Genomic DNA, 144,179 nt, shown 5'->3' on the forward strand with positions numbered 1-144,179 from the left:
TTATAAACTGTGATGGGATTACACTGAATTCGACATATATTGTGCAGAATCATGTCCTAAACAACATATTGCAACAGCAAAAACCAGCTTGATGAAATTCATGAGTTATTTCCACTCCTAATCAAAAAACACTTCAATTCGGTGAGATAAGCACTTTTTGAACGAAAGGCTATATCTTTTGAACTTTTGGCTTGATTGCACTGAATTTGATATATATTGTGCAGAATCTTGCCCTGAACAACATATTGCAACAGCAGAAAACAGCTTGATGAAATTCACGAGTTATTTCCACTACTAATCAAAAACGCTTCAACTCGGTATGATAAGGACTTTTTTGAACGAATGGCTATATCTTTATAAACTGTGATGGGATGACACATAATTTAACATATATTGTGCAGAATCATGTCCTAAACAACATATTGCAACAGCAGAAACCAGCTTGATGAAATTCATGAGTTAATTCCACTCCTAATCAAAATCGCCTCACCTCGGTGAGATAAGCACTTTTTGAACGAATGGCTATATCTTTTGAACTTGTAGCTTGATTGCACTGAATTTGACATATATTGTGCAAAATTATGCCCTATACAACATATTGCAACAGCAAAAACCAGCTTGATGAAATTCATGAGTTATTTCCACTCCTAATCAAAAATGCTTCAACTTCGTGAGATAAGCACTTTTTGAACGAATGACAATATCTTTATAAACTGTGATGGGATTACACGTAATTTGACATGTTTGGGCAGAATCATGTCCTAAACAACATATCGCAACAGCAGAAACTAGCTTGATGAAATTCACGAGTTATTTCCACTCCTAATCAAAAACGCTTCAATTCGGTGAGATAAGGTTTTGAACGAATGGCTATATCTTTTGAACTTGTGGCTGGATTACACATAATTTGACATATATTGTGCAGAATCATGTCCTAAACAACATATTGCAACAGCAGAAACCAGCTTGATGAAATTCATGAGTTATTTCCACCCCTAATCAAAAACGCTTCAACTTGGTGAGATAAGCACTTTTTGAACGAATGGCTATATCCTTATAAACTGTGATGGGATTACACATAATTTGACATATATTGTGCAGAATCATGTCCTAAAGAACATATTGCAACAGCAGAAACCAGCTTGATAAAATTCATGATTTATTTCCACTGGTAATCAAAAACGCTTCAACTCGGTGGGATAAGCACTTTTTGAACGAATGGATATATCTTTTGAACTTGTAGTTGGATTACACTGAATTTGACATATATTGTGCAGAATCATGTCCTAAACAACATATTGCAACAGCAGAAACCAGTTTGATGAAATTCAAGAGTTATTTCCACTCCTAATCAAAAACGCTTCAACCTGGTGAGATAAGCAATTTTTGAACGAATGGCTATATCTTCATAAAATGTGATGGGATTACACTGAATTCGACATATATTGTGCGGAATCATGTCCTAAACAACATATTGCAACAGCAGAAACCAGCTTGATGAAATTCATGAGTTATTTCCAATCCTAATCAAAAACGCTTCAACTCGGTGAGATAAGCACTTTTTGAACAAATGGCTATATGTTTTGAACTTGTAGCTTGATTGCACTGAATTTGACATATATTGTACAGAATCATGCCCTAAACAACATATTGCAACAGCAGAAACCAGCTTGATGAAATTCATGAGTTATTTCTACTTGTAATCAAAAACGCTTCAACTTGGTGAGATCAGCGCTTTTTGAACGAATGGCTATATCTTTTGAACTTGTTGCTTGATTACACTGAATTTGAATCATATTTTGCAGAATCATGTCCTAAACAACATATTGCAACAGCAGAAACCAGCTTGATGAAATTCACGAGATATTTCCTCTCCTAATCAAAAAACGCTTCAACTCGGTGAGATAAGGACCTTTTTGAACGAATGTCTATATCTTTATAAACTGTGATGGGATTACACTGAATTTGTAATATATTGTTCAGAATCATGTCCTAAACATCATATTGCAACAGCAGAAACTAGCTTGATGAAATTCACGAGTTATTTCCACTCCTAATCAAAAACGCTTCAACTCGGTGAGATAAGCACTTTTTGAACGAATGGCTATATCTTTTGAACTTGTGGCTGGATTACACTGAATTTGATATATATTGTGCAGAATCATGTCCTAAACAACATATTGCAATAGCAGAAACCAGCTTGATGAAATTCATGAGTTATTTCCACTCCTAATCAAAAACGCTTCAACTTGGTGAGACAAGCACTTTTTGAACGAATGGCAATATCTTTATAAACTGTGATGGGATGACACATAATTTAACATATGATGTGCAGAATCATGTCCTAAACAACATATTGCAACAGCAGAAACCAGCTTGATGAAATTCATGAGTTAATTCCACTCCTAATCAAAAACGCCTCACCTGGGTGAGATAAGCACTTTTTGAACGAATGGCTATATCTTTTGAACTTGTAGCTTGATTGCACTGAATTTGACATATATTGTGCAAAATCATGCCCTAAACAACATATTGCAACAGCAAAAACCAGCTTGATGAAATTCATGAGTTATTTCCACTCCAAAACAAAAACGCTTCAACTTGGTGAGATAAGCACTTTTTGAACAAATGACAATATCTTTATAAACTGTGATGGGATTACACATAATTTGATATATTTTGTGCAGAATCATGTCCTAAACAACATATTGCAACAGCAGAAACTAGCTTGATGAAATTCATGAGTTATTTCCACTCCTAATCAAAAACGCTTCAACTCGGTGAGATAAGCTTTTTTTGAACGAATGGCTATATCTTTTGAACTTGTGGCTGGATTACACTGAATTTGACATATATTGTGCAGAATCATGTCCTAAACAACATATTGCAACAGCAGAAACCAGCTTGATGAAATTCATGAGTTATTTCCACTGGTAATCAAAAACGCTTCAACTCGGTGAGATAAGCACTTTTTGAACGAATGTCTATATCTTTTGAACTTGTAGCTGGATTACACTGAATTTGACATATATTGTGCAAAATCATGTCCTAAACAACATATTGCAACAGCAGAAACCAGCTTGATGAAATTCAAGAGTTATTTCCACTCCTAATCAAAAACGCTTCAACTTGGTGAGATAAGCATTTTTTGAACGAATGGCTATATCTTTATAAACTGTGATGGGATTACACTGAATTTGACATATATGGTGCAGAATCATGTCCTAAACAACATATTGCAACAGCAAAAACCAGCTTGATGAAATTCATGTGTTATTTCCACTGCTAATCAAAAACGCTTCAATTCGGTGAGATAAGCACTTTTTGAACGAAAGGCTATATCTTTTGAACTTTTGGCTTGATTGCACTGAATTTGACATATATTGTGCAGAATCTTGCCCTGAACAACATATTGCAACAGCAGAAAACAGCTTGATGAAATTCAAGAGTTATTTCCACTCCTAATCAAAAACGCTTCAACTTGGTGAGATAAGCAATTTTTGAACGAATGGCTATATCTTTATAAAATGTGATGGGATTACACTGAATTCGACATATATTGTGCAGAATCTTGTCCTAAACAACATATTGCAACAGCAAAAACCAGCTTGATGAAATTCATGAGTTATTTCAAATTGTAATCAAAAACGCTTCAACTTGGTGAGATCAGCGCTTTTTGAACGAATGGCTATATCTTTTTAACTTGTTGCTGGATTACACTGAATTTGACATATATTGTGCAGAATCATGTCCTAAACAACATATTGCAACAGCAGAAACCTGCAAGATGAAATTCATGAGTTATTTCCATTCCTAATCAAAAACGCTTCAACTTGGTGAGACAAGTACTTTTTGAACGAATGACAATATCTTTATAAACTGTGATGGGATTACACATAATTTGACATATTTTGTGCAGAATCATGTCCTAAACAACATATTGCAACAGCAGAAACTAGCTTGATGAAATTCATGAGTTATTTCCACTCCTAATCAAAAACGCTTCAACTCGGTGAGAAAAGCTTTTTTTGAACGAATGGCTATATCTTTTGAACTTGTGGCTGGATTACACTGAATTTGACATATATTGTGCAGAATCATGTCCTAAACAACATATTGCAACAGCAGAAACCAGCTTGATGAAATTCATGAGTTATTTCCACTCCTAATCAAAAACGCTTCAACTTGGTGAGATAAGCACTTTTTGAACGAATGGCTATATCTTTATAAACTGTGATGGGATTACACATAATTTGATATATGTTGTGCAGAATCATGTCCTAAACAACATATTGCAACAGCAGAAACCAGCTTCTTGAAATTCATGAGTTATTTCCACTCCTAATCAAAAACGCTTCAACTCGGTATGATAAGGACTTTTTTGAACGAATGGCTATATCCTTATAAACTGTGATGGGATTACACATAATTTGACATATATTTTGCAGAATCATGTCCTAAACAACATATTGCAACAGCAGAAACCAGCTTGATGAAATTCATGAGTTATTTCCACTGGTAATCAAAAACGCTTCAACTCGGTGAGATAAGCACTTTTTGAACGAATGGCTTTATCTTTTGAACTTGTGGCTGGATTACACTGAGTTTGACATGTATTGTGCAAAATATTGCCCTGAACAACATATTGCAACAGCAGAAAACAGCTTGATGAAATTCATGAGTTATTTCCACTCCTAATCAAACACTCTTCACCTTGGTGAGATAAGCAATGTTTGAACGAATGGCTATATCTTTATTAACTGTGATGGGATTACACATAATTTGACATATGTTGTGCAGAATCATGTCCTAAACAACATCTTGCAACAGCAGAAACCAGCTTGATGAAATTCATGAGTTATTTCCACTTGTAATCAAAAACGCTTCAACTTGGTGAGATCAGCGCTTTTTGAACGAATGGCTATATCTTTTGAACTTGTAGCTTGATTACACTGAATTTGAATTATATTGTGCAGAATCATGTCCTAAACAACATATTGCAACAGCAGAAACCAGCTTGATGAAATTCATGAGTTAATTCCACTCCTAATCAAAAACGCCTCACCTAGGTGAGATAAGCACTTTTGGAACGAATGGCTATATCTTTTGAACTTGTATCTTGATTGCACTGAATTTGACATATATTGTGCAAAATCATTCCCTAAACAACATATTGCAACAGCAAAAACCAGCTTGATGAAATTCATGAGTTATTTCCACTCCTAATCAAAAACGCTTCAACTTGGTGAGATAAGCACTTTTTGAACGAATGACAATATCTTTATAAACTGTGATGGGATTACACATAATTTGACATATTTTGTGCAGAATCATGTCCTAAACAACATATTGCAACAGCAGAAACTAGCTTGATGAAATTCATGAGTTATTTCCACTCCTAATCAAAAACGCTTCAACTCGATGAGATAAGCTTTTTTTGAACGAATGGCTATATCTTTTGAACTTGTGGCTGGATTACACTGAATTTGACATATATTGTGCAGAATCATGTCCTAAACAACATATTGCAACAGCAGAAACCAGCTTGATGAAATTCATGAGTTATTTCCACTCCTAATCAAAAACGCTTCAACTTGGTGAGATAAGCACTTTTTGAACGAATGGCTATATCCTTATAAACTGTGATGGGATTACACATAATTTGACATATATTTTGCAGAATCATGTCCTAAACAACATATTGCAACAGCAGAAACCAGCTTGATGAAATTCATGAGTTATTTCAACTGGTAATCAAAAACGCTTCAACTCGGTGAGATAAGCACTTTTAGAACGAATGGCTTTATCTTTTGAACTTGTGGCTGGATTACACTGAGTTTGACATGTATCGTGCAAAATATTGCCCTGAACAACATATTGCAACAGCAGAAAACAGCTTGATGAAATTCATGAGTTATTTCCACTCCTAATCAAACACTCTTCACCTTGGTGAGATAAGCAATTTTTGAACGAATGGCTATATCTTTATTAACTGTGATGGGATTACACATAATTTGACATATGTTGTGCAGAATCATGTCCTAAACAACATATTGCAACAGCAGAAACCAGCTTGATGAAATTCATGAGTTATTTCCACTTGTAATCAAAAACGCTTCAACTTGGTGAGATCAGCGCTTTTTGAACGAATGGCTATATCTTTTGAACTTGTAGCTTGATTACACTGAATTTGAATTATATTGTGCAGAATCATGTCCTAAACAACATATTGCAACAGCAGAAACCAGCTTGATGAAATTCACGAGATATTTCCACTCTTAATCAAAAAACGCTTCAACTCGGTGAGATAAGCTATTTTTGAACGAATGGCTATATCTTTTGAACTTGTGGCTGGATTACACTGAATTTGACATATATTGTGCAAAATCATGTCCTAAACAACATATTGCAACAGCAGAAACCAGCTTCATGAAATTCATGAGTTATTTCCACTCCTAATCAAAAACGCTTCAACTTGGTGAGACAAGCACTTTTTGAACGATTTGCAATATCTTTATAAACTGTGATGGGATGACACATAATTTAACATATATTGTGCAGAATCATGTCCTAAACAACATATTGCTACAGCAGAAACCAGCTTGATGAAATTCATGAGTTATTTCCACTCCTAATCAAAAACGCCTCACCTCGGTGAGATAAGCACTTTTTGAACGAATGGCTATATCTTTATAAACTGTTATGGGATTACACATAATTTGACATATGTTGTGCAGAATCATGTCCTAAACAACATATTGCAACAGCAGAAACCAGCTTGTTGAAATTCATGAGTTATTTCCACTCCTAATTAAAAACGCTTAAACTCGGTATGATAAGGACTTTTTTGAACGAATGGCTATATCCTTATAAACTGTGATGGGATTACACATAATTTGACATATATTGTGCAGAATCATGTCCTAAACAACATATTGCAACAGCAGAAACAAGCTTGATGAAATTCATGAGTTATTTCCACTGGTAATCAAAAACGCTTGAACTCGGTGAGATAAGCACTTTTCGAACGAATGGCTATATCTTTTGAACTTGTAGCTGGATTACACTGAGTTTGACATACATTGTGCAAAATCTTGCCCTGAACAACATTTTGCAACAGCAGAATACAGCTTGATGAAATTCATGAGTTATTTCTACTTGTAATCAAAAACGCTTCAACTTGGTGAGATCAGCGCTTTTTGAACGAATGGCTATATCTTTTGAGCTTTTAGCTTGATTACACTGAATTTGAATTATATTGTGCAGAATCATGTCCTAAACAACATATTGCAACAGCAGAAACCAGCTTGATGAAATTCATGAGATATTTCCTCTCCTAATCAAAAAACGCTTCAACTCGGTGAGATAAGGACTTTTTTGAACGAATGTCTATATCTTTATAAACTGTGATTGGATTACACATAATTTGACATATATTGTGCAGAATCACGTCCTAAACAACATATTGCAACAGCAGAAACCAGCTTGATGAAATTCACGAGTTATTTCCACTCCTAATCAAAAACGCTTCAACTCGGTGAGATAAGGACTTTTTTGAACGAATGGCTATATCTTTATAAACTGTGATGGTATTACACTGAATTTGACATATATTGTGCAGAATCATGTCCTAAACAACATATTGCAACAGCAGAAACTAGCTTGATGAAATTCACGAGTTATTTCCACTCCTAATCAAAAACGCTTCAACTCGGTGAGATAAGCTTTATTTGAACGAATGGCTATATCTTTTGAACTTGTGGCTGGATTACACTGAATTTGACGTATATTGTGCAGAATCATGTCCTAAACAACATATTGCAACAGCAGAAACCAGCTTGATGAAATTCATGAATTAGTTCCACTCCTAATCAAAAATGCTTCAACTTGGTGAGATCAGCGCTTTTTGAACGAATGGCAATATCTTTATAAACTGTGATGGGATGACAAATAATTTAACATATTTTGTGCAGAATCTTGTCCTGAACAACATATTGCAACAGCAGAAACCATCTTGATGAAATTCATGATTTAGTTCCACTCCTAATCAAAAACGCCTCACCTCGGTGAGATAAGCACTTTTTGAACGAATGGCTATATCTTTTGAACTTGTAGCTTGATTGCACTGAATTTGACATGTGTTGTGCAAAATCATGTCCTAAACAACATATTGCAACAGCAAAAACCAGCTCTATGAAATTCATGAGTTATTTCCACTCCTAATCAAAAACGCTTCAACTTGGTGAGATAAGCACTTTTTGAACGAATGACAATATCTTTATGAACTGTGATGGGATTACACATAATTTGACATATTTTGTGCAGAATCATGTCCTAAACCACATATTGCAACAGCAGAAACTAGCGTGATGAAATTCACGAGTTATTTCCACTCCTAATCAAAAACGCTTCAACTCGGTGAGATAAGCTTTTTTTTAACGAATGGCTATATCTTTTGAACTTGTGGCTGGATTACACTGAATTTGACATATATTGTGCAGAATCATGTCCTAAACAACATATTGCAACAGCAGAAACCAGCTTGTTGAAATTCATGAGTTATTTCCACTCCTAATTAAAAACGCTTCAACTCGGTATGATAAGGACTTTTTTGAACGAATGGCTATATCCTTATAAACTGTGATGGGATTACATATAATTTGACATATATTGTGCAGAATCATGTCCTAAAACACATATTGCAACAGCAGAAACCAGCTTGATTAAATTCATGAGTTATTTCCACTGGTAATCAAAAACGCTTGAACTCGGTGAGATAAGCACTTTTTGAACGAATGGCTATATCTTTTGAACTTGTAGCTGGATTACACTGAGTTTGACATATATTGTGCAAAATCTTGCCCTGAACAACATATTGCAACAGCAGAAAACAGCTTGATGAAATTCATGAGTTATTTCCACTCCTAATCAAACACTCTTCACCTTGGTGAGATAAGCAATTTTTGAACGAATGGCTATATCTTTATTAATTGTGATGGGATTACACTGAATTTGACATATGTTGTGCAGAATCATGTCCTAAACAACATATTGCAACAGCAGAAACCAGCTTGTTGAGATTCATGAGTTATTTCCACTCCTAATCAAAAACGCTTCAACTCGGTATGATAAGGACTTTTTTGAACGAATGGCTATATCCTTATAAACTGTGATGGGATTACAGATAATTTGACATATATTGTGCAGAATCATGTCCTAAACAACATATTGCAACAGCAGAAACCAGCTTGATGAAATTCATGAGTTATTTCCACTGGTATTCAAAAACGCTTCAACTCGGTGAGATAAGTACTTTTTGAACGAATGGCTATATCTTTTGAACTTGTAGCTGGATTACACTGAATTTGACATATATTGTGCAGAATCATGTCCTTAACAACATATTGCAACAGCAGAAACCAGCTTGATGAAATTCAAGAGTTATTTCCACTCCTAATCAAAAACACTTCAACTTGGTGAGATAAGCAATTTTTGAACGAATTGCTATATCTTTATAAACTGTGATGGGATTACACTGAATTTGACATATATTGTGCAGAATCATGTCCTAAACTACATATTGCAACAGCAAAAACCAGCTTGATGAAATTCATGAGTTATTTCCACTCCTAATCAAAAACGCTTCAATTCGGTGAGATAAGCACGTTTTGAACGAAAGGCTATATCTTTTGAACATTTGGCTTGATTGCACTGAATTTGACATATATTGTGCAGAATCTTGCCCTGAACAACATATTGCAACAGCAGAAAACAGCTTGATGAAATTCATGAGTTATTTCCACTCCTAATCAAACACTCTTCACCTTGGTGAGATGAGCAATTTTTGAACGAATGGCTATATCCTTATAAACTGTGATGGGATTACAGATAATTTGACATATATTGTGCAGAATCATGTCCTAAACAACATATTGCAACAGCAGAAACCAGCTTGATGAAATTCATGAGTTATTTCCACTGGTATTCAAAAACGCTTCAACTCGGTGAGATAAGTACTTTTTGAACGAATGGCTATATCTTTTGAACTTGTAGCTGGATTACACTGAATTTGACATATATTGTGCAGAATCATGTCCTTAACAACATATTGCAACAGCAGAAACCAGCTTGATGAAATTCAAGAGTTATTTCCACTCCTAATCAAAAACACTTCAACTTGGTGAGATAAGCAATTTTTGAACGAATTGCTATATCTTTATAAACTGTGATGGGATTACACTGAATTTGACATATATTGTGCAGAATCATGTCCTAAACTACATATTGCAACAGCAAAAACCAGCTTGATGAAATTCATGAGTTATTTCCACTCCTAATCAAAAACGCTTCAATTCGGTGAGATAAGCACGTTTTGAACGAAAGGCTATATTTTTTGAACATTTGGCTTGATTGCACTGAATTTGACATATATTGTGCAGAATCTTGCCCTGAACAACATATTGCAACAGCAGAAAACAGCTTGATGAAATTCATGAGTTATTTCCACTCCTAATCAAACACTCTTCACCTTGGTGAGATGAGCAATTTTTGAACGAATGGCTATATCTTTATTAACTGTGATGGGATTACACTGAATTTGACATATATTGTGCGGAATCACGTCCTAAACAACATATTGCAACAGCAGAAACCAGCTTGATGAAATTCACGAGTTATTTCCACTCCTAATCAAAAACGATTCGACTCGGTGAGATAAGGACTTTTTTGAACGAATGGCTATATCTTTTGAACTTGTAGCTTGATTGCTCAGAATTTGACATATATTGTGCAGAATCATGCCCTAAACAACATATTGCAACAGCAGAAACCAGCTTGATGAAATTCATGAGTTATTTCCACTTGAAATCAAAAAGGCTTCAACTTGGTGAGATCAGCACTTTTTGAACGAATGGCTATATCTTTTGAACTTGTAGCTTGATTACACTGAATTTGAATTATATTGTGCAGAATCATGTCCTAAACAACATATTGCAACAGCAGAAACCAGCTTGATGAAATTCACGAGATATTTCCTCTCCTAATCAAAAAACACTTCAACTCGGTGAGATATCTTTTTTGAACGAATGTCTATATCTTTATAAACTGTAATGGGATTACACATAATTTTACATATATTGTGCAGAATCACGTCCTAAACAACATATCGCAACAGCAGAAACTAGCTTGATGAAATTCATGAGTTATTTCCACTCCTAATCAAAAACGCTTCAACTCGGTGAGATAAGCTTTTTTTAAACGAATGGCTATATCTTTTGAACTTGTGGCTGGATTACACTGAATTTGACATATATTGTGCAGAATCATGTCCTAAACAACATATTGCAACAGCAGAAACCAGCTTGATGAAATTCATGAGTTATTTCCACTCCTAATCAAAAACGCTTCAACTTGGTGAGATAAGCACTTTTTGATCGAATGGCTATATCTTTATAAACTGTGATCGGATTACACAAAATTTGACATATGTTGTGCAGAATCATGTCCTAAACAACATATTGCAACAGCAGAAACCAGCTTGTTGAAATTCATGAGTTATTTCCACTCCTAATCAAAAACGCTTCAACTCGGTATGATAAGGACTTTTTTGAACGAATGGCTATATCCTTATAAACTGTGATGGGATTACACATAATTTGACATATATTGTGAAGAATCATGTCTTAAACAACATATTGCAACAGCAGAAACCAGCTTGATGAAATTCATGAGTTATTTCCACTGGTAATCAAAAACGCTTGAACTCGGTGAGATAAGCACTTTTTGAACGAATGGCTATATCTTTTGAACTTGTAGCTGGATTACACTGAATTTGAAATATATTGTGCAGAATCATGTCCTAAACAACATATTGCAACAGCAGAAACCAGCTTGATGAAATTCAAGAGTTATTTCCACTCCTAATCAAAAATGCTTCAACTTGGTGAGATAAGCAATTTTTGAACGAATGGCTATATCTTTATAAAATGTGATGGGATTACACTGAATTCGACATATATTGTTCAGAATCTTGTCCTAAACAACATATTGCAACAGCAAAAACCAGCTTGATGAAATTCATGAGTTATTTCCACTCCTAATCAAAAACGCTTCAATTCGGTGAGATAAGCACTTTTTGAACGAAAGGCTATATCTTTTGAACATTTGGCTTGATTGCACTAGTTTTGACATATATTGTGCAAAATCTTGCCCTTAACAACATATTGCAACAGCAGAAACCAGCTTGATGAAATTCATGAGTTATTTCCACTTGTAATCAAAAACGCTTCAACTTGGTGAGATCAGCGCTTTTTGAACGAATGGCTATATCTTTTGAGCTTTTAGCTTGATTACACTGAATTTGAATTATATTGTGCAGAATCATGTCCTAAACAACATATTGCAACAGCAGAAACCAGCTTGATGAAATTCATGAGATATTTCCTCTCCTAATCAAAAAACGCTTCAACTCGGTGAGATAAGGACTTTTTTGAACGAATGTCTATATCTTTATAAACTGTGATTGGATTACACATAATTTGACATATATTGTGCAGAATCACGTCCTAAACAACATATTGCAACAGCAGAAACCAGCTTGATGAAATTCACGAGTTATTTCCACTCCTAATCAAAAACGCTTCAACTCGGTGAGATAAGGACTTTTTTGAACGAATGGCTATATCTTTATAAACTGTGATGGTATTACACTGAATTTGACATATATTGTGCAGAATCATGTCCTAAACAACATATTGCAACAGCAGAAACTAGCTTGATGAAATTCACGAGTTATTTCCACTCCTAATCAAAAACGCTTCAACTCGGTGAGATAAGCTTTATTTGAACGAATGGCTATATCTTTTGAACTTGTGGCTGGATTACACTGAATTTGACGTATATTGTGCAGAATCATGTCCTAAACAACATATTGCAACAGCAGAAACCAGCTTGATGAAATTCATGAATTAGTTCCACTCCTAATCAAAAATGCTTCAACTTGGTGAGATCAGCGCTTTTTGAACGAATGGCAATATCTTTATAAACTGTGATGGGATGACAAATAATTTAACATATTTTGTGCAGAATCTTGTCCTGAACAACATATTGCAACAGCAGAAACCATCTTGATGAAATTCATGATTTAGTTCCACTCCTAATCAAAAACGCCTCACCTCGGTGAGATAAGCACTTTTTGAACGAATGGCTATATCTTTTGAACTTGTAGCTTGATTGCACTGAATTTGACATGTGTTGTGCAAAATCATGTCCTAAACAACATATTGCAACAGCAAAAACCAGCTCTATGAAATTCATGAGTTATTTCCACTCCTAATCAAAAACGCTTCAACTTGGTGAGATAAGCACTTTTTGAACGAATGACAATATCTTTATGAACTGTGATGGGATTACACATAATTTGACATATTTTGTGCAGAATCATGTCCTAAACCACATATTGCAACAGCAGAAACTAGCGTGATGAAATTCACGAGTTATTTCCACTCCTAATCAAAAACGCTTCAACTCGGTGAGATAAGCTTTTTTTTAACGAATGGCTATATCTTTTGAACTTGTGGCTGGATTACACTGAATTTGACATATATTGTGCAGAATCATGTCCTAAACAACATATTGCAACAGCAGAAACCAGCTTGTTGAAATTCATGAGTTATTTCCACTCCTAATTAAAAACGCTTCAACTCGGTATGATAAGGACTTTTTTGAACGAATGGCTATATCCTTATAAACTGTGATGGGATTACATATAATTTGACATATATTGTGCAGAATCATGTCCTAAAACACATATTGCAACAGCAGAAACCAGCTTGATTAAATTCATGAGTTATTTCCACTGGTAATCAAAAACGCTTGAACTCGGTGAGATAAGCACTTTTTGAACGAATGGCTATATCTTTTGAACTTGTAGCTGGATTACACTGAGTTTGACATATATTGTGCAAAATCTTGCCCTGAACAACATATTGCAACAGCAGAAAACAGCTTGATGAAATTCATGAGTTATTTCCACTCCTAATCAAACACTCTTCACCTTGGTGAGATAAGCAATTTTTGAACGAATGGCTATATCTTTATTAATTGTGATGGGATTACACTGAATTTGACATATGTTGTGCAGAATCATGTCCTAAACAACATATTGCAACAGCAGAAACCAGCTTGTTGAGATTCATGAGTTATTTCCACTCCTAATCAAAAACGCTTCAACTCGGTATGATAAGGACTTTTTTGAACGAATGGCTATATCCTTATAAACTGTGATGGGATTACAGATAATTTGACATATATTGTGCAGAATCATGTCCTAAACAACATATTGCAACAGCAGAAACCAGCTTGATGAAATTCATGAGTTATTTCCACTGGTATTCAAAAACGCTTCAACTCGGTGAGATAAGTACTTTTTGAACGAATGGCTATATCTTTTGAACTTGTAGCTGGATTACACTGAATTTGACATATATTGTGCAGAATCATGTCCTTAACAACATATTGCAACAGCAGAAACCAGCTTGATGAAATTCAAGAGTTATTTCCACTCCTAATCAAAAACACTTCAACTTGGTGAGATAAGCAATTTTTGAACGAATTGCTATATCTTTATAAACTGTGATGGGATTACACTGAATTTGACATATATTGTGCAGAATCATGTCCTAAACTACATATTGCAACAGCAAAAACCAGCTTGATGAAATTCATGAGTTATTTCCACTCCTAATCAAAAACGCTTCAATTTGGTGAGATAAGCACGTTTTGAACGAAAGGCTATATCTTTTGAACATTTGGCTTGATTGCACTGAATTTGACATATATTGTGCAGAATCTTGCCCTGAACAACATATTGCAACAGCAGAAAACAGCTTGATGAAATTCATGAGTTATTTCCACTCCTAATCAAACACTCTTCACCTTGGTGAGATGAGCAATTTTTGAACGAATGGCTATATCCTTATAAACTGTGATGGGATTACAGATAATTTGACATATATTGTGCAGAATCATGTCCTAAACAACATATTGCAACAGCAGAAACCAGCTTGATGAAATTCATGAGTTATTTCCACTGGTATTCAAAAACGCTTCAACTCGGTGAGATAAGTACTTTTTGAACGAATGGCTATATCTTTTGAACTTGTAGCTGGATTACACTGAATTTGACATATATTGTGCAGAATCATGTCCTTAACAACATATTGCAACAGCAGAAACCAGCTTGATGAAATTCAAGAGTTATTTCCACTCCTAATCAAAAACACTTCAACTTGGTGAGATAAGCAATTTTTGAACGAATTGCTATATCTTTATAAACTGTGATGGGATTACACTGAATTATATTGTGCAGAATCATGTCCTAAACTACATATTGCAACAGCAAAAACCAGCTTGATGAAATTCATGAGTTATTTCCACTCCTAATCAAAAACGCTTCAATTCGGTGAGATAAGCACGTTTAGAACGAAAGGCTATATTTTTTGAACATTTGGCTTGATTGCACTGAATTTGACATATATTGTGCAGAATCTTGCCCTGAACAACATATTGCAACAGCAGAAAACAGCTTGATGAAATTTCATGAGTTATTTCCACTCCTAATCAAACACTCTTCACCTTGGTGAGATGAGCAATTTTTGAACGAATGGCTATATCTTATTAACTGTGATGGGATTACACTGAATTTGACATATATTGTGCGGAATCACGTCCTAAACAACATATTGCAACAGCAGAAACCAGCTTGATGAAATTCACGAGTTATTTCCACTCCTAATCAAAAACGATTCGACTCGGTGAGATAAGGACTTTTTTGAACGAATGGCTATATCTTTTGAACTTGTAGCTTGATTGCTCAGAATTTGACATATATTGTGCAGAATCATGCCCTAAACAACATATTGCAACAGCAGAAACCAGCTTGATGAAATTCATGAGTTATTTCCACTTGAAATCAAAAAGGCTTCAACTTGGTGAGATCAGCGCTTTTTGAACGAATGGCTATATCTTTTGAACTTGTAGCTTGATTACACTGAATTTGAATTATATTGTGCAGAATCATGTCCTAAACAACAATATTGCAACAGCAGAAACCAGCTTGATGAACTTCACGAGATATTTCCTACTTCCTAATCAAAAAACACTTCAACTCGGTGAGATATCTTTTTTGAACGAATGTCTATATCTTTATAAACTGTAATGGGATTACACATAATTTTACATATATTGTGCAGAATCACGTCCTAAACAACATATCGCAACAGCAGAAACTAGCTTGATGAAATTCATGAGTTATTTCCACTCCTAATCAAAAACGCTTCAACTCGGTGAGATAAGCTTTTTTTAAACGAATGGCTATATCTTTTGAACTTGTGGCTGGATTACACTGAATTTGACATATATTGTGCAGAATCATGTCCTAAACAACATATTGCAACAGCAGAAACCAGCTTGATGAAATTCATGAGTTATTTCCACTCTCTAATCAAAAACGCTTCAACTTGGTGAGATAAGCACTTTTTGATCGAATGGCTATATCTTTATAAACTGTGATCGGATTACACAAAATTTGACATATGTTGTGCAGAATCATGTCCTAAACAACATATTGCAACAGCAGAAACCAGCTTGTTGAAATTCATGAGTTATTTCCACTCCTAATCAAAAACGCTTCAACTCGGTATGATAAGGACTTTTATGAACGAATGGCTATATCCTTATAAACTGTGATGGGATTACACATAATTTGACATTATATTGTGAAGAATCATGTCCTTAAACAACATATTGCAACAGCAGAAACCAGCTTGATGAAATTCATGAGTTATTTCCACTGGTAATCAAAAACGCTTGAACTCGGTGAGATAAGCACTTTTTGAACGAATGGCTATATCTTTTGAACTTGTAGCTGGATTACACTGAATTTGAAATATATTGTGCAGAATCATGTCCTAAACAACATATTGCAACAGCAGAAACCAGCTTGATGAAATTCAAGAGTTATTTCCACTCCTAATCAAAAATGCTTCAACTTGGTGAGATAAGCAATTTTTGAACGAATGGCTATATCTTTATAAAATGTGATGGGATTACACTGAATTCGACATATATTGTTCAGAATCTTGTCCTAAACAACATATTGCAACAGCAAAAACCAGCTTGATGAAATTCATGAGTTATTTCCACTCCTAATCAAAAACGCTTCAATTCGGTGAGATAAGCACTTTTTGAACGAAAGGCTATATCTTTTGAACATTTGGCTTGATTGCACTAGTTTTGACATATATTGTGCAAAATCTTGCCCTTAACAACATATTGCAACAGCAGAAACCAGCTTGATGAAATTCATGAGTTATTTCCACTTGTAATCAAAAACGCTTCAACTTGGTGAGATCAGCGCTTTTTGAACCAATGGCTATATCTTTTGAACTTGTAGCTTGATTACACTGAATTCGACATATATTGTTCAGAATCTTGTCCTAAACAACATATTGCAACAGCAAAAACCAGCTTGATGAAATTCATGAGTTATTTCCACTCCTAATCAAAAACGCTTCAATTCGGTGAGATAAGCACTTTTTGAACGAAAGGCTATATCTTTTGAACATTTGGCTTGATTGCACTGAATTTGACATATATTGTGCAAAATCTTGCCCTTAACAACATATTGCAACAGCAGAAACCAGCTTGATGAAATTCATGAGTTATTTCCACTTGTAATCAAAAACGCTTCAACTTGGTGAGATCAGCGCTTTTTTAACGAATGGCTATATCTTTTGAACTTGTGGCTGGATTACACTGAATTTGACATATATTGTGCAGAATCATGTCCTAAACAACATATTGCAACAGCAGAAACCAGCTTGTTGAAATTCATGAGTTATTTCCACTCCTAATTAAAAACGCTTCAACTCGGTATGATAAGGACTTTTTTGAACGAATGGCTATATCCTTATAAACTGTGATGGGATTACATATAATTTGACATATATTGTGCAGAATCATGTCCTAAACAACATATTGCAACAGCAGAAACCAGCTTGATGAAATTCATGAGTTATTTCCACTGGTAATCAAAAACGCTTGAACTCGGTGAGATAAGCACTTTTTGAACGAATGGCTATATCTTTTGAACTTGTAGCTGGATTACACTGAGTTTGACATATATTGTGCAAAATCTTGCCCTGAACAACATATTGCAACAGCAGAAAACAGCTTGATGAAATTCAGGAGTTATTTCCACTCCTAATCAAACACTCTTCACCTTGGTGAGATAAGCAATTTTTGAACGAATGGCTATATCTTTATTAATTGTGATGGGATTACACTGAATTTGACATATGTTGTGCAGAATCATGTCCTAAACAACATATTGCAACAGCAGAAACCAGCTTGTTGAGATTCATGAGTTATTTCCACTCCTAATCAAAAACGCTTCAACTCGGTATGATAAGGACTTTTTTGAACGAATGGCTATATCCTTATAAACTGTGATGGGATTACAGATAATTTGACATATATTGTGCAGAATCATGTCCTAAACAACATATTGCAACAGCAGAAACCAGCTTGATGAAATTCATGAGTTATTTCCACTGGTATTCAAAAACGCTTCAACTCGGTGAGATAAGCACTTTTTGAACGAATGGCTATATCTTTTGAACTTGTAGCTGGATTACACTGAATTTGACATATATTGTGCAGAATCATGTCCTTAACAACATATTGCAACAGCAGAAACCAGCTTGATGAAATTCAAGAGTTATTTCCACTCCTAATCAAAAACACTTCAACTTGGTGAGATAAGCAATTTTTGAACGAATTGCTATATCTTTATAAACTGTGATGGGATTACACTGAATTTGACATATATTGTGCAGAATCATGTCCTAAACTACATATTGCAACAGCAAAAACCAGCTTGATGAAATTCATGAGTTATTTCCACTCCTAATTAAAAACGCTTCAATTCGGTGAGATAAGCACGTTTTGAATGAAAGGCTATATCTTTTGAACATTTGGCTTGATTGCACTGAATTTGACATATATTGTGCAGAATCTTGCCCTGAACAACATATTGCAACAGCAGAAAACAGCTTGATGAAATTCATGAGTTATTTCCACTCCTAATCAAACACTCTTCACCTTGGTGAGATGAGCAATTTTTGAACGAATGGCTATATCTTTATTAACTGTGATGGGATTACACTGAATTTGACATATATTGTGCGGAATCACGTCCTAAACAACATATTGCAACAGCAGAAACCAGCTTGATGAAATTCACGAGTTATTTCCACTCCTAATCAAAAACGCTTCGACTCGGTGAGATAAGGACTTTTTTGAACGAATGGCTATATCTTTTGAACTTGTAGCTTGATTGCTCTGAATTTGACATATATTGTGCAGAATCATGCCCTAAACAACATATTGCAACAGCAGAAACCAGCTTGATGAAATTCATGAGTTATTTCCACTTGAAATCAAAAAGGCTTCAACTTGGTGAGATCAGCGCTTTTTGAACGAATGGCTATATCTTTTGAACTTGTAGCTTGATTTCACTGAATTTGAATTATATTGTGCAGAATCATGTCCTAAACAACATATTGCAACAGCAAAAACCAGCTTGATGAAATTCACGAGATATTTCCTCTCCTAATCAAAAAACACTTCAACTCGGTGAGATATATTTTTCTAACGAATGTCTATATCTTTATAAACTGTAATGGGATTACACATAATTTTACATATATTGTGCAGAATCACGTCCTAAACAACATATCGCAACAGCAGAAACTAGCTTGATGAAATTCACGAGTTATTTCCACTCCTAATCAAAAACGCTTCAACTCGGTGAGATAAGCTTTTTTTAAACGAATGGCTATATCTTTTGAACTTGTGGCTGGATTACACTGAATTTGACGTATATTGTGCAGAATCATGTCCTAAACAACATATTGCAACAGCAGAAACCAGCTTGATGAAATTCATGAATTAGTTCCACTCCTAATCAAAAATGCTTCAACTTGGTGAGATCAGCGCTTTTTGAACGAATGGCAATATCTTTATAAACTGTGATGGGATGACAAATAATTTAACATATTTTGTGCAGAATCTTGTCCTGAACAACATATTGCAACAGCAGAAACCATCTTGATGAAATTCATGATTTAGTTCCACTCCTAATCAAAAACGCCTCACCTCGGTGAGATAAGCACTTTTTGAACGAATGGCTATATCTTTTGAACTTGTAGCTTGATTGCACTGAATTTGACATGTGTTGTGCAAAATCATGTCCTAAACAACATATTGCAACAGCAAAAACCAGCTCTATGAAATTCATGAGTTATTTCCACTCCTAATCAAAAACGCTTCAACTTGGTGAGATAAGCACTTTTTGAACGAATGACAATATCTTTATGAACTGTGATGGGATTACACATAATTTGACATATTTTGTGCAGAATCATGTCCTAAACCACATATTGCAACAGCAGAAACTAGCGTGATGAAATTCACGAGTTATTTCCACTCCTAATCAAAAACGCTTCAACTCGGTGAGATAAGCTTTTTTTTAACGAATGGCTATATCTTTTGAACTTGTGGCTGGATTACACTGAATTTGACATATATTGTGCAGAATCATGTCCTAAACAACATATTGCAACAGCAGAAACCAGCTTGTTGAAATTCATGAGTTATTTCCACTCCTAATTAAAAACGCTTCAACTCGGTATGATAAGGACTTTTTTGAACGAATGGCTATATCCTTATAAACTGTGATGGGATTACATATAATTTGACATATATTGTGCAGAATCATGTCCTAAAACACATATTGCAACAGCAGAAACCAGCTTGATTAAATTCATGAGTTATTTCCACTGGTAATCAAAAACGCTTGAACTCGGTGAGATAAGCACTTTTTGAACGAATGGCTATATCTTTTGAACTTGTAGCTGGATTACACTGAGTTTGACATATATTGTGCAAAATCTTGCCCTGAACAACATATTGCAACAGCAGAAAACAGCTTGATGAAATTCATGAGTTATTTCCACTCCTAATCAAACACTCTTCACCTTGGTGAGATAAGCAATTTTTGAACGAATGGCTATATCTTTATTAATTGTGATGGGATTACACTGAATTTGACATATGTTGTGCAGAATCATGTCCTAAACAACATATTGCAACAGCAGAAACCAGCTTGTTGAGATTCATGAGTTATTTCCACTCCTAATCAAAAACGCTTCAACTCGGTATGATAAGGACTTTTTTGAACGAATGGCTATATCCTTATAAACTGTGATGGGATTACAGATAATTTGACATATATTGTGCAGAATCATGTCCTAAACAACATATTGCAACAGCAGAAACCAGCTTGATGAAATTCATGAGTTATTTCCACTGGTATTCAAAAACGCTTCAACTCGGTGAGATAAGTACTTTTTGAACGAATGGCTATATCTTTTGAACTTGTAGCTGGATTACACTGAATTTGACATATATTGTGCAGAATCATGTCCTTAACAACATATTGCAACAGCAGAAACCAGCTTGATGAAATTCAAGAGTTATTTCCACTCCTAATCAAAAACACTTCAACTTGGTGAGATAAGCAATTTTTGAACGAATTGCTATATCTTTATAAACTGTGATGGGATTACACTGAATTTGACATATATTGTGCAGAATCATGTCCTAAACTACATATTGCAACAGCAAAAACCAGCTTGATGAAATTCATGAGTTATTTCCACTCCTAATCAAAAACGCTTCAATTTGGTGAGATAAGCACGTTTTGAACGAAAGGCTATATCTTTTGAACATTTGGCTTGATTGCACTGAATTTGACATATATTGTGCAGAATCTTGCCCTGAACAACATATTGCAACAGCAGAAAACAGCTTGATGAAATTCATGAGTTATTTCCACTCCTAATCAAACACTCTTCACCTTGGTGAGATGAGCAATTTTTGAACGAATGGCTATATCCTTATAAACTGTGATGGGATTACAGATAATTTGACATATATTGTGCAGAATCATGTCCTAAACAACATATTGCAACAGCAGAAACCAGCTTGATGAAATTCATGAGTTATTTCCACTGGTATTCAAAAACGCTTCAACTCGGTGAGATAAGTACTTTTTGAACGAATGGCTATATCTTTTGAACTTGTAGCTGGATTACACTGAATTTGACATATATTGTGCAGAATCATGTCCTTAACAACATATTGCAACAGCAGAAACCAGCTTGATGAAATTCAAGAGTTATTTCCACTCCTAATCAAAAACACTTCAACTTGGTGAGATAAGCAATTTTTGAACGAATTGCTATATCTTTATAAACTGTGATGGGATTACACTGAATTTGACATATATTGTGCAGAATCATGTCCTAAACTACATATTGCAACAGCAAAAACCAGCTTGATGAAATTCATGAGTTATTTCCACTCCTAATCAAAAACGCTTCAATTCGGTGAGATAAGCACGTTTTGAACGAAAGGCTATATTTTTTGAACATTTGGCTTGATTGCACTGAATTTGACATATATTGTGCAGAATCTTGCCCTGAACAACATATTGCAACAGCAGAAAACAGCTTGATGAAATTCATGAGTTATTTCCACTCCTAATCAAACACTCTTCACCTTGGTGAGATGAGCAATTTTTGAACGAATGGCTATATCTTTATTAACTGTGATGGGATTACACTGAATTTGACATATATTGTGCGGAATCACGTCCCTAAACAACATATTGCAACAGCAGAAACCAGCTTGATGAAATTCACGAGTTATTTCCACTCCTAATCAAAAACGATTCGACTCGGTGAGATAAGGACTTTTTTGAACGAATGGCTATATCTTTTGAACTTGTAGCTTGATTGCTCAGAATTTGACATATATTGTGCAGAATCATGCCCTAAACAACATATTGCAACAGCAGAAACCAGCTTGATGAAATTCATGAGTTATTTCCACTTGAAATCAAAAAGGCTTCAACTTGGTGAGATCAGCGCTTTTTGAACGAATGGCTATATCTTTTGAACTTGTAGCTTGATTACACTGAATTTGAATTATATTGTGCAGAATCATGTCCTAAACAACATATTGCAACAGCAGAAACCAGCTTGATGAAATTCACGAGATATTTCCTCTCCTAATCAAAAAACACTTCAACTCGGTGAGATATCTTTTTTGAACGAATGTCTATATCTTTATAAACTGTAATGGGATTACACATAATTTTACATATATTGTGCAGAATCACGTCCTAAACAACATATCGCAACAGCAGAAACTAGCTTGATGAAATTCATGAGTTATTTCCACTCCTAATCAAAAACGCTTCAACTCGGTGAGATAAGCTTTTTTTAAACGAATGGCTATATCTTTTGAACTTGTGGCTGGATTACACTGAATTTGACATATATTGTGCAGAATCATGTCCTAAACAACATATTGCAACAGCAGAAACCAGCTTGATGAAATTCATGAGTTATTTCCACTCCTAATCAAAAACGCTTCAACTTGGTGAGATAAGCACTTTTTGATCGAATGGCTATATCTTTATAAACTGTGATCGGATTACACAAAATTTGACATATGTTGTGCAGAATCATGTCCTAAACAACATATTGCAACAGCAGAAACCAGCTTGTTGAAATTCATGAGTTATTTCCACTCCTAATCAAAAACGCTTCAACTCGGTATGATAAGGACTTTTTTGAACGAATGGCTATATCCTTATAAACTGTGATGGGATTACACATAATTTGACATATATTGTGAAGAATCATGTCTTAAACAACATATTGCAACAGCAGAAACCAGCTTGATGAAATTCATGAGTTATTTCCACTGGTAATCAAAAACGCTTGAACTCGGTGAGATAAGCACTTTTTGAACGAATGGCTATATCTTTTGAACTTGTAGCTGGATTACACTGAATTTGAAATATATTGTGCAGAATCATGTCCTAAACAACATATTGCAACAGCAGAAACCAGCTTGATGAAATTCAAGAGTTATTTCCACTCCTAATCAAAAATGCTTCAACTTGATGAGATAAGCAATTTTTGAACGAATGGCTATATCTTTATAAAATGTGATGGGATTACACTGAATTCGACATATATTGTTCAGAATCTTGTCCTAAACAACATATTGCAACAGCAAAAACCAGCTTGATGAAATTCATGAGTTATTTCCACTCCTAATCAAAAACGCTTCAATTCGGTGAGATAAGCACTTTTTGAACGAAAGGCTATATCTTTTGAACATTTGGCTTGATTGCACTAGTTTTGACATATATTGTGCAAAATCTTGCCCTTAACAACATATTGCAACAGCAGAAACCAGCTTGATGAAATTCATGAGTTATTTCCACTTGTAATCAAAAACGCTTCAACTTGGTGAGATCAGCGCTTTTTGAACCAATGGCTATATCTTTTGAACTTGTAGCTTGATTACACTGAATTCGACATATATTGTTCAGAATCTTGTCCTAAACAACATATTGCAACAGCAAAAACCAGCTTGATGAAATTCATGAGTTATTTCCACTCCTAATCAAAAACGCTTCAATTCGGTGAGATAAGCACTTTTTGAACGAAAGGCTATATCTTTTGAACATTTGGCTTGATTGCACTGAATTTGACATATATTGTGCAAAATCTTGCCCTTAACAACATATTGCAACAGCAGAAACCAGCTTGATGAAATTCATGAGTTATTTCCACTTGTAATCAAAAACGCTTCAACTTGGTGAGATCAGCGCTTTTTTAACGAATGGCTATATCTTTTGAACTTGTGGCTGGATTACACTGAATTTGACATATATTGTGCAGAATCATGTCCTAAACAACATATTGCAACAGCAGAAACCAGCTTGTTGAAATTCATGAGTTATTTCCACTCCTAATTAAAAACGCTTCAACTCGGTATGATAAGGACTTTTTTGAACGAATGGCTATATCCTTATAAACTGTGATGGGATTACATATAATTTGACATATATTGTGCAGAATCATGTCCTAAACAACATATTGCAACAGCAGAAACCAGCTTGATGAAATTCATGAGTTATTTCCACTGGTAATCAAAAACGCTTGAACTCGGTGAGATAAGCACTTTTTGAACGAATGGCTATATCTTTTGAACTTGTAGCTGGATTACACTGAGTTTGACATATATTGTGCAAAATCTTGCCCTGAACAACATATTGCAACAGCAGAAAACAGCTTGATGAAATTCAGGAGTTATTTCCACTCCTAATCAAACACTCTTCACCTTGGTGAGATAAGCAATTTTTGAACGAATGGCTATATCTTTATTAATTGTGATGGGATTACACTGAATTTGACATATGTTGTGCAGAATCATGTCCTAAACAACATATTGCAACAGCAGAAACCAGCTTGTTGAGATTCATGAGTTATTTCCACTCCTAATCAAAAACGCTTCAACTCGGTATGATAAGGACTTTTTTGAACGAATGGCTATATCCTTATAAACTGTGATGGGATTACAGATAATTTGACATATATTGTGCAGAATCATGTCCTAAACAACATATTGCAACAGCAGAAACCAGCTTGATGAAATTCATGAGTTATTTCCACTGGTATTCAAAAACGCTTCAACTCGGTGAGATAAGCACTTTTTGAACGAATGGCTATATCTTTTGAACTTGTAGCTGGATTACACTGAATTTGACATATATTGTGCAGAATCATGTCCTTAACAACATATTGCAACAGCAGAAACCAGCTTGATGAAATTCAAGAGTTATTTCCACTCCTAATCAAAAACACTTCAACTTGGTGAGATAAGCAATTTTTGAACGAATTGCTATATCTTTATAAACTGTGATGGGATTACACTGAATTTGACATATATTGTGCAGAATCATGTCCTAAACTACATATTGCAACAGCAAAAACCAGCTTGATGAAATTCATGAGTTATTTCCACTCCTAATTAAAAACGCTTCAATTCGGTGAGATAAGCACGTTTTGAATGAAAGGCTATATCTTTTGAACATTTGGCTTGATTGCACTGAATTTGACATATATTGTGCAGAATCTTGCCCTGAACAACATATTGCAACAGCAGAAAACAGCTTGATGAAATTCATGAGTTATTTCCACTCCTAATCAAACACTCTTCACCTTGGTGAGATGAGCAATTTTTGAACGAATGGCTATATCTTTATTAACTGTGATGGGATTACACTGAATTTGACATATATTGTGCGGAATCACGTCCTAAACAACATATTGCAACAGCAGAAACCAGCTTGATGAAATTCACGAGTTATTTCCACTCCTAATCAAAAACGCTTCGACTCGGTGAGATAAGGACTTTTTTGAACGAATGGCTATATCTTTTGAACTTGTAGCTTGATTGCTCTGAATTTGACATATATTGTGCAGAATCATGCCCTAAACAACATATTGCAACAGCAGAAACCAGCTTGATGAAATTCATGAGTTATTTCCACTTGAAATCAAAAAGGCTTCAACTTGGTGAGATCAGCGCTTTTTGAACGAATGGCTATATCTTTTGAACTTGTAGCTTGATTTCACTGAATTTGAATTATATTGTGCAGAATCATGTCCTAAACAACATATTGCAACAGCAAAAACCAGCTTGATGAAATTCACGAGATATTTCCTCTCCTAATCAAAAAACACTTCAACTCGGTGAGATATATTTTTCTAACGAATGTCTATATCTTTATAAACTGTAATGGGATTACACATAATTTTACATATATTGTGCAGAATCACGTCCTAAACAACATATCGCAACAGCAGAAACTAGCTTGATGAAATTCACGAGTTATTTCCACTCCTAATCAAAAACGCTTCAACTCGGTGAGATAAGCTTTTTTTAAACGAATAGCTATATCTTTTGAACTTGTGGCTGGATTACACTGAATTTGACATATATTGTGCAGAATCATGTCCTAAACAACATATTGCAACAGCAGAAACCAGCTTGATGAAATTCATGAGTTATTTCCACTCCTAATCAAAAACGCTTCAACTTGGTGAGATAAGCACTTTTTGAACGAATGGCTATATCTTTATAAACTGTGATCGGATAACACATAATTTGACATATGTTGTGCAGAATCATGTCCTAAACAACATATTGCAACAGCAGAAACCAGCTTGTTGAAATTCATGAGTTATTTCCACTCCTAATCAAAAACGCTTCAACTCGGTATGATAAGGACTTTTTTGAACGAATGGCTATATCCTTATAAACTGTGATGGGATTACACATAATTTGACATATATTGTGAAGAATCATGTCTGAAACAACATATTGCAACAGCAGAAACCAGCTTGATGAAATTCATGAGTTATTTCCACTGGTAATCAAAAACGCTTGAACTCGGTGAGATAAGCACTTTTTGAACGAATGGCTATATCTTTTGAACTTGTAGCTGGATTACACTGAATTTGAAATATATTGTGCAGAATCATGTCCTAAACAACATATTGCAACAGCAGAAACCAGCTTGATGAAATTCAAGAGTTATTTCCACTCCTAATCAAAAATGCTTCAACTTGGTGAGATAAGCAATTTTTGAACGAATGGCTATATCTTTATAAAATGTGATGGGATTACACTGAATTCGACATATATTGTTCAGAATCTTGTCCTAAACAACATATTGCAACAGCAAAAACCAGCTTGATGAAATTCATGAGTTATTTCCACTCCTAATCAAAAACGCTTCAATTCGGTGAGATAAGCACTTTTTGAAGGAAAGGCTATATCTTTTGAACATTTGGCTTGATTGCACTGAATTTGACATATATTGTGCAAAATCTTGCCCTTAACAACATATTGCAACAGCAGAAACCAGCTTGATGAAATTCATGAGTTATTTCCACTTGTAATCAAAAACGCTTCAACTTGGTGAGATCAGCGCTTTTTGAACGAATGGCTATATCTTTTGAACTTGTAGCTTGATTACACTGAATTTGAATTATATTGTGCAGAATCATGTCCTAAACAACATATTGCAACAGCAAAAACCAGCTTGATGAAATTCATGAGTTATTTCCACTGCTAATCAAAAACGCTTCAATTCGGTGAGATAAGCACTTTTTGAACGAAAGGCTATATCTTTTGAACTTTTGGCTTGATTGCACTGAATTTGAATTATATTGTGCAGAATCTTGCCCTGAACAACATATTGCAACAGCAGAAAACAGCTTGATGAAATTCATGAGTTATTTCCACTCCTAATCAAAAACGATTCAACTTGGTGAGACAAGCACTTTTTGAACGAATGGCAATATCTTTATAAAATGTGATGGGATTACACATAATTTAACATATATTGTGCAGAATCATGTCCTAAACAACATATTGCAACAGCAGAAACCAGCTTGATGAAATTCATGAGTTATTTCCACTCCTAATCAAAAACGCTTCACCTCTGTGAGATAAGCACTTTTTGAACGAATGGCTATATCTTTTGAATTTGTAGCTTGATTGCACTGAATTTGACATATATTGTGCAAAATCATGCCCTAAACAACATATTGCAACAGCAGAAACCAGCTTGATGAAATTCACGAGTTATTTCCACTCCTAATCAAAAACGCTTCAACTTGGTGAGATAAGCACTTTTTGAACGAATGGCTATATCTTTATAAACTGTGATCAGATTACACATAATTTGACATATGTTGTGCAGAATCATGTCCTAAACAACATATTGCAAAAGCAGAAACCAGCTTGTTGAAATTCATGAGTTATTTCCACTCCTAATCAAAAACGCTTCAACTCGGTATGATAAGGACTTTTTTGAACGAATGGCTATATCCTTATAAACTGTGATGGGATTACACATAATTTGACATATATTGTGAAGAATCATGTCTTAAACTACATATTGCAACAGCAGAAACCAGCTTGATGAAATTCATGAGTTATTTCCACTGGTAATCAAAAACGCTTCAACTCGGTGAGATAAGCACTTTTTGAACGAATGGCTATATCTTTTGAACTTGTAGCTGGATTACACTGAATTTGAAATATATTGTGCAGAATCATGTCCTAAACAACATATTGCAACAGCAGAAACCAGCTTGATGAAATTCAAGAGTTATTTCCACTCCTAATCAAAAATGCTTCAACTTGGTGAGATAAGCAATTTTTGAACGAATGGCTATATCTTTATAAAATGTGATGGGATTACACTGAATTCGACATATATTGTTCAGAATCTTGTCCTAAACAACATATTGCAACAGCAAAAACCAGCTTGATGAAATTCATGAGTTATTTCCACTCCTAATCAAAAACGCTTCAATTCGGTGAGATAAGCACTTTTTGAACGAAAGGCTATATCTTTTGAACATTTGGCTTGATTGCACTAGTTTTGACATATATTGTGCAAAATCTTGCCCTTAACAACATATCGCAACAGCAGAAACCAGCTTGATGAAATTCATGAGTTATTTCCACTTGTAATCAAAAACGCTTCAACTTGGTGAGATCAGCGCTTTTTGAACCAATGGCTATATCTTTTGAACTTGTAGCTTGATTACACTGAATTTGAATTATATTGTGCAGAATCATGTCCTAAACAACATATTGCAACAGCAAAAACCAGCTTGATGAAATTCATGAGTTATTTCCACTGCTAATCAAAAACGCTTCAATTCGGTGAGATAAGCACTTTTTGAACGAAAGGCTATATCTTTTGAACTTTTGGCTTGATTGCACTGAATTTGAATTATATTGTGCAGAATCTTGCCCTGAACAACATATTGCAACAGCAGAAAACAGCTTGATGAAATTCATGAGTTATTTCCACTCCTAATCAAAAACGATTCAACTTGGTGAGACAAGCACTTTTTGAACGAATGGCAATATCTTTATAAAATGTGATGGGATTACACATAATTTAACATATATTGTGCAGAATCATGTCCTAAACAACATATTGCAACAGCAGAAACCAGCTTGATGAAATTCACGAGATATTTCCTCTCCTAATCAAAAAACGCTTCAACTTGGTGAGATAAGGACTTTTTTGAACGAATGTCTATATCTTTATAAACTGTAATGGGATTACACATAATTTGACATATATTGTGCAGAATCATGTCCTGAACAACATATTGCAACAGCAGAAACCAGCTTGATGAAATTCATGAGTTTTTTCCACTCCTAATCGAAAACGCTTTAACTTGGTGAGACAAGCACTTTTTGAACGAATGGCAATATCTTTATAAACTGTGATGGGATTACACATAATTTGACATATATTGTGCAGAATCATGTCCTAAAACACATATTGCAACAGCAGAAACCAGCTTGATTAAATTCATGAGTTATTTCCACTCCTAATCAAAAACGCTTCAACTCGGTATGATAAGGACTTTTTTGAACGAATGGCTATATCCTTATAAACTGTGATGGGATTACACATAATTTGACATATATTGTGAAGAATCATGTCTTAAACAACATATTGCAACAGCAGAAACCAGCTTGATGAAATTCATGAGTTATTTCCACTGGTAATCAAAAACGCTTGAACTCGGTGAGATAAGCACTTTTTGAACGAATGGCTATATCTTTTGAACTTGTAGCTGGATTACACTGAATTTGAAATATATTGTGCAGAATCATGTCCTAAACAACATATTGCAACAGCAGAAACCAGCTTGATGAAATTCAAGAGTTATTTCCACTCCTAATCAAAAATGCTTCAACTTGGTGAGATAAGCAATTTTTGAACGAATGCCTATATCTTTATAAAATGTGATGGGATTACACTGAATTCGACATATATTGTTCAGAATCTTGTCCTAAACAACATATTGCAACAGCAAAAACCAGCTTGATGAAATTCATGAGTTATTTCCACTCCTAATCAAAAACGCTTCAATTCGGTGAGATAAGCACTTTTTGAACGAAAGGCTATATCTTTTGAACATTTGGCTTGATTGCACTAGTTTTGACATATATTGTGCAAAATCTTGCCCTTAACAACATATTGCAACAGCAGAAACCAGCTTGATGAAATTCATGGTTTATTTCCACTTGTAATCAAAAACGCTTCAACTTGGTGAGATCAGCGCTTTTTGAACCAATGGCTATATCTTTTGTACTTGTGGCTTGATTACACTGAATTCGACATATATTGTTCAGAATCTTGTCCTAAACAACATATTGCAACAGCAAAAACCAGCTTGATGAAATTCATGAGTTATTTCCACTCCTAATCAAAAACGCTTCAATTCGGTGAGATAAGCACTTTTTGAACGAAAGGCTATATCTTTTGAACATTTGGCTTGATTGCACTGAATTTGACATATATTGTGCAGAATCTTGCCCTGAACAACATATTGCAACAGCAGAAAACAGCTTGATGAAATTCATGAGTTATTTCCACTCCTAATCAAACACTCTTCACCTTGGTGAGATGAGCAATTTTTGAACGAATGGCTATATCTTTATTAACTGTGATGGGATTACACTGAATTTGACATATATTGTGCGGAATCACGTCCTAAACAACATATTGCAACAGCCGAAACCAGCTTGATGAAATTCACGAGTTATTTCCACTCCTAATCAAAAACGCTTCGACTCGGTGAGATAAGGACTTTTTTGAACGAATGGCTATATCTTTTGAACTTGTAGCTTGATTGCTCAGAATTTGACATATATTGTGCAGAATCATGCCCTAAACAACATATTGCAACAGCAGAAACCAGCTTGATGAAATTCATGAGTTATTTCCACTTGAAATCAAAAAGGCTTCAACTTGGTGAGATCAGCGCTTTTTGAACGAATGGCTATATCTTTTGAACTTGTAGCTTGATTACACTGAATTTGAATTATATTGTGCAGAATCATGTCCTAAACAACATATTGCAACAGCAGAAACCAGCTTGATGAAATTCACGAGATATTTCCTCTCCTAATCAAAAAACACTTCAACTCGGTGAGATATATTTTTCTAACGAATGTCTATATCTTTATAAACTGTAATGGGATTACACATAATTTTACATATATTGTGCAGAATCACGTCCTAAACAACATATCGCAACAGCAGAAACTAGCTTGATGAAATTCACGAGTTATTTCCACTCCTAATCAAAAACGCTTCAACTCGGTGAGATAAGCTTTTTTTAAACGAATAGCTATATCTTTTGAACTTGTGGCTGGATTACACTGAATTTGACATATATTGTGCAGAATCATGTCCTAAACAACATATTGCAACAGCAGAAACCAGCTTGATGAAATTCATGAGTTATTTCCACTCCTAATCAAAAACGCTTCAACTTGGTGAGATAAGCACTTTTTGAACGAATGGCTATATCTTTATAAACTGTGATCGGATAACACATAATTTGACATATGTTGTGCAGAATCATGTCCTAAACAACATATTGCAACAGCAGAAACCAGCTTGTTGAAATTCATGAGTTATTTCCACTCCTAATCAAAAACGCTTCAACTCGGTATGATAAGGACTTTTTTGAACGAATGGCTATATCCTTATAAACTGTGATGGGATTACAAATAATTTGACATATATTGTGAAGAATCATGTCTGAAACAACATATTGCAACAGCAGAAACCAGCTTGATGAAATTCATGAGTTATTTCCACTGGTAATCAAAAACGCTTGAACTCGGTGAGATAAGCACTTTTTGAACGAATGGCTATATCTTTTGAACTTGTAGCTGGATTACACTGAATTTGAAATATATTGTGCAGAATCATGTCCTAAACAACATATTGCAACAGCAGAAACCAGCTTGATGAAATTCAAGAGTTATTTCCACTCCTAATCAAAAATGCTTCAACTTGGTGAGATAAGCAATTTTTGAACGAATGGCTATATCTTTATAAAATGTGATGGGATTACACTGAATTCGACATATATTGTTCAGAATCTTGTCCTAAACAACATATTGCAACAGCAAAAACCAGCTTGATGAAATTCATGAGTTATTTCCACTGCTAATCAAAAACGCTTCAATTCGGTGAGATAAGCACTTTTTGAACGAAAGGCTATATCTTTTGAACTTTTGGCTTGATTGCACTGAATTTGAATTATATTGTGCAGAATCTTGCCCTGAACAACATATTGCAACAGCAGAAAACAGCTTGATGAAATTCATGAGTTATTTCCACTCCTAATCAAAAACGATTCAACTTGGTGAGACAAGCACTTTTTGAACGAATGGCAATATCTTTATAAAATGTGATGGGATTACACATAATTTAACATATATTGTGCAGAATCATGTCCTAAACAACATATTGCAACAGCAGAAACCAGCTTGATGAAATTCATGAGTTATTTCCACTCCTAATCAAAAACGCTTCACCTCTGTGAGATAAGCACTTTTTGAACGAATGGCTATATCTTTTGAATTTGTAGCTTGATTGCACTGAATTTGACATATATTGTGCAAAATCATGCCCTAAACAACATATTGCAACAGCAGAAACCAGCTTGATGAAATTCACGAGTTATTTCCACTCCTAATCAAAAACGCTTCAACTTGGTGAGATAAGCACTTTTTGAACGAATGGCTATATCTTTATAAACTGTGATCAGATTACACATAATTTGACATATGTTGTGCAGAATCATGTCCTAAACAACATATTGCAAAAGCAGAAACCAGCTTGTTGAAATTCATGAGTTATTTCCACTCCTAATCAAAAACGCTTCAACTCGGTATGATAAGGACTTTTTTGAACGAATGGCTATATCCTTATAAACTGTGATGGGATTACACATAATTTGACATATATTGTGAAGAATCATGTCTTAAACTACATATTGCAACAGCAGAAACCAGCTTGATGAAATTCATGAGTTATTTCCACTGGTAATCAAAAACGCTTCAACTCGGTGAGATAAGCACTTTTTGAACGAATGGCTATATCTTTTGAACTTGTAGCTGGATTACACTGAATTTGAAATATATTGTGCAGAATCATGTCCTAAACAACATATTGCAACAGCAGAAACCAGCTTGATGAAATTCAAGAGTTATTTCCACTCCTAATCAAAAATGCTTCAACTTGGTGAGATAAGCAATTTTTGAACGAATGGCTATATCTTTATAAAATGTGATGGGATTACACTGAATTCGACATATATTGTTCAGAATCTTGTCCTAAACAACATATTGCAACAGCAAAAACCAGCTTGATGAAATTCATGAGTTATTTCCACTCCTAATCAAAAACGCTTCAATTCGGTGAGATAAGCACTTTTTGAACGAAAGGCTATATCTTTTGAACATTTGGCTTGATTGCACTAGTTTTGACATATATTGTGCAAAATCTTGCCCTTAACAACATATCGCAACAGCAGAAACCAGCTTGATGAAATTCATGAGTTATTTCCACTTGTAATCAAAAACGCTTCAACTTGGTGAGATCAGCGCTTTTTGAACCAATGGCTATATCTTTTGAACTTGTAGCTTGATTACACTGAATTTGAATTATATTGTGCAGAATCATGTCCTAAACAACATATTGCAACAGCAAAAACCAGCTTGATGAAATTCATGAGTTATTTCCACTGCTAATCAAAAACGCTTCAATTCGGTGAGATAAGCACTTTTTGAACGAAAGGCTATATCTTTTGAACTTTTGGCTTGATTGCACTGAATTTGAATTATATTGTGCAGAATCTTGCCCTGAACAACATATTGCAACAGCAGAAAACAGCTTGATGAAATTCATGAGTTATTTCCACTCCTAATCAAAAACGATTCAACTTGGTGAGACAAGCACTTTTTGAACGAATGGCAATATCTTTATAAAATGTGATGGGATTACACATAATTTAACATATATTGTGCAGAATCATGTCCTAAACAACATATTGCAACAGCAGAAACCAGCTTGATGAAATTCACGAGATATTTCCTCTCCTAATCAAAAAACGCTTCAACTTGGTGAGATAAGGACTTTTTTGAACGAATGTCTATATCTTTATAAACTGTAATGGGATTACACATAATTTGACATATATTGTGCAGAATCATGTCCTGAACAACATATTGCAACAGCAGAAACCAGCTTGATGAAATTCATGAGTTTTTTCCACTCCTAATCGAAAACGCTTTAACTTGGTGAGACAAGCACTTTTTGAACGAATGGCTATATCTTTTGAACTTGTAGCTGGATTACACTGAATTTGAAATATATTGTGCAGAATCATGTCCTAAACAACATATTGCAACAGCAGAAACCAGCTTGATGAAATTCAAGAGTTATTTCCACTCCTAATCAAAAACGCTTCAACTCGGTATGATAAGGACTTTTTTGAACGAATGGCAATATCTTTATAAACTGTGATGGGATTACACATAATTTGACATATATTGTGCAGAATCATGTCCTAAAACACATATTGCAACAGCAGAAACCAGCTTGATTAAATTCATGAGTTATTTCCACTCCTAATCAAAAACGCTTCAACTCGGTATGATAAGGACTTTTTTGAACGAATGGCTATATCCTTATAAACTGTGATGGGATTACACATAATTTGACATATATTGTGAAGAATCATGTCTTAAACAACATATTGCAACAGCAGAAACCAGCTTGATGAAATTCATGAGTTATTTCCACTGGTAATCAAAAACGCTTGAACTCGGTGAGATAAGCACTTTTTGAACGAATGGCTATATCTTTTGAACTTGTAGCTGGATTACACTGAATTTGAAATATATTGTGCAGAATCATGTCCTAAACAACATATTGCAACAGCAGAAACCAGCTTGATGAAATTCAAGAGTTATTTCCACTCCTAATCAAAAATGCTTCAACTTGGTGAGATAAGCAATTTTTGAACGAATGCCTATATCTTTATAAAATGTGATGGGATTACACTGAATTCGACATATATTGTTCAGAATCTTGTCCTAAACAACATATTGCAACAGCAAAAACCAGCTTGATGAAATTCATGAGTTATTTCCACTCCTAATCAAAAACGCTTCAATTCGGTGAGATAAGCACTTTTTGAACGAAAGGCTATATCTTTTGAACATTTGGCTTGATTGCACTAGTTTTGACATATATTGTGCAAAATCTTGCCCTTAACAACATATTGCAACAGCAGAAACCAGCTTGATGAAATTCATGAGTTATTTCCACTTGTAATCAAAAACGCTTCAACTTGGTGAGATCAGCGCTTTTTGAACCAATGGCTATATCTTTTGAACTTGTAGCTTGATTACACTGAATTCGACATATATTGTTCAGAATCTTGTCCTAAACAACATATTGCAACAGCAAAAACCAGCTTGATGAAATTCATGAGTTATTTCCACTCCTAATCAAAAACGCTTCAATTCGGTGAGATAAGCACTTTTTGAACGAAAGGCTATATCTTTTGAACATTTGGCTTGATTGCACTGAATTTGACATATATTGTGCAGAATCTTGCCCTGAACAACATATTGCAACAGCAGAAAACAGCTTGATGAAATTCATGAGTTATTTCCACTCCTAATCAAACACTCTTCACCTTGGTGAGATGAGCAATTTTTGAACGAATGGCTATATCTTTATTAACTGTGATGGGATTACACTGAATTTGACATATATTGTGCGGAATCACGTCCTAAACAACATATTGCAACAGCAGAAACCAGCTTGATGAAATTCACGAGTTATTTCCACTCCTAATCAAAAACGCTTCGACTCGGTGAGATAAGGACTTTTTTGAACGAATGGCTATATCTTTTGAACTTGTAGCTTGATTGCTCAGAATTTGACATATATTGTGCAGAATCATGCCCTAAACAACATATTGCAACAGCAGAAACCAGCTTGATGAAATTCATGAGTTATTTCCACTTGAAATCAAAAAGGCTTCAACTTGGTGAGATCAGCGCTTTTTGAACGAATGGCTATATCTTTTGAACTTGTAGCTTGATTACACTGAATTTGAATTATATTGTGCAGAATCATGTCCTAAACAACATATTGCAACAGCAGAAACCAGCTTGATGAAATTCACGAGATATTTCCTCTCCTAATCAAAAAACACTTCAACTCGGTGAGATATCTTTTTTGAACGAATGTCTATATCTTTATAAACTGTAATGGGATTACACATAATTTTACATATATTGTGCAGAATCACGTCCTAAACAACATATCGCAACAGCAGAAACTAGCTTGATGAAATTCATGAGTTATTTCCACTCCTAATCAAAAACGCTTCAACTCGGTGAGATAAGCTTTTTTTAAACGAATGGCTATATCTTTTGAACTTGTGGCTGGATTACACTGAATTTGACATATATTGTGCAGAATCATGTCCTAAACAACATATTGCAACAGCAGAAACCAGCTTGATGAAATTCATGAGTTATTTCCACTCCTAATCAAAAACGCTTCAACTTGGTGAGATAAGCACTTTTTGATCGAATGGCTATATCTTTATAAACTGTGATCGGATTACACATAATTTGACATATGTTGTGCAGAATCATGTCCTAAACAACATATTGCAACAGCAGAAACCAGCTTGTTGAAATTCATGAGTTATTTCCACTCCTAATCAAAAACGCTTCAACTCGGTATGATAAGGACTTTTTTGAACGAATGGCTATATCCTTATAAACTGTGATGGGATTACACATAATTTGACATATATTGTGAAGAATCATGTCTTAAACAACATATTGCAACAGCAGAAACCAGCTTGATGAAATTCATGAGTTATTTCCACTGGTAATCAAAAACGCTTGAACTCGGTGAGATAAGCACTTTTTGAACGAATGGCTATATCTTTTGAACTTGTAGCTGGATTACACTGAATTTGAAATATATTGTGCAGAATCATGTCCTAAACAACATATTGCAACAGCAGAAACCAGCTTGATGAAATTCAAGAGTTATTTCCACTCCTAATCAAAAATGCTTCAACTTGGTGAGATAAGCAATTTTTGAACGAATGCCTATATCTTTATAAAATGTGATGGGATTACACTGAATTCGACATATATTGTTCAGAATCTTGTCCTAAACAACATATTGCAACAGCAAAAACCAGCTTGATGAAATTCATGAGTTATTTCCACTCCTAATCAAAAACGCTTCAATTCGGTGAGATAAGCACTTTTTGAACGAAAGGCTATATCTTTTGAACATTTGGCTTGATTGCACTAGTTTTGACATATATTGTGCAAAATCTTGCCCTTAACAACATATTGCAACAGCAGAAACCAGCTTGATGAAATTCATGAGTTATTTCCACTTGTAATCAAAAACGCTTCAACTTGGTGAGATCAGCGCTTTTTGAACCAATGGCTATATCTTTTGAACTTGTAGCTTGATTACACTGAATTCGACATATATTGTTCAGAATCTTGTCCTAAACAACATATTGCAACAGCAAAAACCAGCTTGATGAAATTCATGAGTTATTTCCACTCCTAATCAAAAACGCTTCAATTCGGTGAGATAAGCACTTTTTGAACGAAAGGCTATATCTTTTGAACATTTGGCTTGATTGCACTGAATTTGACATATATTGTGCAAAATCTTGCCCTTAACAACATATTGCAACAGCAGAAACCAGCTTGATGAAATTCATGAGTAATTTCCACTTGTAATCAAAAACGCTTCAACTTGGTGAGATCAGCGCTTTTTTAACGAATGGCTATATCTTTTGAACTTGTGGCTGGATTACACTGAATTTGACATATATTGTGCAGAATCATGTCCTAAACAACATATTGCAACAGCAGAAACCAGCTTGTTGAAATTCATGAGTTATTTCCACTCCTAATTAAAAACGCTTCAACTCGGTATGATAAGGACTTTTTTGAACGAATGGCTATATCCTTATAAACTGTGATGGGATTACATATAATTTGACATATATTGTGCAGAATCATGTCCTAAACAACATATTGCAACAGCAGAAACCAGCTTGATGAAATTCATGAGTTATTTCCACTGGTAATCAAAAACGCTTGAACTCGGTGAGATAAGCACTTTTTGAACGAATGGCTATATCTTTTGAACTTGTAGCTGGATTACACTGAGTTTGACATATATTGTGCAAAATCTTGCCCTGAACAACATATTGCAACAGCAGAAAACAGCTTGATGAAATTCAGGAGTTATTTCCACTCCTAATCAAACACTCTTCACCTTGGTGAGATAAGCAATTTTTGAACGAATGGCTATATCTTTATTAATTGTGATGGGATTACACTGAATTTGACATATGTTGTGCAGAATCATGTCCTAAACAACATATTGCAACAGCAGAAACCAGCTTGTTGAGATTCATGAGTTATTTCCACTCCTAATCAAAAACGCTTCAACTCGGTATGATAAGAACTTTTTTGAACGAATGGCTATATCCTTATAAACTGTGATGGGATTACAGATAATTTGACATATATTGTGCAGAATCATGTCCTAAACAACATATTGCAACAGCAGAAACCAGCTTGATGAAATTCATGAGTTATTTCCACTGGTATTCAAAAACGCTTCAACTCTTTGAGATAAGCACTTTTTGAACGAATGGCTATATCTTTTGAACTTGTAGCTGGATTACACTGAATTTGACATATATTGTGCAGAATCATGTCCTTAACAACATATTGCAACAGCAGAAACCAGCTTGATGAAATTCAAGAGTTATTTCCACTCCTAATCAAAAACACTTCAACTTGGTGATATAAGCAATTTTTGAACGAATTGCTATATCTTTATAAACTGTGATGGGATTACACTGAATTTGACATATATTGTGCAGAATCATGTCCTAAACTACATATTGCAACAGCAAAAACCAGCTTGATGAAATTCATGAGTTATTTCCACTCCTAATCAAAAACGCTTCAATTCGGTGAGATAAGCACGTTTTGAACGAAAGGCTATATCTTTTGAACATTTGGCTTGATTGCACTGAATTTGACATATATTGTGCAGAATCTTGCCCTGAACAACATATTGCAACAGCAGAAAACAGCTTGATGAAATTCATGAGTTATTTCCACTCCTAATCAAACACTCTTCACCTTGGTGAGATGAGCAATTTTTGAACGAATGGCTATATCTTTATTAACTGTGATGGGATTACACTGAATTTGACATATATTGTGCGGAATCACGTCCTAAACAACATATTGCAACAGCAGAAACCAGCTTGATGAAATTCACGAGTTATTTCCACTCCTAATCAAAAACGCTTCGACTCGGTGAGATAAGGACTTTTTTGAACGAATGGCTATATCTTTTGAACTTGTAGCTTGATTGCTCTGAATTTGACATATATTGTGCAGAATCATGCCCTAAACAACATATTGCAACAGCAGAAACCAGCTTGATGAAATTCATGAGTTATTTCCACTTGAAATCAAAAAGGCTTCAACTTGGTGAGATCAGCGCTTTTTGAACGAATGGCTATATCTTTTGAACTTGTAGCTTGATTTCACTGAATTTGAATTATATTGTGCAGAATCATGTCCTAAACAACATATTGCAACAGCAAAAACCAGCTTGATGAAATTCACAAGATATTTCCTCTCCTAATCAAAAAACACTTCAACTCGGTGAGATATATTTTTTGAACGAATGTCTATATCTTTATAAACTGTAATGGGATTACACATAATTTTACATATATTGTGCAGAATCACGTCCTAAACAACATATCGCAACAGCAGAAACTAGCTTGATGAAATTCACGAGTTATTTCCACTCCTAATCAAAAACGCTTCAACTCGGTGAGATAAGCTTTTTTTAAACGAATAGCTATATCTTTTGAACTTGTGGCTGGATTACACTGAATTTGACATATATTGTGCAGAATCATGTCCTAAACAACATATTGCAACAGCAGAAACCAGCTTGATGAAATTCATGAGTTATTTCCACTCCTAATCAAAAACGCTTCAACTTGGTGAGATAAGCACTTTTTGAACGAATGGCTATATCTTTATAAACTGTGATCGGATAACACATAATTTGACATATGTTTTGCAGAATCATGTCCTAAACAACATATTGCAACAGCAGAAACCAGCTTGTTGAAATTCATGAGTTATTTCCACTCCTAATCAAAAACGCTTCAACTCGGTATGATAAGGACTTTTTTGAACGAATGGCTATATCCTTATAAACTGTGATGGGATTACACATAATTTGACATATATTGTGAAGAATCATGTCTTAAACAACATATTGCAACAGCAGAAACCAGCTTGATGAAATTCATGAGTTATTTCCACTGGTAATCAAAAACGCTTGAACTCGGTGAGATAAGCACTTTTTGAACGAATGGCTATATCTTTTGAACTTGTAGCTGGATTACACTGAATTTGAAATATATTGTGCAGAATCATGTCCTAAACAACATATTGCAACAGCAGAAACCAGCTTGATGAAATTCAAGAGTTATTTCCACTCCTAATCAAAAATGCTTCAACTTGGTGAGATAAGCAATTTTTGAACGAATGGCTATATCTTTATAAAATGTGATGGGATTACACTGAATTCGACATATATTGTTCAGAATCTTGTCCTAAACAACATATTGCAACAGCAAAAACCAGCTTGATGAAATTCATGAGTTATTTCCACTCCTAATCAAAAACGCTTCAATTCGGTGAGATAAGCACTTTTTGAACGAAAGGCTATATCTTTTGAACATTTGGCTTGATTGCACTGAATTTGACATATATTGTGCAAAATCTTGCCCTTAACAACATATTGCAACAGCAGAAACCAGCTTGATGAAATTCATGAGTTATTTCCACTTGTAATCAAAAACGCTTCAACTTGGTGAGATCAGCGCTTTTTGAACGAATGGCTATATCTTTTGAACTTGTAGCTTGATTACACTGAATTTGAATTATATTGTGCAGAATCATGTCCTAAACAACATATTGCAACAGCAAAAACCAGCTTGATGAAATTCATGAGTTATTTCCACTGCTAATCAAAAACGCTTCAATTCGGTGAGATAAGCACTTTTTGAACGAAAGGCTATATCTTTTGAACTTTTGGCTTGATTGCACTGAATTTGACATATATTGTGCAAAATCATGCCCTAAACAACATATTGCAACAGCAGAAACCAGCTTGATGAAATTCACGAGTTATTTCCACTCCTAATCAAAAACGCTTCAACTTGGTGAGATAAGCACTTTTTGAACGAATGGCTATATCTTTATAAACTGTGATCGGATTACACATAATTTGACATATGTTGTGCAGAATCATGTCCTAAACAACATATTGCAAAAGCAGAAACCAGCTTGTTGAAATTCATGAGTTATTTCCACTCCTAATCAAAAACGCTTCAACTCGGTATGATAAGGACTTTTTTGAACGAATGGCTATATCCTTATAAACTGTGATGGGATTACACATAATTTGACATATATTGTGAAGAATCATGTCTTAAACAACATATTGCAACAGCAGAAACCAGCTTGATGAAATTCATGAGTTATTTCCACTGGTAATCAAAAACGCTTGAACTCGGTGAGATAAGCACTTTTTGAACGAATGGCTATATCTTTTGAACTTGTAGCTTGATTACACTGAATTTGAATTATATTGTGCAGAATCATGTCCTAAACAACATATTGCAACAGCAGAAACCAGCTTGATAGAATTCAAGAGTTATTTCCACTCCTAATCAAAAATGCTTCAACTTGGTGAGATAAGCAATTTTTGAACGAATGGCTATATCTTTATAAAATGTGATGGGATTACACTGAATTCGACATATATTGTTCAGAATCTTGTCCTAAACAACATATTGCAACAGCAAAAACCAGCTTGATGAAATTCATGAGTTATTTCCACTCCTAATCAAAAACGCTTCAATTCGGTGAGATAAGCACTTTTTGAACGAATGGCTATATCTTTTGAACATTTGGCTTGATTGCACTAGTTTTGACATATATTGTGCAAAATCTTGCCCTTAACAACATATCGCAACAGCAGAAACCAGCTTGATGAAATTCATGAGTTATTTCCACTTGTAATCAAAAACGCTTCAACTTGGTGAGATCAGCGCTTTTTGAACCAATGGCTATATCTTTTGAACTTGTAGCTTGATTACACTGAATTTGAATTATATTGTGCAGAATCATGTCCTAAACAACATATTGCAACAGCAAAAACCAGCTTGATGAAATTCATGAGTTATTTCCACTGCTAATCAAAAACGCTTCAATTCGGTGAGATAAGCACTTTTTGAACGAAAGGCTATATCTTTTGAACTTTTGGCTTGATTGCACTGAATTTGAGTTATATTGTGCAGAATCTTGCCCTGAACAACATATTGCAACAGCAGAAAACAGCTTGATGAAATTCATGAGTTATTTCCACTCCTAATCAAAAACGATTCAACTTGGTGAGACAAGCACTTTTTGAACGAATGGCAATATCTTTATAAAATGTGATGGGATTACACATAATTTAACATATATTGTGCAGAATCATGTCCTAAACAACATATTGCAACAGCAGAAACCAGCTTGATGAAATTCACGAGATATTTCCTCTCCTAATCAAAAAACGCTTCAACTCGGTGAGATAAGGACTTTTTTGAACGAATGTCTATATCTTTATAAACTGTAATGGGATTACACATAATTTGACATATATTGTGCAGAATCATGTCCTGAACAACATATTGCAACAGCAGAAACCAGCTTGATGAAATTCATGAGTTTTTTCCACTCCTAATCGAAAACGCTTTAACTTGGTGAGACAAGCACTTTTTGAACGAATGGCAATATCTTTATAAACTGTAATGGGATTACACATAATTTGACATATATTGTGCAGAATCATGTCCTAAACAACATATTGCAACAGCAGAAACCAGCTTGATGAAATTCATGAGTTATTTCCACTCCTAATCAAAAACGCTTCACCTCTGTGAGATAAGCACTTTTTGAACGAATGGCTATATCTTTTGAATTTGTAGCTTGATTGCACTGAATTTGACATATATTGTGCAAAATCATGCCCTAAACAACATATTGCAACAGCAGAAACCAGCTTGATGAAATTCACGAGTTATTTCCACTCCTAATCAAAAACGCTTCAACTTGGTGAGATAAGCACTTTTTGAACGAATGGCTATATCTTTTGAACTTGTAGCATGATTATACTTAATTTGAATTATTTTGTGAAGAATCATGTCCTACACAACATATTGCAACAGAAGAAACCAGCTTGATGAAATTCACGAGTTATTTCCACTCTTAATCAAAAACGCTTCAACTCGGTGAGATAAGGAGTTTTATGAACGAATGGCTATATCTTTTGAACTTGTAGCTGGATTACACTGAATTTGACATATATTGTGCAGAATCATGTCCTAAACTACATATTGAAACAGCAGAAACCAGCTTGATGAAATTCATGAGTTATTTCCACTCCTAATCAAAAACGCTTCACCTCGGTGAGATAAGCAATTTTTGAACGAATGGCTATATCTTTTGAACTTGTAACTTGATTGCACTGAATTTGACATATATTGTGCAGAATCATGTCCTAAACAACATATTGCAACAGCAGAAACTAGCTTGATGAAATTCATGAGTTATTTCCACTCCTAATCAAAAACGCTTCAACTTGGTGAGATAAGCACTTTTTGAACGAATGGCTATATCTTTTGAACTTGTAGCTTGATTGCACTGGATTTGACATATATTGTGCAGAATCATGTCCTAAACAACATATTGCAACAGCAGAAACCAGCTTGATGAAATTCATGAGTTATTTCCACTCCTAATCAAAAACGCTTCAATTCAGTGAGATAAGTACTTTTTGAACGAATGGCTATATCTTTTGAACTTGTAGCTTGATTGCACTGAATTTGACATATATTGTGCAGAGTAATGCCCTAAACAAAATATTACAACAGCAGAAACCAGCTTGACGAAATTCATGAGTTATTTCCACTCGTAATCAAAAACGCTTCAACTTGGTGAGACAAACACTTTTTGAACGAATGGCTATATCTTTTGAACTTGTAGCTTGATTACACTGAATTTGAATTTTATTGTGCAGAATCATGTCCTAAACAACATATTGCAAAAGCAGAAACCAGCTTGATGAAATTCACGAGTTATTTCCACTCGTAATCAAAAACGCTTCAACTTGGTGAGATAAGCACCTTTTGAACGACTGCCTATATCTTTTGAACTTGTAGCTTGATTACACTGAATTTGAATTATATTGTGCAGAATCATGTCCTACACAACATATTGCAACAGCAGAAACCAGCTTGATGAAATTCATGAGTTATTTCCACTCCTAATCAAGAACGCTTCAATTCAGTGAGCTAAGTACTTTTTGAACGGATGGCAATATCTTTATAAACTGTGATGGGATTACACATAATTTGACATATATTGTGCAAAATCATGTCCTAAACAACATATTGCAACAGCAGAAACCAGCTTGATGAAAATCATGAGTTATTTCCACTCCTAATCAAAAATGCTTCAACTCGGTGAGATAAGCACTTTTTGAACGAATGGCTATATCTTTTTAACTTGTTGCTGGATTACACAGAATTTGACTTATATTGTGCAGAATCATGTCCTAAACAACATATTGCAACAGCAGAAACCTGCAAGATGAAATTCATGAGTTATTTCCATTCCTAATCAAAAACGCTTCAACTTGGTGAGACAAGCACTTTTTGAACGAATGGCAATATCTTTATAAACTGTGATGGGATTACCAATATTTTAACATATATTGTGCAGAATCATGTCCTAAACAACATATTGCAACAGCAGAAACCAGCTTGATGAAATTCATGAGTTATTTCCACTCCTAATCAAGAACGCTTCAATTCAGTGAGATAAGTACTTTTTGAACGAATGGCTATATCTTTTGAACTTGTAGCTTGATTGCACTGAATTTGACATATATTGTGCAGAGTAATGCCCTAAACAAAATATTACAACAGCAGAAACCAGCTTGATGAAATTCATGAGTTATTTCCACTCCTAATCAAAAACGCTTCAACTTGGTGAGACAAACACTTTTTGAACGAATGGCTATATCTTTTGAACTTGTAGCTTGATTACACTGAATTTAAATTTTATTGTGCAGAATCATGTCCTACACAACATATTGCAACAGCAGAAACCAGCTTGATGAAATTCATGAGTTATTTCCACTTGTAATCAAAAACGCTTCAACTTGGTGAGATCAGCGCTTTTTGAACGACTTCCTATATCTTTTGAACTTGTAGCTTGATTACACTGAATTTGAATTATATTGTGCAGAATCATGTCCTACACAACATATTGCAACAGCAGAAACCAGCTTGATGAAATTCATGAGTTACTTCCACTCCTAATCAAGAACGCTTCAATTCAGTGAGCTAAGTACTTTTTGAACGAATGGCAATATCTTTATAAACTGTGATGGGATTACACATAATTTGACATATATTGTGCAAAATCATGTCCTAAACAACATATTGCAACAGCAGAAACCAGCTTGATGAAAATCATGAGTTATTTCCACTCCTAATCAAAAACGCTTCACCTCTGTGAGATAAGCACTTTTTGAACGAATAGCTATATCTTTTGAACTTGTAGCATGATTACACTGAATTTGAATTATTTTGTGAAGAATCATGTCCTACACAACATATTGCAACAGCAGAAACCAGCTTGATGAAATTCACGAGTTATTTCCACTCTTAATCAAAAACGCTTCAACTCGGTAAGATAAGGAGTTTTATGAACGAATGGCTATATCTTTTGAACTTGTAGTTGGATTACACTGAATTTGACATATATTGTGCAGAATCATGTCCTAAACAACATATTGAAACAGCAGAAACCAGCTTGATGAAATTCATGAGTTATTTCCACTCCTAATCAAAAACGCTTCACCTCGGTGAGATAAGCAATTTTTGAACGAATGGCTATATCTTTTGAACTTGTAACTTGATTGCACTGAATTTGACATATATTGTGCAGAATCATGTCCTAAACAACATATTGCAACAGCAGATACTAGCTTGATGAAATTCACGAGTTATTTCCACTCCTAATCAAAAACGCTTCAACTTGGTGAGATAAGCACTTTTTGAACGAATGGCTATATCTTTTGAACTTGTAGCTGGATTACACTGGATTTGACATATATTGTGCAGAATCATGTCCTAAACAACATATTGCAACAGCAGAAACCAGCTTGATGAAATTCATGAGTTATTTCCACTCCTAATCAAGAACGCTTCAATTCGGTGAGATAAGCACTTTTTGAACGAAAGGCTATATCTTTTGAACTTTTGGCTTGATTGCACTGAATTTGACATATATTGTGCAAAATCATGCCCTAAACAACATATTGCAACAGCAGAAACCAGCTTGATGAAATTCATGAGTTATTTCCACTGGTAATCAAAAACGCTTGAACTCGGTGAGATAAGCACTTTTTGAACGAATGGCTATATCTTTTGAACTTGTAGCTTGATTACACTGAATTTGAATTATATTGTGCAGAATCATGTCCTAAACAACATATTGCAACAGCAGAAACCAGCTTGATAGAATTCAAGAGTTATTTCCACTCCTAATCAAAAATGCTTCAACTTGGTGAGATAAGCAATTTTTGAACGAATGGCTATATCTTTATAAAATGTGATGGGATTACACTGAATTCGACATATATTGTTCAGAATCTTGTCCTAAACAACATATTGCAACAGCAAAAACCAGCTTGATGAAATTCATGAGTTATTTCCACTCCTAATCAAAAACGCTTCAATTCGGTGAGATAAGCACTTTTTGAACGAATGGCTATATCTTTTGAACATTTGGCTTGATTGCACTAGTTTTGACATATATTGTGCAAAATCTTGCCCTTAACAACATATCGCAACAGCAGAAACCAGCTTGATGAAATTCATGAGTTATTTCCACTTGTAATCAAAAACGCTTCAACTTGGTGAGATCAGCGCTTTTTGAACCAATGGCTATATCTTTTGAACTTGTAGCTTGATTACACTGAATTTGAATTATATTGTGCAGAATCATGTCCTAAACAACATATTGCAACAGCAAAAACCAGCTTGATGAAATTCATGAGTTATTTCCACTGCTAATCAAAAACGCTTCAATTCGGTGAGATAAGCACTTTTTGAACGAAAGGCTATATCTTTTGAACTTTTGGCTTGATTGCACTGAATTTGAGTTATATTGTGCAGAATCTTGCCCTGAACAACATATTGCAACAGCAGAAAACAGCTTGATGAAATTCATGAGTTATTTCCACTCCTAATCAAAAACGATTCAACTTGGTGAGACAAGCACTTTTTGAACGAATGGCAATATCTTTATAAAATGTGATGGGATTACACATAATTTAACATATATTGTGCAGAATCATGTCCTAAACAACATATTGCAACAGCAGAAACCAGCTTGATGAAATTCACGAGATATTTCCTCTCCTAATCAAAAAACGCTTCAACTCGGTGAGATAAGGACTTTTTTGAACGAATGTCTATATCTTTATAAACTGTAATGGGATTACACATAATTTGACATATATTGTGCAGAATCATGTCCTGAACAACATATTGCAACAGCAGAAACCAGCTTGATGAAATTCATGAGTTTTTTCCACTCCTAATCGAAAACGCTTTAACTTGGTGAGACAAGCACTTTTTGAACGAATGGCAATATCTTTATAAACTGTAATGGGATTACACATAATTTGACATATATTGTGCAGAATCATGTCCTAAACAACATATTGCAACAGCAGAAACCAGCTTGATGAAATTCATGAGTTATTTCCACTCCTAATCAAAAACGCTTCACCTCTGTGAGATAAGCACTTTTTGAACGAATGGCTATATCTTTTGAATTTGTAGCTTGATTGCACTGAATTTGACATATATTGTGCAAAATCATGCCCTAAACAACATATTGCAACAGCAGAAACCAGCTTGATGAAATTCACGAGTTATTTCCACTCCTAATCAAAAACGCTTCAACTTGGTGAGATAAGCACTTTTTGAACGAATGGCTATATCTTTTGAACTTGTAGCATGATTATACTTAATTTGAATTATTTTGTGAAGAATCATGTCCTACACAACATATTGCAACAGAAGAAACCAGCTTGATGAAATTCACGAGTTATTTCCACTCTTAATCAAAAACGCTTCAACTCGGTGAGATAAGGAGTTTTATGAACGAATGGCTATATCTTTTGAACTTGTAGCTGGATTACACTGAATTTGACATATATTGTGCAGAATCATGTCCTAAACTACATATTGAAACAGCAGAAACCAGCTTGATGAAATTCATGAGTTATTTCCACTCCTAATCAAAAACGCTTCACCTCGGTGAGATAAGCAATTTTTGAACGAATGGCTATATCTTTTGAACTTGTAACTTGATTGCACTGAATTTGACATATATTGTGCAGAATCATGTCCTAAACAACATATTGCAACAGCAGAAACTAGCTTGATGAAATTCATGAGTTATTTCCACTCCTAATCAAAAACGCTTCAACTTGGTGAGATAAGCACTTTTTGAACGAATGGCTATATCTTTTGAACTTGTAGCTTGATTGCACTGGATTTGACATATATTGTGCAGAATCATGTCCTAAACAACATATTGCAACAGCAGAAACCAGCTTGATGAAATTCATGAGTTATTTCCACTCCTAATCAAAAACGCTTCAATTCAGTGAGATAAGTACTTTTTGAACGAATGGCTATATCTTTTGAACTTGTAGCTTGATTGCACTGAATTTGACATATATTGTGCAGAGTAATGCCCTAAACAAAATATTACAACAGCAGAAACCAGCTTGACGAAATTCATGAGTTATTTCCACTCGTAATCAAAAACGCTTCAACTTGGTGAGACAAACACTTTTTGAACGAATGGCTATATCTTTTGAACTTGTAGCTTGATTACACTGAATTTGAATTTTATTGTGCAGAATCATGTCCTAAACAACATATTGCAAAAGCAGAAACCAGCTTGATGAAATTCACGAGTTATTTCCACTCGTAATCAAAAACGCTTCAACTTGGTGAGATAAGCACCTTTTGAACGACTGCCTATATCTTTTGAACTTGTAGCTTGATTACACTGAATTTGAATTATATTGTGCAGAATCATGTCCTACACAACATATTGCAACAGCAGAAACCAGCTTGATGAAATTCATGAGTTATTTCCACTCCTAATCAAGAACGCTTCAATTCAGTGAGCTAAGTACTTTTTGAACGGATGGCAATATCTTTATAAACTGTGATGGGATTACACATAATTTGACATATATTGTGCAAAATCATGTCCTAAACAACATATTGCAACAGCAGAAACCAGCTTGATGAAAATCATGAGTTATTTCCACTCCTAATCAAAAATGCTTCAACTCGGTGAGATAAGCACTTTTTGAACGAATGGCTATATCTTTTTAACTTGTTGCTGGATTACACAGAATTTGACTTATATTGTGCAGAATCATGTCCTAAACAACATATTGCAACAGCAGAAACCTGCAAGATGAAATTCATGAGTTATTTCCATTCCTAATCAAAAACGCTTCAACTTGGTGAGACAAGCACTTTTTGAACGAATGGCAATATCTTTATAAACTGTGATGGGATTACCAATATTTTAACATATATTGTGCAGAATCATGTCCTAAACAACATATTGCAACAGCAGAAACCAGCTTGATGAAATTCATGAGTTATTTCCACTCCTAATCAAGAACGCTTCAATTCAGTGAGATAAGTACTTTTTGAACGAATGGCTATATCTTTTGAACTTGTAGCTTGATTGCACTGAATTTGACATATATTGTGCAGAGTAATGCCCTAAACAAAATATTACAACAGCAGAAACCAGCTTGATGAAATTCATGAGTTATTTCCACTCCTAATCAAAAACGCTTCAACTTGGTGAGACAAACACTTTTTGAACGAATGGCTATATCTTTTGAACTTGTAGCTTGATTACACTGAATTTAAATTTTATTGTGCAGAATCATGTCCTACACAACATATTGCAACAGCAGAAACCAGCTTGATGAAATTCATGAGTTATTTCCACTTGTAATCAAAAACGCTTCAACTTGGTGAGATCAGCGCTTTTTGAACGACTTCCTATATCTTTTGAACTTGTAGCTTGATTACACTGAATTTGAATTATATTGTGCAGAATCATGTCCTACACAACATATTGCAACAGCAGAAACCAGCTTGATGAAATTCATGAGTTACTTCCACTCCTAATCAAGAACGCTTCAATTCAGTGAGCTAAGTACTTTTTGAACGAATGGCAATATCTTTATAAACTGTGATGGGATTACACATAATTTGACATATATTGTGCAAAATCATGTCCTAAACAACATATTGCAACAGCAGAAACCAGCTTGATGAAAATCATGAGTTATTTCCACTCCTAATCAAAAACGCTTCACCTCTGTGAGATAAGCACTTTTTGAACGAATAGCTATATCTTTTGAACTTGTAGCATGATTACACTGAATTTGAATTATTTTGTGAAGAATCATGTCCTACACAACATATTGCAACAGCAGAAACCAGCTTGATGAAATTCACGAGTTATTTCCACTCTTAATCAAAAACGCTTCAACTCGGTAAGATAAGGAGTTTTATGAACGAATGGCTATATCTTTTGAACTTGTAGTTGGATTACACTGAATTTGACATATATTGTGCAGAATCATGTCCTAAACAACATATTGAAACAGCAGAAACCAGCTTGATGAAATTCATGAGTTATTTCCACTCCTAATCAAAAACGCTTCACCTCGGTGAGATAAGCAATTTTTGAACGAATGGCTATATCTTTTGAACTTGTAACTTGATTGCACTGAATTTGACATATATTGTGCAGAATCATGTCCTAAACAACATATTGCAACAGCAGATACTAGCTTGATGAAATTCACGAGTTATTTCCACTCCTAATCAAAAACGCTTCAACTTGGTGAGATAAGCACTTTTTGAACGAATGGCTATATCTTTTGAACTTGTAGCTGGATTACACTGGATTTGACATATATTGTGCAGAATCATGTCCTAAACAACATATTGCAACAGCAGAAACCAGCTTGATGAAATTCATGAGTTATTTCCACTCCTAATCAAGAACGCTTCAATTCAGTGAGATAAGTACTTTTTGAGCGAATGGCTATATCTTTTGAACTTGTAGCTTGATTGCACTGAATTTGACATATATTGTGCAGAGTAATGCCCTAAACAAAATATTACAACAGCAGAAACCAGCTTGATGAAATTCATGAGTTATTTCCACTCGTAATCAAAAACGCTTCAACTTGGTGAGACAAACACTTTTTGAACGAATGGCTATATCTTTTGAACTTGTAGCTTGATTACACTGAATTTGAATTTTATTGTGCAGAATCATGTCCTACACAACATATTGCAACAGCAGAAACCAGCTTGATGAAATTCACGAGTTGTTTCCACTCGTAATCAAAAACGCTTCAACTTGGTGAGATAAGCACTTTTTGAACGACTGCCTAAATCTTTTGAACTTGTAGCTTGATTACACTGAATTTGAATTATATTGTGCAGAATCATGTCCTACACAACATATTGCAACAGCAGAAACCACCTTGATGAAATTCATGAGTTATTTCCACTCCTAATCAAGAACGCTTCAATTCAGTGAGCTAAGTACTTTTTGAACGAATGGCAATATCTTTATAAACTGTGATGGGATTACACATAATTTGACATATATTGTGCAAAATCATGTCCTAAACAACATATTGCAACAGCAGAAACCAGCTTGATGAAAATCATGAGTTATTTCCACTCCTAATCAAAAATGCTTCAACTCGGTGAGATAAGCACTTTTTGAACGAATGGCTATATCTTTTTAACTTGTTGCTGGATTACACTGAATTTGACATATATTGTGCAGAATCATGTCCTAAACAACATATTGCAACAGCAGAAACCTGCAAGATGAAATTCATGAGTTATTTCCATTCCTAATCAAAAACGCTTCAACTTGGTGAGACAAGCACTTTTTGAACGAATGGCAATATCTTTATAAACTGTGATGGGATTACCAATATTTTAACATATATTGTGCAGAATCATGTCCTAAACAACATATTGCAACAGCAGAAACCAGCTTGATGAAAATCATGAGTTATTTCCACTCCTAATCAAAAACGCTTCAACTTGGTGAGACAAGCACTTTTTGAACGAATGGCAATATCTTTATAAACTGTCATGGGATTACAAATAATCTGACATATATTGTGCAGAATCATGTCCTAAACAACATATTGCAACAGCAGAAACCAGCTTGATGAAATTCATGAGTTATTTCCACTCCTAATCAAAAACGCTTCAACTTGGTGAGATAAGCACTTTTTGAACGAATGGCTATATCTTTTGAACTTGTAGCATGATTACACTGAATTTGAATTATTTTGTGAAGAATCATGTCCTACACAACATATTGCAACAGCAGAAACCAGCTTGATGAAATTCACGAGTTATTTCCACTCTTAATCAAAAACGCTTCAACTCGGTGAGATAAGGAGTTTTATGAACGAATGGCTATATCTTTTGAACTTGTAGCTGGATTACACTGAATTTGACATATATTGTGCAGAATCATGTCCTAAACTACATATTGAAACAGCAGAAACCAGCTTGATGAAATTCATGAGTTATTTCCACTCCTAATCAAAAACGCTTCACCTCGGTGAGATAAGCAATTTTTGAACGAATGGCTATATCTTTTGAACTTGTAACTTGATTGCACTGAATTTGACATATATTGTGCAGAATCATGTCCTAAACAACATATTGCAACAGCAGAAACTAGCTTGATGAAATTCACGAGTTATTTCCACTCCTAATCAAAAACGCTTCAACTTGGTGAGATAAGCACTTTTTGAACGAATGGCTATATCTTTTGAACTTGTAGCTGGATTACACTGGATTTGACATATATTGTGCAGAATCTTGTCCTAAACAACATATTGCAACAGCAGAAACCAGCTTGATGAAATTCATGAGTTATTTCCACTCCTAATCAAGAACGCTTCAATTCAGTGAGATAAGTACTTTTTGAACGAATGGCTATATCTTTTGAACTTGTAGCTTGATTGCACTGAATTTGACATATATTGTGCAGAGTAATGCCCTAAACAAAATATTACAACAGCAGAAACCAGCTTGATGAAATTCATGAGTTATTTCCACTCCTAATCAAAAACGCTTCAACTTGGTGAGACAAACACTTTTTGAACGAATGGCTATATCTTTTGAACTTGTAGCTTGATTACACTGAATTTAAATTTTATTGTGCAGAATCATGTCCTACACAACATATTGCAACAGCAGAAACCAGCTTGATGAAATTCACGAGTTATTTCCACTCGTAATCAAAAACGCTTCAACTTGGTGAGATAAGCACTTTTTGAACGACTTCCTATATCTTTTGAACTTGTAGCTTGATTACACTGAATTTGAATTATATTGTGCAGAATCATGTCCTACACAACATATTGCAACAGCAGAAACCAGCTTGATGAAATTCATGAGTTACTTCCACTCCTAATCAAGAACGCTTCAATTCAGTGAGCTAAGTACTTTTTGAACGAATGGCAATATCTTTATAAACTGTGATGGGATTACACATAATTTGACATATATTGTGCAAAATCATGTCCTAAACAACATATTGCAACAGCAGAAACCAGCTTGATGAAAATCATGAGTTATTTCCACTCCTAATCAAAAACGCTTCACCTCTGTGAGATAAGCACTTTTTGAACGAATAGCTATATCTTTTGAACTTGTAGCATGATTACACTGAATTTGAATTATTTTGTGAAGAATCATGTCCTACACAACATATTGCAACAGCAGAAACCAGCTTGATGAAATTCACGAGTTATTTCCACTCTTAATCAAAAACGCTTCAACTCGGTAAGATAAGGAGTTTTATGAACGAATGGCTATATCTTTTGAACTTGTAGTTGGATTACACTGAATTTGACATATATTGTGCAGAATCATGTCCTAAACAACATATTGAAACAGCAGAAACCAGCTTGATGAAATTCATGAGTTAATTCCACTCTTAATCAAAAGCGCTTCAACTCGGTGAGATAAGGACTTTTTTGAACGAATGGCTATATCTTTATAAACTGTGATGGGATGACAAATAATTTAACATATATTGTGCAGAATCATGTCCTGAACAACATATTGCAACAGCAGAAACCAGCTTGATGAAATTCATGAGTTATTTCCACTCCTAATCAAAAACGCTTCAACTTGGTGAGATAAGCACTTTTTGAACGAATGACAATATCTTTATGAACTGTGATGGGATTACACATAATTTGACATATTTTGTGCAGAATCATGTCCTAAACAACATATTGCAACAGCAGAAACTAGCTTGATGAAATTCACGAGTTATTTCCACTCCTAATCAAAAACGCTTCAACTCGGTGAGATAAGCTTTTTTTTAACGAATGGCTATATCTTTTGAACTTGTGGCTGGATTACACTGAATTTGACATATTTTGTGCAGAATCATGTCCTAAACAACATATTGCAACAGCAGAAACCAGCTTGATGAAATTCATGAGTTATTTCCACTCCTAATCAAAAACGCTTCAACTCGGTATGATAAGGACTTTTTTGAACGAATGGCTATATCCTTATAAACTGTGATGGGATTACAGATAATTTGACATATATTGTGCAGAATCATGTCCTAAACAACTTATTGCAACAGCAGAAATCACCTTGATGAAATTCATGAGTTATTTCCACTGGTATTCAAAAACGCTTCAACTCGGTGAGATAAGCACTTTTTGAACGAATGGCTATATCTTTTGAACTTGTAGCTGGATTACACATAATTTGACATATATTGTGCAGAATCATGTCCTTAACAACATATTGCAACAGCAGAAACCAGCTTGATGAAATTCACAAGTTATTTCCACTCCTAATCAAAAACGCTTCAACTCGGTGAGATAAGCTTTTTTTAAACGAATGGCTATATCTTTTGAACTTGTGGCTGGATTACACTGAATTTGACATATATTGTGCAGAATCATGTCCTAAACAACATATTGCAACAGCAGAAACCAGCTTGATGAAATTCATGAGTTATTTCCACTCCTAATCAAAAACGCTTCAACTTGGTGAGATAAGCACTTTTTGAACGAATGGCTATATCCTTATAAACTGTGATCGGATTACACATAATTTGACATATGTTGTGCAGAATCATGTCCTAAACAACATATTGCAACAGCAGAAACCAGCTTGATGAAATTCATGAGTTATTTCCACTGGTAATCAAAAACGCTTGAACTCGGTGAGATAAGCGCTTTTTGAACGAATGGCTATATCTTTTGAACTTGTAGCTGGATTACACTGAATTTGAAATATATTGTGCAGAATCATGTCCTAAACAACATATTGCAACAGCAGAAACCAGCTTGATGAAATTCAAGAGTTATTTCCACTCCTAATCAAAAATGCTTCAACTTGGTGAGATAAGCAATTTTTGAACGAATGGCTATATCTTTATAAAATGTGATGGGATTACACTGAATTCGACATATATTGTGCAGAATCTTGTCCTAAACAACATATTGCAACAGCAAAAACCAGCTTGATGAAATTCATGAGTTATTTCCACTTGTAATCAAAAACGCTTCAACTTGGTGAGATCAGCGCTTTTTGAACGAATGGCTATATCTTTTTAACTTGTTGCTGGATTACACTGAATTTGACATATATTGTGCAGAATCATGTCCTAAACAACATATTGCAACAGCAGAAACCTGCAAGATGAAATTCATGAGTTATTTCCATTCCTAATCAAAAACGCTTCAACTTGGTGAGACAAGTACTTTTTGAACGAATGGCAATATCTTTATAAACTGTGATGGGATTACCAATATTTTAACATATATTGTGCAGAATCATGTCCTAAACAACATATTGCAACAGCAGAAACCAGCTTGATGAAAATCATGAGTTATTTCCACTCCTAATCAAAAACGCTTCAACTTGGTGAGACAAACACTTTTTGAACGAATGGCAATATCTTTATAAACTGTCATGGGATTACAAATAATTTGACATATATTGTGCAGAATCATGTCCTAAACAACATATTGCAACAGCAGAAACCAGCTTGATGAAATTCATGAGTTATTTCCACTCCTAATCAAAAACGCTTCAACTTGGTGAGATAAGCACTTTTTGAACGAATGGCTATATCTTTTGAACTTGTAGCATGATTACACTGAATTTGAATTATTTTGTGAAGAATCATGTCCTACACAACATATTGCAACAGCAGAAACCAGCTTGATGAAATTCACGAGTTATTTCCACTCTTAATCAAAAACGCTTCAACTCGGTGAGATAAGGAGTTTTATGAACGAATGGCTATATCTTTTGAACTTGTAGCTGGATTACACTGAATTTGACATATATTGTGCAGAATCATGTCCTAAACTACATATTGAAACAGCAGAAACCAGCTTGATGAAATTCATGAGTTATTTCCACTCCTAATCAAAAACGCTTCACCTCGGTGAGATAAGCAATTTTTGAACGAATGGCTATATCTTTTGAACTTGTAACTTGATTGCACTGAATTTGACATATATTGTGCAGAATCATGTCCTAAACAACATATTGCAACAGCAGAAACTAGCTTGATGAAATTCACGAGTTATTTCCACTCCTAATCAAAAACGCTTCAACTTGGTGAGATAAGCACTTTTTGAACGAATGGCTATATCTTTTGAACTTGTAGCTGGATTACACTGGATTTGACATATATTGTGCAGAATCATGTCCTAAACAACATATTGCAACAGCAGAAACCAGCTTGATGAAATTCATGAGTTATTTCCACTCCTAATCAAGAACGCTTCAATTCAGTGAGATAAGTACTTTTTGAACGAATGGCTATATCTTTTGAACTTGTAGCTTGATTGCACTGAATTTGACATATATTGTGCAGAGTAATGCCCTAAACAAAATATTACAACAGCAGAAACCAGCTTGATGAAATTCATGAGTTATTTCCACTCCTAATCAAAAACGCTTCAACTTGGTGAGACAAACACTTTTTGAACGACTGCCTATATCTTTTGAACTTGTAGCTTGATTACACTGAATTTGAATTATATTGTGCAGAATCATGTCCTACACAACATATTGCAACAGCAGAAACCAGCTTGATGAAATTCATGAGTTATTTCCACTCCTAATCAAGAACGCTTCAATTCAGTGAGCTAAGTACTTTTTGAACGAATGGCAATATCTTTATAAACTGTGATGGGATTACACATAATTTGACATATATTGTGCAAAATCATGTCCTAAACAACATATTGCAACAGCAGAAAACAGCTTGATGAAAATCATGAGTTATTTCCACTCCTAATCAAAAATGCTTCAACTCGGTGAGATAAGCACTTTTTGAACGAATGGCTATATCTTTTTAACTTGTTGCTGGATTACACTGAATTTGACATATATTGTGCAGAATCATGTCCTAAACAACATATTGCAACAGCAGAAACCTGCAAGATGAAATTCATGAGTTATTTCCATTCTTAATCAAAAACGCTTCAACTTGGTGAGACAAGCACTTTTTGAACGAATGGCAATATCTTTATAAACTGTGATGGGATTACCAATAATTTAACATATATTGTGCAGAATCATGTCCTAAACAACATATTGCAACAGCAGAAACCAGCTTGATGAAAATCATGAGTTATTTCCACTCCTAATCAAAAATGCTTCAACTTGGTGAGACAAGCACTTTTTGAACGAATGGCAATATCTTTATAAACTGTCATGGGATTACACATAATTTGACATATATTGTGCAGAATCATGTCCTAAACAACATATTGCAACAGCAGAAACCAGCTTGATGAAATTCATGAGTTATTTCCACTCCTAATCAAAAACGCTTCACCTATGTGAGATAAGCACTTTTTGAACAAATGGCTATATCTTTTGAATTTGTAGCTTGATTGCACTGAATTTGATATATATTGTGCAAAATCATGCCCTAAACAACATATTGCAACAGCAGAAACCAGCTTGATGAAATTCATGAGTTATTTCCACTCGTAATCAAAAACGCTTCAACTTGGTGAGATAAGCACTTTTTGAACGAATAGCTATATCTTTTGAACTTGTAGCATGATTACACTGAATTTGAATTATTTTGTGAAGAATCATGTCCTACACAACATATTGCAACAGCAGAAACCAGCTTGATGAAATTCACGAGTTATTTCCACTCTTAATCAAAAACGCTTCAACTCGGTGAGATAAGGAGTTTTATGAACGAATGGCTATATCTTTTGAACTTGTAGTTGGATTACACTGAATTTGACATATATTGTGCAGAATCATGTCCTAAACAACATATTGAAACAGCAGAAACCAGCTTGATGAAATTCATGAGTTATTTCCACTCCTAATCAAAAACGTTTCAACTTGGTGAGATAAGCACTTTTTGAACGAATGGCTATATCTTTATAAACTGTGATGGGATTACACATAATTTGACATATGTTGTGCAGAATCATGTCCTAAACAACATATTGCAACAGCAGAAACCAGCTTGTTGAAATTCATGAGTTATTTCCACTCCTAATTAAAAACGCTTCAACTCGGTATGATAAGGACTTTTTTGAACGAATGGCTATATCCTTATAAACTGTAATGGGATTACAGATAATTTGAATTATTTTGTGAAGAATCATGTCCTACACAACATATTGCAACAGCAGAAACCAGCTTGATGAAATTCACGAGTTATTTCCACTCTTAATCAAAAACGCTTCAACTCGGTGAGATAAGGAGTTTTATGAACGAATGGCTATATCTTTTGAACTTGTAGCTGGATTACACTGAATTTGACATATATTGTGCAGAATCATGTCCTAAACTACATATTGAAACAGCAGAAACCAGCTTGATGAAATTCATGAGGTATTTCCACTCCTAATCAAAAACGCTTCACCTCGGTGAGATAAGCAATTTTTGAACGAATGGCTATATCTTTTGAACTTGTAACTTGATTGCACTGAATTTGACATATATTGTGCAGAATCATGTCCTAAACAACATATTGCAACAGCAGAAACTAGCTTGATGAAATTCACGAGTTATTTCCACTCCTAATCAAAAACGCTTCAACTTGGTGAGATAAGCACTTTTTGAACGAATGGCTATATCTTTTGAACTTGTAGCTGGATTACACTGGATTTGACATATATTGTGCAGAATCATGTCCTAAACAACATATTGCAACAGCAGAAACCAGCTTGATGAAATTCATGAGTTATTTCCACTCCTAATCAAGAACGCTTCAATTCAGTGAGATAAGTACTTTTTGAACGAATGGCTATATCTTTTGAACTTGTAGCTTGATTGCACTGAATTTGACATATATTGTGCAGAGTAATGCCCTAAACAAAATATTACAACAGCAGAAACCAGCTTGATGAAATTCATGAGTTATTTCCACTCCTAATCAAAAACGCTTCAACTTGGTGAGACAAACACTTTTTGAACGAATGGCTATATCTTTTGAACTTGTAGCTTGATTACACTGAATTTAAATTTTATTGTGCAGAATCATGTCCTACACAACATATTGCAACAGCAGAAACCAGCTTGATGAAATTCACGAGTTATTTCCACTCGTAATCAAAAACGCTTCAACTTGGTGAGATAAGCACTTTTCTAACGACTGCCTATATCTTTTGAACTTGTAGCTTGATGACACTGAATTTGAATTATATTGTGCAGAATCATGTCCTACACAAGATATTGCAACAGCAGAAACCAGCTTGATGAAATTCATGAGTTATTTCCACTCCTAATCAAGAACGCTTCAATTCAGTGAGCTAAGTACTTTTTGAACGAATGGCAATATCTTTATAAACTGTGATGGGATTACACATAATTTGACATATATTGTGCAAAATCATGTCCTAAACAACATATTGCAACAGCAGAAAACAGCTTGATGAAAATCATGAGTTATTTCCACTCCTAATCAAAAATGCTTCAACTCGGTGAGATAAGCACTTTTTGAACGAATGGCTATATCTTTTTAACTTGTTGCTGGATTACACTGAATTTGACATATATTGTGCAGAATCATGTCCTCAACAACATATTGCAACAGCAGAAACCTGCAAGATGAAATTCATGAGTTATTTCCATTCTTAATCAAAAACGCTTCAACTTGGTGAGACAAGCACTTTTTGAACGAATGGCAATATCTTTATAAACTGTGATGGGAATACCAATAATTTAACATATATTGTGCAGAATCATGTCCTAAACAACATATTGCAACAGCAGAAACGAGCTTGATGAAAATCATGAGTTATTTCCACTCCTAATCAAAAACGCTTCAACTTGGTGAGACAAGCACTTTTTGAACGAATGGCAATATCTTTATAAACTGTCATGGCATTACACATAATTTGACATATATTGTGCAGAATCATGTCCTAAACAACATATTGCAACAGCAGAAACCAGCTTGATGAAATTCATGAGTTATTTCCACTCCTAATCAAAAACGCTTCACCTCTGTGAGATAAGCACTTTTTGAACAAATGGCTATATCTTTTGAATTTGTAGCTTGATTGCACTGAATTTGATATATATTGTGCAAAATCATGCCCTAAACAACATATTGCAACAGCAGAAACCAGCTTGATGAAATTCATGAGTTATTTCCACTCGTAATCAAAAACGCTTCAACTTGGTGAGATAAGCACTTTTTGAACGAATAGCTATATCTTTTGAACGTGTAGCATGATTACACTGAATTTGAATTATTTTGTGAAGAATCATGTCCTACACAACATATTGAAACAGCAGAAACCAGCTTGATGAAATTCATGAGTTATTTCCACACTTAATCAAAAGCGCTTCAACTCGGTGAGATAAGGACTTTTTTGAACGAATGGCTATATCTTTATAAACTGTGATGGGATGACAAATAATTTAACATATATAGTGCAGAATCATGTCCTGAACAACATATTGCAACAGCAGAAACCAGCTTGATGAAATTCATGACTTATTTCCACTCCTAATCAAAAACGCTTCAACTTGGTGAGATAAGCACTTTTTGAACGAATGACAATATCTTTATGAACTGTGATGGGATTACACATAATTTGACATATTTTGTGCAGAATCATGTCCTAAACAACATATTGCAACAGCAGAAACTAGCTTGATGAAATTCACGAGTTATTTCCACTCCTAATCAAAAACGCTTCAACTCGGTGAGATAAGCTTTTTTTTAACGAATGGCTATATCTTTTGAACTTGTGGCTGGATTACACTGAATTTGACATATATTGTGCAGAATCATGTCCTAAACAACATATTGCAACAGCAGAAACCAGCTTGATGAAATTCATGAGTTATTTCCACTCCTAATCAAAAACGTTTCAACTTGGTGAGATAAGCACTTTTTGAACGAATGGCTATATCTTTATAAACTGTGATGGGATTACACATAATTTGACATATGTTGTGCAGAATCATGTCCTAAACAACATATTGCAACAGCAGAAACCAGCTTGTTGAAATTCATGAGTTATTTCCACTCCTAATTAAAAACGCTTCAACTCGGTATGATAAGGACTTTTTTGAACGAATGGCTATATCCTTATAAACTGTGATGGGATTACAGATAATTTGACATATATTGTGCAGAATCATGTCCTAAACAACATATTGCAACAGCAGAAACCACCTTGATGAAATTCATGAGTTATTTCCACTGGTATTCAAAAACGCTTCAACTCGGTGAGATAAGCACTTTTTGAACGAATGGCTATATCTTTTGAACTTGTAGCTGGATTACACATAATTTGACATATATTGTGCAGAATCATGTCCTTAACAACATATTGCAACAGCAGAAACCAGCTTGATGAAATTCACGAGTTATTTCCACTCCTAATCAAAAACGCTTCAACTCGGTGAGATAAGCTTTTTTTTAACGAATGGCTATATCTTTTGAACTTGTGGCTGGATTACACTGAATTTGACATATATTGTGCAGAATAATGTCCTAAACAACATATTGCAACAGCAGAAACCAGCTTGATGAAATTCATGAGTTATTTCCACTCCTAATCAAAAACGTTTCAACTTGGTGAGATAAGCACTTTTTGAACGAATGGCTATATCTTTATAAACTGTGATGGGATTACACATAATTTGACATATGTTGTGCAGAATCATGTCCTAAACAACATATTGCAACAGCAGAAACCAGCTTGTTGAAATTCATGAGTTATTTCCACTCCTAATTAAAAACGCTTCAACTCGGTATGATAAGGACTTTTTTGAACGAATGGCTATATCCTTATAAACTGTGATGGGATTACAGATAATTAGACATATATTGTGCAGAATCATGTCCTAAACAACATATTGCAACAGCAGAAACCACCTTGATGAAATTCATGAGTTATTTCCACTGGTATTCAAAAACGCTTCAACTCGGTAAGATAAGCACTTTTTGAACGAATGGCTATATCTTTTGAACTTGTAGCTGGATTACACATAATTTGACATATATTGTGCAGAATCATGTCCTTAACAACATATTGCAACAGCAGAAACCAGCTTGATGAAATTCACGAGTTATTTCCACTCCTAATCAAAAACGCTTCAACTTGGTGAGATAAGCAATTTTTGAACGAATGGCTATATCTTTATAAAATGTGATGGGATTACACTGAATTCGACATATATTGTGCAGAATCTTGTCCTAAACAACATATTGCAACAGCAAAATCCAGCTTGATGAAATTCATGAGTTATTTCCACTTGTAATCAAAAACGCTTCAACTTGGTGAGATCAGCGCTTTTTGAACGAATGGCTATATCTTTTGAACTTGTAGCTTCATTACACTGAATTTGAATTATATTGTGCAGAATCATGTCCTAAACAACAAATTGCAACAGCAAAAACCAGCTTGATGAAATTCATGAGTTATTTCCACTGCTAATCAAAAACGCTTCAATTCGGTGAGATAAGCACTTTTTGAACGAAAGGCTATATCTTTTGAACTTTTGGCTTGATTGCACTGAATTTGACATATATTGTGCAGAATCTTGCCCTGAACAACATATTGCAACAGCAGAAAACAGCTTGATGAAATTCATGAGTTATTTCCACTCCTAATCAAAAACGATTCAACTTGGTGAGACAAGCACTTTTTGAACGAATGGCAATATCTTTATAAAATGTGATGGGATTACACATAATTTAACATATATTGTGCAGAATCATGTCCTAAACAACATATTGCAACAGCAGAAACCAGCTTGATGAAATTCACGAGATATTTCCTCTCCTAATCAAAAAACGCTTCAACCCGGTGAGATAAGGACTTTTTTGAACGAATGTCTATATCTTTATAAACTGTAATGGGATGACACATAATTTGACATATATTGTGCAGAATCATGTCCTGAACAACATATTGCAACAGCAGAAACCAGCTTGATGAAATTCATGAGTTTTTTCCACTCCTAATCGAAAACGCTTTAACTTGGTGAGACAAGCACTTTTTGAACGAATGGCAATATCTTTATAAACTGTGATGGGATTACACATAATTTGACATATATTGTGCAGAATCATGTCCTAAACAACATATTGCAACAGCAGAAACCAGCTTGATGAAATTCATGAGTTATTTCCACTCCTAATCAAAAACGCTTCACCCCTGTGAGATAAGCACTTTTTGAACGAATGGCTATATCTTTTGAATTTGTAGCTTGATTGCACTGAATTTGACATATATTGTGCAAAATCATGCCCTAAACAACTTATTGCAACAGCAGAAACCAGCTTGATGAAATTCACGAGTTATTTCCACTCCTAATCAAAAACGCTTCAACTTGGTGAGATAAGCACTTTTTGAACGAATGGCTATATCTTTTGAACTTGTGGCATGATTACACTGAATTTGAATCATTTTGTGAAGAATCATGTCCTACACAACATATTGCAACAGCAGAAACCAGCTTGATGAAATTCACGAGTTATTTCCACTCTTAATCAAAAACGCTTCAACTCGGTGAGATAAGGAGTTTTATGAACGAATGGCTATATCCTTTGAACTTGTAGCTGGATTACACTGAATTTGACATATACTGAGGAGAATCATGTCCTAAACTACATATTGAAACAGCAGAAACCAGCTTGATGAAATTCATGAGTTATTTCCACTCCTAATCAAAAACGCTTCACCTCGGTGAGATAAGCAATTTTTGAACGAATGGCTATATCTTTTGAACTTGTAGCTTGATTGCACTGAATTTGACATATATTGTGCAGAGTAATGCCCTAAACAAAATATTACAACAGCAGAAACCAGCTTGATGAAATTCATGAGTTATTTCCACTCGTAATCAAAAACGCTTCAACTTGGTGAGACAAACACTTTTTGAACGAATGGCTATATCTTTTGAACTTGTAGCTTGATTACACTGAATTTGAATTTTATTGTGCAGTATCATGTCCTAAACAACATATTGCAAAAGCAGAAACCAGCTTGATGAAATTCATGAGTTATTTCCACTCCTAATCAAAAACGCTTCAACTTGGTGAGATAAGCACTTTTTGAACGACTGCCTATATCTTTTGAACTTGTAGCTTGATTACACTGAATTTGAATTATATTGTGCAGAATCATGTCCTACACAACATATTGCAACAGCAGAAACCAGCTTGATGAAATTCATGAGTTATTTCCACTCCTAATCAAGAACGCTTCAATTCAGTGAGCTAAGTACTTTTTGAACGAATGGCAATATCTTTATAAACTGTGATGGGATTACACATAATTTGACATATATAGTGCAAAATCATGTCCTAAACAACATATTGCAACAGCAGAAACCAGCTTGATGAAAATCATGAGTTATTTCCACTCCTAATCAAAAATGCTTCAACTCGGTGAGATAAGCACTTTTTGAACGAATCGCTATATCTTTTTAACTTGTTGCTGGATTACACTGAATTTGACATATATATTGCAGAATCATGTCCTAAACAATATATTGCAAAAGCAGAAACCAGCTTGATGAAATTCATGAGTTATTTCCATTCCTAATCAAAAACGCTTCAACTTGGTGAGACAAGCACTTTTTGAACGAATGGCAATATCTTTATAAACTGTGATGGGATTACCAATAATTTAACATATATTGTGCAGAATCATGTCCTAAACAACATATTGCAACAGCAGAAACCAGCTTGATGAAAATCATGAGTTTTGCCACTCCTAATCGAAAACACTTTGACTTGGTGAGACAAGCACTTTTTGAACGAATGGCAATATCTTTATAAACTGTGATGGGATTACACATAATTTGACATATATTGTGCAGAATCATGTCCTAAACAACATATTGCAACAGCAGAAATCAGCTTGTTGAAATTCATGAGTTATTTCCACTCCTAATTAAAAACGCTTCACCTCGGTATGATAAGGACTTTTTTGAACGAATGGCTATATCCTTATAAACTGTGATGGGATTACATATAATTTGACATATATTGTGCAGAATCATGTCCTAAACAACATATTGCAACAGCAGAAACCAGCTTGATGAAATTCATGAGTTATTTCCACTGGTATTCAAAAACGCTTCAACTCGGTGACATAAGCACTTTTTGAACGAATGGCTATATCTTTTGAACTTGTAGCTGGATTACACTGAGTTTGAAATATATTGTGCAAAATCATGTCCTTAACAACATATTGCAACAGCAGAAACCAGCTTGATGAAATTCAAGAGTTATTTCCACTCCTAATCAAAAACACTTCAAGTTGGTGAGATAAGCAATTTTTGAACAAATTGCTATATCTTTATAAACTGTGATGGGATTACACTGAATTTGACATATATTGTGCAGAATCATGTCCTAAACAACATATTGCAACAGCAAAAACCAGCTTGATGAAATTCATGAGTTATTTCCACTCCTAATCAAAAACGCTTCAATTCGGTGAGATAAGCACGTTTTGAACGAAAGGCTATATCTTTTGAACATTTGGCTTGATTGCACTGAATTTGACATATATTGTGCAGAATCATGTCCTTAACAACATATTGCAACAGCAGAAACCAGCTTGATGAAATTCAAGAGTTATTTCCACTCCTAATCAAAAACACTTAAACTTGGTGAGATGAGCAATTTTTGAACGAATGGCTATATCTTTATTAACTGTGATGGGATTACACTGAATTTGACATATATTGTGCAGAATCATGTCCTAAACAACATATTGCAACAGCAAAAACCAGCTTGATGAAATTCATGAGTTATTTCCACTCCTAATCAAAAACGCTTCGACTCGGTGAGATAAGGACTTTTTTGAACGAATGGCTATATCTTTTGAACTTGTAGCTTGATTGCTCTGAATTTGACATATATTGTGCAGAATCATGCCCTAAACAACATATTGCAACAGCAGAAACCAGCTTGATGAAATTCATGAGTTATTTCCACTTGAAATCAAAAACGCTTCAACTTGGTGAGATCAGCGCTTTTTGAACGAATGGCTATATCTTTTGAACTTGTAGCTAGATTACACTGAATTTGAATTATATTGTGCAGAATCATGTCCTAAACAACATATTGCAACAGCAGAAACCAGCTTGATGAAATTCACGAGATATTTCCTCTCCTAATCAAAAAACACTTCAACTCGGTGAGATATCTTTTTTGAACGAATGTCTATATCTTTATAAACTGTAATGGGATTACACATAATTTTACATATATTGTGCAGAATCACGTCCTAAACAACATATCGCAACAGCAGAAACTAGCTTGATGAAATTCACGAGTTATTTCCACTCCTAATCAAAAACGCTTCAACTCGGTGAGATAAGCTTTTTTTAAACGAATGGCTATATCTTTTGAACTTGTGGCTGGATTACACTGAATTTGACATATATTGTGCAGAATCATGTCCTAAACAACATATTGCAACAGCAGAAACCAGCTTGATGAAATTCATGAGTTATTTCCACTCCTAATCAAAAACGCTTCAACTTGGTGAGATAAGCACTTTTGAACGAATGGCTATATCTTTATAAACAGTGATCGGATTACACATAATTTGACATATATTGTGCAGAATCATGTCCTAAACAACATATTGCAACAGCAGAAACCAGCTTGATGAAATTCATGAGTTATTTCCACTCCTAATCAAAAACGCTTCAACTTGGTGAGATAAGCACTTTTTGAACGAATGGCTATATCTTTTGAATTTGTAGCTTGATTGCACTGAATTTGACATATATTGTGCAAAATCATGCCCTAAACAACATATTGCAACAGCAGAAACCAGCTTGATGAAATTCACGAGTTATTTCCACTCCTAATCAAAAACGCTTCAACTTGGTGAGATAAGCACTTTTTGAACGAATGGCTATATCTTTTGAACTTGTAGCATGATTACACTGAATTTGAATCATTTTGTGAAGAATCATGTCCTACACAACATATTGCAACAGCAGAAACCAGCTTGATGAAATTCACGAGTTATTTCCACTCTTAATCAAAAACGCTTCAACTCGGTGAGATAAGGAGTTTTATGAACGAATGGCTATATCCTTTGAACTTGTAGCTGGATTACACTGAATTTGACATATACTGTGGAGAATCATGTCCTAAACTACATATTGAAACAGCAGAAACCAGCTTGATGAAATTCATGAGTTATTTCCACTGCTAATCAAAAGCGCTTCAACTCGGTGAGATAAGGACCTTTTTGAACGAATGTCTATATCTTTATAAACTGTGATGGGATTACACTGAATTTGTAATATATTGTTCAGAATCATGTCCTAAACATCATATTGCAACAGCAGAAACTAGCTTGATGAAATTCACGAGTTATTTCCACTCCTAATCAAAAACGCTTCAACTCGGTGAGATAAGCACTTTTTGAACGAATGGCTATATCTTTTGAACTTGTGGCTGGATTACACTGAATTTGATATATATTGTGCAGAATCATGTCCTAAACAACATATTGCAACAGCAGAAACCAGCTTGATGAAATTCATGAGTTATTTCCACTCCTAATCAAAAACGCTTCAACTTGGTGAGACAAGCACTTTTTGAACGAATGGCAATATCTTTATAAACTGTGATGGAATGACACATAATTTAACATATGTTGTGCAGAATCATGTCCTAAACAACATATTGCAACAGCAGAAACCAGCTTGATGAAATTCACGAGATATTTCCTCTCCTAATCAAAAAACGCTTCAACTCGGTGAGATAAGGACTTTTTTGAACGAATGTCTATATCTTTATAAACTGTAATGGGATTACACATAATTTGACATATATTGTGCAGAATCATGTCCTGAACAACATATTGCAACAGCAGAAACCAGCTTGATGAAATTCATGAGTTTTTTCCACTCCTAATCGAAAGCGCTTTAACTTGGTGAGACAAGCACTTTTTGAACGAATGGCAATATCTTTATAAACTGTGATGGGATTACACATAATTTGACATATATTGTGCAGAATCATGTCCTAAACAACATATTGCAACAGCAGAAACCAGCTTGATGAAATTCATGAGTTATTTCCACTCGTAATCAAAAACGCTTCAACTTGGTGAGACAAACACTTTTTGAACGAATGGCTATATCTTTTGAACTTGTAGCTTGATTACACCGAATTTGAATTTTATTGTGCAGAATCATGTCCTAAACAAGATATTGCAAAAGCAGAAACCAGTTTGATGAAATTCACGAGTTATTTCCACTCGTAATCAAAAACGCTTCAACTTGGTTAGATAAGCACTTTTTGAACGACTGCCTATATCTTTTGAACTTGTAGCTTGATTACACTGAATTTGAATTATATTGTGCAGAATCATGTCCTACACAACATATTGCAACAGCAGAAACCAGCTTGATGAAATTCATGAGTTATTTCCACTCCTAATCAAGAACGCTTCAATTCAGTGAGCTAAGTACTTTTTGAACGAATGGCAATATCTTTATAAACCATGATGGGATTACACATAATTTGACATATTTGTGCAGAATCATGTCCTAAACCACATATTGCAACAGCAGAAACTAGCGTGATGAAATTCACGAGTTATTTCCACTCCTAATCAAAAACGCTTCAACTCGGTGAGATAAGCTTTTTTTTAACGAATGGCTATATCTTTTGAACTTGTTGCTGGATTACACTGAATTTGACATATATTGTGCAGAATCATGTCCTAAACAACATATTGCAACAGCAGAAACCTGCAAGATGAAATTCATGAGTTATTTCCATTCCTAATCAAAAACGCTTCAACTTAGTGAGACAAGTACTTTTTGAACGAATGGCAATATCTTTATGAACTGTGATGGGGTTACCAATAATTTAACATATATTGTGCAGAATCATGTCCTAAACAACATATTGCAACAGCAGAAACCAGCTTGATGAAAATCATGAGTTATTGCCACTCCTAATCGAAAACGCTTTAACTTGGTGAGACAAGTACTTTTTGAACGAATGGCAATATCTTTATAAACTGTGATGGGATTACACATAATTTGACATATATTGTGCAGAATCATGTCCTAAACTACATATTGAAACAGCAGAAACCAGCTTGATGAAATTCATGACTTATTTCCACTCCTAATCAAAAACGCTTCAACTTGGTGAGATAAGCACTTTTTGAACGAATGGCTATATCTTTTGAACTTGTAGCATGATTACACTGAATGTGAATTATTTTGTGAAGAATCATGTCCTACACAACATATTGCAACAGCAGAAACCAGCTTGATGAAATTCACGAGTTATTTCCACTCTTAATCAAAAACGCTTCAACTCGGTGAGATAAGGAGTTTTATGAACGAATGGCTATATCTTTTGAACTTGTAGCTGGATTACACTGAATTTGACATATATTGTGCAGAATCATGTCCTAAACTACATATTGAAACAGCAGAAACCAGCTTGATGAAATTCATGAGTTATTTCCACTCCTAATCAAAAGCGCTTCAACTCGGTGAGATAAGGACCTTTTTGAACGAATGTCTATATCTTTATAAACTGTGATGGGATTACACTGAATTTGTAATATATTGTTCAGAATCATGTCCTAAACATCATATTGCAACAGCAGAAACTAGCTTGATGAAATTCACGAGTTATTTCCACTCCTAATCAAAAACGCTTCAACTTGGTGAGATAAGCACTTTTTGAACGACTGCCTATATCTTTTGAACTTGTAGCTTGATTACACTGAATTTGAATTATATTGTGCAGAATCATGTCCTACACAACATATTGCAACAGCAGAAACCAGCTTGATGAAATTCATGAGTTATTTCCACTCCTAATCAAGAACGCTTCAATTCAGTGAGCTAAGTACTTTTTGAACGAATGGCAATATCTTTATAAACTGTGATGGGATTACACATAATTTGACATATATTGTGCAAAATCATGTCCTAAACAACATATTGCAACAGCAGAAACCAGCTTGATGAAAATCATGAGTTATTTCCACTCCTAATCAAAAATGCTTCAACTCGGTGAGATAAGCACTTTTTGAACGAATGGCTATATCTTTTTAACTTGTTGCTGGATTACACTGAATTTGACATATATTGTGCAGAATCATGTCCTAAACAACATATTGCAACAGCAGAAACCTGCAAGATGAAATTCATGAGTTATTTCCATTCCTAATCAAAAACGCTTCAACTTGGTGAGACAAGCACTTTTTGAACGAATGGCAATATCTTTATAAACTGTGATGGGATTACCAATAATTTAACATATATTGTGCAGAATCATGTCCTAAACAACATATTGCAACAGCAGAAACCAGCTTGATGAAAATCATGAGTTATTTCCACTCCTAATCAAAAACGCTTCAACTTGGTGAGACAAGCACTTTTTGAACGAATGGCAATATCTTTATAAACTGTAATTGGGATTACACATAATTTGACATATATTGTGCAGAATCATGTCCTAAACAACATATTGCAACAGCAGAAACCAGCTTGATGAAATTCATGAGTTATTTCCACTCCTAATCAAAAACGCTTCACCTCTGTGAGATAAGCACTTTTTGAACAAATGGCTATATCTTTTGAATTTGTAGCTTGATTGCACTGAATTTGATATATATTGTGCAAAATCATGCCCTAAACAACATATTGCAACAGCAGAAACCAGCTTGATGAAATTCAAGAGTTATTTCCACTCGTAATCAAAAACGCTTCAAATTGGTGAGATAAGCACTTTTTGAACGAATAGCTATATCTTTTGAACTTGTAGCATGATTACACTGAATTTGAATTATTTTGTGAAGAATCATGTCCTAAACAACATATTGCAACAGCAGAAACCAGCTTGATGAAATTCACGAGTTATTTCCACTCTTAATCAAAAACGCTTCAACTCGGTGAGATAAGGAGTTTTATGAACGAATGGCTATATCTTTTGAACTTGTAGTTGGATTACACTGAATTTGACATATATTGTGCAGAATCTTGTCCTAAACAACATATTGAAACAGCAGAAACCAGCTTGATGAAATTCATGAGTTATTTCCACTCTTAATCAAAAGCGCTTCAACTCGGTGAGATAAGGACTTTTTTGAACGAATGGCTATATCTTTATAAACTGTGATGGGATGACAAATAATTTAACATATATTGTGCAGAATCATGTCCTGAACAACATATTGCAACAGCAGAAACCAGCTTGATGAAATTCATGAGTTATTTCCACTCCTAATCAAAAACGCTTCAACTTGGTGAGATAAGCACTTTTTGAACGAATGACAATATCTTTATGAACTGTGATGGGATTACACAAAGTTTGACATATTTTGTGCAGAATCATGTCCTAAACAACATATTGCAACAGCAGAAACTAGCTTGATGAAATTCACGAGTTATTTCCACTCCTAATCAAAAACGCTTCAACTCGGTGAGATAAGCTTTTTTTTAACGAATGGCTATATCTTTTGAACTTGTGGCTGGATTACACTGAATTTGACATATATTGTGCAGAATCATGTCCTAAACAACATATTGCAACAGCAGAAACCAGCTTGATGAAATTCATGAGTTATTTCCACTCCTAATCAAAAACGCTTCAACTTGGTGAGATAAGCACTTTTTGAACGAATGGCTATATCTTTATAAACTGTGATGGGATTACACATAATTTGACATATGTTGTGCAGAATCATGTCCTAAACAACATATTGCAACAGCAGAAACCAGCTTGTTGAAATTCATGAGTTATTTCCACTCCTAATCAAAAGCGCTTCAACTCGGTGAGATAAGGACTTTTTTGAACGAATGGCTATATCCTTATGAACTGTGATGGGATTACAGATAATTTGACATATATTGTGCAGAATCATGTCCTAAACAACATATTGCAACAGCAGAAACCAGCTTGATGAAATTCATGAGTTATTTCCACTGGTATTCAAAAACGCTTCAACTCGGTGAGATAAGCACTTTTTGAACGAATGGCTATATCTTTTGAACTTGTAGCTGGATTACACTGAATTTGACATATATTGTGCAGAATCATGTCCTTAACAACATATTGCAACAGCAGAAACCAGCTTGATGAAATTCAAGAGTTATTTCCACTCCTAATCAAAAACACTTCAACTTGGTGAGATAAGCAATTTTTGAACGAATGGCTATATCTTTATTAACTGTGATGGGATTACACATAATTTGACATATATTGTGCAAAATCATGTCCTAAACAACATATTGCAACAGCAGAAACCAGCTTGATGAAATTCAAGAGTTATTTCCACTCCTAATTAAACACTCTTCACCTTGGTGAGATGAGCAATTTTTGAACGAATGGCTATATCTTTATTAACTGTGATGGGATTACACATAATTTGACATATATTGTGCAAAATCATGTCCTAAACAACATATTGCAACAGCAGAAACCAGCTTGATGAAATTCAAGAGTTATTTCCACTCCTAATCAAAAATGCTTCAACTCGGTGAGATAAGCACTTTTTGAACGAATGGCTATATCTTTTTAACTTGTTGCTGGATTACACTGAATTTGACATATATTGTGCAGAATCATGTCCTAAACAACATATTGCAACAGCAGAAACCTGCAAGATGAAATTCATGAGTTATTTCCATTCCTAATCAAAAACGCTTCAACTTGGTGAGACAAGCACTTTTTGAACGAATGGCAATATCTTTATAAACTGTGATGGGATTACCAATAATTTAACATATATTGTGCAGAATCATGTCCTAAACAACATATTGCAACAGCAGAAACCAGCTTGATGAAAATCATGAGTTATTGCCACTCCTAATCGAAAACGCTTTAACTTGGTGAGACAAGCACTTTTTGAACGAATGGCAATATCTTTATCAACTGTGATGGGATTACACATAATTTGACATATATTGTGCAGAATCATGTCCTAAACAACAGATTGCAACAGCAGATACCAGCTTGATGAAATTTATGAGTTATTTCCACTCCTAATCAAAAACGCTTCAACTTGGTGAGATAAGCACTTTTTGAACGAATGGCTATATCTTTTGAACTTGTAGCATGATTACACTGAATTTTAATTATTTTGTGAAGAATCATGTCCTACACAACATATTGCAACAGCAGAAACCAGCTTGATGAAATTCACGAGTTATTTCCACTCTTAATCAAAAACGCTTCAACTCGGTGAGATAAGGAGTTTTATGAACGAATGGCTATATCTTTTGAACTTGTAGCTGGATTACACTGAATTTGACATATATTGTGCAGAATCATGTCCTAAACTACATATTGAAACAGCAGAAACCAGCTTGATGAAATTCATGAGTTATTTCCACTCCTAATCAAAAACGCTTCACCTCGGTGAGATAAGCAATTTTTGAACGAATGGCTATATCTTTTGAACTTGTAACTTGATTGCACTGAATTTGACATATATTGTGCAGAATCATGTCCTAAACAACATATTGCAACAGCAGAAACTAGCTTGATGAAATTCACGAGTTATTTCCACTCCTAATCAAAAACGCTTCAACTTGGTGAGATAAGCACTTTTTGAACGAATGGCTATATCTTTTGAACTTGTAGCTGGATTACACTGGATTTGACATATATTGTGCAGAATCATGTCCTAAACAACATATTGCAACAGCAGAAACCAGCTTGATGAAATTCATGAGTTATTTCCACTCCTAATCAAGAACGCTTCAATTCAGTGAGATAAGTACTTTTTGAACGAATGGCTATATCTTTTGAACTTGTAGCTTGATTGCACTGAATTTGACATATATTGTGCAGAGTAATGCCCTAAACAAAATATTACAACAGCAGAAACCAGCTTGATGAAATTCATGAGTTATTTCCACTCGTAATCAAAAACGCTTCAACTTGGTGAGACAAACACTTTTTGAACGAATGGCTATATCTTTTGAACTTGTAGCTTGATTACACTGAATTTGAATTTTATTGTGCAGAATCATGTCCTACACAACATATTGCAAAAGCAGAAACCAGCTTGATGAAATTCACGAGTTATTTCCACTCGTAATCAAAAACGCTTCAACTTGGTGAGATAAGCACTTTTTAACGACTGCCTATATCTTTTGAACTTGTAGCTTGATGACACTGAATTTGAATTATATTGTGCAAAATCATGTCCTACACCTCATATTGCAACAGCAGAAACCAGCTTGATGAAATTCATGAGTTATTTCCACTCCTAATCAAGAACGCTTCAATTCAGTGAGCTAAGTACTTTTTGAACGAATGGCAATATCTTTATAAACTGTGATGGGATTACACATAATTTGACATATATTGTGCAAAATCATGTCCTAAACAACATATTGCAACAGCAGAAACCAGCTTGATGAAAATCATGAGTTATTTCCACTCCTAATCAAAAATGCTTCAACTCGGTGAGATAAGCACTTTTTGAACGAATGGCTATATCTTTTTAACTTGTTGCTGGATTACACTGAATTTGACATATATTGTGCAGAATCATGTCCTAAACAGCATATTGCAACAGCAGAAACCTGCAAGATGAAATTCATGAGTTATTTCCATTCCTAATCAAAAACGCTTCAACTTGGTGAGACAAGCACTTTTTGAACGAATGGCAATATCTTTATAAACTGTGATGGGATTACCAATAATTTAACATATATTGTGCAGAATCATGTCCTAAACAACATATTGCAACAGCAGAAACCAGCTTGATGAAAATCATGAGTTATTTCCCCTCTTATCAAAAACGCTTCAACTTGGTGAGACAAGCACTTTTTGAACGAATGGCAATATCTTTATAAACTGTCATGGGATTACACATAATTTGACATATATTGTGCAGAATCATGTCCTAAACAACATATTGCAACAGCAGAAACCAGCTTGATGAAATTCATGAGTTATTTCCACTCCTAATCAAAAACGCTTCAACTTGGTGAGATAAGCACTTTTTGAACGAATGGCTATATCTTTTGAACTTGTAGCATGATTACACTGAATTTGAATTATTTTGTGAAGAATCATGTCCTACACAACATATTGCAACAGCAGAAACCAGCTTGATGAAATTCACGAGTTATTTCCACTCTTAATCAAAAACGCTTCAACTCGGTGAGATAAGTAGTTTTATGAACGAATGGCTATATCTTTTGAACTTGTAGCTGGATTACACTGAATTTGACATATATTGTGCAGAATCATGTCCTAAACTACATATTGAAACAGCAGAAACCAGCTTGATGAAATTCATGAGTTATTTCCACTCCTAATCAAAAACGCTTCACCTCGGTGAGATAAGCACTTTTTGAACGAATGGCTATATCTTTTGAACTTGTAGCTGGATTACACTGGATTTGACATATATTGTGCAGAATCATGTCCTAAACAACATATTGCAACAGCAGAAACCAGCTTAATGAAATTCATGAGTTATTTCCACTCCTAATCAAGAACGCTTCAATTGAGTGAGATAAGTACTTTTTGAACGAATGGCTATATCTTTTGAACTTGTAGCTTGATTGCACTGAATTTGACATATATTGTGCAGAGTAATGCCCTAAACAAAATATTACAACAGCAGAAACCAGCTTGATGAAATTCATGAGTTATTTCCCCTCGTAATCAAAAACGCTTCAACTTGGTGAGACAAACACTTTTTGAACGAATGGCTATATCTTTTGAACTTGTAGCTTGATTACACTGAATTTAAATTTTATTGTGCAGAATCATGTCCTACACAACATATTGCAACAGCAGAAACCAGCTTGATGAAATTCATGAGTTATTTCCACTCCTAATCAAGAACGCTTCAATTCAGTGAGCTAAGTACTTTTTGAACGAATGGCAATATCTTTATAAACTGTAATGGGATTACACATAATTTGACATATATTGTGCAAAATCATGTCCTAAACAACATATTGCAACAGCAGAAACCAGCTTGATGAAAATCATGAGTTATTTCCACTCCTAATCAAAAATGCTTCAACTCGGTGAGATAAGCACTTTTTGAACGAATGGCTATATCTTTTTAACTTGTTGCTGGATTACACTGAATTTGACATATATTGTGCAGAATCATGTCCTAAACAACATATTGCAACAGCAGAAACCTGCAAGATGAAATTCATGAGTTATTTCCATTCCTAATCAAAAACGCTTCAACTTGGTGAGACAAGCACTTTTTGAACGAATGGCAATATCTTTATAAACTGTGATGGGATTACCAATAATTTAACATATATTGTGCAGAATCATGTCCTAAACAACATATTGCAACAGAAGAAACCAGCTTGATGAAAATCATGAGTTATTTCCACTCCTAATCAAAAACGCTTCAACTTGGTGAGACAAGCACTTTTTGAACGAATGGCAATATCTTTATAAACTGTAATTGGGATTACACATAATTTGACATATATTGTGCAGAATCATGTCCTAAACAACATATTGCAACAGCAGAAACCAGCTTGATGAAATTCACGAGTTATTTCCACTCCTAATCAAAAACGCTTCACCTCTGTGAGATAAGCACTTTTTGAACAAATGGCTATATCTTTTGAATTTGTAGCTTGATTGCACTGAATTTGATATATATTGTGCAAAATCATGCCCTAAACAACATATTGCAACAGCAGAAACCAGCTTGATGAAATTCATGAGTTATTTCCACTCGTAATCAAAAACGCTTCAACTTGGTGAGATAAGCACTTTTTGAACGAATAGCTATATCTTTTGAACTTGTAGCATGATTACACTGAATTTGAATTATTTTGTGAAGAATCATGTCCTACACAACATATTGCAACAGCAGAAACCAGCTTGATGAAATTCACGAGTTATTTCCACTCTTAATCAAAAACGCTTCAACTCGGTGAGATAAGGAGTTTTATGAACGAATGGCTATATCTTTTGAACTTGTAGTTGGATTACACTGAATTTGACATATATTGTGCAGAATCATGTCCTAAACAATATATTGAAACAGCAGAAACCAGCTTGATGAAATTCATGAGTTATTTCCACTCTTAATCAAAAGCGCTTCAACTCGGTGAGATAAGGACTATTTTGAACAAATGGCTATATCTTTATAAACTGTGATGGGATGACAAATAATTTAACATATATTGTGCAGAATCATGTCCTGAACAACATATTGCAACAGCAGAAACCAGCTTGATGAAATTCATGAGTTATTTCCACTCCTAATCAAAAACGCTTCAACTTGGTGAGATAAGCACTTTTTGAACGAATGACAATATCTTTATGAACTGTGATGGGATTACACATAATTTGAAATATTTTGTGCAGAATCATGTCCTAAACAACATATTGAAACAGCAGAAACTAGCTTGATGAAATTCACGAGTTATTTCCACTCCTAATCAAAAACGCTTCAACTCGGTGAGATAAGCTTTTTTTTAACGAATGGCTTCATCTTTTGAACTTGTGGCTGGATTACACTGAATTTGACATATATTGTGCAGAATCATGTCCTAAACAACATATTGCAACAGCAGAAACCAGCTTGATGAAATTCATGAGTTATTTCCACTCCTAATCAAAAACGCTTCAACTTGGTGAGATAAGCACTTTTTGAACGAATGGCTATATCTTTATAAACTGTGATGGGATTACACATAATTTGACATATGTTGTGCAGAATCATGTCCTAAACAACATATTGCAACAGCAGAAACCAGCTTGTTGAAATTCATGAGTTATTTCCACTCCTAATCAAAAGCGCTTCAACTCGGTGAGATAAGGACTTTTTTGAACGAATGGCTATATCCTTATAAACTGTGATGGGATTACAGATAATTTGACATATATTGTGCAGAATCATGTCCTAAACAACATATTGCAACAGCAGAAACCAGCTTGATGAAATTCATGAGTTATTTCCACTGGTATTCAAAAACGCTTCAACTCGGTGAGATAAGCACTTTTTGAACGAATGGCTATATCTTTTGAACTTGTAGCTGGATTACACTGAATTTGACATATATTGTGCAGAATCATGTCCTTAACAACATATTGCAACAGCAGAAACCAGCTTGATGAAATTCAAGAGTTATTTCCACTCCTAATCAAAAACACTTCAACTTGGTGAGATAAGCAATTTTTGAACGAATTGCTATATCTTTATAAACTGTGATGGGATTACACATAATTTGACATATATTGTGCAGAATCATGTCCTAAACAACATATTGCAACAGCAAAAACCAGCTTGATGAAATTCATGAGTTATTTCTACTCCTAATCAAAAACGCTTCAATTCGGTGAGATAAGCACGTTTTGAACGAAAGGCTATATCTTTTGAACATTTGGCTTGATTGCACTGAATTTGACATATATTGTGCAGAATCTTGCCCTGAACAACATATTTCAACAGCAGAAAACAGCTTGATGAAATTCATGAGTTATTTCCACTCCTAATCAAACACTCTTCACCTTGGTGAGATGAGCAATTTTTGAACGAATGGCTATATCTTTATTAACTGTGATGGGATTACACTGAATTTGACATATATTGTGCGGAATCACGTCCTAAACAACATATTGCAACAGCAGAAACCAGCTTGATGAAATTCACGAGTTATTTCCACTCCTAATCAAAAACGCTTCGACTCGGTGAGATAAGGACTTTTTTGAACGAATGGCTATATCTTTTGAACTTGTAGCTTGATTGCTCTGAATTTGACATATATTGTGCAGAATCATGCCCTAAACAACATATTGCAACAGCAGAAACCAGCTTGATGAAATTCATGAGTTATTTCCACTTGTAATCAAAAACGCTTCAACTTGGTGAGATCAGCGCTTTTTGAACGAATGGCTATATCTTTTGAACTTGTAGCTTGATTACACTGAATTTGAATTATATTGTGCAGAATCATGTTCCAAACAACATATTGCAACAGCAGAAACCAGCTTGATGAAATTCACGAGATATTTCCTCTCCTAATCAAAAAACACTTCAACTCGGTGAGATAAGGACTTTTTTGAACGAATGTCTATATCTTTATAAACTGTAATGGGATTACACATAATTTGACATATATTGTGCAAAATCACGTCCTAAACAACATATCGCAACAGCAGAAACTAGCTTGATGAAATTCACGAGTTATTTCCACTCCTAATCAAAAACGCTTCAACTCGGTGAGATAAGCTTTTTTTAAACGAATGGCTATATCTTTTGAACTTGTGGCTGGATTAAACTGAATTTGACATATATTGTGCAGAAACATGTCCTAAACAACATATTGCAACAGCAGAAACCAGCTTGATGAAATTCATGAGTTATTTCCACTCCTAATCAAAAACGCTTCAACTTGGTGAGATAAGCACTTTTTGAACGAATGGCTATATCCTTATAAACTGTGATGGGATTACACATAATTTGACATATATTGTGAAGAATCATGTCTTAAACAACATATTGCAACAGCAGAAACCAGCTTGATGAAATTCATGAGTTATTTCCACTGGTAATCAAAAATGCTTGAACTCGGTGAGATAAGCACTTTTTGAACGAATGGCTATATCTTTTGAACTTGCAGCTGGATTACACTGAATTTGAAATATATTGTGCAGAATCATGTCCTAAACAACATATTGCAACAGCAGAAACCAGCTTGATGAAATTCAAGAGTTATTTCCACTCTTAATCAAAATCGCTTCAACTTGGTAAGATAAGCAATTTTTGAACGAATGGCTATATCTTTATAAAATGTGATGGGATTACACTGAATTCGACATATATTGTGCAGAATCATGTCCTAAACAACATATTGCAACAGCAAAAACCAGCTTGATGAAATTCATGAGTTATTTCCACTCCTAATCAAAAACGCTTCAATTCGGTGAGATAAGCACTTTTTGAACGAAAGGCTATATCTTTTGAACATTTGGCTTGATTGCACTGAATTTGACATATATTGTGCAAAATCTTGCCCTTAACAACATATTGCAACAGCAGAAACCAGCTTGATGAAATTCATGAGTTATTTCCACTTGTAATCAAAAACGCTTCTACTTGGTGAGATCAGCGCTTTTTGAACGAATGGCTATATCTTTTGAACTTGTAGCTTGATTACACTGAATTTGAATTATATTGTGCAGAATCATGTCCTAAACAACATATTGCAACAGCAAAAACCAGCTTGATGAAATTCATGAGTTATTTCCACTGCTAATCAAAAACGCTTCAATTCGGTGAGATAAGCACTTTTTGAACGAAAGGCTATATCTTTTGAACTTTTGGCTTGATTGCACTGAATTTGACATATATTGTGCAGAATCTTGCCCTGAACAACATATTGCAACAGCAGAAAACAGCTTGATGAAATTCATGAGTTATTTCCACTCCTAATCAAAAACGATTCAACTTGGTGAGACAAGCACTTTTTGAACGAATGGCAATATCTTTATAAAATGTGATGGGATTACACATAATTTAACATATATTGTGCGGAATCACGTCCTAAACAACATATTGCAACAGCAGAAACCAGCTTGATGAAATTCACGAGTTATTTCAACTCCTAATCAAAAACGCTTCGACTCGGTGAGATAAGGACTTTTTTGAACGAATGGCTATATCTTTTGAACTTGTAGCTTGATTGCTCTGAATTTGACATATATTGTGCAGAATCATGCCCTAAACAACATATTGCAACAGCAGAAACCAGCTTGATGAAATTCATGAGTTATTTCCACTTGTAATCAAAAACGCTTCAACTTGGTGAGATCAGCGCTTTTTGAACGAATGGCTATATCTTTTGAACTTGTAGCTTGATTACACTGAATTTGAATTATATTGTGCAGAATCATGTTCCAAACAACATATTGCAACAGCAGAAACCAGCTTGATGAAATTCACTAGATATTTCCTCTCCTAATCAAAAAACACTTCAACTCGGTGAGATAAGGACTTTTTTGAACGAATGTCTATATCTTTATAAACTGTAATGGGATTACACATAATTTGACATATATTGTGCAGAATCACGTCCTAAACAACATATCACAACAGCAGAAACTAGCTTGATGAAATTCACGAGTTATTTCCACTCCTAATCAAAAACGCTTCAACTCGGTGAGATAAGCTTTTTTTAAACGAATGGCTATATCTTTTGAACTTGTGGCTGGATTAAACTGAATTTGACATATATTGTGCAGAATCATGTCCTAAACAACATATTGCAACAGCAGAAACCAGCTTGATGAAATTCATGAGTTATTTCCACTCCTAATCAAAAACGCTTCAACTTGGTGAGATAAGCACTTTTTGAACGAATGGCTATATCCTTATAAACTGTGATGGGATTACACATAATTTGACATATATTGTGAAGAATCATGTCTTAAACAACATATTGCAACAGCAGAAACCAGCTTGATGAAATTCATGAGTTATTTCCACTGGTAATCAAAAACGCTTGAACTCGGTGAGATAAGCACTTTTTGAACGAATGGCTATATCTTTTGAACTTGCAGCTGGATTACACTGAATTTGAAATATATTGTGCAGAATCATGTCCTAAACAACATATTGCAACAGCAGAAACCAGCTTGATGAAATTCAAGAGTTATTTCCACTCTTAATCAAAATCGCTTCAACTTGGTAAGATAAGCAATTTTTGAACGAATGGCTATATCTTTATAAAATGTGATGGGATTACACTGAATTCGACATATATTGTGCAGAATCATGTCCTAAACAACATATTGCAACAGCAAAAACCAGCTTGATGAAATTCATGAGTTATTTCCACTCCTAATCAAAAACGCTTCAATTCGGTGAGATAAGCACTTTTTGAACGAAAGGCTATATCTTTTGAACATTTGGCTTGATTGCACTGAATTTGACATATATTGTGCAAAATCTTGCCCTTAACAACATATTGCAACAGCAGAAACCAGCTTGATGAAATTCATGAGTTATTTCCACTTGTAATCAAAAACGCTTCAACTTGGTGAGATCAGCGCTTTTTGAACGAATGGCTATATCTTTTGAACTTGTAGCTTGATTACACTGAATTTGAATTATATTGTGCAGAATCATGTCCTAAACAACATATTGCAACAGCAAAAACCAGCTTGATGAAATTCATGAGTTATTTCCACTGCTAATCAAAAACGCTTCAATTCGGTGAGATAAGCACTTTTTGAACGAAAGGCTATATCTTTTGAACTTTTGGCTTGATTGCACTGAATTTGACATATATTGTGCAGAATCTTGCCCTGAACAACATATTGCAACAGCAGAAAACAGCTTGATGAAATTCATGAGTTATTTCCACTCCTAATCAAAAACGATTCAACTTGGTGAGACAAGCACTTTTTGAACGAATGGCAATATCTTTATAAAATGTGATGGGATTACACATAATTTAACATATATTGTGCGGAATCACGTCCTAAACAACATATTGCAACAGCAGAAACCAGCTTGATGAAATTCACGAGTTATTTCCACTCCTAATCAAAAACGCTTCGACTCGGTGAGATAAGGACTTTTTTGAACGAATGGCTATATCTTTTGAACTTGTAGCTTGATTGCTCTGAATTTGACATATATTGTGCAGAATCATGCCCTAAACAACATATTGCAACAGCAGAAACCAGCTTGATGAAATTCATGAGTTATTTCCACTTGTAATCAAAAACGCTTCAACTTGGTGAGATCAGCGCTTTTTGAACGAATGGCTATATCTTTTGAACTTGTAGCTTGATTACACTGAATTTGAATTATATTGTGCAGAATCATGTTCCAAACAACATATTGCAACAGCAGAAACCAGCTTGATGAAATTCACGAGATATTTCCTCTCCTAATCAAAAAACACTTCAACTCGGTGAGATAAGGACTTTTTTGAACGAATGTCTATATCTTTATAAAGTGTAATGGGATTACACATAATTTGACATATATTGTGCAGAATCACGTCCTAAACAACATATCGCAACAGCAGAAACTAGCTTGATGAAATTCACGAGTTATTTCCACTCCTAATCAAAAACGCTTCAACTCGGTGAGATAAGCTTTTTTTAAACGAATGGCTATATCTTTTGAACTTGTGGCTGGATTACACTGAATTTGACATATATTGTGCAGAATCATGTCCTAAACAACATATTGCAACAGCAGAAACCAGCTTGATGAAATTCATGAGTTATTTCCACTCCTAATCAAAAACGCTTCAACTTGGTGAGATAAGCACTTTTTGAACGAATGGCTATATCCTTATAAACTGTGATGGGATTACACATAATTTGACATATATTGTGAAGAATCATGTCTTAAACAACATATTGCAACAGCAGAAACCAGCTTGATGAAATTCATGAGTTATTTCCACTGGTAATCAAAAACGCTTGAACTCGGTGAGATAAGCACTTTTTGAACGAATGGCTATATCTTTTGAACTTGTAGCTGGATTACACTGAATTTGAAATATATTGTGCAGAATCATGTCCTAAACAACATATTGCAACAGCAGAAACCAGCTTGATGAAATTCAAGAGTTATTTCCACTCTTAATCAAAATCGCTTCAACTTGGTAAGATAAGCAATTTTTGAACGAATGGCTATATCTTTATAAAATGTGATGGGATTACACTGAATTCGACATATATTGTGCAGAATCATGTCCTAAACAACATATTGCAACAGCAAAAACCAGCTTGATGAAATTCATGAGTTATTTCCACTCCTAATCAAAAACGCTTCAATTCGGTGAGATAAGCACTTTTTGAACGAAAGGCTATATCTTTTGAACATTTGGCTTGATTGCACTGAATTTGACATATATTGTGCAAAATCTTGCCCTTAACAACATATTGCAACAGCAGAAACCAGCTTGATGAAATTCATGAGTTATTTCCACTTGTAATCAAAAACGCTTCAACTAGGTGAGATCAGCGCTTTTTGAACGAATGGCTATATCTTTTGAACTTGTAGCTTGATTACACTGAATTTGAATTATATTGTGCAGAATCATGTCCTAAACAACATATTGCAACAGCAAAAACCAGCTTGATGAAATTCATGAGTTATTTCCACTGCTAATCAAAAACGCTTCAATTCGGTGAGATAAGCACTTTTTGAACGAAAGGCTATATCTTTTGAACTTTTGGCTTGATTGCACTGAATTTGACATATATTGTGCAGAATCTTGCCCTGAACAACATATTGCAACTGCAGAAAACAGCTTGATGAAATTCATGAGTTATTTCCACTCCTAATCAAAAACGATTCAACTTGGTGAGACAAGCACTTTTTGAACGAATGGCAATATCTTTATAAAATGTGATGGGATTACACATAATTTAACATATATTGTGCAGAATCATGTCCTAAACAACATATTGCAACAGCAGAAACCATCTTGATGAAATTCACGAGATATTTCCTCTCCTAATCAAAAAACGCTTCAACTCGGTGAGATAAGGACTTTTTTGAACGAATGTCTATATCTTTATAAACTGTAATGGGATTACACATAATTTGACATATATTGTGCAGAATCATGTCCTGAACAACATATTGCAACAGCAGAAACAAGCTTGATGAAATTCATGAGTTTTTTCCACTCCTAATCGAAAACGCTTTAACTTGGTGAGACAAGCACTTTTTGAACGAATGGCAATATCTTTATAAACTGTGATGGGATTACACATAATTTGACATATATTGTTTAGAATCATGTCCTAAACAACATATTGCAACAGCAGAAACCAGCTTGATGAAATTCATGAGTTATTTCCACTCCTAATCAAAAACGCTTCACCTCTGTGAGATAAGCACTTTTTGAACGAATGGCTATATCTTTTGAATTTGTAGCTTGATTGCACTGAATTTGACATATATTTTGCAAATTCATGCCCTAAACAACATATTGCAACAGCAGAAACCAGCTTGATGAAATTCACGAGTTATTTCCACTCCTAATAAAAAACGCTTCAACTTGGTGAGATAAGCACTTTTTGAACGAATGGCTATATCTTTTGAATTTGTAGCATGATTACACTGAATTTGAATTATTTTGTGAAGAATCATGTCCTACACAACATATTGCAACAGCAGAAACCAGCTTGATGAAATTCACGAGTTATTTCCACTCTTAATCAAAAACGCTTCAACTCGGTAAGATCAGAAGTTTTATGAACGAATGGCTATATCTTTTGAACTTGTAGCTGGATTACACTGAATTTGACATATATTGTGCAGAATCATGTCCTAAACTACATATTGAAACAGCAGAAACCAGCTTGATGAAATTCATGAGTTATTTCCACTCCTAATCAAAAACGCTTCACCTCGGTGAGATAAGCAATTTTTGAACTAATGGCTATATCTTTTGAACTTGTAACTTGATTGCACTGAATTTGACATATATTGTGCAGAATCATGTCCTAAACAACATATTGCAACAGCAGAAACCAGCTTGATGAAATTCATGATTTATTTCCACTCCTAATCAAAAACGCTTCAATTCAGTGAGATAAGTACTTTTTGAACGAATGGCTATATCTTTTGAACTTGTAGCTTGATTGCACTGAATTTGACATATATTGTGCAGAGTAATGCCCTAAACAAAATATTACAACAGCAGAAACCAGCTTGATGAAATTCATGAGTTATTTCCACTCGTAATCAAAAACGCTTCAACTTGGTGAGACAAACACTTTTTGAACGAATGGCTATATCTTTTGAACTTGTAGCTTGATTACACTGAATTTGAATTTTATTGTGCAGAATCATGTCCTAAACAACATATTGCAAAAGCAGAAACCAGCTTGATGAAATTCACGAGTTATTTCCACTCGTAATCAAAAACGCTTCAACTTGGTGAGATAAGCACTTTTTGAACGACTGCCTATATCTTTTGAACTTGTAGCTTGATTACACTGAATTTGAATTATATTGTGCAGAATCATGTCCTACACAACATATTGCAACAGCAGAAACCAGCTTGATGAAATTCATGAGTTATTTCCACTCCTAATCAAGAACGCTTCAATTCAGTGAGCTAAGTACTTTTTGAACGAATGGCAATATCTTTATAAACTGTGATGGGATTACACATAATTTGACATATATTGTGCAAAATCATGTCCTAAACAACATATTGCAACAGCAGAAACCAGCTTGATGAAAATCATGAGTTATTTCCACTCCTAATCAAAAATGCTTCAACTCGGTGAGATAAGCACTTTTTGAACGAATGGCTATATCTTTTTAACTTGTTGCTGGATTACACTGAATTTGACATATATTGTGCAGAATCATATCCTATACAACATATTGCAACAGCAGAAACCAGCAAGATGAAATTCATGAGTTATTTCCATTCCTAATCAAAAACGCTTCAACTTGGTGAGACAAGCACTTTTTGAACGAATGGCAATATCTTTATAAACTGTGATGGGATTACCAATAATTTAACATATATTGTGCAGAATCATGTCCTAAACAACATATTGCAACAGCAGAAACCAGCTTTATGAAAATCATGAGTTATTGCCACTCCTAATCGAAAACGCTTTAACTTGGTGAGACAAGCACTTTTTGAACGAATGGCAATATCTTTATCAACTGTGATGGGATTACACATAATTTGACATATATTGTGCAGAATCATGTCCTAAACAACATATTGCAACAGCAGAAACCAGCTTGATGAAATTTATGAGTTATTTCCACTCCTAATCAAAAACGCTTCAACTTGGTGAGATAAGCACTTTTTGAACGAATGGCTATATCTTTTGAACTTGTAGCATGATTACACTGAATTTGAATTATTTTGTGAAGAATCATGTCCTACACAACATATTGCAACAGCAGAAACCAGCTTGATGAAATTCATGAGTTATTTCCACTCTTAATCAAAAACGCTTCAACTCGGTGAGATAAGGAGTTTTTTGAACGAATGGCTATATCTTTTGAACTTGTAGCTGGATTACACTGAATTTGACATATATTGTGCAGAATCATGTCCTAAACTACATATCGAAACAGCAGAAACCAGCTTGATGAAATTCATGAGTTATTTCCACTCCTAATCAAAAACGCTTCACCTCGGTGAGATAAGCAATTTTTGAACAAATGGCTATATCTTTTGAACTTGTAACTTGATTGCACTGAATTTGACATATATTGTGCAAAATCATGTCCTACACCTCATATTGCAACAGCAGAAACCAGCTTGATGAAATTCATGAGTTATTTCCACTCCTAATCAAGAACGCTTCAATTCAGTGAGATAAGTACTTTTTGAACGAATGGCTATATCTTTTGAACTTGTAGCTTGATTGCACTGAATTTGACATATATTGTGCAAAGTAATGCCCTAAACAAAATATTACAACAGCAGAAACCAGCTTGATGAAATTCATGAGTTATTTCCACTCGTAATCAAAAACGCTTCAACTTGGTGAGACAAACACTTTTTGAACGAATGGCTATATCTTTTGAACTTGTAGCTTGATTACACTGAAGTTGAATTTTATTGTGCAGAATCATGTCCTACACAACATATTACAACAGCAGAAACCAGCTTGATGAAATTCACGAGTTATTTCCACTCGTAATCAAAAACGCTTCAACTTGGTGAGATAAGCACTTTTTGAACGACTGCCTATATCTTTTGAACTTGTAGCTTGATTACACTGAATTTGAATTATATTGTGCAGAATCATGTCCTACACAACATATTGCAACAGCAGAAACCAGCTTGATGAAATTCATGAGTTATTTCAACTCCTAATCAAGAACGCTTCAATTCAGTGAGCTAAGTACTTTTTGAACGAATGGCAATATCTTTATAAACTGTGATGGGATTAAACATAATTTGACATATATTGTGCAAAATCATGTCCTGAACAACATATTGCAACAGCAGAAACCAGCTTGATGAAAATCATGAGTTATTTCCACTCCTAATCAAAAATGCTTCAACTCGGTGAGATAAGCACTTATTGAACGAATGGCTATATCTTTTTAACTTGTTGCTGGATTACACTGAATTTGACATATATTGTGCAGAATCATGTCCTAAACAACATATTGCAACAGCAGAAACCTGCAAGATGAAATTCATGAGTTATTTCCATTCCTAATCAAAAACGCTTCAACTTGGTGAGACAAGCACTTTTTGAACGAATGGCAATATCTTTATAAACTGTGATGGGATTACCAATAATTTAACATATATTGTGCAGAATCATGTCCTAAACAACATATTGCAACAGCAGAAACCAGCTTGATGAAAATCATGAGTTATTTCCACTCCTAATCAAAAACGCTTCAACTTGGTGAGACAAGCACTTTTTGAACGAATGGCAATATCTTTATAAACTGTCATGGGATTACACATAATTTGACATATATTGTGCAGAATCATGTCCTAAACAACATATTGCAACAGCAGAAACCAGCTTGATGAAATTCATGAGTTATTTCCACTCCTAATCAAAAACGCTTCACCTCTGTGAGATAAGCACTTTTTGAACAAATGGCTATATCTTTTGAATTTGTAGCTTGATTGCACTGAATTTGACATATACTGTGCAAAATCATGCCCTAAACAACATATTGCAACAGCAAAAACCAGCTTGATGAAATTCATGAGTTATTTCCACTCCTAATCAAAAACGCTTCAACTTGGTGAGATAAGCACTTTTTGAACGAATAACTATATCTTTTGAACTTGTAGCATGATTACACTGAATTTGAATTATTTTGTGAAGAATCATGTCCTACACAACATATTGCAACAGCAAAAACCAGCTTGATGAAATTCACGAGTTATTTCCACTCTTAATCAAAAACGCCTCACCTCGGTGAGATAAGCAATTTTTGAACAAATGGCTATATCTTTTGAACTTGTAGCTTGATTGCACTGAATTTGACATATATTGTGCAGAATCATGTCCCAAACAACAAATTGCAACAGCAGAAACTAGCTTGATGAAATTCACGAGTTATTTCCACTCCTAATCAAAAACGCTTCAACTTGGTGAGATAAGCACATTTTGAACGAATGGCTATATCTTTTGAACTTGTAGCTGGATTACACTGGATTTGACATATATTGTGCAGAATCATGTCCTAAACAACATATTGCAACAGCAGAAACCAGCTTGATGAAATTCATGAGTTATTTCCACTCGTAATCAAAAACGCTTCAATTCAGTGAGACAAACACTTTTTGAATGAATGGCTATATCTTTTGAACTTGTAGCTTGATTACACTGAATTTGAATTTTATTGTGCAGAATCATGTCCTAAACAACATATTGCAACAGCAGAAACCAGCTTGATGAAATTCACGAGTTATTTCCACTCCTAATCAAAAACGCTTCAACTCGGTGAGATAAGGAGTTTTATGAACGAATGGCTATATCTTTTGAACATGTAGCTGGATTACACTGAATTTGACATATATTGTGCAAAATCATGCCCTGAACCACATATTGCAACAGCAGAAACCAGCTTGATGAAATTCATGAGTTATTTCCACTCCTAATCAAAAACGCTTCACCTTGGTGAGATAAGGACTTTTTTGAACGAATGGCTATATCTTTATAAACTGTGATGGGATTACAGATAATTTGAATCATATTGTGCAGAATCATGTCCTAAACAACATATTGCAACAGCAGAAACCAGCTTGATGAAATTCACGAGTTATTTCCACTCCTAATCAAAAACGCTTCAACTTGGTAAGATAAGCAATTTTTGAACGAATGGCTATATCTTTATAAACTGTGATGGGATTACACTGAATTTGACATATATTGTGCAAAATCATGCCCTAAACAACATATTGCAACAGCAGAAACCAGCTTGATGAAATTCATAAGTTATTTCCACTCCTAAACAAAAACTATTCAACTCGGTGAGATAAGCACTTTTTGAACGAATGGCTATATCTTTTGAACTTGTGGCTGGATTACACTGAATTTGACATATATTGTGCAGAATCATGTCCTAAACAACATATTGCAACAGCAGAAACCAGCTTGATGATATTCATGAGTTATTTCCACTCCTAATCAAAAACGCTTTAACTTGGTGAGATAAGCACTTTTTGAACGAATGGCAATATCTTTATAAACTGTGATGGGATTACACATAATTTAACATATATTTTGCAGAATCATGTCCTAAACAACATATTGCAACAGCAGAAACCAGCTTGATGAAATTCATGAGTTATTTCCACTCCTAATCAAGAACGTTTCAATTCAGTGAGATAAGTACTTTTTGAACGAATGGCTATATCTTTTGAACTTGTAGCTTGATTGCACTGAATTTGACATATATTGTGCAGAATAATGCCCTAAACAAAATATTACAACAGCAGAAACCAGCTTGATGAAATTCATGAGTTATTTCCACTCCTAATCAAAAACGCTTCAACTTGGTGACACAAACACTTTTTGAACGAATGGCTATATCTTTTGAACTTGTAGCTTGATTACACTGAATTTGAATTTTATTGTGCAGAATCATGTCCTAAACAACATATTGCAACAGCAGAAACCAGCTTGATGATATTCACGAGTTATTTCCACTCATAATCAAAAATGCTTCAACTTGGTGAGATAAGCACTTTTTGATCGACTGGCTATATCTTTTGAACTTGTAGCTTGATTACACTGACTTTGAATTACATTGTGCAGAATCATGTCCTACACAACATATTGCAACAGCAGAAACCAGCTTGATGAAATTCATGAGTTATTTCCACTCCTAATCAAGAACGCTTCAATTCAAAGAGATAAGTACTTTTTGAACGAATGGCAATATCTTTATAAACTGTGATGGGATTACACATATTTTTGACATATATTGTGCAAAATCATTTCCTAAACAACATATTGCAACAGCAGAAACCAGCTTGATGAAAATCATGAGTTATTTCCACTCCTAATCAAAAACGCTTCAACTCGGTGAGATAAGCACTTTTTGAACGAATGGCTATATCTTTTTAACTTGTTGCTGGATTACACTGAATTTGACATATATTGTGCAGAATCATGTCCTAAACAACATATTGCAACAGCAGAAACCTGCAAGATGAAATTCATGAGTTATATCCACTCCTAATCAAAAACGCTTCAACTTGGTGAGACAAGCACTTTTTGAACGAATGGCAATATCTTTATAAACTGTGATGGGATTACCAATAATTTAACATATATTTTGCAGAATCATGTCCTAAACAACATATTGCAACAGCAGAAACCAGCTTGATGAAATTCATGAGTTATTTCCACTCCTAATCAAAAACGCTTCAAATCGGTGATATAAGCACTTTTTGAATAAATGGCTATGCAGAATCATGTCCTGAACAACATATTGCAACAGCAGAAACCAGCTTGATGAAATTCATGAGTTTTTTCCACTCCTAAACAAAAACGATTCAACTCGGTGAGATAAGCACTTTTTGAACGAATGGCTATATCTTTTGAACTTGTAGCATGATTACACTGAATTTGAATTATTTTGTGAAGAATCATATCCTACACAACATATTGCAACAGCAGAAACCAGCTTGATGAAATTCACGAGTTATTTCCACTCTTAATCCAAAAACGCTTCAACTCGGTGAGATAAGGAGTTTTATGAACGAATGGCTATATCTTTTGAACTTGCAGCTGGATTACACTGAATTTAACATATATTGTGCAGAATCATGTCCTAAACAACATATTGAAACAGCAGAAACCAGCTTGATGAAATTCATGAGTTATTTCCACTCCTGATCAAAAACGCTTCACCTCGGTGAGATAAGCAATTTTTGAACGAATGGCTATATCTTTTGAACTTGTAACTTGATTGCACTGAATTTGACATATATTGTGCAGAATCATGTCCTAAACAACATATTGCAACAGCAGAAACTAGCTTGATGAAATTCACGAGTTATTTCCACTCCTAATCAAGAACGCTTCAATTCAGTGAGAAAAGTACTTTTTGAACGAATGGCTATATCTTTTGAACTTGTAGCTTGATTGCACTGAATTTGACATATATTGTGCAGAATCATGTCCTAAACAACATATTGCAACAGCAGAAACCAGCTTGATGAAATTCATGAGTTGTTTCCACTCCTAATCAAAAACGCTTCAAATCGGTGAGATAAGCACTTTTTGAACGAATGGCTATGCAGAATCATGTCCTGAACAACATATTGCAACAGCAGAAACCAGCTTGATGAAATTCATGAGTTTTTTCCACTGTTAATCGAAAACGCTTCAACTTGGTGAGACAAGCACTTTTTGAACGAATGGCAATATCTTTATAAACTGTGATGGGATTACACATAATTTGACATATATTGTACAGAATCATGTCCTAAACAACATATTGCAACAGCAGAAACCAGCTTGATGAAATTCATGAGTTATTTCCACTCCTAATCAAAAACGCTTCACCTCTGTGAGATAAGCACTTTTTGAACAAATGGCTGTATCTTTTGAATTTGTAGCTTGATTGCACTGAATTTGACATATATTGTGCAAAATCATGCCCTAAACAACATATTACAACAGCAGAAACCAGCTTGATGAAATTCATGAGTTATTTCCACTCGTAATCAAAAACGCTTCAACTTGGTGAGATAAGCACTTTTTGAACGAATGGCTATATCTTTTGAACTTGTAGCATGATTACACTGAATTTGAAATATTTTGTGAAGAATCATGTCCTACACAACATATTGCAACAGCAGAAACAAGCTTGATGAAATTCACGAGTTATTTCCACTCTTAATCAAAAACGCTTCAACTCGGTGAGATAAGGAGTTTTTGAACGAATGGCTATATCTTTTGAACTTGTAACTTGATTGCACTGAATTTGACATATATTGTGCAGAATCATGTCCTAAACAACATATTGCAACAGCAGAAACTAGCTTGATGAAATTCACGAGTTATTTCCACTCCTAATCAAAAACGCTTCAACTTGGTGAGATAAGCACTTTTTGAACGAATGGCTATATCTTTTGAACTTGTAGCTGGATTACACTGAATTTGAATTTTATTGTGCAGAATCATGTCCTAAACAACATATTGCAACAGCAGAAACCAGCTTGATGAAATTCACGAGTTATTTCCACTCCTAATCAAAAACGCTTCAACTCGGTGAGATAAGGAGTTTTATGAACGAATGGCTATATCTTTTGAACTTGTAGCTGGATTACACTGAATTTGACATATATTGTGCAAAATCATGCCCTGAACAACATATTGCAACAGCAGACACAAGCTTGATGAAATTCATGAGTTATAACCACTCCTAATCAAACACGCTTCACCTTGGTGAGATAAGGACTTTTTTGAACGAATGGCTATATCTTTATAAACTGTGATGGGATTACACATAATTTGACATATATTGTGCAAAATCATGTCCTAAAAAACATATTGCAACAGCAAAAACCAGCTTGATGAAATTCATGAGTTATTTCCACTCGTAATCAAAAACGCTTAAACTTGGTGAGATAAGCACTTTTTGAACGAATGGCTATATCTTTTTGTACTTGTAGCTTGATTACACTGAATTTGACATATATTGTGCAGAATCATGTCCTAAACAATATATTGCAACAGCAGAAACCAGCTTGATGAAATTCATGAGTTATTTCCACTCCTAATCAAAAACGCTTCAACTTGGTGAGACAAGCACTTTTTGAACGAATGGCAATATCTTTATAAACTGTGATGGGATTACACTGAATTTGACATATATTGTGCAGAATCATGTCCTAAACAACATATTGCTACAGCAGAAACCAGCTTGATGAAATTCATGAGTTATTTCCACTGGTAATCAAAAACGCTTCACCTCTGTGAGATAAGCACTTTTTGAACGAATGGCTATATCTTTTGAACTTGTAGCTTGATTGCACTGAATTTGACATATATTGTGCAGAATCATGTCCTAAAAAACATATTGCAACAGCAAAAACCAGCTTGATGAAATTCATGAGTTATTTCCACTCGTAATCAAAAACGCTTAAACTTGGTGAGATAAGCACTTTTTGAACGAATGGCTATATCTTTTTGTACTTGTAGCTTGATTACACTGAATTTGACATATATTGTGCAGAATCATGTCCTAAACAATATATTGCAACAGCAGAAACCAGCTTGATGAAATTCATGAGTTATTTCCACTCCTAATCAAAAACGCTTCAACTTGGTGAGACAAGCACTTTTTGAACGAATGGCAATATCTTTATAAACTGTGATGGGATTACACTGAATTTGACATATATTGTGCAGAATCATGTCCTAAACAACATATTGCTACAGCAGAAACCAGCTTGATGAAATTCATGAGTTATTTCCACTCCTAATCAAAAACGCTTCACCTCTTTGAGATAAGCACTTTTTGAACGAATGGCTATATCTTTTGAATTTGTAGCTTGATTGCACTGAATTTGACATATATTGTGCAGAATCATGTCCTAAACAACATATTGCAACAGCAGAAACTAGCTTGATGAAATTCATGAGTTATTTCCACTCCTAATCAAAAACGCTTCACCTCTTTGAGATAAGCACTTTTTGAACGAATGGCTATATCTTTTGAACTTGTTGCTGGATTACACTGGATTTGACATATATTGTGCAGAATCATGTCCTAAACAACATATTGCAACAGCAGAAACCAGATTGATGAAATTCATGAGTTATTTCCACTCCTAATCAAGAACGCTTCAATTCAGTGTGAAAAGTACTTTTTGAACGAATGGCTATATCTTTTGAACTTGTAGCTTGATTGCACTGAATTTGACATATATTGTGCAGAATCATGTCCTAAACAACATATTGCAACAACAGAAACCAGCTTGATGAAATTCATGAGTTATTTCCACTCCTAATCAAAAACGCTTCAACTTGGTGAGATAAGCAATTTTTGAACGAATGGCTATATCTTTTGAACTTGTAGCTTGATTATTCTGAATTTGAATTATATTGTGCAGAATCATGTCCTACACAACATATTGGAACAGCAGAAACCAGCTTGATGAAATTCACGAGTTATTTCCACTCCTAATCAAAAAAGCTTCAACTCGGTGAGATAAGGAGTTTTATGAAGGAATGGCTATATCTTGTGAACCTGTAGCTGGATTACACTGAATTTGACATATATTGTGCAGAATCATGTCCTAAACAACATATGGCAACATCAGAAACCAGCTTGATGAAATTCATGAGTTATTTCCACTCCTAATAAAAAACGCTTCAACTTGGTGAGATAAGCACTTTTTGAACGAATGGCAATATCTTTATAAACTGTGATGGGATTACACATAATTTGACATATATTGTGCAAAATCATGTCCTAAAAAACATATTGCAACAGCAGAAACCAGCTTGATGAAATTCATGAGTTATTTCCACTCGTAATCAAAAACGCTTAAACTTGGTGAGATAAGCACTTTTTGAACGAATGGCTATATCTTTTTGTACTTGTAGCTTGATTACACTGAATTTGACATATATTGTGCAGAATCATGTCCTAAACAATATATTGCAACAGCAGAAACCAGCTTGATGAAATTCATGAGTTATTTCCACTCCTAATCAAAAACGCTTCAACTTGGTGAGACAAGCACTTTTTGAACGAATGGCAATATCTTTATAAACTGTGATGGGATTACACTGAATTTGACATATATTGTGCAGAATCATGTCCTAAACAACATATTGCAACAGCAGAAACCAGCTTGATGAAATTCATGAGTTATTTCCACTCCTAATCAAAAACGCTTCACCTCTGTGAGATAAGCACTTTTTGAACGAATGGCTATATCTTTTGAATTTGTAGCTTGATTGCACTGAATTTGACATATATTGTGCAAAATCATGCCCTAAACAACATATTGCAACAGCAGAAACCAGCTTGATGAAATTCATGAGTTATTTCCACTCCTAATCAAAAACGCCTCAACTTGGTGAGGTAAGTACTTTTTGAACGAATGGCTATATCTTTTGAACTTGTAGCATGATTACACTGAATTTGAATTATTTTGTGAAGAATCATGTCCTACACAACATATTGCAACAGCAGAAACCAGCTTGATGAAATTCACGAGTTATTTCCACTCTTAATCAAAAACGCTTCAACTCGGTGAGATAAGGAGTTTTATGAACGAATGGCTATATCTTTTGAACTTGGAGCTGGATTACACTGAATTTGACATATATTGTGCAGAATCATGTCCTAAACAACATATTGAAACAGCAGAAACCAGCTTGATGAAATTCATGAGTTATTTCCACTCCTAATCAAAAACGCTTCACCTCGGTGAGATAAGCAATTTTTGAACGAATGGCTATATCTTTTGAACTGTAACTTGATTGCACTGAATTTGACATATATTGTGCAGAATCATGTCCTAAACAACATATTGCAACAGCAGAAACTAGCTTGATGAAATTCACGAGTTATTTCCACTCCTAATCAAAAACGCTTCAACTTGGTGAGATAAGCACTTTTTGAACGAATGGCTATATCTTTTGAACTTGTAGCTGGATTACACTGGATTTGACATATATTGTGCAGAATCATGTCCTAAACAACATATTGCAACAGCAGAAACCAGCTTGATGAAATTCATGAGTTATTTCCACTCCTAATCAAGAACGCTTCAATTCAGTGAGAAAAGTACTTTTTGAACGAATGGCTATATCTTTTGAACTTGTAGCTTGATTGCACTGAATTTGACATAAATTGTGCGGAATGATGCCCTAAACAAAATATTACAACAGCAGAAACCAGCTTGATGAAATTCATGAGTTATTTCCAATCGTAATCAAAAACGCTTCAACTTGGTGAGACAAACACTTTTTGAACGAATGGCTATATCTTTTGAACTTGTAGCTTGATTACACTGAATTTGACATATATTGTGCAGAATCATGTCCTAAACAACATATTGCAACAGCAGAAACCAGCTTGATGAAATTCATGAGTTATTTCCACTCCTAATCAAAAACGCTTCACCTCTGTGAGATAAGCACTTTTTGAACAAATGGCTGTATCTTTTGAATTTGTAGCTTGATTGCACTGAATTTGACATATATTGTGCAAAATCATGCCCTAAACAACATATTACAACAGCAGAAACCAGCTTGATGAAATTCATGAGTTATTTCCAATCGTAATCAAAAACGCTTCAACTTGGTGAGACAAACACTTTTTGAACGAATGGCTATATCTTTTGAACTTGTAGCTTGATTACACTGAATTTGACATATATTGTGCAGAATCATGTCCTAAACAACATATTGCAACAGCAGAAACCAGCTTGATGAAATTCATGAGTTATTTCCACTCCTAATCAAAAACGCTTCACCTCTGTGAGATAAGCACTTTTTGAACAAATGGCTGTATCTTTTGAATTTGTAGCTTGATTGCACTGAATTTGACATATATTGTGCAAAATCATGCCCTAAACAACATATTACAACAGCAGAAACCAGCTTGATGAAATTCATGAGTTATTTCCGCTCGTAATCAAAAACGCTTCAACTTGGTGAGATAAGCACTTTTTGAACGAATGGCTATATCTTTTGAACTTGTAGCATGATTACACTGAATTTGAAATATTTTGTGAAGAATCATGTCCTACACAACATAATGCAACAGCAGAAACAAGCTTGATGAAATTCACGAGTTATTTCCACTCTTAATCAAAAACGCTTCAACTCGGTGAGATAAGCACTTTTTGAACGAATGGCTATATCTTTTGAATTTGTAGCTGGATTACACTGAATTTGACATATATTGTGCAGAATCATGTCCTAAACAACATATTGAAACAGCAGAAACCAGCTTGATGAAATTCATGAGTTATTTCCACTCCTAATCAAAAACGCTTCACCTCGGTGAGATAAGCAATTTTTGAACGAATGGCTATATCTTTTGAACTGTAACTTGATTGCACTGAATTTGACATATATTGTGCAGAATCATGTCCTAAACAACATATTGCAACAGCAGAAACTAGCTTGATGAAATTCACGAGTTATTTCCACTCCTAATCAAAAACGCTTCAACTTGGTGAGATAAGCACTTTTTGAACGAATGGCTATATCTTTTGAACTTGTAGCTGGATTACACTGGATTTGACATATATTGTGCAGAATCATGTCCTAAACAACATATTGCAACAGCAGAAACCAGCTTGATGAAATTCATGAGTTATTTCCACTCCTAATCAAGAACGCTTCAATTCAGTGAGAAAAGTACTTTTTGAACGAATGGCTATATCTTTTGAACTTGTAGCTTGATTGCACTGAATTTGACATAAATTGTGCAGAATGATGCCCTAAACAAAATATTACAACAGCAGAAACCAGCTTGATGAAATTCATGAGTTATTTCCACTCGTAATCAAAAACTCTTCAACTTGGTGAGACAAACACTTTTTGAACGAATGGCTATATCTTTTGAACTTGTAGCTTGATTACACTGAATTTGACATATATTGTGCAGAATCATGTCCTAAACAACATATTGCAACAGCAGAAACCAGCTTGATGAAATTCATGAGTTATTTCCACTCCTGATCAAAAACGCTTCACCTCGGTGAGATAAGCAATTTTTGAACGAATGGCTATATCTTTTGAACTTGTAACTTGATTGCACTGAATTTGACATATATTGTGCAGAATCATGTCCTAAACAACATATTGCAACAGCAGAAACTAGCTTGATGAAATTCACGAGTTATTTCCACTCCTAATCAAGAACGCTTCAATTCAGTGAGAAAAGTACTTTTTGAACGAATGGCTATATCTTTTGAACTTGTAGCTTGATTGCACTGAATTTGACATATATTGTGCAGAATCATGTCCTAAACAACATATTGCAACAGCAGAAACCAGCTTGATGAAATTCATGAGTTGTTTCCACTCCTAATCAAAAACGCTTCAAATCGGTGAGATAAGCACTTTTTGAACGAATGGCTATGCAGAATCATGTCCTGAACAACATATTGCAACAGCAGAAACCAGCTTGATGAAATTCATGAGTTTTTTCCACTGTTAATCGAAAACGCTTCAACTTGGTGAGACAAGCACTTTTTGAACGAATGGCAATATCTTTATAAACTGTGATGGGATTACACATAATTTGACATATATTGTACAGAATCATGTCCTAAACAACATATTGCAACAGCAGAAACAAGCTTGATGAAATTCACGAGTTATTTCCACTCTTAATCAAAAACGCTTCAACTCGGTGAGATAAGGAGTTTTTGAACGAATGGCTATATCTTTTGAACTTGTAACTTGATTGCACTGAATTTGACATATATTGTGCAGAATCATGTCCTAAACAACATATTGCAACAGCAGACACCAGCTTGATGAAATTCATGAGTTATTTTCACTCCTAATCAATAACGCTTCAACTTGGTGAGATCAGCACTTTTTGAACGCATGGCTATATCTTTTGAACTTGTTGCTGGATTACACTGAATTTGACATATATTGTGCAGAATCAAGCCCTAAACAACCTATTGCAACAACAGAAACCAGCTTAATGAAATTCACGAGTTATTTCCACTCATAATTAAAAATGCATCAACTCGGTGGGATAAGCACTTTTTGAACGAATGGCAATATCTTTATGAACTATGATGGGTTTAACAATAACTTGACATATATTGTGCAGAATCATGTCCTAAACAACATATTGCAACAGCAGAAACCAACTTGATGAAATTCATGAGTTATTTCCACTGCTAATCAAAAGCGCTTCAACTCGGTGAGATAAGAACTTCTTTGAACGAATGGCTATATCTTTATAAACTGTGATGGGATTACACTGAATTTGAATTATATTGTGCAGAATCATGTCCTAAACAACATATTTCAACAGCATAAACCAGCTTGATGAAATTCATGAGTTATTTCCACTCCTATTCAAATACGCTTCAACTCAATGAGATAAGCACTTTTTGAACGAATGTCTATATCTTTTGAAGTTGTGGCTGGATTACCTTTAATTTGAAATATATTGTGCAGAATCAAGACCTAAACAACATATTGCAACAGCAGAAACCAGCTTGATGAAATTCATGAGTTAATTCCACTCCTAATCAAAAACGCTTCAACTCGGAGAGATAAGCTCTTTTGAACGAATGGCTATATCTTTTGAACTTCTGGCTGGATTACACAGAATTTGACATATATTGTGCAAAATCATGTCCTAAACAACAAATTGCAACAGCAGAAACCAGCTTGATGAAATTCATGAGTTATTTCCACTCCTAATCAAAAGCGCTTCATCTCGGTGAGATAAGGACTTTTTTGAACGAATGGCTATATCTTTATAAACTGTGATGGGATTACACTGAATTTGATATATATTGTGCAGAATCATGTCCTAAACAACATATTGCAACAGCAGAAACTAACTAGAAGAAATTCATGAGTTATTCACACTCCTAATCAAGAACGCTTCAATTCAGTGAGATAAGTAATTTTTGAACGAATGGCTATATCTTTTGAACTTGTAGCTTGATTGCACTGAATTTGACATATATTGTGCAGAATCATGCCCTAAACAAAATATTACAACAGCAGAAACCAGCTTGATGAATTTCATGAGTTATTTCCACTCCTAATCAAAAACGCTTCAACTTGGTGAGATAACCACTTTTTGAACGACTGGCTATATCTTTTGAACTGGTAGCTTGATTACACTGAATTTGAATTATATTGTGCAGAATCATGTCCTAAACAACATATTGCAACAGCAGAAACCAGCTTGATGAAATTCACGAGTTATTTCCACTCCTAATCAAAAACGCTTCAACTCGGTCAGATAAGGAGTTTTATGAACGAATGGCAATATCTTTTGAACTTATAGCTGGATTACACTGAATTTGACATATATTGTGCAAAATCATGTCCTAAACATCATATTTCAACAGCAGAAACCAGCTTGATGAAATTCATCAGTTATTTCCACTCCTAATCAAAAACGCTTCAACTTGGTGAGATAAGCACTTTTTGAAGGAATGGCTATATCTTTTGAACTTGTAGCTGGATTACACTTAATTTGACATATATTGTGCAGAATCATGCCCTAAATAACATATTGCAACAGCAGAAACGAGCTTTATGAAATTCACGAGTTATTTCCACTCTTAATCAAAAACGCTTCAACTCGGTGAGATAAGGAGTTTTATGAACGAATATCTATATATTTTGAACTTGTAGCTGGATTACACTGAATTTGACATATATTGTGCAGAATCATGTCCTAAACTACATATTGCAACAGCAAAAACCAGCTTGATGAAATTCATGAGTTATTTCCACTCCTAATCAAAAACGCTTCAACTTGGTGAGACAAGCACTTTTTGAACGAATGGCAATATCTTTATATTTTGTGATGGGATTACACATAATTTGAATTATATTGTGCAGAATCATGTCCTAAACAACATATTGCAACAGCAGAAACCACCTGATGAAATTCATGAGTTATTTCCACTCCTAATCAAAAACGCTTCAATTCGATGAGATAAGCACTTTTTGAACGAATGGCTATATCTTTTAAACTTTTAGCCTGATTGCACTGAATTTGACATATATTGTGCAGAATCATGTCCTAAACAATATATTGCAACAGCAGAAACCAGCTTGATTAAATTCATGAGTTATTTCCATTCCTAATCTAGAACGCTTCAATTCGGTGAGATAAGCAGTTTTTGAACGAATGGCTATATCTTTATAAACTGTGATGGGATTACACTGAATTTGACATATATTGTGCAGAATCATGTCCTAAACAACATATTGCAACATCAGAAACCAGCTTGATGAAATTCATGAGTTATTTCCACTCCTAATCAAAAGCCCTTCTACTCAGTGAGATAAGCACTTTTTGAACGAATGGCTATATCTTTTGAACTTGTTGCTGGATTACACTGAATTTAATTATATTGTGCAGAATCATGTCCTAAACGAGGTATTGCAACAGCAGAAACCAACTTGAAGAAATTCATGAATTATTTCGACTCCTAATCAAAAACGCATCAACTCGTTGAGATAAGGACTTTATTGAACGAATGGCTATATCTTTATAAAATGTGATGGGATTACACTGAATTTGACAAATATTGTGCAGAATAATGCCCTAAACAAAATATTACAACAGCAGAAACCAGCTTGATGAAATTCATGAGTTATTTCCACTCGTAATCAAAAACGCTTCAACTTGGTTAGACAAACACTTTTTGAACGAATGGCTATATCTTTTGAACTTGTAGCTTGATTACACTGAATTTGAATTTTATTGTGCAGAATCATGTCCTTAACAACATATTTCAACAGCATAAACCAGCTTGATGAAATTCATGAGTTATTTTCACTCCTAATCAAAAACTGTTCAACTCGGAGAGATAAGCACTTTTTGAAAGACTGGTTATATCTTTTGAACTTGTAGCTGGATTACACTGAATTTGATATGTATTGTGCAGAATCATGCCCTAAACGACATATTACAACAGCAGACACCAGTTTGATAAAATTCATGTGTTATTTTCACTCCTAATCAAAAACGCTTCAATTCGGTGATAGAAGCACTTTTTGAACGAATGGCTATATCTTTTGAACTTGTGACTGGATTACACTGAATTTGACATATATTGTTCAGAATCATGTCCTTTACAACATATTGCAACAGCAAAAACCAGCTTGATGAAATTCATGAGTTATTTCCACTCCTAATCAAAAACGCTTCAACTTGGTGAGATAAGCACTTTTTGATCAAAATGGCCATATCTTTTGAACTTGTAGCTTGAATACACTGAATTTGAATTATATTGTGCAAAATCATGTCCTAAACAACATATTTCAACATCATAAACCAGCTTGATGAAATTCATGAGTTATTTCCACTCCTATTCAAATACGCTTCAACTCAATGAGATAAGCACTTTTTGAACGAATGTCTATATCTTTTGAAGTTGTTGCTGGATTACCTTGAATTTGAAATATATTGTGCAGAATCAAGACCTAAACAACATATTGCAACAGCAGAAACCAGCTTGATGAAATTCATGAGTTAATTCCACTCCTAATCAAAAACGCTTCAACTCGGAGAGATAAGCACTTTTGAACGAATGCCTATATCTTTTGAACTTCTGGCTGGATTACACAGAATTTGACATATATTGTGCAAAATCATGTCCTAAACAACATATTGCAACAGCAAAAACCAGCTTGATGAAATTCATGAGTTATTTCCACTCCTAATCAAAAGCGCTTCATCTCGGTGAGATAAGGACTTTTTTGAACGAATGGCTATGTCTTTATAAACTGTGATGGGATTACACTGAATTTGATATATATTGTGCAGAATCATGTCCTAAACAACATCTTGCAACATCAGAAACCAGCTTGATGAAATTCATGAGTTATTTCCACTTGTAATCAAAAACGTTTCAACTTGGTGAGAAAAGCACTGTTTGAACAAATGGCTATATCTTTTGAACTTGTAGCTTGAATACACTGAATTTAATTATATTGTGCAGAATAATGTCCTAAACAAAATATTACAACAGCAGACACCAGCTTAATGACATTCACGAGTTATTTCCACTCATAATTAAAAATGCATCAACTCGGGGGGATAAGCACTTTTTGAACGAATGGCTATACCTTTTGAACTTGTTGCTGGATTACCTTGAATTTGAAATATATTGTGCAGAATCAAGACCTAAACAATATATTGCAACAGCATAAACCAGCTTGATGAAATTCATGAGTTATTTCCACTCCTAATCAAAAACGCTTCAACTCGGTGGATAAGCATTTTTTGAACGAATTGCTATATCTTTATAAACTGTGATGGGATTACACTGCATTCGACATATATTATGCATAATCATGTCCTATTAAAATATTTCAACATCAGAAACCAGCTTGATGAAATGCATGGGTTATATTCCACTCCTAATCAAAAACGCTTCAACTTGGTGAGATAACCACTTTTTGAACGAATGGCTATATCTTTTGAACTTGTTGCTGGATTACACTGAATTTGACATATATTGTGCAGAACCATGTCCTAAAAAACACATTGCAACAGCAGAAACTAACTTGAAGAAATTCATGAATTATTTCCACTCCTAATCAAAAACGCATCAACTCGTTGAGATAAGGACTTTATTGAACGAATGGCTATATCTTTACAAACTGTGATGGGATAACACTGAATTTGATATGTATTGTGCTGAATCATGCCCTAAACAACCTATTGCAACAACAGAAACCAGCTTAATGAAATTCATGAGTTATTTCCACTCATAATTAAAAATGCATCAACTCGGTGGGATAAGCACTTTTTGAACGAATGGCAATATCTTTATGAACTATGATGGGTTTAACAATAATTTGACATATATTATTCAGAATCATGTCCTTAACAACAGATTGCAACAGCAAAAACCAGCTTGATGAAATTCATGAGTTATTTCCACTCCTAATCAAAAACGCTTCAACTTGGTGAGATAAGCACTTTTTGATCAAATGGCCATATCTTTCGAACTTGTAGCTTGAATACACTGAATTTGAATTATATTGTGCTGAATCATGTCCTAAACAACATATTGCAACAGCAGAAACCAGCTTGATGAAATTCATGACTTATTTCCACTCGTAATTAAAAACGCTTCAACTCGGAGAGATAAGCTCTTTTGAACTTCTGGCTGGATTACACAGAATTTGACATATATTATGCAAAATCATGTCCTAAACAACATATTGCAACAGCAGAAACCAGCTTGATGAAATTCATGAGTTATTTCCACTCGTAATTAAAAACGCTTCAACTCGGAGAGATAAGCTCTTTTGAACTTCTGGCTGGATTACACAGAATTTGACATATATTGTGCAAAATCATGTCCTAAACAACATATTGCAACAGCAGAAACCAGCTTGATGAAATTCATGAGTTATTTCCACTTCTAATCAAAAGCGCTTCATCTCGGTGAGATAAGGACTTTTTTGAACGAATGGCTATATCTTTATAAACTGTGATGGGATTACACTGAATTTGATATATATTGTGCAGAATCATGTCCTAAACAACATATTGCAACAGCAAAAACCAGCTTGAAGAAATTCATGAGTTATTTCCAGTCCTAATCAAAAACGCTTCAGCTCGGTAAGATAAGCACTTTTTGAACGAATGGCAATATCTTTATAAACTGTGATGGGATTACTCATAATTTGACATATATTGTGCATAATCATGTCCTAAACAACATATTGCAACATCAGAAACCAGCTTGATGAAATTCACGAGTTATTTCCACTCCTAATCAAAAACGTTTCAACTTGGTGAGAAAAGCACTGTTTGAACGAATGGCTATATCATTTGAACTTGTAGCTTGAATACACTAAATTTAATTATATTGTGCAGAATCATGTCCAAAACAACATATTACAACAGCAGACACCAGCTTGATGAAATTCATGAATTATTTCCACTCCTAATCAAAAACGCTTCAACTCGGTGGGATAAGCACTTTTTGAACAAATGGCTATATCTTTTGAACTTGTTGCTGGATTACACTGAATTTGACATATATTGTGCAGAATCATGTCCTAAACAACATATTGCAACAGCAGAAACCAGCTTGATGAAATTCATGAGTTATTTCCACTCCTAATCAAAAACGCTTCAACTTGGTGAAATAAGCACTTTTTGAAGGAATGGCTATATCTTTTGAACTTGTAGCTTGAATACACTGAATTTGAATGTATTGTGCAGAATCATGTCCTAAACAACATATTGCAACAGCAGAAACCAGCTTGATGAAATTCATGAGTTAATTCCACTCCTAATCAAAAACGCTTCAACTCGGAGAGATAAGCACTTTTTGAACGAATGGCTATATCTTTTGAACTTGTAGCTTGAATACACTAAATTTGAATTATATTTTGCAGAATCATGTCCTAAACAACATATTGCAACAGCAGAAACCAGCTTGATGAAATTCATGAATTATTTCCACTCCTAATCAAAAACGCTTCAACTCGATGAGATGAGCACTTTTTGAACGTATGGCTATATCTTTTGAACTTGTTGCTGGATTACCTTGAATTTGAAATATATTGTGCAGAATCAAGACCTAAACAACATATTGCAACAGCAGAAACCAGCTTGATGACATTCATGAGTTAATTCCACTTCTAATCACAAACGCTTCAACTCGGAGAGATAAGCCATTTTTGAACGAAAGGCTATATCTTTTGAACTTGTTGCTGGATTACACTGAATTTGACATATATTGTGCAAAATCATGTCCTAAACAATATATTGCAACAGCAGAAACCAGCTTGATGAAATTCATGAGTTATTTCCACTCCTAATCAAAAACGCTTCAACTCGGTGAGATAAGCATTATTTGAACGAATTGCTATATCTTTATAAACTGTGATGGGATTGCCCTGCATTCGACATATATTATGCATAATCATGTCCTAAACAACATATTGCAACAGCAGAAACCAGCTTGATGAAATTCATGAGTTAATTCCACTCCTAATCAAAAACGCTTCAACTCGGAGAGATAAGCACTTTTTGAACGAATGGCTATATCTTTTGAAGTTGTGGCTGGATTACACAGAATTTGACATATATAGTGCAGAATCATGTCCTAAACAACATATTGCAACAGCAGAAACCATCTTGAAGAATTTCATGAGTTATATTCCACTCCTAATCAAAAACGCTTCAACTCGGTGAGATAAGGACTTTTTTCAACGAATGGCTATATCTTTATAAACTGTGATGGGATTACACTGAATATGATACATATTGTGCAGAATCATGTCCTAAAAAACATAATGCAACAGCAAAAACCAGCTTGATGAAAGTCATGAATTATTTCCACTCTTAATCAAAAACGCTTCAACTTGGTGAGATAAGCACTTTTTGAAAGAATGGCTATATCTTTTGAACTTGTAGCTTAAATACACTGAATTTGAATGTATTGTGCAGAATCATGTCCTAAACAACATATTGCAACATCAGAAACCAGCTTGATGAAATTCATGAGTTATTTCCACTCCTAATCAAAAACGCTTCAACTCGATGAGATAAGCACTTTTTGAACGAATGGCTATATCTTTTGAACTTCTTGCTGGATTACCTTGAATTTGAAATATATTGTGCAGAATCAAGACCTAAACAACATATTGCAACAGCAGAAACCAGCTTGATGAAATTCATGAGTTAATTCCACTCCTAATCAAAAACGCTTCAACTCGGAGAGATAAGCACTTTTTGAACGAATGGCTATATCTTTTGAACTTGTAGCTTGAATACACTGAATTTGAATTATATTGTGCAGAATCATGTCCTAAACAACATATTGCAACAACAGAAACCAGCTTGATGAAAGTCATGAATTATTTCCACTCTTAATCAAAAACGCTTCAACTCGATGAGATAAGCACTTTTTGAACGTATGGCTATATCTTTTGAACTTGTTGCTGGATTACCTTGAATTTGAAATATATTGTGCAGAATCAAAACCTAAACAACATATTGCAACAGCAGAAACCAGCTTGATGACAATCATGAGTTAATTCCACTTCTAATCACAAACGCTTCAACTCGGAGAGATAAGCACTTTTTGAACGAAAGGCTTTATCTTTTGAACTTGTTGCTGGATTACACTGAATTTGACATATAGTGTGCAGAATCATGTCCTAAACAATATATTGCAACAGCAAAAACCAGCTTGATGAAATTCATGACTTAATTCCACTCCTAATCAAAAACGCTTCAACTCGGTGAGATAAGCATTATTTGAACGAATTGCTATATCTTTAAAAACTGTGATGGGATTGCACTGCATTCGGCATATATTATGCATAATCATGTCCTAAACAACATATTGCAACAGAAAAAACCAGCTTGAAGAAATTCATGGGTTATATTCCACTCCTAATCAAAAACGCTTCAACTCGGAGAAATAAGCACTTTTTGAACGAATGGCTATATCTTTTGAAGTTGTGGCTGGATTACACAGAATTTGACATATATAGTGCAGAATCATGTCCTAAACAACATATTGCAACAGCAGAAACCAGCTTGATGAAATTCATGAGTTATTTCCACTGCTAATCAAAAGCGCTTCAACTCGGTGAGATAAGGACTTTTTTGAACGAATGGCTATATCTTTATAAACTGTGATGGGATTACACTGAATATGATATATATTGTGCAGAATCATGTCCTAAAAAACATAATGCAACAGCAAAAACCAGCTTGATGAAATTCATGAGTTAATTCCACTCCTAATCAAAAACGCTTCAACTCGGAGAGATAAGCACTTTTTGAACGAATGGCTATATCTTTTGAACTTGTTGCTGGATTACACTGAATTTGAAATATATTGTGCAGAATCAAGACCTAAACAACATATTGCAACAGCAGAAACCAGCTTGATGACATTCATGAGTTAATTCCACTTCTAATCACAAACGCTTCAACTCGGAGAGATAAGCACTTTTTGATCGAAAGGCTATATCTTTTAAACTTGTTGCTGGATTACACTGAATTTGACATATATTGTGCAGAATCATGTCCTAAACAATATATTGCAACAGCAGAAACCAGCTTGATGAAATTCATGAGTTATTTCCACTCCTAATCAAAAACGCTTCAACTCGGTGAGATAAGCATTATTTGAACGAATTGCTATATCTTTATAAACTGTGATGGGATTGCACTGCATTCGGCATATATTATGCAGAATCATGTCCTAAACAACATATTGCAACAGCAGAAACCAGCTTGAAGAAATTCATGGGTTATATTCCACTCCTAATCAAAAACGCTTCAACTTGGTGAGATAACCACTTTTTGAACGAATGGCTATATCTTTTGAACTTGTTGCTGCATTACACTGAATTTGACATATATTGTGCAGAACCATGTCCTAAAAAACATATTGCAACAGCAGAAACTAACTAGAAGAAATTCATGAGTTATTTCCACTCCTAATCAAAAACGCATCAACTCGGTGAGATAAGCACTTTTTGAACGAATGGCAATATATTTATGAACTAAAATGGGATTACACATAAGTTGACATATATTGTTCAGAATCATGTCCTAAACAACATATTGCAACAGCAGAAACCAGCTTGATGAAATTCATGAGTTATATTCCACTCCTAATCAAAAACGTTCAACTCGGTGAGATAAGCATTTTTTGAACGAATTGCTATATCTTTATAAACTGTGATGGGATTACACTGAATTCGACATATATTGTGCGGAATCATGTCGTAAATAACATATAGCAACAGCAGAAACCATCTTGAAGAATTTCATGAGTTATATTCCACTCCTAATCAAAAACGCTTCAACTTGGTGATATAAGGACTTTATTGAACGAATGGCTATATCTTTACAAACTGTGATGGGATTACACTGAATTTGACATATATTGTGCAAAATCATGTCCTAAACAATATATTGCAACAGCAGAAACCAGCTTGATGAAATTCATGAGTTATTTCCACTCCTAATCAATAACGCTTCAACTCGGTGAGATAAGCATTATTTGAACGAATTACTATATCTTTATAAACTGTGATGGGATTGCACTGCATTCGACATATATTATGCATAATCATGTCCTAAACAACATATTGCAACAGCAGAAACCAGCTTGATGAAATTCATGAGTTAATTCCACTCCTAATCAAAAACGCTTCAACTCGGAGAGATAAGCACTTTTTGAACGAATGGCTTTATCTTTTGAAGTTGTGGCTGGATTACACAGAATTTGACATATATAGTGCAGAATCATGTCCTAAACAACATATTGCAACAGCAGAAACCAGCTTGATGAAATTCATGAGTTATTTCCACTGCTAATCAAAAGCGCTTCAACTCGGTGAGATAAGGACTTTTTTGAACGAATTGCTATATCTTTATAAACTGTGATGGGGTTACACTGAATTCGACATATATTGTGCGGAATCATGTGGTAAATAACATATAGCAACCGCAGAAACCATCTTGAATAATTTCATGAGTTATATTCCACTCCTAATCAAAAACGCTTCAACTCTGTGAGATAAGCAATTTTTTGAACGAATGGATATATCTTTTGAACTTGTTGCTGGATTACATTGAATTTGACATATATTGTGCAGAATCATGTCCTAAACAAGGTATTGCAACAGCAGAAACTAACTTGAAGAAATTCGTGAGTTATTTCCACTCCTAATCAAAAACGCATCAACTCGTTGAGATAAGGACTTTATTGAACGAATGGCTATATCTTTACAAACTGTGATGGGATAACACTGAATTTGATATGTATTGTGCAGAATCATGCCCTAAACAACCTATTGCAACAACAGAAACCAGCTTAATGAAATTTAGGAGTTATTTCCACTCATAATTAAAAATGCAACGACTCGGTGGGATAAGCACTTTTTGAACGAAAGGCTATATCTTTTGAACTTGTTGCTGGATTACACTGAATTTGACATATATTGTGCAGAATCATGTCCTAAACAATATATTGCAACAGCAGACACCAGCTTGATGAAATTCATGAGTTATTTCCACTCCTAATCAAAAACGCTTCAACTCGGTGAGATAAGCATTATTTGAACGAATTGCTATATCTTTAAAAACTGTGATGGGATTGCACTGCATTCGGCATATATTATGCATAATCATGTCCTAAACAACATATTGCAACAGAAAAAAACCAGCTTGAAGAAATTCATGGGTTATATTCCACTCCTAATCAAAAACGCTTCAACTCGGAGAAATAAGCACTTTTTGAACGAATGGCTATATCTTTTGAAGTTGTGGCTGGATTACACAGAATTTGACATATATAGTGCAGAATCATGTCCTAAACAACATATTGCAACAGCAGAAACCAGCTTGATGAAATTCATGAGTTATTTCCACTGCTAATCAAAAGCGCTTCAACTCGGTGAGATAAGGACTTTTTTGAACGAATGGCTATATCTTTATAAACTGTGATGGGATTACACTGAATATGATATATATTGTGCAGAATCATGTCCTAAAAAACATAATGCAACAGCAAAAACCAGCTTGATGAAATTCATGAGTTAATTCCACTCCTAATCAAAAACGCTTCAACTCGGAGAGATAAGCACTTTTTGAACGAATGGCTATATCTTTTGAACTTGTTGCTGGATTACCTTGAATTTGAAATATATTGTGCAGAATCAAGACCTAAACAACATATTGCAACAGCAGAAACCAGCTTGATGACAATCATGAGTTAATTCCACTTCTAATCACAAACGCTTCAACTCGGAGAGATAAGCACTTTTTGAACGAAAGGCTATATCTTTTGAACTTGTTGCTGGATTACACTGAATTTGACATATATTGTGCAGAATCATATCCTAAACAATATATTGCAACAGCAGAAACCAGCTTGATGAAATTCATGAGTTATTTCCACTCCTAATCAAAAACGCTTCAACTCGGTGAGATAAGCATTATTTGAACGAATTGCTATATCTTTATAAACTGTGATGGGATTGCACTGCATTCGGTATATATTATGCAGAATCATGTCCTAAACAACATATTGCAACAGCAGAAACCAGCTTGAAGAAATTCATGGGTTATATTCCACTCCTAATCAAAAACGCTTCAACTTGGTGAGATAACCACTTTTTGAACGAATGGCTATATCTTTTGAACTTGTTGCTGGATTACACTGAATTTGACATATATTGTGCAGAACCATGTCCTAAAAAACATATTGCAACAGCAGAAACTAACTAGAAGAAATTCATGAGTTATTTCCACTCCTAATCAAAAACGATTCAACTCGGTGAGATAAGCATTTTTTTAACGAATGGCTATATCTTTATAAACTGTGATGGGATTACACTGAATTTGATATTTATTGTGCAGAATCATGTCCTAAACAACATATAGCAACAGCAGAAACCAGCTTGAAGAAATTCATGAGTTATTTCCACTCCTAATCAAAAACGATTCAACTCGGTGAGATAAGCATTTTTTGAACGAATGGCTATATCTTTTGAACTTGTTGCTGGATGACACTGAATTTGACATTTATTGTACAGAATCATGTCCTATTAAAATATTTCAACAGCAGAAACAAGCTTGAAGAAATTCATGAGTTATTTCCACTCCTAACCAAAAACGCTTCAACTTTCAGAGATAAGCACTTTTTGAAGGAATAGCTATATCTTTTGAATTTATAGGTGGATTACACTGAATTAGATATTTATTGTGTAGAATCATGTTGTAAACAACATATTGCAACAGCAGAAACCAGCTTGATGAAATTCATGAGTTATATTCCACTCCTAATCAAAAACGCTTCAACTTGGTGAGATAAGCACTTTTTGAACGAATGGCTATATCTTTTGAACTTGTTGCTGGATTACACTGAATTTGACATATATTGTGCAGAATCATGTCCTAAACAAGGTATTGCAACAGCAGAAACCAACTTGAAGAAATTCATGAGTTATTTCCACTCCTAATCAAAAACTCATCAATTCGTTGATATAAGAAATTATTGAACGAATGGCTATATCTTTATAAAATGTGATGGGATTACACTGAATTTCACATGTATTGTGCGGAATCATATCCTAAACAACATATTTCAACAGCATGAACCAGCTTGATGAAATTCATGAGTTATTTTCACTCCTAATCAAAAACGCTTCAACTTGGTGAGATAAGCACTTTTTGAACGAATGGCTATATCTTTACAACCTCTGATGGGATTACACTGAATTCGACGTATATTGTACGGAATCATGTCGGAAACAACATATTGCAACAGCAGAAACCAGCTTGATGGAATTCATGAGTTATTTTCACTCCTAATCGAAAACGGTTCAACTTGGTGAGATAAGGACTTTTTGAACGAATGGCTATATCTTTTGAACTTGTTGCTGGATTACACAGAATTTGACATATATTGTGTAGAATCATGTTCTAAACAACATATTTGAAAAGCAGAAACCAGCTTAAAGATATTCATGAGTTATTTCCACTCCTAATAAAAGCGCTTCAACTCGGTGAGATAAGGACTTTTTTGAACGAATGGTTATATCTTTATAAACTGTGATGGGATTACACTGAATTTGATATATATTGTGCAGAATCATGTCCTAAACAACATATTTCAACAGCAGAAACAAGCTTGAAGAAATTCATGAGTTATTTCCACTCCTAACCAAAAACGCTTCAACTTTGTGAGATAAGCACTTTTTGAACGAATGGCTTTATCTTTTGAACTTGTAGCTGGATTACACTGAATTTGACATATATTATGCAGAATAATGTCCTAAACAACATATTACAACAGCAGAAACCAGCTTAATGAAATTCATGAGTTATTTCCACTCCTTATCAAAAACGTTTCAACTTGGTGAGAAAAGCACTGTTTGAACAAATGGCTATATCTTTTGAACTTGTGGCTGGATTAAACTGAATTTGACATATATTGTGCAGAATCATGTCCTAAACAACATATTACAACAGCAGACACCAGCTTGATGAAATTCATGAGTTATTTTCACTCCTAATCAAAAACGCTTCAACTTGGTGAGATCAGCACTTTTTGAACGAATGGCTATATCTTTTGAACTTGTTGCTGGATTACACTGAATTTGAATTTTATTGTGCAGAATCATGTCCTAAACAACCTATTGCAACAGGAGAAACCAGCTTGATGATATTCATGAGTTATTTCCACTCCTAATCAAAAGCGCTTCAACCCTGTGAGATAAGGACTTTTTTGAACGAATGGCTATATCTTTATAAAATGTGATGGGATTACACTGAATTTGATATATATTGTGCAGAATTATGTCCTAAACAACATATAGCAACAGCAGAAACCAGCTTGAAGAAATTCATGAGTTATTTCCACTCCTAATCAAAAACGCTTCAACTCGGTGAGATAAGCATTTTTTGAACGAATGGCTATATCTTTTGAACTTGTTGCTGGATTACACTGAATTTGACATTTATTGTGCAGAATCATGTCCTATTAACATATTTCAACAGCAGAAACAAGCTTGAAGAAATTCATGAGTTATTTCCACTCCTAACCAAAAACGCTTCAACTTTCAGAGATAAGCACTTTTTGAAGGAATAGCTATATCTTTTGAATTTATAGCTGGATTACACTGAATTTGATATTTATTGTGCAGAATCATGTTGTAAACAACATATTGCAACAGCAGAAAACCAACTTGATGAAATTCATGAGTTATATTCCACTCCTAATCAAAAACGCTTCAACTTGGTGAGATAAGCACTTTTTAAACGAATGGCTATATCTTTTGAACTTGTTGCTGGATTACACTGAATTCGAGATATAATGTGCGGAATCCTGTCCTAAACAACATATTGTAACAGCAGAAACCAGCTTGATGAAATTCATGAGTTATTTCAACTCCTAATCAAAAACGCCTCTAATCGGTGAGCTTCGCACTTTTTGAACGAATGGCTATATCTTTATAAACTGTGATGGGATTACACTGAATTTGACATATTTTGTGCAGAATCATGTCCTAAACAACCGATTGCAACAGCAGACACCAGCTTGATGAAATTCATGAGTTATTTCCACTCCTAATCAAAAGCGCTTCAACTCTGTGAGAAAAGGACTTTTTTGAACGAATGGCTATATCTTTATAAACTGTGATGGGATTACACTGAATTTGATATTTATTGTGTAGAATCATGTTATAAACAACATATTGCAACAGCAGAAACCAGCTTGATGAAATTCATGAGTTATATTCCACTCCTAATCAAAAACGCTTCAACTTGGTGAGATAAGCACTTTTTGAACGAATGGCTATATCTTTTGAACTTGTTGCTGGATTACACTGAATTTGACATATATTGTGCAGAATCATGTCCTAAACAAGGTATTGCAACAGCAGAAACCAACTTGAAGAAATTCATGAGTTATTTCCACTCCTAATCAAAAACGCATCAATTCGTTGATATAAGGAATTATTGAACGAATGGCTATATCTTTATAAAATGTGATGGGATTACACTGAATTTCACATGTATTGTGCGGAATCATATCCTAAACAATATATATCAACAGCATGAACCAGCTTGATGAAATTCGTGAGTTATTTCCACTCCTAACCAAAAATGCTTCAACTTTCAGAGATAAGCACTTTTTGAAGGAATAGCTATATCTTTTGAATTTATAGCTGGATTACACTGAATTTGATATTTATTGTGCAGAATTATGTTGTAAACAACATATTGCAACAGCAGAAAACCAACTTGATGAAATTCATGAGTTATATTCGACTCCTAATCAAAAACGCTTCAACTTGGTGAGATAAGCACTTTTTGAACGAATGGCTATATCTTTTGAACTTGTTGCTGGATTACACTGAATTTTACATATATTGTGCAGAATCATGCCCTAAACAACCCATTGCATCAACAGAAACCAGCTTGATGAAATTCATGAGTTATTTCCACTCCTAATCAAAATCGCTTCAAATCGGTGAGATAAGTACTTTTTGAACGAATGGCTATATCTTTTGAACTTGTTGCTGGATTACACTGAATTCGAGATATAATGTGCGGAATCCTGTCCTAAACAACATATTGTAACAGCAGAAACCAGCTTGATGAAATTCATGAGTTATTTCAACTCCTAATCAAAAACGCTTCAAATCGGTTAGCTTCGCACTTTTTGAACGAATGGCTATATCTTTATAAACTGTGATGGGATTACACTGAATTTGACATATTTTGTGCAGAATCATGTCCTAAACAACCTATTGCAACAGCAGACACCAGCTTGATGAAATTCATGAGTTTTTTCAACTCCTAATCAAAAACGCCTCGAATCGGTGAGCTTCGCACTTTTTGAACGAATGGCTATATCTTTATAAACTGTGATGGGATTACACTGAATTTGACATATTTTGTGCAGAATCATGTCCTAAACAACCTATTGCAACAGCAGACACCAGCTTGATGAAATTCATGAGTTATTTCCACTCCTAATCAAAAGCGCTTCAACTCTGTGAGATAAGGACTTTTTTGAACGAATGGCTATATCTTTATAAAATGTGATGGGATTACACTGAATTTGATATATATTGTGCAGAATTATGTCCTAAACAACATATAGCAACAGCAGAAACCAGCTTGAAGAAATTCATGAGTTATTTCCACTCCTAATCAAAAACGCTTCAACTCGGTGAGATAAGCATTTTTTGAACGAATGGCTATATCTTTTGAACTTGTTGCTGGATTACACTGAATTTGACATTTATTGTGCAGAATCATGTCCTATTAACATATTTCAACAGCAGAACCAAGCTTGAAGAAATTCATGAGTTATTTCCACTCCTAACCAAAAACGCTTCAACTTTCAGAGATAAGCACTTTTTGAAGGAATAGCTATATCTTTTGAATTTATAGCTGGATTACACTGAATTTGATATTTATTGTGCAGAATCATGTTGTAAACAACAGATTGCAACAGCAGAAAACCAACTTGATGAAATTCATGAGATATATTCCACTCCTAATCAAAAACGCTTCAACTTGGTGAGATAAGCACTTTTTAAACGAATGGCTATATCTTTTGAACTTGTTGCTGGATTACACTGAATTCGAGATATAATGTGCGGAATCCTGTCCTAAACAACATATTGTAACAGCAGAAACCAGCTTGATGAAATTCATGAGTTATTTCAACTCCTAATCAAAAACGCCTCTAATCGGTGAGCTTCGCACTTTTTGAACGAATGGCTATATCTTTATAAACTGTGATGGGATTACACTGAATTTGACATATTTTGTGCAGAATCATGTCCTAAACAACCGATTGCAACAGCAGACACCAGCTTGATGAAATTCATGAGTTATTTCCACTCCTAATCAAAAGCGCTTCAACTCTGTGAGAAAAGGACTTTTTTGAACGAATGGCTATATCTTTATAAACTGTGATGGGATTACACTGAATTTGATATTTATTGTGCAGAATCATGTCCTAAACAACATATAGCAACAGCAGAAACCAGCTTGAAGAAATTCATGAGTTATTTCCACTCCTAATCAAAAACGCTTCAACTCGGTGAGATAACCATTTTTTGAACGAATGGCTATATCTTTTGAACTTGTTGCTGGATAACACTGAATTTGACATTTATTGTACAGAATCATGTCCTATTAAAATATTTCAACAGCAGAAACAAGCTTGAAGAAATTCATGAGTTATTTCCACTCCTAACCAAAAACGCTTCAACTTTCAGAGATACGCACTTTTTGAAGGAATAGCTATATCTTTTGAATTTATAGCTGGATTACACTGAATTAGATATTTATTGTGTAGAATCATGTTATAAACAACATATTGCAACAGCAGAAACCAGCTTGATGAAATTCATGAGTTATATTCCACTCCTAATCAAAAACGCTTCAACTTGGTGAGATAAGCACTTTTTGAACGAATGGCTATATCTTTTGAACTTGTTGCTGGATTACACTGAATTTGACATATATTGTGCAAAATCATGTCCTAAACAAGGTATTGCAACAGCAGAAACCAACTTGAAGAAATTCATGAGTTATTTCCACTCCTAATCAAAAACGCATCAATTCGTTGATATAAGGAATTATTGAACGAATGGCTATATCTTTATAAAATGTGATGGGATTACACTGAATTTCACATGTATTGTGCGGAATCATATCCTAAACAACATATATCAACAGCATGAACCAGCTTGATGAAATTCGTGAGTTATTTCCACTCCTAACCAAAAATGCTTCAACTTTCAGAGATAAGCACTTTTTGAAGGAATAGCTATATCTTTTGAATTTATAGCTGGATTACACTGAATTTGACATATATTGTGCAGAATCATGCCCTAAACAACCTATTGCATCAACAGAAACCAGCTTGATGAAATTCATGAGTTATTTCCACTCCTAATCAAAATCGCTTCAAATCGGTGAGATAAGTACTTTTTGAACGAATGGCTATATCTTTTGAACTTGTTGCTGGATTACACTGAATTCGAGATATAATGTGCGGAATCCTGTCCTAAACAACATATTGTAACAGCAGAAACCAGCTTGATGAAATTCATGAGTTATTTCAACTCCTAATCAAAAACGCTTCAAATCGGTTAGCTTCGCACTTTTTGAACGAATGGCTATATCTTTATAAACTGTGATGGGATTACACTGAATTTGACATATTTTGTGCAGAATCATGTCCTAAACAACCTATTGCAACAGCAGACACCAGCTTGATGAAATTCATGAGTTATTTCCACTCCTAATCAAAAGCGCTTCAACTCTGTGAGATAAGGACTTTTTTGAACGAATTGCTATATCTTTATAAAATGTGATGGGATTACACTGAATTTGATATATATTGTGCAGAATTATGTCCTAAACAACATATAGCAACAGCAGAAACCAGCTTGAAGAAATTCATGAGATATTTCCACTCCTAATCAAAAACGCTTCAACTCGGTGAGATAAGCATTTTTTGAACGAATGGCTATATCTTTTGAACTTGTTGCTGGATTACACTGAATTTGACATTTATTGTGCAGAATCATGTCCTATTAACATATTTCAACAGCAGAAACAAGCTTGAAGAAATTCATGAGTTATTTCCACTCCTAACCAAAAACGCTTCAACTTTCAGAGATAAGCACTTTTTGAAGGAATAGCTATATCTTTTGAATTTATAGCTGGATTACACTGAATTTGATATTTATTGTGCAGAATCATGTTGTAAACAACAGATTGCAACAGCAGAAAACCAACTTGATGAAATTCATGAGTTATATTCCACTCCTAATCAAAAACGCTTCAACTTGGTGAGATAAGCACTTTTTAAACGAATGGCTATATCTTTTGAACTTGTTGCTGGATTACACTGAATTCGAGATATAATGTGCGGAATCCTGTCCTAAACAACATATTGTAACAGCAGAAACCAGCTTGATGAAATTCATGAGTTATTTCAACTCCTAATCAAAAACGCCTCTAATCGGTGAGCTTCGCACTTTTTGAACGAATGGCTATATCTTTATAAACTGTGATGGGATTACACTGAATTTGACATATTTTGTGCAGAATCATGTCCTAAACAACCGATTGCAACAGCAGACACCAGCTTGATGAAATTCATGAGTTATTTCCACTCCTAATCAAAAGCGCTTCAACTCTGTGAGAAAAGGACTTTTTTGAACGAATGGCTATATCTTTATAAACTGTGATGGGATTACACTGAATTTGATATTTATTGTGCAGAATCATGTCCTAAACAACATATAGCAACAGCAGAAACCAGCTTGAAGAAATTCATGAGATATTTCCACTCCTAATCAAAAACGCTTCAACTCGGTGAGATAACCATTTTTTGAACGAATGGCTATATCTTTTGAACTTGTTGCTGGATAACACTGAATTTGACATTTATTGTACAGAATCATGTCCTATTAAAATATTTCAACAGCAGAAACAAGCTTGAAGAAATTCATGAGTTATTTCCACTCCTAACCAAAAACGCTTCAACTTTCAGAGATACGCACTTTTTGAAGGAATAGCTATATCTTTTGAATTTATAGCTGGATTACACTGAATTAGATATTTATTGTGTAGAATCATGTTATAAACAACATATTGCAACAGCAGAAACCAGCTTGATGAAATTCATGAGTTATATTCCACTCCTAATCAAAAACGCTTCAACTTGGTGAGATAAGCACTTTTTGAACGAATGGCTATATCTTTTGAACTTGTTGCTGGATTACACTGAATTTGACATATATTGTGCAGAATCATGTCCTAAACAAGGTATTGCAACAGCAGAAACCAACTTGAAGAAATTCATGAGTTATTTCCACTCCTAATCAAAAACGCATCAATTCGTTGATATAAGGAATTATTGAACGAATGGCTATATCTTTATAAAATGTGATGGGATTACACTGAATTTCACATGTATTGTGCGGAATCATATCCTAAACAACATATATCAACAGCATGAACCAGCTTGATGAAATTCGTGAGTTATTTCCACTCCTAACCAAAAATGCTTCAACTTTCAGAGATAAGCACTTTTTGAAGGAATAGCTATATCTTTTGAATTTATAGCTGGATTACACTGAATTTGATATTTATTGTGCAGAATTATGTTGTAAACAACATATTGCAACATCAGAAAACCAACTTGATGAAATTCATGAGTTATATTCGACTCCTAATCAAAAACGCTTCAACTTGGTGAGATAAGCACTTTTTGAACGAATGGCTATATCTTTTGAACTTGTTGCTGGATTACACTGAATTTGACATATATTGTGCAGAATCATGCCCTAAACAACCTATTGCATCAACAGAAACCAGCTTGATGAAATTCATGAGTTATTTCCACTCCTAATCAAAATCGCTTCAAATCGGTGAGATAAGTACTTTTTGAACGAATGGCTATATCTTTTGAACTTGTTGCTGGATTACACTGAATTCGAGATATAATGTGCGGAATCCTGTCCTAAACAACATATTGTAACAGCAGAAACCAGCTTGATGAAATTCATGAGTTATTTCAACTCCTAATCAAAAACGCTTCAAATCGGTTAGCTTCTCACTTTTTGAACGAATGGCTATATCTTTATAAACTGTGATGGGATTACAATGAATTTGACATATTTTGTGCAGAATCATGTCCTAAACAACCTATTGCAACAGCAGACACCAGCTTGATGAAATTCATGAGTTTTTTCAACTCCTAATCAAAAACGCCTCTAATCGGTGAGCTTCGCACTTTTTGAACGAATGGCTATATCTTTATAAACTGTGATGGGATTACACTGAATTTGACATATTTTGTGCAGAATCATGTCCTAAACAACCTATTGCAACAGCAGACACCAGCTTGATGAAATTCATGAGTTATTTCCACTCCTAATCAAAAGCGCTTCAACTCTGTGAGATAAGGACTTTTTTGAACGAATGGCTATATCTTTATAAACTGTGATGGGATTACACTGAATTTGATATTTATTGTGCAGAATCATGTCCTAAACAACATATAGCAACAGCAGAAACCAGCTTGAAGAAATTCATGAGTTATTTCCACTCCTAATCAAAAACGATTCAACTCGGTGAGATAAGCATTTTTTGAACGAATGGCTATATCTTTTGAACTTGTTGCTGGATGACACTGAATTTGACATTTATTGTACAGAATCATGTCCTATTAAAATATTTCAACAGCAGAAACAAGCTTGAAGAAATTCATGAGTTATTTCCACTCCTAACCAAAAACGCTTCAACTTTCAGAGATAAGCACTTTTTGAAGGAATAGCTATATCTTTTGAATTTATAGGTGGATTACACTGAATTAGATATTTATTGTGTAGAATCATGTTGTAAACAACATATTGCAACAGCAGAAACCAGCTTGATGAAATTCATGAGTTATATTCCACTCCTAATCAAAAACGCTTCAACTTGGTGAGATAAGCACTTTTTGAACGAATGGCTATATCTTTTGAACTTGTTGCTGGATTACACTGAATTTGACATATATTGTGCAGAATCATGTCCTAAACAAGGTATTGCAACAGCAGAAACCAACTTGAAGAAATTCATGAGTTATTTCCACTCCTAATCAAAAACTCATCAATTCGTTGATATAAGAAATTATTGAACGAATGGCTATATCTTTATAAAATGTGATGGGATTACACTGAATTTCACATGTATTGTGCGGAATCATATCCTAAACAACATATTTCAACAGCATGAACCAGCTTGATGAAATTCATGAGTTATTTTCACTCCTAATCAAAAACGCTTCAACTTGGTGAGATAACCACTTTTTGAACGAATGGCTATATCTTTACAACCTCTGATGGGATTACACTGAATTCGACGTATATTGTACGGAATCATGTCGGAAACAACATATTGCAACAGCAGAAACCAGCTTGATGAAATTCATGAGTTATTTTCACTCCTAATCAAAAACGGTTCAACTTGGAGAGATAAGGACTTTTTGAACGAATGGCTATATCTTTTGAACTTGTTGCTGGATTACACAGAATTTGACATATATTGTGTAGAATCATGTTCTAAACAACATATTTGAAAAGCAGAAACCAGCTTAAAGATATTCATGAGTTATTTCCACTCCTAATCAAAAGCGCTTCAACTCGGTGAGATAAGGACTTTTTTGAACGAATGGTTATATCTTTATAAACTGTGATGGGATTACACTGAATTTGATATATATTGTGCAGAATCATGTCCTAAACAACATATTTCAACAGCAGAAACAAGCTTGAAGAAATTCATGAGTTATTTCCACTCCTAACCAAAAACGCTTCAACTTTGTGAGATAAGCACTTTTTGAACGAATGGCTTTATCTTTTGAACTTGTAGCTGGATTACACTGAATTTGACATATATTATGCAGAATAATGTCCTAAACAACATATTACAACAGCAGAAACCAGCTTAATGAAATTCATGAGTTATTTCCACTCCTTATCAAAAACGTTTCAACTTGGTGAGAAAAGCACTGTTTGAACGAATGGCTATATCTTTTGAACTTGTGGCTGGATTAAACTGAATTTGACATATATTGTGCAGAATCATGTCCTAAACAACATATTACAACAGCAGACACCAGCTTGATGAAATTCATGAGTTATTTTCACTCCTAATCAAAAACGCTTCAACTTGGTGAGATCAGCACTTTTTGAACGAATGGCTATATCTTTTGAACTTGTTGCTGGATTACACTGAATTTGACATATATTGTGCAGAATCAAGCCCTAAACAACCTATTGCAACAAGAGAAACTAGCTTAATGAAATTCACGAGTTATTTCCACTCATAATTAAAAATGCATCAACTCGGTGGGATAAGCACTTTTTGAACGAATGGCAATATCTTTATGAACTATGATGGGTTTAACAATAACTTGACATATATTGTGCAGAATCATGTCCTAAACAACATATTGCAACAGCAGAAACCAGCTTGATGAAATTCATGAGTTATTTCCACTGCTAATCAAAAGCGCTTCAACTCGGTGAGATAAGGACTTCTTTGAACGAATGGCTATATCTTTATAAACTGTGATGGGATTACAATGAATTTGAATTATATTGTGCAGAATCATGTCCTAAACAACATATTTCAACAACATAAACCAGCTTGATGAAATTCATTAGTTAATTCCACTCCTAATCAAAAACGCTTCAACTCGGAGAGATAAGCTCTTTTGAACGAATGGCTATATCTTTTGAACTTCTGGCTGGATTACACAGAATTTGACATATATTGTGCAAAATCATGTCCTAAACAACATATTGCAACAGCAGAAACCAGCTTGATGAAATTCATGAGTTATTTCCACTCCTAATCAAAAGCGCTTCATCTCGGTGAGATAAGGACTTTTTTGAACGAATGGCTATATCTTTATAAACTGTGATGGGATTACACTGAATTTGATATATATTGTGCAGAATCATGTCCTAAACAACATATTGCAACATCAAAAACCAGCTTGATGAAATTCATGAGTTATTTCCACTCCTAATCAAAAACGTTTCAACTTGGTGAGAAAAGCACTGTTTGAACAAATGGCTATATCTTTTGAACTTGTAGCTTGAATACACTGAATTTAATTATATTGTGCAGAATAATGTCCTAAACAAAATATTACAACAGCAGACACCAGCTTGATGAAATTCATGAGTTATTTTCACTCCTAATCAAAAACGCTTCAACTTGGTGAGATCAGCACTTTTTGAACGAATGGCTATATCTTTTGAACTTGTTGCTGGATTACACTGAATTTGACATATATTGTGCAGAATCAAGCCCTAAACAACCTATTGCAACAACAGAAACCAGCTTAATGAAATTCACGAGTTATTTCCACTCATATTTAAAAATGCATCAACTCGGGGGGATAAGCACTTTTTGAACGAATGGCTATACCTTTTGAACTTGTTGCTGGATTACCTTGAATTTGATATATATTGTGCAGAATCAAGACCTAAACAACATATTGCAACAGCAGAAACCAGCTTGATGAAATTCATGAGTTAATTCCATTTCTAATCAAAAACGCTTCAACTCGGAGAGATAAGCACTTTTTGAACGAAACGCTATAATTTTTGAAAATGTAGCTGGATTACACTGAATTTGACATATATTGTGCAGAATCAAGTCCTAAACAATATATTGCAACAGCATAAACCAGCTTGATGAAATTCATGAGTTATTTCCACTCCTAATCAAAAACGCTTCAACTCGGTGAGATAAGCATTTTTTGAACGAATGGCTATATCTTTATAAACTGTGATGTGATTACACTGCATTCGACATATATTATGCATAATCATGTCCTATTAAAATATTTCAACAGCAGAAACCAGCTTGATGAAATGCATGGGTTATATTCCACTCCTAATCAAAAACGCTTCAACTTGGTGAGATAACCACTTTTTGAACGAATGGCTATATCTTTTGAACTTGTTGCTGGATTACACTGAATTTGACATATATTGTGCAGAACCATGTCCTAAAAAACAGATTGCAACAGCAGAAACTAACTTGAAGAAATTCATGAATTATTTCCACTCCTAATCAAAAACGCATCAACTCGTTGAGATAAGGACTTTATTGAACGAATGGCTATATCTTTATAAAATGTGATGGGATTACACTGAATTTGACATATATTGTGCGGAATCATGTCCTAAACAACATATTTCAACAGCATAAACCAGCTTGATGAAATTCATGAGTTATTTTCACTCCCAATCAAAAACGGTTCAACTCGGAGAGATAAGCACTCTTTGAAAGAATGGTTATATCTTTTGAACTTGTAGCTGGATTACACTGAATTTGATATGTATTGTGCAGAATCAAGTCCTAAACAATATATTGCAACAGCATAAACCAGCTTGATGAAATTCATGAGTTATTTCCACTCCTAAGCAAAAACGCTTCAACTCGTTGATATAAGCATTTTTTGAACGAATGGCTATATCTTTTGAACTTGTTGCTGGATTATACTGAATTTGACATATATTGTGCAGAATCATGTCCTATTAACATATTTCAACAGCAGAAACAAGCTTGAAGAAATTCATGAGTTATTTCCACTCCTAACCAAAAACGCTTCAACTTTGTGAGATAAGCACTTTTTGAACGACTGGCTTTATCTTTTGAACTTGTAGCTGGATTACACTGAATTTGACATATATTATGCAGAATAATGTCCTAAAGAACATATTACAACAGCAGACACCAGCTTGATGAAATTCATGAGTTATTTCCACTCCTAATAAAAAAACGCTTCAACTCGGTTTGTTAAGCACTTTTTGAACGATTGGCTACATCTTTTCAACTTGTAGCCGGATTACACTGAATTCGACATATATTGTGAGGAATCATGTCTTAAACAACATATTGCAACAGCAGAAACATACTTGATGAAATTTATGAGATATTTGCACTCCTAATCAAAAACGCCTCAACTCCGTGAGATAAGTACTTTTTTGAACGAATGGCTATATCTTTACAAGCTGTGACGTGATTACACTGAATTTGATATTTATTGTGCAGAATCATGTTGTAACCAACATATTGCAACAGCAGAAACCAGCTTGATGAAATTCATGAGTTATATTTCACTCCTAATCAAAAACGCTTCAACTTGGTTAGATAAGCACTTTTTGAACGACTGGCTTTATCTTTTGAACTTGTAGCTGGATTACACTGAATTTGACATATATTATGCAGAATAATGTCCTAAAGAACATATTACAACAGCAGACACCAGCTTGATGAAATTCATGAGTTATTTCCACTCCTAATCAAAAACGCATCAATTCGTTGATCTCAGAAATTATTGAACGAATGGCTATATCTTTATAAAATGTGATGGGATTACACAGAATTTCACATATATTGTGCAAAATCATGTTCTAAACAACATATTTGAAAAGCAGAAACCAGCTTGAAGATATTCATGAGTTATTTCCACTCTTAATCAAAAGAGCTTCAACTTGGTGAGATAAGGACTTTTTGAACGAATGGCTATATCTTTACAAGCTGTGACGTGATTACACTGAATTTGATATTTATTGTGCAGAATCATGTTGTAAACAACATATTGCAACAGCAGAAACCAGCTTGATGAAATTCATGAGTTATTTTCACTCCTAATCAAAAACGGTTCAACTTGGAGAGATAAGGACTTTTTGAACGAATGGCTATATCTTTTGAACTTGTTGCTGGATTACACAGAATTTGACATATATTGTGTAGAATCATGTTCTAAACAACATATTTGAAAAGCAGAAACCAGCTTAAAGATATTCATGAGTTATTTCCACTCCTAATCAAAAGCGCTTCAACTCGGTGAGATAAGGACTTTTTTGAACGAATGGTTATATCTTTATAAACTGTGATGGGATTACACTGAATTTGATATATATTGTGCAGAATCATGTCCTAAACAACATATTTCAACAGCAGAAACAAGCTTGAAGAAATTCATGAGTTATTTCCACTCCTAACCAAAAACGCTTCAACTTTGTGAGATAAGCACTTTTTGAACGAATGGCTTTATCTTTTGAACTTGTAGCTGGATTACACTGAATTTGACATATATTATGCAGAATAATGTCCTAAACAACATATTACAACAGCAGAAACCAGCTTAATGAAATTCATGAGTTATTTCCACTCCTTATCAAAAACGTTTCAACTTGGTGAGAAAAGCACTGTTTGAACGAATGGCTATATCTTTTGAACTTGTGGCTGGATTAAACTGAATTTGACATATATTGTGCAGAATCATGTCCTAAACAACATATTACAACAGCAGACACCAGCTTGATGAAATTCATGAGTTATTTTCACTCCTAATCAAAAACGCTTCAACTTGGTGAGATCAGCACTTTTTGAACGAATGGCTATATCTTTTGAACTTGTTGCTGGATTACACTGAATTTGACATATATTGTGCAGAATCAAGCCCTAAACAACCTATTGCAACAAGAGAAACTAGCTTAATGAAATTCACGAGTTATTTCCACTCATAATTAAAAATGCATCAACTCGGTGGGATAAGCACTTTTTGAACGAATGGCAATATCTTTATGAACTATGATGGGTTTAACAATAACTTGACATATATTGTGCAGAATCATGTCCTAAACAACATATTGCAACAGCAGAAACCAGCTTGATGAAATTCATGAGTTATTTCCACTGCTAATCAAAAGCGCTTCAACTCGGTGAGATAAGGACTTCTTTGAACGAATGGCTATATCTTTATAAACTGTGATGGGATTACAATGAATTTGAATTATATTGTGCAGAATCATGTCCTAAACAACATATTTCAACAACATAAACCAGCTTGATGAAATTCATTAGTTAATTCCACTCCTAATCAAAAACGCTTCAACTCGGAGAGATAAGCTCTTTTGAACGAATGGCTATATCTTTTGAACTTCTGGCTGGATTACACAGAATTTGACATATATTGTGCAAAATCATGTCCTAAACAACATATTGCAACAGCAGAAACCAGCTTGATGAAATTCATGAGTTATTTCCACTCCTAATCAAAAGCGCTTCATCTCGGTGAGATAAGGACTTTTTTGAACGAATGGCTATATCTTTATAAACTGTGATGGGATTACACTGAATTTGATATATATTGTGCAGAATCATGTCCTAAACAACATATTGCAACATCAAAAACCAGCTTGATGAAATTCATGAGTTATTTCCACTCCTAATCAAAAACGTTTCAACTTGGTGAGAAAAGCACTGTTTGAACAAATGGCTATATCTTTTGAACTTGTAGCTTGAATACACTGAATTTAATTATATTGTGCAGAATAATGTCCTAAACAAAATATTACAACAGCAGACACCAGCTTGATGAAATTCATGAGTTATTTTCACTCCTAATCAAAAACGCTTCAACTTGGTGAGATCAGCACTTTTTGAACGAATGGCTATATCTTTTGAACTTGTTGCTGGATTACACTGAATTTGACATATATTGTGCAGAATCAAGCCCTAAACAACCTATTGCAACAACAGAAACCAGCTTAATGAAATTCACGAGTTATTTCCACTCATATTTAAAAATGCATCAACTCGGGGGGATAAGCACTTTTTGAACGAATGGCTATACCTTTTGAACTTGTTGCTGGATTACCTTGAATTTGATATATATTGTGCAGAATCAAGACCTAAACAACATATTGCAACAGCAGAAACCAGCTTGATGAAATTCATGAGTTAATTCCATTTCTAATCAAAAACGCTTCAACTCGGAGAGATAAGCACTTTTTGAACGAAACGCTATAATTTTTGAAAATGTAGCTGGATTACACTGAATTTGACATATATTGTGCAGAATCAAGTCCTAAACAATATATTGCAACAGCATAAACCAGCTTGATGAAATTCATGAGTTATTTCCACTCCTAATCAAAAACGCTTCAACTCGGTGAGATAAGCATTTTTTGAACGAATGGCTATATCTTTATAAACTGTGATGTGATTACACTGCATTCGACATATATTATGCATAATCATGTCCTATTAAAATATTTCAACAGCAGAAACCAGCTTGATGAAATGCATGGGTTATATTCCACTCCTAATCAAAAACGCTTCAACTTGGTGAGATAACCACTTTTTGAACGAATGGCTATATCTTTTGAACTTGTTGCTGGATTACACTGAATTTGACATATATTGTGCAGAACCATGTCCTAAAAAACAGATTGCAACAGCAGAAACTAACTTGAAGAAATTCATGAATTATTTCCACTCCTAATCAAAAACGCATCAACTCGTTGAGATAAGGACTTTATTGAACGAATGGCTATATCTTTATAAAATGTGATGGGATTACACTGAATTTGACATATATTGTGCGGAATCATGTCCTAAACAACATATTTCAACAGCATAAACCAGCTTGATGAAATTCATGAGTTATTTTCACTCCCAATCAAAAACGGTTCAACTCGGAGAGATAAGCACTCTTTGAAAGAATGGTTATATCTTTTGAACTTGTAGCTGGATTACACTGAATTTGATATGTATTGTGCAGAATCAAGTCCTAAACAATATATTGCAACAGCATAAACCAGCTTGATGAAATTCATGAGTTATTTCCACTCCTAAGCAAAAACGCTTCAACTCGTTGATATAAGCATTTTTTGAACGAATGGCTATATCTTTTGAACTTGTTGCTGGATTATACTGAATTTGACATATATTGTGCAGAATCATGTCCTATTAACATATTTCAACAGCAGAAACAAGCTTGAAGAAATTCATGAGTTATTTCCACTCCTAACCAAAAACGCTTCAACTTTGTGAGATAAGCACTTTTTGAACGACTGGCTTTATCTTTTGAACTTGTAGCTGGATTACACTGAATTTGACATATATTATGCAGAATAATGTCCTAAAGAACATATTACAACAGCAGACACCAGCTTGATGAAATTCATGAGTTATTTCCACTCCTAATAAAAAAACGCTTCAACTCGGTTTGTTAAGCACTTTTTGAACGATTGGCTACATCTTTTCAACTTGTAGCCGGATTACACTGAATTCGACATATATTGTGAGGAATCATGTCTTAAACAACATATTGCAACAGCAGAAACATACTTGATGAAATTTATGAGATATTTGCACTCCTAATCAAAAACGCCTCAACTCCGTGAGATAAGTACTTTTTTGAACGAATGGCTATATCTTTACAAGCTGTGACGTGATTACACTGAATTTGATATTTATTGTGCAGAATCATGTTGTAACCAACATATTGCAACAGCAGAAACCAGCTTGATGAAATTCATGAGTTATATTTCACTCCTAATCAAAAACGCTTCAACTTGGTTAGATAAGCACTTTTTGAACGACTGGCTTTATCTTTTGAACTTGTAGCTGGATTACACTGAATTTGACATATATTATGCAGAATAATGTCCTAAAGAACATATTACAACAGCAGACACCAGCTTGATGAAATTCATGAGTTATTTCCACTCCTAATCAAAAACGCATCAATTCGTTGATCTCAGAAATTATTGAACGAATGGCTATATCTTTATAAAATGTGATGGGATTACACAGAATTTCACATATATTGTGCAAAATCATGTTCTAAACAACATATTTGAAAAGCAGAAACCAGCTTGAAGATATTCATGAGTTATTTCCACTCTTAATCAAAAGAGCTTCAACTTGGTGAGATAAGGACTTTTTGAACGAATGGCTATATCTTTACAAGCTGTGACGTGATTACACTGAATTTGATATTTATTGTGCAGAATCATGTTGTAAACAACATATTGCAACAGCAGAAACCAGCTTGATGAAATTCATGAGTTATATTTCACTCCTAATCAAAAACGCTTCAACTTGGTTAGATAAGCACTTTTTGAACGAATGGCTATATCTTTTGAACTTGTTGCTGGATTACACAGAATTTGACATATATCGTGCAGAATCATGTCCTAAAAAAGGTATTGCAACAGCAGAAACCATTTTGAAGAAATTCATGAGTTATTTCCACTCCTAATCAAAAACGCATCAACTCGTTGAGATAAGGAATTATTGAACGAATGGCTATATCTTTATATAATGTGATGGGATTACACTGAATTTCACATGTATTGTGCGGAATTATATCCTAAACAACATATTTCAACATCATAAACCAGCTTGATGAAATTCATGAGTTATTTTCACTCCTAATCAAAAACGCTTCAACTTGGTGATATAAGCACTTTTTGAACGAATGGCTATATCTTTATAACCTCTGATGGGCTTACACTGAATTCGACGTATATTGTATGGAATCATGTCGTAAACAACATATTGCAACAGCAGAAACCAACTTGAAGAAATTCATGAGTTATTTCCACTCCTAATCAACTACGCATCAACTCGTTGAGATAAGGACTTTATTGAACGAATGGCTATATCTTTATAAAATGTGATGGGATTATAGTGAATTTGACATATACTGTGCGGAATCATGTCCTAAAAAACATATTTCAACAGCATAAACCAGCTGGATGAAATTCATGAGTTATTTTCACTCCTAATCAAAAACGGTTCAACTCGGAGAGATAAGCACTTTTTGAACGAATGGCTATATCTTTTGAACTTCAAGCTGGATTACACTGAATTTGACATATATTGTGCAAAATCATGTCCTAAAAAACATATTTCAACAGCAGACACCAGCTTGATGAAATTCATGAGTTATTTCCACTCCTAATCAAAAACGCTTCAACTCCGTGAGATAAGGACTTTTTTGAACAAATGGCTATATCTTTACAAGCTGTGATGGAATTACACTGAATTTGATATATATTGTGCAGAATCATGTCCTAAACAACATATTTTAAAAGCAGAAACCAGCTTGAAGACATTCATGAGTTATTTCCACTCCTAATCAAAAACGCTTCAACTCGGTTAGATAAGCACTTTTTGAACGAATGGCTTTATCTTTTGAACTTCTGGCTATATTACACTGAATTTGACATATATTGTGCAGAATCATGTCCTAAAAAACATATTACAACAGCAGACACCAGCTTGATGAAATTCATGAGTTATTTCCACTCCTAATCAAAAACGCTTCAACTCGGTTTGATAAGCACTTTTTGAACGAATGGCTATATCTTTTGAACTTGTAGCTGGATTACACTGAATTCGACATATATTGTGCGGAATCATGTCTTAAACAACATATTGCAACAGCAGACACCAGCTTGATGAAATTCATGAGATATTTGCAATCCTAATCAAAAACGCCTCAACTCCGTGAGATAAGGACTTTTTTGAACGAATGGCTATATCTTTACAAGCTGTGATGGGATTACACTGAATTTGATATATATTGTGCAGAATCATGTCCTAAAAAACATATTGCAAAAGCAGACACCAGCTTGATGAAATTTATGAGTTATTTCCACTCTTAATCAAAAACGCTTCAACTTGGTGAGATAAGCACTTTTTGAACGAATGGCTATATCTTTTGAACTTGTAGCTTGATTACACTGAATTTCATTTTTATTGTGCAGAATCATGTCGTAAACAACATATTGCAACAGCAGAAACCAGCTTGATGAAATTCATGAGTTATTTCCACTCCCAATCAAAAACTTTTCAACTCGGTTATATAAGCATTTTTTGAACGAATGGCTATATCTTTTGAATTTGTTGCTGGATTACACTGAATTTGACATATATTGATCAGAATCATGTCCTATTAACATATTTCAACAACAGAAACAAGCTTGAAGAAATTCATGAGTTATTTCCACTCCTAATCAAAAACGCTTCAACTTTGTGAGATAAGCACTTTTTGAACGAATGGCTATATCTTTTGAACTTGGAGCTGGATTACACTGAATTTGACATATATTGTGCAGAATCATGTCCTAAAAAACATATTACAACAGCAGACACCAGCTTGATGAAATTCATGAGTTATTTCCACTCCTATCCATAAACGCTTCAACTCGGTGAGATAAGCACTTTTTGAACGAATGGCTATATCTTTTGAACTTGTAGCCGGATTACACTGAATTCGACATATATTGTGAGGAATCATGTCTTAAACAACATATTGCAACAGCAGAAACCAGCTTGATGAAATTAATGAGATATTTGCACTCCTAATCAAAAACGCCTCAACTCCGTGAGATAAGTACTTTTTTGAACGAATGGCTATATCTTTACAAGCTGTGACGGGATTACACTGAATTTGATATTTATTGTGCAGAATCATGTTGTAAACAACATATTGCAACAGCAGAAACCAGCTTGATGAAATTCATGAGTTATATTCCACTCCTAATCAAAAACGCTTCAACTTGGTGAGATAAGCATTTTTTGAACGAATGGCTATATCTTTTGAACTTGTTGCTGGATTACACTGAATTTGACATATATTGTGCAGAATCATGTCCTAAACAAGGTATTGCAACAGCAGAAACCATTTTGAAGAAATTCATGAGTTATTTCCACTCCTAATCAAAAACGCATCAACTCGTTGAGATAAGGAATTATTGGACGAATGGCTATATCTTTATATAATGTGATGGGATTACACTGAATTTCACATGTATTGTGCGGAATCCTGTCCTAAACAACATATTGTAACAGCAGAAACCAGCTTGATGAAATTCATGAGTTATTTCAACTCCTAATCAAAAACGCCTCTAATTGGTGAGCTTCGCTCTGTGAGATAAGGACTTTTTTGAACGAATGGCTATATCTTTATAAACTGTGATGGGATTACACTGAATTTGATATTTATTGTGCAGAATCATGTCCTAAACAACATATAGCAACAGCAGAAACCAGCTTGAAGAAATTCATGAGTTATTTCCACTCCTAATCAAAAACGCTTCAACTCGGTGAGATAAGCATTTTTTGAACGAATGGCTATATCTTTTGAACTTGTTGCTGGATGATACTGAATTTGACATTTGTTGTACAGAATCAGGTCCTATTAAAATATTTCAACAGCAGAAACAAGCTTGAAGAAATTCATGAGTTATTTCCACTCCTAACCAAAAACGCTTCAACTTTAAGAGATAAGCACTTTTTGAAGGAATAGCTATATCTTTTGAATTTATAGCTGGATTACACTGAATTAGATATTTATTGTGTAGAATCATGTTGTAAACAACATATTGCAACAGCAGAAACCAGCTTGATGAAATTCATGAGTTATATTCCACTCCTAATCAAAAACGCTTCAACTTGGTGAGATAAGCACTTTTTGAACGAATGGCTATATCTTTTGAATTTGTTGCTGGATTACACTGAATTTGACATATATTGTGCAGAATCATGTCCTAAACAAGGTATTGCAACAGCAGAAACCAACTTGAAGAAATTCATGAGTTATTTCCACTCCTAATCAAAAACGCATCAATTCGTTGATCTCAGAAATTATTGAACGAATGGCTATATCTTTATAAAATGTGATGGGATTACACTGAATTTCACATGTATTGTGCGGAATCATATCCTAAACAACATATTTCAACAGCATGAACCAGCTTGATGAAATTAATGAGTTATTTTCACTCCTAATCAAAAACGGTTCAACTTGGTGAGATAAGGACTTTTTGAACGAATGGCTATATCTTTTGAACTTGTTGCTGGATTACACAGAATTTGACATATATTGTGCAAAATCATGTTCTAAACAACATATTTGAAAAGCAGAAACCAGCTTGAAGATATTCATGAGTTATTTCCACTCTTAATCAAAAGAGCTTCAACTCGGTGAGATAAGGACTTTTTTGAACGAATGGCTATATCTTTATAAACTGTGATGGGATTACACTGAATTTGATATATATTGTGCAGAATCATGTCCTAAACAACATATTGCAACAGCAGAAACCAGCTTGAAGAAATTCATGAGTTATTTCCACTCCTAAGCAAAAACGCTTCAACTCGTTGATATAAGCATTTTTTGAACGAATGGCTATATCTTTTGAACTTGTTGCTGGATTATACTGAATTTGACATATATTGTGCAGAATCATGTCCTATTAACATATTTCAACAGCAGAAACAAGCTTGAAGAAATTCATGAGTTATTTCCACTCCTAACCAAAAACGCTTCAACTTTGTGAGATAAGCACTTTTTGAACGACTGGCTTTATCTTTTGAACTTGTAGCTGGATTACACTGAATTTGACATATATTATGCAGAATAATGTCCTAAAGAACATATTACAACAGCAGACACCAGCTTGATGAAATTCATGAGTTATTTCCACTCCTAATAAAAAAACGCTTCAACTCGGTTTGTTAAGCACTTTTTGAACGATTGGCTACATCTTTTCAACTTGTAGCCGGATTACACTGAATTCGACATATATTGTGAGGAATCATGTCTTAAACAACATATTGCAACAGCAGAAACATACTTGATGAAATTAATGAGATATTTGCACTCCTAATCAAAAACGCCTCAACTCCGTGAGATAAGTACTTTTTTGAACGAATGGCTATATCTTTACAAGCTGTGACGTGATTACACTGAATTTGATATTTATTGTGCAGAATCATGTTGTAAACAACATATTGCAACAGCAGAAACCAGCTTGATGAAATTCATGAGTTATATTTCACTCCTAATCAAAAACGCTTCAACTTGGTTAGATAAGCACTTTTTGAACGACTGGCTTTATCTTTTGAACTTGTAGCTGGATTACACTGAATTTGACATATATTATGCAGAATAATGTCCTAAAGAACATATTACAACAGCAGACACCAGCTTGATGAAATTCATGAGTTATTTCCACTCCTAATCAAAAACGCATCAATTCGTTGATCTCAGAAATTATTGAACGAATGGCTATATCTTTATAAAATGTGATGGGATTACACAGAATTTCACATATATTGTGCAAAATCATGTTCTAAACAACATATTTGAAAAGCAGAAACCAGCTTGAAGATATTCATGAGTTATTTCCACTCTTAATCAAAAGAGCTTCAACTTGGTGAGATAAGGACTTTTTGAACGAATGGCTATATCTTTACAAGCTGTGACGTGATTACACTGAATTTGATATTTATTGTGCAGAATCATGTTGTAAACAACATATTGCAACAGCAGAAACCAGCTTGATGAAATTCATGAGTTATATTTCACTCCTAATCAAAAACGCTTCAACTTGGTTAGATAAGCACTTTTTGAACGAATGGCTATATCTTTTGAACTTGTTGCTGGATTACACAGAATTTGACATATATCGTGCAGAATCATGTCCTAAACAAGGTATTGCAACAGCAGAAACCATTTTGAAGAAATTCATGAGTTATTTCCACTCCTAATCAAAAACGCATCAACTCGTTGAGATAAGGAATTATTGAACGAATGGCTATATCTTTATATAATGTGATGGGATTACACTGAATTTCACATGTATTGTGCGGAATTATATCCTAAACAACATATTTCAACATCATAAACCAGCTTGATGAAATTCATGAGTTATTTTCACTCCTAATCAAAAACGCTTCAACTTGGTGATATAAGCACTTTTTGAACGAATGGCTATATCTTTATAACCTCTGATGGGCTTACACTGAATTCGACGTATATTGTATGGAATCATGTCGTAAACAACATATTGCAACAGCAGAAACCAACTTGAAGAAATTCATGAGTTATTTCCACTCCTAATCAACTACGCATCAACTCGTTGAGATAAGGACTTTATTGAACGAATGGCTATATCTTTATAAAATGTGATGGGATTATAGTGAATTTGACATATACTGTGCGGAATCATGTCCTAAAAAACATATTTCAACAGCATAAACCAGCTGGATGAAATTCATGAGTTATTTTCACTCCTAATCAAAAACGGTTCAACTCGGAGAGATAAGCACTTTTTGAACGAATGGCTATATCTTTTGAACTTCAAGCTGGATTACACTGAATTTGACATATATTGTGCAAAATCATGTCCTAAAAAACATATTTCAACAGCAGACACCAGCTTGATGAAATTCATGAGTTATTTCCACTCCTAATCAAAAACGCTTCAACTCCGTGAGATAAGGACTTTTTTGAACAAATGGCTATATCTTTACAAGCTGTGATGGAATTACACTGAATTTGATATATATTGTGCAGAATCATGTCCTAAACAACATATTTTAAAAGCAGAAACCAGCTTGAAGACATTCATGAGTTATTTCCACTCCTAATCAAAAACGCTTCAACTCGGTTAGATAAGCACTTTTTGAACGAATGGCTTTATCTTTTGAACTTCTGGCTATATTACACTGAATTTGACATATATTGTGCAGAATCATGTCCTAAAAAACATATTACAACAGCAGACACCAGCTTGATGAAATTCATGAGTTATTTCCACTCCTAATCAAAAACGCTTCAACTCGGTTTGATAAGCACTTTTTGAACGAATGGCTATATCTTTTGAACTTGTAGCTGGATTACACTGAATTCGACATATATTGTGCGGAATCATGTCTTAAACAACATATTGCAACAGCAGACACCAGCTTGATGAAATTCATGAGATATTTGCAATCCTAATCAAAAACGCCTCAACTCCGTGAGATAAGGACTTTTTTGAACGAATGGCTATATCTTTACAAGCTGTGATGGGATTACACTGAATTTGATATATATTGTGCAGAATCATGTCCTAAAAAACATATTGCAAAAGCAGACACCAGCTTGATGAAATTTATGAGTTATTTCCACTCTTAATCAAAAACGCTTCAACTTGGTGAGATAAGCACTTTTTGAACGAATGGCTATATCTTTTGAACTTGTAGCTTGATTACACTGAATTTCATTTTTATTGTGCAGAATCATGTCGTAAACAACATATTGCAACAGCAGAAACCAGCTTGATGAAATTCATGAGTTATTTCCACTCCCAATCAAAAACTTTTCAACTCGGTTATATAAGCATTTTTTGAACGAATGGCTATATCTTTTGAATTTGTTGCTGGATTACACTGAATTTGACATATATTGATCAGAATCATGTCCTATTAACATATTTCAACAACAGAAACAAGCTTGAAGAAATTCATGAGTTATTTCCACTCCTAATCAAAAACGCTTCAACTTTGTGAGATAAGCACTTTTTGAACGAATGGCTATATCTTTTGAACTTGGAGCTGGATTACACTGAATTTGACATATATTGTGCAGAATCATGTCCTAAAAAACATATTACAACAGCAGACACCAGCTTGATGAAATTCATGAGTTATTTCCACTCCTATCCATAAACGCTTCAACTCGGTGAGATAAGCACTTTTTGAACGAATGGCTATATCTTTTGAACTTGTAGCCGGATTACACTGAATTCGACATATATTGTGAGGAATCATGTCTTAAACAACATATTGCAACAGCAGAAACCAGCTTGATGAAATTAATGAGATATTTGCACTCCTAATCAAAAACGCCTCAACTCCGTGAGATAAGTACTTTTTTGAACGAATGGCTATATCTTTACAAGCTGTGACGGGATTACACTGAATTTGATATTTATTGTGCAGAATCATGTCGTAAACAATATATTGCAACAGCAGAAACCACCTTGATGAAATTCATGAGTTATATTCCACTCCTAATCAAAAACGCTTCAACTTGGTGAGATAAGCACTTTTTGAACGAATGGCTATATCTTTTGAACTTGTTGCTGGATTACACTGAATTTGACATATATTGTGCAGAATCATGTCCTAAACAAGGTATTGCAACAGCAGAAACCATTTTGAAGAAATTCATGAGTTATTTCCACTCCTAATCAAAAACGCATCAACTCGTTGAGATAAGGAATTATTGGACGAATGGCTATATCTTTATATAATGTGATGGGATTACACTGAATTTCACATGTATTGTGCGGAATCATATTCTAAACAACATATTTCAACATCATAAACCAGCTTGATGAAATTCATGAGTTATTTTCACTCCTAATCGAAAACGCTTCAACTTGGTGAGATAAGCACTTTTTGAACGAATGGCTATATCTTTATAACCTCTGATGGGATTACACTGAATTCGACGTATATTGTACGGAATCATGTCGTAAACAACATATTGCAACAGCAGAAACCAGCTTGATGAAATTCATGAGTTATTTCCACTCCTAATCAAAAACGCTTCAACTTGGTAAGATTAGCACTTTTTGAACGAATGGCTATATCTTTTGAACTTGTTGCTGGATTACACTGAATTTGACATATATTGTGCAGAATCATGTCCTAAACAAGGTATTGCAACAGCAGACATCAGCTTGATGAAATTCATGAGTTATTTCCACTCCTAATCAACTACGCAACAACTCGTTGAGATAAGGACTTTATTGAACGAATGGCTATATCTTTATAAAATGTGATGGGATTACAGTGAATTTGACATATACTGTGCGGAATCATGTCCTAAACAACATATTTCAACAGCATAAACCAGCTTGATGAAATTCATGAGTTATTTTCACTCCTAATCAAAAACGGTTCAACTCGGAGAGATAAGCACTTTTTGAACGAATGGCTGTATCTTTTGAACTTCAAGCTGGATTACACTGAATTTGACATATATTGTGCAGAATCATGTCCTTAAAAACATATTTCAACGGCAGACACCAGCTTGATGAAATTCATGAGTTATTTCCACTCTTAATCAAAAACGCTTCAACTCAGTGAGATAAGGACTTTTTTGAACAAATGGCTATATCTTTACAAGCTGTGATGGGATTACACTGAATTTGACATATATTGTGCAGAATTCTGTCCTAAAAAAAATATTGTAACAGCAGAAACCAGCTTGATGATATTCATGAGTTATTTCCACTCCTAATCAAAAGCGCTTCAACTCTGTGAGATAAAGACTTTTTTGAACGAATGGCTATATCTTTATAACCTCTGAGGGGATTACACTGAATTCGACGTATATTGTACGGAATCATGTCGTAAACAACATATTGCAACAGCAGAAACCAGCTTGATGAAATTCATTAGTTATTTCCACTCCTAATCAAAAACGCTTCAACTTGGTAAGATTAGCACTTTTTGAACGAATGGCTATATCTTTTGAACTTGTTGCTGGATTACACTGAATTTGACATATATTGTGCAGAATCATGTCCTAAACAAGATATTGCAACAGCAGAAACCAACTTGAAGAAATTCATGAGTTATTTCCACTCCTAATCAACTACGCATCAACTCCTTGAGATAAGGACTTTATTGAACGAATGGCTATATCTTTATAAAATGTGATGGGATTATAGTGAATTTGACATATACTGTGCGGAATCATGTCCTAAAAAACATATTTCAACAGCATAAACCAGCTGGATGAAATTCATGAGTTATTTTCAGTCCTAATCAAAAACGGTTCAACTCGGAGAGATAAGCACTTTTTGAACGAATGGCTATATCTTTTGAACTTCAAGCTGGATTACACTGAATTTGACATATATTGTGCAGAATCATGTCCTAAAAAACATATTTCAACAGCAGACACCAGCTTGATGAAATTCATGAGTTATTTCCACTCTTAATCAAAAACGCTTCAACTCAGTGAGATAAGGACTTTTTTGAACAAATGGCTATATCTTTACAAGCTGTGATGGGATTACACTGAATTTGACATATATTGTGCAGAATTCTGTCCTAAAAAAAATATTGTAACAGCAGAAACCAGCTTGATGATATTCATGAGTTATTTCCACTCCTAATCAAAAGCGCTTCAACTCTGTGAGATAAAGACTTTTTTGAACGAATGGCTATATCTTTATAACCTCTGATGGGATTACACTGAATTCGACGTATATTGTACGGAATCATGTCGTAAACAACATATTGCAACAGCAGAAACCAGCTTGATGAAATTCATTAGTTATTTCCACTCCTAATCAAAAACGCTTCAACTTGGTAAGATTAGCACTTTTTGAACGAATGGCCATATCTTTTGAACTTGTTGCTGGATTACACTGAATTTGACATATATTGTGCAGAATCATGTCCTAAACAAGATATTGCAACAGCAGAAACCAACTTGAAGAAATTCATGAGTTATTTCCACTCCTAATCAACTACGCATCAACTCCTTGAGATAAGGACTTTATTGAACGAATGGCTATATCTTTATAAAATGTGATGGGATTATAGTGAATTTGACATATACTGTGCGGAATCATGTCCTAAAAAACATATTTCAACAGCATAAACCAGCTGGATGAAATTCATGAGTTATTTTCACTCCTAATCAAAAACGGTTCAACTCGGAGAGATAAGCACTTTTTGAACGAATGGCTATATCTTTTGAACTTCAAGCTGGATTACACTGAATTTGACATATATTGTGCAAAATCATGTCCTAAAAAACATATTTCAACAGCAGACACCAGCTTGATGAAATTCATGAGTTATTTTCACTACTAATCAAAAACGCTTCAACTCGATTTGATAAGCACTTTTTGAACGAATGGCTATATCTTTTGAACTTGTAGCTGGATTACACTGAATTCGACATATATTGTGCGGAATCATGTCTTAAACAACATATTGCAACAGCAGAAACCAGCTTGATGAAATTCATGAGATATTTGCAATCCTAATCAAAAACGCCTCAACTCCGTTAGATAAGGACTTTTTTGAACGAATGGTTATATCTTTACAAGCTGTGATGGGATTACACTGAATTTGATATATATTGTGCAGAATCATGTCCTAAAAAACATATTGCAAAAGCAGACACCAGCTTGATGAAATTTATGAGTTATTTCCACTCTTAATCAAAAACGCTTCAACTTGGTGAGATAAGCACTTTTTGAACGAATGGCTATATCTTTTGAACTTGTAGCTTGATTACACTGAATTTCATTTTTATTGTGCAGAATCATGTCGTAAACAACATATTGCCACAGCAGAAACCAGCTTGATGAAATTCATGAGTTATTTCCACTCCTAATCAAAAACGCTTCAACTCGGTTATATAAGCATTTTTTGAACGAATGGCTATATCTTTTGAACTTGTTGCTGGATTACACTGAATTTGACATATATTGATCAGAATCATGTCCTATTAACATATTTCAACAACAGAAACAAGCTTGCAGAAATTCATGAGTTATTTCCACTCCTAATCAAAAACGCTTCAACTTTGTGAGATAAGCACTTTTTGAACGAATGGCTATATCTTTTGAACTTGGAGCTGGATTACACTGAATTTGACATATATTGTGCAGAATCATGTCCTAAAAAACATATTACAACAGCAGACACCAGCTTGATTAAATTCATGAGTTATTTCCACTCCTATCCATAAACACTTCAACTCGGTGAGATAAGCACTTTTTGAACGAATGGCTATATCTTTTGAACTTGTTGCTGGATTATACTGAATTTGATATGTATTGTGCATAATCATGTCCTAAACAACATATTACAACAGCATAAACCAGCTGGATGAAATTCATGAGTTATTTTCACTCCTAATCAAAAACTGTTCAACTCGGAGAGATAAGCACTTTTTGAAAAAATGGTTATATCTTTTGAACTTGTGGCTGGATTACACTGAATTTGATATGTATATTGCATAATC

Source organism: Fistularia commersonii, chromosome 2 (assembly GCF_037954325.1).
Source record: "Fistularia commersonii isolate RoL2024-O1a breed Wild chromosome 2, RoL_Fcom_v1.0, whole genome shotgun sequence".
NCBI classification, from domain to species: Eukaryota; Metazoa; Chordata; class Actinopteri; order Syngnathiformes; family Fistulariidae; genus Fistularia; species Fistularia commersonii.